At 45.3% G+C, this 144,179-nt stretch overlaps 1 protein-coding gene across 1 annotated transcript; it reads right to left on the bottom strand.

Moving 5' to 3' along the window:
• Positions 1 to 4,001: 4,001 nt before the first annotated feature.
• LOC134968682 (solute carrier family 22 member 6-B-like) lies at positions 4,002 to 93,228 on the bottom strand. The gene is given in 12 exon segments (XM_063944199.1): positions 4,002 to 4,132; positions 14,922 to 15,004; positions 17,515 to 17,715; positions 17,796 to 17,904; positions 18,561 to 18,775; positions 19,288 to 19,406; positions 19,799 to 19,922; positions 34,678 to 34,846; positions 35,583 to 35,737; positions 46,388 to 46,491; positions 92,862 to 92,949; positions 92,951 to 93,228. Coding segments are annotated over 12 exon segments (1,776 nt in total).
• Between the last annotated feature and the right edge of the window lie 50,951 nt (positions 93,229 to 144,179).

Below are 144,179 nucleotides of genomic sequence, written 5' to 3' on the forward strand. Positions count from 1 at the left end.
CTGTTTGGGGAGTGTTTTTTGGAAGGGCCATCCTGCGTGACACTGCAGTGCCACTCCTAGATGGGCCAGGTGTTTGTGTCGGCCACTAGGGTCGCTTATCTTACTCACACAGCTACCTCATTGCGCCTCTTTTTTTCTTCTTTGCGTCATGTGCTGTTTGGGGAGTGTTTTTTGGAAGGGCCATCCTGCGTGACACTGCAGTGCCACTCCTAGATGGGCCAGGTGTTTGTGTCGGCCACTAGGGTCGCTTATCTTACTCACACAGCTACCTCATTGCGCCTCTTTTTTTCTTCTTTGCGTCATGTGCTGTTTGGGGAGTGTTTTTTGGAAGGGCCATCCTGCGTGACACTGCAGTGCCACTCCTAGATGGGCCAGGTGTTTGTGTCGGCCACTAGGGTCGCTTAGCTTACTCACACAGCTACCTCATTGCGCCTCTTTTTTTCTTCTTTGCGTCATGTGCTGTTTGGGGAGTGTTTTTTGGAAGGGCCATCCTGCGTGACACTGCAGTGCCACTCCTAGATGGGCCAGGTGTTTGTGTCGGCCACTAGGGTCGCTTAGCTTACTCACACAGCTACCTCATTGCGCCTCTTTTTTTCTTTGCGTCATGTGCTGTTTGGGGAGTGTTTTTTGGAAGGGCCATCCTGCGTGACACTGCAGTGCCACTCCTAGATGGGCCAGGTGTTTGTGTCGGCCACTAGGGTCGCTTATCTTACTCACACAGCTACCTCATTGCGCCTCTTTTTTTCTTCTTTGCGTCATGTGCTGTTTGGGGAGTGTTTTTTGGAAGGGCCATCCTGCGTGACACTGCAGTGCCACTCCTAGATGGGCCAGGTGTTTGTGTCGGCCATTAGGGTCGCTTATCTTTCTCACACAGCTACCTCATTGCGCCTCTTTTTTTCTTCTTTGCGTCATGTGCTGTTTGGGGAGTGTTTTTTGGAAGGGCCATCCTGCGTGACACTGCAGTGCCACTCCTAGATGGGCCAGGTGTTTGTGTCGGCCACTAGGGTCGCTTAGCTTACTCACACAGCTACCTCATTGCGCCTCTTTTTTTCTTTGCGTCATGTGCTGTTTGGGGAGTGTTTTTTGGAAGGGCCATCCTGCGTGACACTGCAGTGCCACTCCTAGATGGGCCAGGTGTTTGCGTGGGCCACTAGGGTCGCTTATCTTACTCACACAGCTACCTCATTGCGCCTCTTTTTTTCTTCTTTGCGTCATGTGCTGTTTGGGGGAGTGTTTTTTGGAAGGGCCATCCTGCGTGACACTGCAGTGCCACTCCTAGATGGGCCAGGTGTTTGTGTCGGCCACTAGGGTCGCTTAGCTTACTCACACAGCTACCTCATTGCGCCTCTTTTTTTCTTTGCGTCATGTGCTGTTTGGGGAGTGTTTTTTGGAAGGGCCATCCTGCGTGACACTGCAGTGCCACTCCTAGATGGGCCAGGTGTTTGTGTCGGCCACTAGGGTCGCTTATCTTACTCACACAGCTACCTCATTGCGCCTCTTTTTTTCTTCTTTGCGTCATGTGCTGTTTGGGGAGTGTTTTTTGGAAGGGCCATCCTGCGTGACACTGCAGTGCCACTCCTAGATGGGCCAGGTGTTTGTGTCGGCCACTAGGGTCGCTTAGCTTACTCACACAGCTACCTCATTGCGCCTCTTTTTTTCTTTGCGTCATGTGCTGTTTGGGGAGTGTTTTTTGGAAGGGCCATCCTGCGTGACACTGCAGTGCCACTCCTAGATGGGCCAGGTGTTTGTGTCGGCCACTAGGGTCGCTTAGCTTACTCACACAGCTACCTCATTGCGCCTCTTTTTTTCTTCTTTGCGTCATGTGCTGTTTGGGGAGTGTTTTTTGGAAGGGCCATCCTGCGTGACACTGCAGTGCCACTCCTAGATGGGCCAGGTGTTTGTGTCGGCCACTAGGGTCGCTTAGCTTACTCACACAGCTACCTCATTGCGCCTCTTTTTTTCTTTGCGTCATGTGCTGTTTGGGGAGTGTTTTTTGGAAGGGCCATCCTGTCTGACACTGCAGTGCCACTCCTAGATGGGCCAGGTGTTTGTGTCGGCCACTAGGGTCGCTTAGCTTAGTCATTCAGCGACCTCGGTGCAAATTTTAGGACTAAAAATAATATTGTGAGGTGTGAGGTATTCAGAATAGACTGAAAATGAGTGGAAATTATGGTTTTTGAGGTTAATAATACTTTGGGATCAAAATGACCCCCACATTCTATGATTTAAGCTGTTTTTTTGGGTTTTTTGAAAAAACACCCGAATCCAAAACACACCCGAATCCGACAAAAAAAATTCGGTGAGGTTTTGCCAAAACGCGGTCGAACCCAAAACACGGCCGCGGAACCGAACCCAAAACCAAAACACAAAAACCGAAAAATTTCAAGTGCACATCCCTAGTTTTCATTCCTGTTTTCCTGATTTTATTGAACATCAGATATTGTAAGTATTCCTAATTGAGCATGTACAGCATGAGGATGACATTTAAAGGTATCTAAATTATATTGGTGCCACTGTAATACCTCATGGCTCCTTCTTATTGAACCAACATTTAAACTCTCAATTAAAACTCTCCTGCTGCCTGGCTTAAATAATTGAATATATGATCAGGCAAACAGGAGATTTAAAAGTAACTGCTTTGCCCATTAAATAATTCTTAATTTTTAAATAATACACAATACTGGATTGAGTAATTACTCAACTGTGCATGTTGGAGCTCTGCTAAGGGCATTCAGTGTGCTGTCCTGCTATTGGTCAGTTCCTGGACATGCTAATACCAGTGATCCTGGTAGGTGGATATGGTGTGCTGGAGCTTTATATCAGGGTAGGGGACATGTAGTGTGGTCTGACAGTACCAGATGGTTATTGAGCCATGTCAGTGTGCCCTAGCTGTATAGCAGGTATGGGGCATGAGTTGTAGTCTGACAGGTATTGCTGTGCTTCCTTGTTACTGCATCTTGATACTGCAGTAGTTGGCTCCTGGACTTGTTAATACCAGAGATCAGGCTTGCTGGTTGTGCTAGAGATCTATATTGGGACTGGGGCATGCACTGTGGACTGGTTGTTGGTGGTTAGTGTTCGGGGGCTTGTTAGTGAAACATGAAAATAAACAAGATGTTGTTCATAGCTGCGTTTTATAGTCCAACTAATAAATTACCCCTTAACATATTTGCTATAAACAGTAGGTTCATTCTAAACAGAAGCACATTAGCACTGCAAAATAAAAAAATAAAATCGATTAGCACCACTAATGATGCTAAATAGAAGCGCTTCAATCCATGTAGAATACAAGAACACATCATAATTCTGTCTACAATGGCTCATGTTAATTGACACTTTACAAGTTATAATGAATACCTGTTTTTTTAATTATACAATGTTGCAATGTTACAATGTAATCCACAGAGCCACTAATTACTTAGAAACTAATAAAGTATAGGGCAAGTTTGATCATGTCTTCTAAAGCTTTTATAAACACTGGAGATGTTTTATGGATTGTCTATATCCTCCATTAAACATTTTATATTTAACCCTAGTTATCCTTGGAGTGGCGTTATTCAAAGGTATACAATTGCAATTTCACTTTAAAAAATATGAGGAAACTAGAACAATTTAGAGCAGGTGACACACGGATGGGTGGTGAAGAAGTGGAGGTGGAATGGTGACACTAAGGGACTAATTCATGTTGGTATGCAAATGCAATCACTATTTTATAGTATTTTATACTCTATAAAACTGTTAATGTTAGCAAGTTAAGCTGCTGCCTAGAAATGAAAAGAGACGCCCACCGCAGCCATTGCAAACTCATTCGCAATTGCGTACACATTCGCAGCTTATAAGCAAAAATGAGGAACATTAAGGTTCAGGGCAGGTCTATGGCTACACAGACTGGACATAGCAGTAGCAAAGCCGGTGCCATATTTTTGCATGTGTGAGCACACAGCCAATGGCAGATACACGCCCTGAAAACGGCCATGACACGCCTACGCTTGTCCCGGATCTCATAGGGATCCATCTGCTTGATACTCCATGAAAAGCTTGTTCTGAACAAGATTTCTGCATGCCTCATCAGCTGACTCGAGAGCAGAAGGAGGAACCGTGCTGGCCAGATTTGATCGCAGTTGCTCAAACTCTGGGAGATCATAGAAACATAGAAACATAGAATTTGACGGCAGATAAGAACCACTTGGCCCATCTAGTCTGCCCCTTTTTTTTATCCTTTATGTAATCTCAACCCTTTTTGTACCCTAATTCTTTGTAAGGATATTCATATGCCTATCCCAAGCATGTTTAAATTGCTCTACAGTCTTAGCCTCTACCACCTCTGATGGGAGACTATTCCACTTATCCACTACCCTTTCTGTGAAGTAATTTTTCCTTGAATTTCCCCTGAACCTCCCCCCCTCCAGTCTCAGTGTATGTCCTCGAGTTCTAATATTTCGCTTCCTTTGAAGAATGTTTCCCTCCTGAACTTTGTTAAGACCCTTGATATATTTGAAAGTTTCTATCATGTCCCCCCTTTCTCTTCTCTCCTCCAAACTATGCATGTGAAGATCGTTTAGCCTTTCCGGGTACGTTTTGTGATGTAGGCCATGCACCATTTTAGTTGCCCTTCTTTGTACACTCTCTAATGTATTTATATCCTTCTGGAGATATGGTCTCCAGAACTGGACACAGTATCCCAGATGGGGCCGTACCAATGACCTATCCAGTGGCATTATCACTTCTTTTTTTCCTACTACTGATTCCTCTCCCTATGCAACCAAGCATCTGACTTGCCTTTCTCATTGCTTTGTTGCATTGCTTTCCTGCCTTCAAGTCACTTGAAATAGTGACTCCTACATTCCTTTCCTCCTCAGTAAGTTCCATTATAGTACCCTTGATACTATATTTAGCTTTTGGGTTTTTCAGACCTAAGTGCATGATTTTGCATTTTTTAGCATTAAACTGTAGTTGCCACGTTCTTGACCATTTCTCAAGCCTAATAAAATGATGGGTGTACCACAGCAGTAATGCGCAACAAATAAACCAAAGCAGCCTTGCTTCTACACAAAAAAGGAAAAACACATGAATTCCCTAAAATTCAGATAAAGTTACAATAGTGTAGCTTGCACTGGCGCTCAGTTTTAAAGATGTATCCCTTAATTTCAATAGGGGATATGTGAACCAACAGGGAATTTATAACAAATAATTTGTTACAAAAAGAGTGTGTTTATTAAAACGCATAAAATCACTGACATTTACATACATAAAGTGCATAGGTGAATCTGGACCAGTTTAAAGTGACTGTGCAAATAGATGTAAATCTCTCACCATATTGTGGGATTGCGGTGGGCTAGCTTAAAGAAGCAACATGGGTCCAAGGCTGAAAATAGCCTAGGCACCACCGCAGAGGGTTTATTCTTGGACGGAGGAACCGGGTGGCAAGGACCAGTGAAGTAAGCAAAAGGACTGATACGCTGAATAAACCCTCTGCGGTGGTGCCTAGGCTATTTTCAGCCTTGGACCCATGTTGCTTCTTTAAGCTAGCCCACCGCAATCCCACAATATGGTGAGAGATATACATCTATTTGCACAGTCACTTTAAACTGGTCCAGATTCACCTATGCACTTTATGTATGTAAATGTCAGTGATTTTATGCGTTTTAATAAACACACTCTTTTTGTAACAAATTATTTGTTAACATTTCTCAAGCCTACCTAGGTCATCAATCATTTGTTTTACCCCTCCCGGTGTGTCTACCCTGTTGCATATCTTTGTATCATCTGCAAAAAGGCATACCTTCCCTTCAATACCATCTGCAATGTCACCAACAAAGATATTAAAGAGAACTGGACCAAGTACAGATCCCTGGGGTACTCCACTGGTAACATTTCCCTCCATAGATTGCACTTCATTAACTACAACTGTCTGTTCCCTATCCTGCAACCAGGCTCTTATCCATTTAACTGTTTTATAATCCACCCCCACGCTTTCAAGTTTATTTAGCAGTCTGCGATGTGGGACAGTGTCCAATGCCTTACTAAAGTCTAGATATGCTACATCTACAGCTCCCCCTTGATCTATTATTTTTGTCACAGAGTCAAAAAAGTCAATAAGATTTGTTTGGCATGATCTTCCACCAGTAAATCCATGCTGTTTTGGATCCTGTAAGTGGTTTGATTTAAGATATTCCACAACTCTTTCTTTTAATAGTTTTTACATTACTTTCCCCACTACTGATGTAAGGCTTACTGGTCTGTAGTTACTTGCTTCTTCCTTGCTTCCACTTTTGTGCAGTGGAACTACATTTGCTCTTTTCCAGTCCTCTGGAATAGCACCTGTATTTAGTGACTGGTTAAATAATTCTGTTAATGGTGTAACCAGCACATCTTTTAGCTCTTTGAGTATCCTTGGGTGTATCCCATCTGGTCCCATTGATTTATTCACTTTTAGTTGTGAAAGTTCTGTTATGACCTTCTCCTCTGTAAATGTACTTTCATCTACCTTATTTTTATGAATGTCCTTGCAACTTAACTGTGGCCCCATCCCTTCTTCTGTAGTAAATACTGTGCAAAAATAATTATTTAGGTGATCTGCTATTGCCTTGTCACCCTCCACCAAATGCTCACTCTCTGTCTTAAGTCTTATTATTCCTTCATTTGATTTTCTCCTTTCACTTATATACTTAAAAAAAGTTTTGCCCCCTTTATCTACTGACTGGGCCATTTTTTCCTCAGCTTCTGCCTTTGCACGTCTGATCACGTTCTTAGCATCCTTCTGTCTGTCAAGATACACCTCTTTGTTGTTATTATGTTGAGTCTGTTTGTATTTCCTAAAAGCCATCTTTTTTGCTTTCACACTAGTTGATACTTCTTTTGTGAACCACACTGGCTTCCTTTTCCTGGTGCTTTTCCTAACCCTTTTGATACAAAGATCAGTTGCACTTAGTATTGCACTTTTCAGTTTTTCCCACCTCTCCTGCACTCCTTCCAAGTTCCACCAGTCTGCCAATGAATCACTTAAACATCTCCCCATTTTTGCAAAATCAACATTTCTAAAATCCAACACCTTTGTTTTTGTGTGACAGGAGTTGGATCCTGTCTTTATACTAAACCATACTGCTTGATGATCACTGGATCCCAGATGCTCACCCACATATATGTCGGATATCCTATCACCATTTGTAAGAACTAAATCTAATATTGAATCTTTGCGAGTGGGCTCCGTCACCAATTGCTTGAGAGATGCTCCCTGTAAGGAATGTAGAAATTTGCCACTTGTAGCTGAACTTGCAAAAGACCCCTCCCAATTTACATCAGGTAAAGTAAAGTCTCCCATGATTATGACTTCTCCTTTTAAAGCCATTTTAGTGATGTCCAACAATAGGTTCCTGTCCAAATCCTGCCCCTGGCCTGGTGGGCTATAGATCACCCCAATGCGAATGACATCCTTCTCCCCGGTTTCTATGGTGACCCAAAGGGCCTCAGTTTTGTCTTCAATATTTTGTATTAAAGTAGCATTTATCATCAGTGATGATGAATCCTGGAGCTACAGTTTTGACCCCCACGACCAAACAACAGTCGACCCAATGGACCCCTGTTGGAGGTGCGCAGCCACCAAAGTTTTGATGCAAGTGGCAAGCAGATGGTGGCTGTTTTCATGTAGATACTGTACCACTCATGCAGCAGTGCACAATCACTGGGGACTGGTTTGCCAACCAATACCTGCCACAAGTGCTGGATGCCATTTCTAAGTGCCGTCCAAGAACTCATGCTAGTGGTGCCCTTCTCTATCACAAAGCACCTGACCTCAAGTCCAGTAAACTAGTAGATTTTTTAACCCATGAACACATCCAGGAGCTTGGTAATTCACCATATAGTCCAGACCTGGCCCCCTGTGACTTCTTCGTGTTCCCACAAATTAAGTGTAAGATACGTGGGATTCATTATGAGTCACTGGAAGCTGCAGTGGAGACCTTCTTCCATCATGTAGAAAATATACCTGCTTCAGGAATGATCCAGCTGCTTCACCAAGTGGTTTCAGTGCATGCATAGACTCCTCTGGTGAATACTTTGAAGAAATGTAATGTTCACTTTATAAATATAGTAATTTCTGTGCATCCATAAACTTATTGCACAACTCTTGTATCTGGGGAAACTGCAAGAAATTGTGATCCAAGGGTGAAATATGTATACGCTAAATATACGCTAAATACTTGACAGGTAAAGATGACCACTGCAGTATCCAGGGCCTTCTGTACCACTAGGAATGTGCTTGTTTCATTCGTGCACTGTTAGGGCATCTGTCCTCTTCCTTTGGACAAGGCAAAAGCCTCATGGTGGGCTGCTTTTATTTAACCCTTTTCTGTTTGTAACCTACTGTATGTCTGAATTTAGGTCCGTCATTCATTATATTTCTATCTTCTTCATACTAGTAGTTTAGGAGTCTGCAGTGCTGACAGTGTCCAGCAGGTCCGTCATTATATAATATGTGCTCACTGCTCAGGGTGACTGACTGATGTACCTGCCAGCAAATTAGTTTAGTAGGAGCACCTTTAGCCTTACTTTGCTGGAACACTATATTATTGTAAAACTGTATATGGTCATGCTCTGCATGATGTCAGCTTTTAGCAGAAATATGTGATATTATATTGCACATTATGACATATTGGGATGGATGTATTATGCAGCGTTATGGGTGGAAAGTGGTATCAGGGCACTGATAACGCTCCCCCCATGTTTTATTTCGGTGGTGTGTGCCCAGTGACAGGAGCGCTATGCCCCCTGTCATTATCAGTGCTGCTATCTAAGAAATAGCAAACAGATATGCAGGGCAATGTATGAACGGTCAGCAGCGCTAACCGTTCCAACACCTGCAGCTATCGATATCTACAGCTGCAGGTGCCGTTGCCCATACAATACAGCCAGGGACAGCGCTGTCCCTGTCTGTGGCGGATGCCGGCTATGGGCTGCATGTGAGATTTTGAGAGAGTAGGGAGATCTCGCACATGCGCACTAGAGTCGCCAGGGAGAGACACTGGCAGCGATCGCCAGAAGCAGTTTTCACTCCCCCACTTCGGCATCCAAGATGTTAAAATATCTTGGTGCTGCTGCTGCTGCCTGCTTTGCCTCGGTAAAGAGAGGAAGCAGGAAGCGTTATTATGCGGGTATAATACATTCCCTCCATAGTATTAAAAAGCATCTAAATTAAGTTTACACTATCAAAATACAGTAAACCATCTTAGGGCCTAAGTGGTCCTCTACCATGCAGTTCAGATTTGGCACTCCCTGTACTGGTCTGGGCCATTTTTCCATAGAAAAGTGCCCTTTCTTTGCTGCAATCTCCACCACCTCCCTTCTTCCCTGTACCCCAGATCAATTTCTGCTCCTGTCAGAATTCACTATGTTGTGCAACTCTGCATCTCTGTGAACTGCTGTAACCGTGTCACTGCCAGGGACAGGGGGCTCTACTTAGCTATAGCTTGCTACTTCCAGGATGAAATAGACAGCAGTTTATTGTTCTTTCTTTAGCTCTCTCTGTGTAATTATGCAAATGAGAATCTATGATAATTATTTTTTGTACATCTGAATTCAGACATTCCAGTAGCTGAGCTGCAATGAGACTGCAGCCATACATAGCAGACAAGGAAATGATACAGCCGTTGGGTACGTTTATATGTATATGTGCTGCAATTATTAAATTACCTTAAATATGTTTTACTGACCATGATATTTTTTTTATAAGAACATCAGTAAAGCTACACTCTCCTGTTATATTTGACAGTATATGTATGTCAGTGCTGCACAGCTAGCCTTGGTAACTGATGCTGGAAATGTTTCTAGAAGCTACCAGAACAAACAAAATCTAAACTATAATCACTAGCTTCATATATAGGACGTGTTGCCTTTCTTTTGTTATTAGGGTGACGGGTCTATAATATAACTCTTTATGACTCCCATTTTCCTTTGAGTTTTACTAGAGTTAGGGCATAAATTTTGTGTTGGCATAAATTTTGTTTTCAGAAATTTTCACATGCCTGGTGGTGGGGGACCAATCTATGGCTTAAGAGATCATCAGATTGCATACAGCGGCACACACTCAGATAAGTACACTTAGCTAGTCTGCTGGGAGGCAGGGTCCTCTCTGCTTTTGTAGTTCTTAGTGGGGACAATACTGCATGTGACAAGGACAGGAGCATGAGATGGTATCCGGTCGAGATCCAGGCAGTTAGAATACCGTCGGTGGAATCCTGACACTACTCAGAATGCCAATAGCGGAATCCCGATAAGGGTCACCAGCACGGCGCCAGAATTTCGACCTCCGGGATCCCAACCGCTGGGATCTCAAATGAGCATCCGCTGGAGAGGTATGCTTCAGGTGGTGGTGATGGTGGGGTGGTTAGGTTTAGGCTGTGGGTGGAGGGTTAAGGTTAAGTTGCGGGGAGGGTGGGTAGTTTTAGGCACCCTTGGATGGTTATGGTTGGGCTGTGCTCAGATGGTTAGTGTTGGGGGGTTAGGTTTTGGCTGCAGGGAGGGTTGTGTTTAGGCACCGCCATGGAGGGTTAAGGTTAGTGTAACCCCCTTCTAACATCTAACGGGACTAATACCTTACTTTACTTAGGTTACTAGCTTTCAGTAATGTCTTGGATGTACCCAGCCTTAACTTAGGGTATTATACAGCTAATGTCAGTGCCTCTACCCAAGTATGTTTATATACCTACCCCTTATACCATTTGGGCCTACTTGGGGAAACCCAAATTCATTAATTAATGTCTTTATTAACACCCCTGATACCACTTAAGGGCCCCATACACTAGAGCGATAATGCCCGATTTCATCCGATTTCGGGCATTCAGTCCGATATGTCGGATGAAATCGGGCATTTATTAGGTGTTTCCGATCCGATCCAATGCGCGTTCCCGTGAGCATCGGATCGGATCCTCCAGATTGAATGTGCTGCACATTCAATCAGGCCCGACCTGGGGGCATGGCTGGGATCGTCCAGGATCGCCCAAGATACATCGAATGCAAAAGGACAGCATCCGATGTATCTTGGGCGATCCTGCCCCCCGGGAGGCTGCCGGGGTGATCGCCTGTGATCGCCTCCGACATGCGGTCGGATAAGTGTATGGGGCCCTTTACACCTCGCATCCATTCTTTAAAACTGATGTCACATTTGCATATATTATTGACAATGCAACACAAAAGTATTTAATAACTATTAGTAATTTGAAACTACCCCCATCACTATGGCCAACCCAGGGACTCAGTGGCACCATACAAATAGGCTAGATGTACAGTGAATGATAATTAGGGCAAAGTCCAGTAGTAACTTTAGGTACCTATGAATCCCAGGGAGGGTCAGTAGTTTACAAACTTGTTAATACCCCCCAATATGGATGACAAACACTTTCCCTGTAAATATGTACACAGTATCACATTTACTGTATGAGCTCATAATCTCATCAAAGAATAAAGTGGTGCTTTCAATACGCACAATTATACTAGTCCTCAGTGACAGTAATATGTTTATATATGCATATACAGTATATCTCCTTATAAATAGATCCAGCTGGCTTGTATTATTTACAGTACTAGTACTCCTGTCATTTGAAGCAAATAAACATCCACAGGTGCTATCATTAGAGGGAAGATATATGTAGTTAGTTCCAAATAATTGTTAACCATGAATGAAAGTTTCCACCAGAAGGTAGCATTAAAGGTAGCATTAATTTATCCTCAGTTGATATTGACTAATAATCTTGGACTAAACATAAAGTGTCCTCTTTCCAATTCCTTGGTAGCCTTCCTAGGTACAGCTGTCTGTATTGTTACAGTTTTCACAGGGAACGCACTGGGTCCCTCACTCTCTCTGATTTCATTAACAGTTATAGAACTATATTGGAGAACTTGTAGCTTAGATAGGCAACCATCAAGCAATGCTGCATGTGGCCAATAAATGGGGTTGGTTTGCAAAGAGTTAGAGGGTCTAATCATGAAGTAGTGAAAAGTATTGAGAAGTGAGCCAGTGGAGAAGTTGCCCATGGCAACCAATCAACATTTAAGTAACATTTATCATTTGAAGACTATACAATTGTACGGAGCAGCTGATTGGTTGCCATGGGCAACTTCTCCACAGGCTTACTTCTCCACTCCTTTCACTGCTTCATGAATAGACTCCTAAGTCTGTTGTCAGCAAGTATAGAATTAATTTCTTCCACTCATGGAGGTCTATATGAAGCCTCTGTATGTGTATGCAGAATGTCTGACCTTGCTTGTGGTGTTAAGTAGTGCCATTCCGTATCCCTAGACTCTGGTTACAAGTGAGGGGTGCATTGTGCTTGCTTTGATCTCACCCTCCAGCTATTTAGTCTAGGGATGGCCATCGACCATCGATGATTTGAAATCATTGATGGTCTCCATCTGATGTTGAATAGTTTTACCATCAATGGCAGGGAATAGAATAGTTTCTTGCCATCGATGGTTGCTGTTGACCCGATGGTTCCTCCCACCCTTACACAGTGCAGCACAGTGTGTAATAACAGGAGGCAGTGCAGGGATGCTGACTGTCAGCTATAGCGTGAGCCAGAATATAGGCATTCTGGCACACTGTATATGAGTGACACACATACAGTGTGCCGGGATGCCGATGTCCCGCCTCGCTGTATAGCTGACTTGACAGTCTCAGCTGTCAGTCAGCATCCCTGCTCTGCCTCCTGTTATTACTCACAAATAGTCAATGCGTCCCTAGACTCCTCCCCTACCACCCCCAAGGCAGAACGAGCCTCAGACTACAGAAGCCCGGATGCATGCGCAAACCACCGATGTTGAAAACCATCGATGGTATAGGATAACATAGTTTGTTACCATCGATGGCCTGTGTCACCATCGGCATAGATGGTGATTATTGATGGAAGGCGCTCCGATGGCCATCCCTAATTCAGTCCTTCATTTCTCTCAGCTGCTCACTCTGCTAGCTGCTGCCTGTAGCCACTCCCTCGACTCTGCCCTGCATTCTCCTATTGGTGGCCAGTGGATGCTCTCTCTCACTCTCTGCAGCAGCTGCCCAGCTGTCACCTTCACTCAGGCAGCCAGCATCAGAACCCATCCTGTCACCACTCTCCCACTGCTCATTGCCGTTGCCCAGTGCCGTAACTAGGTGTGGGCCAATGGTGCCTTGCCCACAGCGCAAATGCACTGAAGGCACACCATTTGGCAGCACACCCGCACGGCCGCTAGTACAGACACTCCGTCTCCTGCCGCCCGCTGCTGATGTAAGGAAGCTCTGCTGCTGCCGCCGTCCCCATCTTCTCATTAAAGTATGCCGCTCAGCCTGGGGCTAGAACGGAGACCTTTTTTTTAATATGAGAGGAGGAGGGGAACCTCTCCTGCCCACCCCTGGCTCCTCCTCTCTGAGACATTGTGGTATCAGATCCCCAGCAGGGAGGAGGCTGTGATGTCGAGTACTAATCCAGGTCACCGCATCCTCCAGCCAAACCAGGTAGCGGGGGGAGCGGGGGGGATGGGGGTTAGGGGGGCGGCGAATCTGCTGCTGGTCTGCATTTTTTTTAACAATGGCACCAGGGCATACTGTAGGTATAACACAAACTTTCTGTCACACACACACAGACACACACACACGCTCATTCTCTCTCTAACCCTGCTGCTGGGACTCTGCTGCTATAAAGTGTAAAAATTGGGACTTTGCTACCATAATGTGTAAAAAGGGGGTCTCTGTTGCCGTAATGTGTAAAAAGGGAACCATGCTGCTGTAATGTGTAAATAGGCGACTGTGCTGCGGTAATGTGTAAAGAGGGGGACTCTGTTGCCCTAATGTGTAAAAAGGGGGACTCTGCTGCCATAATGTGTAAAATAAAGGGGGGCTCTACCTGCCACAATTTGTAAAAGGATGTTCTGCCCGTCGTAATGAGTGACAGGGGCTCTACCTAGCGTAATATGTAAAAGGGGCCCTACCTGGTGTAATGTGTGTAAGCGGCACAACTGTGTGGCGTAATTTGAATAATGGAGACTACTGTGCTGCGTAACAGGAATTGGTATTATTTTGTGGCCACGCCCCCTCCCTGTGAAACCACTCCCCTATATTTTTGGTGCGTGCACTGGCCCTGTTTTAAATGTGTGTGTGTGTGGGGGGGGGGGCGCAGATGCTGCTTCTTGCACACAGCGCTAAAATGTCTAGTTACGGCACTACCGTTGCCTGTTTACAGCTCTGCTGCAGCAGCACTTTGAGCAGGAGCAGAGGCGGATTGGCCATAGGGTTCACAGGGAAGATCCCCGGTGGGCCGACGCACCTGTGGGGCCTGTTTTGTTTGAGGACACGTGGTCCTTTTTACAGACATAATGAATAAGATGCAAAATAATTTGCATATATGAAAATTACTTTGCCACTTAGCCTGTGATTGCAGATGATCTAGTGTATGCTCTGTCTGCCTGCTTGGCTGACATAGATGATTGAGTGAATAGTGATTGGGATACGGTTGGTGTAATAAGCAAGAAAATATATCTTTCTAAAGAATGATATAGTTTCCTAAATTCTGAAGGTTATCATATAATGTGCTCATACTAATTTTATTTCCTTTTAACTTCCCCCTTGATGCTGGACATGCCCACTATCTGGAAAGTCTTGGGGGGAGGGTGCTGCTGCCATGGCCCATGGCTAGACCTTACACCTCTGGTGCTGCCCATGTGGGGCCACTAGTACAAATTTTTCCAGGGCCGCTTTTTGTTTCCAATCCGCCCCTGAGCAGGAGGTAAGCACAGGGGGGCTGCAGGCTAGTAGTTGTGGCTCCGGCCGTGCTTCCCTGCTCCCTCTTTGGCTTTACTCCCACTGTGCCTGGCTGCATGTTTCCAGCTATGGCAGCCAGGTCACAGGGAGGCAAGCACTAGAGGAAGGGCTCAACAGACTGGCTGTCAACTGTTACTGACAGCTCTTTTATACCCTGCAGTGAGGTAAGGCTCCACCCACTGGCAATCACCCCATCTCAGCCTGGGTGCAGCCTTTAGACTGCAATTAGGATAAATAAAAATGGAAGACATTTAAGGAAATCCTTTTATGTCCCTCCCTTTGTAATTAAAAATCAAACACATTCTGCAGTATGAAAATAAGAAATCAGTTACTGTATACAAAGTCACTAAACTGCACTATTTAATAATATGCAATAATCTAAAATCAAATAGTAAAGTCTTCTGAGTTCAAGTCCCAGTTTCTTGTGCGTGTACGTTCTCCAAGCCATATGGAAGTGTTGGTTGGTGTAAAATGTAACCGTTATCAGGATTTAGTGAGATTTAGGAGATTTGAGATTTTATGAGATTTAATTCAGTTTCTTTTAAAGACATCTCTTCGCTGCAGCTGGAGATCGCCTTCCCACGTGTTGGTCTGCACAGATAGAAGAAGTGTACATGGTCAGTCATCGCTGACATTACAAAGCAGATACAGTAGGTGCTACACAACATGCAGGTATGGAAGTTATGTTTCACTGATCAGGCAGATACAGGTATGATGTGCCTCCTATAACTGTTACATTTGTGGACCAGTGCCATAATATGAATTCATTTTGTTGATCAATCCTATTAAAGTGACATAAAAGGGGCGAGAGAGCACAATTTTAGGGTAATTCCTTGCAGACTTGATTTTTGTACTAGCAGGTCTCGCCCTATATTTTTAATGGTATGCATTTAGCAACTTCTTCAGGAAAGTCCATTTGCAGGTATACTGTACTGTACTCTTCAAATGAACAATAGCTCCAAAAGATGGTCAGGATTTCTTGCAGCAGTGGATCAGCAGTCTGAGCAGGCAGATGAAAGGAGATGGACAGTGTGTGTGTGTGTGTGTGTGTGTGTGTGTGTGTGTGTTTGTGTGAATCAGCAGAAACTCTCCAGAAAGAAACATGCCTGGCAGCAGGTGACCGACCGGATTTAGTCAGAGTATGGGAATATGTGCTCTGACCAATCAGTGTGCACCAAATAATTTATATGGCAATGAGCTGTAATCTGGCAATTTGTGATGGGGTACTTTGGGAAAAGGTATGTTTTGTTCAGGTGGTTACTTTTTACCAAGTCAGGACATGGAAGCTACCTGGAGTGGATCTAAGTGAGTAATACATGAGTAAAAGAGAGATACAGAGGCAGTGCCATAGCTGGAAACAAAAGCTCCCTGGTACCACATGCCAAGCACTGGTGCCATTGGGTCAGCGGCTATGCCACCCCCTCACCCTTTTTACTTGGTTAGCAGGACAGGTCACGTACCCCTCGTTTCAATTCAGTGTCCTGTCATTATTTAATTTTATTTTATTTGTATATAGATATGCCGTTGCAAATGACTTAAAATAAAGTATTATTTATTAATAATGTATTATATTCACTGTGCACTGTATGAGGTAATCAATGTGTATACACGGCATCTGCATTTGGTATCACTTGTACTGATCTTCTCATATATAGAAATGATGTATACTATATATAAGCAAATTGACAAGGGTGGGAGTTGGTGGAGCTAAGTGACAATTTGCTGTCACCTAGATATAGACACAGAGAGACGCTTCTTGCAGTCAGTGCTATCACTGTCAGAGCCAGTCTCTGTACACAGTGCACCATTACTGCTCAACTGCACAGCATTGGAAGAAAGGGAAGCAAAAAAGTTGCCAGCTCTCAGGATCCTGGTGGTCAGGATACAGACGCCGGAATCCCGACACCTGGTGAAATACTGGCGGTCAGAATCCCCACTCGGGTGGTGAGCCACACCACCACCTGAGGGGGAATATAACTCTATGGCGACCTAAGGTCGCCATGGGGCCCGAAGCATGACAAGCGCAGCAAGCCCACGAGAGGACACGCTGCGCTCGCCGCTGGTATTCTGGCTGTCAGGATCCCGGGGTCGGTCTCCTGACCGCTGAGATCCCAACAGTCAGGATCCCAACAGCCAGGATATCATACTGAAGAAATGTCAACTTTAGCCTCACTCTTCCCATTCAAGTGCAGAGGGGGTGTTTCTTAGCAAAAGGAAACCCTTAGTGCTCACCTAAATGAGCAAGGAGCTTATTTAGCTTTAACTATGGAACATTGCAGCAAAACTAAATTACATCCCATTGATAGTACAGGCAGCGGTCCAATCTGCCACCTCCAAGCATATGCAAAATGTAAGTTCTTTCGTGGAGAGAAAATATAATAGTATCTTACAACTATTTGAATCTAATATAAATGTCTTGAACGCAAAGCAATATAAAATGTTTGCTTGTAGGAGTAATGTGAGCCATATATGTGCACCTACTGTACTCTGCACGGTGTAAGGGGCATTCACGTATCTCCTCATACCCAAGGAAGCAACTCTCTGACAGGAAGAAATTAATAAAGCAATTACTGGGTGCGAATAGTGGCATTAATAAAGCGCTCTTCGGCTGCGCATAGCCGCTGACTGGCACGCCATGTAGCATGCTGTGATGCAACATGCTGTATCACAGTAAGATGAGCATGGCTACATATGCATAGTGGAAAGTACCAGTATAATATTATACCAACCTCTCCACGTCTTGTATGGTCTCAGGGAGCGGTATGCCAAGCGTTTCTGGAAGGAAGCAGGCGGCAATGCCAGAAACTATGGGACTGCAGCTATAAATAATGAGAGGAAGATGAATGTAATAATCTGCAGTGATCTGAATGAGTGGCGCCACTATTCCTCCAAGCCGTGCCATCATGGTACCCAGTCCCATACCAGACTGCCTGCAATGGAAACCATAAGCCATCAGTCAGATAAGATCTATGGATCTAGTTACTTCTGCACATCACGTTGTGTTGCTCACCTGATCACAGTTGGGTACAATTCACCTGTGTACAGGAAAGCACACGTGAATGATGCTGCCAGACACCCCTTCCCAAAGACAGTTATTGACGTACGCACAAGATGAAGCTCTATGAAACACAAAGCATTAGTAACATCAATATTGTTCTGCAGATGACATTTGCATTTTCTTTAGTTTAACTCAAGACTTACGTATAGCGAACAGAAGTGCAAAGAATACAGAATCAAGTTGTACTGCTTGTTAGTAAAGTTAGGGTTTGGTCAGATCCTTAACTCAGAGTCCCTTGGTTTTTAGTGTGTAGGAGATACACGAAAAAAGTACCCAGAACTTAGTCACTGATGCTTACTTATAATGAAAATAAGGGATAAGATTTAGTTAGATATACAACATAATCTTTTGTAATAAGGTTCCATATTCAGCTTATTGTTATGAATTTGGTACATACATGGTATCTTTAAAGTCTGACTAATAATTGTGTTTTGTTGGTCTACAGAATATCAGCTCCCCTTCAAAGAGAAACCTAGAACAGACTAGATGCTGGAGCCTTGAGATCTTTTGCTCCTGATTAAACACTGATGCCTCCTAATGTGATATGTTTGACGAAGAGACACTAAAAATTGGGTGCACTACTTATAGTCATAATAAGTCAAATTAGCAAATTGTAAAGTAAAGTGTTATCTCAGTAGTGTAGAGAAATGTAGATGGGTTGTTGATGTAATTTACCAGATTACTCTAACCAACAGGAAGTATCAAGAAACTCCTTACCTTCAGGAACAAAGATATTTACTAAGATGGCAGCACCAGCTAAGAACAGACTACCAGCTTGCAGAACACGACGCCCCAAATAAGTCATCACGAAGTAGGATATAAACTTAGCTGGGATATCAACTGTCCCAAAGATGATCTGAATGATGTAAATGCTGACCCCAAATTTCTGAAGGTCCATGGCCAGACCATAGTAGGCAAAACTGGTGGAGAACCTGAGAGAGCAAAGCCCAAGAAAAATGACAAAGGGTGGGATGTGCTAAACTATAGTGGAACATTCCACCACACTTCGCATTGATACTGGTCACATACTGTACATACTGTATGTACTTACATATGCGATTAAAATTGCAAAGGTCAGCTCTTCCAATAAGAGATGCCCTTTGCGATGCTGGCACTTCTGGATTTTGCATGCGCAGAGGACCGCGGCAACTGCAGGGGCAGCTGGAAGGGATCCGATTGGACCCCTCTCATAGCACAATGCAGAAAGAATCCCACAGACTTCTATAGGGTAACGCCACCCAAAAATGGCATTACCCACCACACTGAAGTCTGGCATTGCCAGGCTTAGTACATATGAAAAATGTGGCAAAAGGCTGAACAGGCTTTTGGCTGCATTTCCCCTTTAGTACATCTTGCCCAATGACAGATTTATATTTTCTTCCTCTTTTGAATAACAAACAACACAGAAATGACATTTATATGTATTGGTTGAAAAAATACCTACCAAGTACAACATATACAAAATGATATCTGACGAATCACAGGTGTTCTAACCAGATCTAACACGGAATAATTAGTCGTACGAGCTGCATTTATTTCCTTTTGCATTTCATATTTAATTGTCTGCGGGGAGAGAGGATAATAATGATAAAGCAATGATAGAAAAGGAAAATGATATAGTACAGAATATGATGAGCTTGGCAAATATATATATATATATATATATATATAGATATATAGATATATATAGCGATACATATATATATATATATATATATATATATGTATATATTTTGCTTTACACCACTTTCAGTAATATGGACAACAGCCTTTTTAACTTTACAATATGGCATTTTGGTCAGCATGTGCATAGTTGCATTGGTTAATGCTACATACAGTACTGTATTTCCCTACTGTACAACATGATAATACTGCATTTCCTGGTACATTATTGTACTGTGCGAAGATTTCCTGTTTAACATCAGGGATGATGTAGCCCCAGACAAGCTACATACCTCCACAGTAAGTTTTTCCACCTCTTCCGCCTTCCCATTAATCGTGGCCACTTTCTTCAGGTCTTTTATTGCTTGCTCATATTTGCCACTAAGAACAAGCCAGCGGCAGGACTCAGGGAGGAACCTGGGAGCCACAATCAGAGACATCATCACTGACAATTCTTGAGAATGTGCCATTGAGAGACAAACTAATGGTTAGGTCTGGATTCAAGATATATGTTTGGTGTCAAAAACACAATGATTTTGATTGGTCAACTTTGATGTTAATATGGCAATCATAAAGACATGACACTAGCCAGGGCCGAAACGAGGATTTTCGTCACCCGAGGCAAGGCAGTAATTTGGTGTGCCCCCCCCCAAAAAAAAAAATATAAATAAAAAACAACAAAAAACGACAACAAACAAACCCTGTCAGACTAAAATATTCAGATTATCAAAATTTTGAGAAAAGGAGATACTATTGGACAATATTCCCCTATGTGCCTCAAATACCCTATGCATCACGTGCAGCGTGTTCAACTACATGCTCCTCTGTGTGTCCCCATACATTGCACTATATCATAACACGTCACGACCGATACTCATTGCAAAGGACAGCTCTTATAGGATGAGCTGTCCTTTATGGTACTAATCGCATATGTTAGTGCATACATATGCGATAAGTACCACTGTGATGCTGATGCAATGTGTGGCGAAATGTATTCCACATTCTTTGTGCATCCTGCCTGTGATCTGGCCTTAATTGTGCTAACACAGGATTTGATGGGTGTGGGCTAGCAGAAGTCGTCTTCTCAAAGCTTGGAATCAGAACAGTTAGTTTCATGTGCCCATATTGCCTGGTACCACCAATATTGGGCATCTGAACTTCACAGACAGCTCAAGTACAATCACTTTCATCACTTTGCAGACATTCTGAGTCGCATGCAAAGAGACTGTAGGTGTGGGCAGCTGAAGAAGTCAGATTTACTATCATATGCTAATGTTAGTATTTGTTTAATTAATGCTTGTACATGTGCAAGCGGAATCTTGTGCTGCCTTTTGATTTTGCGCCAGCTGCAGCAACTGTCATCATTAGTATGTGCACTTGCACCAGCCCCATGCTATGTGCCCATCAGGAACCAGCTTCCCTTATACATATGCTACAACTCAGAACTGCACAGAGCTTTTAATACATTCCCATGACACTCCCAAAAGTCAAGGCAAAAAGTCTGTTCAGTTCTTAGTAGCGCTGACATTTGTAAACAGTTCTATAAATGATGCATCATACTGTATGTTTGATATCAGAATAGATCATCATTAACAACATATCACTAAAGTGTTTGAGATCAGAATAGATCATCATTAACAACATATCACAAAAGTCAATTTAAAATGTTAATGTGGGCAGGATGTACTAAAGGAAAAATGCGGTAAAAACCCTGGTTTTGGGGGGTTTTGCAGCATTTTCATATGTACTAAGACATGCATGCCCACTTACTGATGCGGAGGTAATGCCAGCTTATAGGATAACTGGCGTTATCCAATAGAAGCCTATGGGTTTCTTTCTGCATCTCGCTGCCTCAGCCACCTATTTTATTTATTATTTATTTATTAACAGTTTCTTATATAGCGCAGCAAATTCCGTTGCGCTTTACAATTGGAAATAACAATAACAAACTGGGTGATAACAAACAGTCATAGAGGTAGGAAGGCCCTGCTCGCAAGCTTACAATCTATGTGGAAATAGGCATGTATACACAAGGATATGTGTGGACTGTACAGAGTGGATGCAATTTGATAATAAGGCTTATGAATGTTATGTGGGCGGTTCTGGAATTTGATATGCTTGCCTAAAGAGGTGAGTTTTCAGGGAACGCTTAAACGTTTGGAGACTAGAGGAGAGTCTTATTGTGCGTGGTAGGGCATTCCACAGAGTGGGTGCAGCCTGATGAAAGTCCTGCAATCGTGAGCGAGTAATGAGTGTGAATGAGAGACGCAGGTCTTGTGAAGAGCGAAGAGGTCGGGTTGGGAGATATTTTGAGATAAGCGAAGTGATGTATGTTGGTGTAGTATGGTTACTGGTCTTGTGTGTGAGTAAAAGTATTTTATATTGAATGCGGTAGAGTACAGATAACCAATGGAGGGACTGACAGAGTGGATCTGCAGACGATGAACGTCTAGCGAGGAAGATAAGCCTCACCGCTGCATTCAGAATGGATTGTAGTGGTGAGAGTCTCGTTTTGGGAAGACCAGTTAGGAGACTATTGCAATGATCAATGCGGGAGATTATGAGAGCGTGAATTAGAGTTTTAGCAGTGTCTTGTGTAAGGTATGGTCGTATTTTGGATATGTTTTTTAGATGCATGTAACATGATCTTGAGACAGATTGAATGTGGGAAACAAAGGACAGATCAGAGTCAAGGATGACACCTAGGTAGCGACCTTGTGGGGTAGGGTAGATAGTCGAGTTTTCAACAGTGATAGAGATATCAGGTTGGTACCTACTATTGGGCGGTGGAAATATAATTAACTCTGTCTTTGAAATATTCAGTTTGATATGGCAAGATGTCATCCAGGATGAAATGGCAGAAAGGCATTCAGTGACATGGTCCAGTACAGATAGGGACAAGTCAGGGGAGGATAGGTAGATTTGAGTATCATCTGCGTACAGATGATACTGAAATCCAAAAGTGCTGATTAGTTTACCAAGAGATGAGGTATAGATAGAGAAAAGCAGAGGACCCAAGACTGAGCCTTGAGGTACTCCAACTGAAAGAGGTAGCGAAGAGGAGGTAGATTCAGAGAAGCGAACACTGAAGGAGCGATTAGATAGGTAGGATAGGAACCAAGAAAGGGCTGTGTCTTTAAGACCTAGGAATTGTAGTGTCTGTATGAGAAGAGAGTGGTCTACAGTGTCAAATGCAGCAGATAGATCTAGAAGAATAAGTAGTGAGTAATGGCCTTTAGACTTCGTAGTGACTAAATCATTAACCACTTTAGTCAGTGCTGTCTCTGTGGAATGTTGGGAACGGAAGCCTGACTGAAGTGGGTCCAACAAAGTGTAGGAGTTAAGAAAGTGTGTGAGTCGAGTGTAGGCCAGTCTTTCAAGTAGCTTAGAGAGACAAGGGAGCTGAGAGATAGGGCGGTAGTTTGAGAGAGCATTAGGGTCAGAATTTTGTTTTCTTAAATGGGAGTAATCACTGCATGCTTGAAGAGTGAAGGAAAAATACCAGTATAGAGAGAGATATTACAGATGTTAGTTAAGGTAGGGATGAGCACCAGAGACAGAGCTTTACTTATTTGTGAGGGTAAAGGATCAAGAGGAGAGGTAGTAGAGAAGCAGGATGAGAAGAGCATACCATTTCATCTCGGATCTTATCAATAGTCTCCTTGAAGTAGGAAGCAAGATCCTGTGCCTTGATAGTGGCTGGTGGGGTAGGTGAGGGAGGATTCAGAAGTGATTTAAATGTATTAAAGAGTCGTTTGGAGTTAGAGGCTTGAGCAGAGATAAGAGTTTGGAAATATGTTTGTTTGGCAGTGTCCAGGGCATTTCTATAAGAATGGTAGACAGTCTTATATGTGAGGAAGTCACTTGAAATACGAGATTTACGCCACTGACGTTCAAGTTTTTGTGTGAGTTTTTGTAGTTGTCTTGTTAATTTGGAGTGCCATGGTTGACATCTAGGCTTACGTGGAGTGTGATGGGTAGCTGGAGCCACTTCATCAAGGGCTAATTCTAGAGTCTCATTCAGGTGTGATACAGCCATCGCAGGAGAGGTGAATGCAGAAATAGGCGAAAGCAGTTGTTGGAGTGAAGTGGAAAGTGCTTGAAGATTAATTGAGTTAATATTTCTGCGGGTTTGAGAAAGATTGGAGGACTTCAGCAACACAGGGTTTGAATTAACGGAGGATAGCATGCAGGTGATAAGGTTGTGATTTGAGAGGGGGAAAGGAGTGTTAGTGAGTTCAGAGACGGAGCATAGTCTGGTGCATACTAAATCAAGGCAGTGGCCCTCCTGATGAGTAGAGGAGTCAGTCCATTGGGAGAGGCCAAGAGAGGAGTTAGAGAGAGTAGTTTGGAGGCGTGAGCAGCAGATTTTGGACAATCAATAGCAATATTGAAATCGCCCATGATAATGGTGGAGATGTCAGAGGATAGGAAGTGGGGGAGCCAGGCAGAAAAATCTTCCAAAAATTGTTTTGGATACCCAGGTGGGCGGTAGATAGCTGCAACACGCAGAGAGAAAGGAGTGTAAACCCTAATGGAATGTACTTCAAATTATGTAAATGTGTGTGACGGAACCTGTGGTAGAACAGTGTATGTGAAAGTTTGGGAAAGTAAAAAGTCCAACTCCTCCTCCTTTATGGTTACCAGGCCTGGAGGTGTGTGTAGAGTGGAGACCACCATGTGCCAGTGCTGCAGGGGAGGCTGTGTCAGATTGTGTGAGCCAGGTTTCTGTTATAGCCAGCAGATTGATGTTGTTGGATATGAAGAGGTCATGGATGGATGTTAATTTGTTACAAACAGAGCGTGCATTCCATAAGGCACATTTTAGTGATCTGGAGGGTGATGGAAGACATGTGATGTTTATGAGGTTAGCTGGATTTCTATGTTGCTGTGAATCAGGTGAATGTGAGCGATGCAAGTGGCTGGGTCCTGGATTTGGTGAAATGTCACCAGCTATCAGAAGCAGAAGAGAGAGATGAATGTGTCAGAGGTTAGTGAACGCTTTTTATGGTGAGAGGTTGTAGATGTTATTGTCAGTTAGTATAGGGAAGTAAAAAGCTCATGAGTGCTAATAAGAGGGGAGTGTAGAATTGAGGGGGCAACATAGACAGAGGGCTGAGTTGCTGGGAGACTGAATGATGCAATGGTCTTGATGACTACTCCATGAAGAGCAATGCAGAAAATCAATTTGTGGTACATAGTTTGTTTGAGATTAAACCAGTGTTATCTAGTCTGAGAGTGTAAGGTTTCACTTTTTCAAGTTAACAGTACAGGTGCCTATTTACTGGTGTTGTTCCGCTGTATGTTAGCTGTGCATGATAGAGCAAAAGGACAAACAGGTATGTACAATCACATGTAAATCACAATGTAAATGGTTTTATACAAAATTGGTTGCACTATGTTATTTGTAGGGATGTGCACCTGAAATTTCAGGGTTTTGTGTTTTGGTTTTGGGTTCGGTTCCGTGGCCGTGTTTTGGGTTCGAACGCGTTTTGGCAAAACCTCACCGAATTTTTTTTGTCGGATTCGGGTGTGTTTTGGATTCGGGTGTTTTTTTCAAAAAACCCTAAAAAACAGCTTAAATCATAGAATTTGGGGGTCATTTTGATCCCATAGTATTATTAACCTCAATAACCATAATTTCCACTCATTTTCAGTCTATTCTGAACACCTCACACCTCACAATATTATTTTTAGTCCTAAAATTTGCACCGAGGTCGCTGGATGGCTAAGCTAAGCGACCCAAGTGGCCGACACAAACACCTGGCCCATCTAGGAGTGGCACTGCAGTGTCAGGCAGGATGGCCCTTCCAAAAAATACTCCCCAAACAGCACATGACGCAAAAAAAAAAAAAAAAAGAGGCGCAATGAGGTAGCTGTGTGAGTAAGCTAAGCGACCCTAGTAGCCGACACAAACACCTGGCCCATCTAGGAGTGGCACTGCAGTGTCACGCAGGATGGCCCTTCCAAAAAATACTCCCCAAACAGCACATGACGCAAAGAAGAAAAAAAAGAGGCACAATGAGGTAGCTGTGTGAGTAAGCTAAGCGACCCTAGTGGCCGACACAAACACCTGGCCCATCTAGGAGTGGCACTGCAGTGTCACGCAGGATGGACCTTCCAAAAAATACTCCCCAAACAGCACATGACGCAAAGAAGAAAAAAAAGAGGCGCAATGAGGTAGCTGTGTGAGTAAGCTAAGCGACCCTAGTGGCCGACACAAACACCTGGCCCATCTAGGAGTGGCACTGCAGTGTCACGCAGGATGGCCCTTCCAAAAAATACTCCCCAAACAGCACAGGACGCAAAGAAGAAAAAAAAGTGGCGCAATGAGGTAGCTGTGTGAGTAAGCTAAGCGACCCTAGTGGCCGACACAAACACCTGGCCCATCTAGGAGTGGCACTGCAGTGTCACGCAGGATGGCCCTTCCAAAAAATACTCCCCAAACAGCACATGACGCAAAGAAGAAAAAAAAGAGGCGCAATGAGGTAGCTGTGTGAGTAAGCTAAGCGACCCTAGTGGCCGACACAAACACCTGGCCCATCTAGGAGTGGCACTGCAGTGTCACGCAGGATGGCCCTTCCAAAAAATACTCCCCAAACAGCACATGACGCAAAGAAGAAAAAAAAGAGGCGCAATGAGGTAGCTGTGTGAGTAAGCTAAGCGACCCTAGTGGCCGACACAAACACCTGGCCCATCTAGGAGTGGCACTGCAGTGTCACGCAGGATGGCCCTTCCAAAAAATACTCCCCAAACAGCACATGACGCAAAGAAGAAAAAAAGAGGCGCAATGAGGTAGCTGTGTGAGTAAGCTAAGCGACCCTAGTGGCCGACACAAACACCTGGCCCATCTAGGAGTGGCACTGCGGTGTCACGCAGGATGGCCCTTCCAAAAAATACTCCCCAAACAGCACATGATGCAAAGAAGAAAATAAAGAGGCGCAATGAGGTAGCTGTGTGAGTAAGCTAAGCGACCCTAGTGGCCGACACAAACACCTGGCCCATCTAGGAGTGGCACTGCAGTGTCACGCAGGATGGCCCTTCCAAAAAATACTCCCCAAACAGCACATGACGCAAAGAAGAAAAAAAGAAAAAAGAGGTGCAAGATGGAATTGTCCTTGGGCCCTCCCACCCACCCTTATGTTGTATAAACAGGACATGCATACTTTAACCAACCCATCATTTCAGCGACAGGGTCTGCCACACGACTGTGACTGAAATGACTGGTTGGTTTGGGCCCCCACCAAAAAAGAAGCAATCAATCTCTCCTTGCACAAACTGGCTCTACAGAGGCAAGATGTCCACCTCATCATCATCGTCCGATTCATCACCCCTTTCACTGTGTACATCCCCCTCCTCACAGATTATTAATTCGTCCCCACTGGAATCCACCATCTCAGATCCCCGTGTACTTTCTGGAGGCAATTGCTGCTGGTGAATGTCTCCATGGAGTAATTGATTATAATTCATTTTAATGAACATCATCTTCTCCACATTTTCTGGAAGTAACCTCGTACGCCGATTGCTGACAAGGTGAGCGGCGGCACTAAACACTCTTTCGGAGTACACACTGGAGGAAGGGCAACTTAGGTAGAATAAAGCCAGTTTGTGCAAGGGCCTCCAAATTGCCTCTTTACCCTGCCAGTATACGTACGGACTGTCTGACGTGCCTACTTGGATGCGGTCACTCATATAATCCTCCACCATTCTTTCAATGGTGAGAGAATCATATGCAGTGACAGTAGACGACATGTCAGTAATCGTTGGCAGGTCCTTCAGTCCGGACCAGATGTCAGCATCAGCAGTCGCTCCAGACTGCCCTGCATCACCGCCAGCGGGTGGGCTCGGAATTCGTAGCCTTTTCCTCGCACCCCCAGTTGCGGGAGAATGTGAAGGAGGAGATGTTGACAGGTCGCGTTCCGCTTGACTTGACAATTTTCTCACCAGCAGTTCTTTGAACCCCTGCAGACTTGTGTCTGCCGGAAAGAGAGATCCAACGTAGGTTTTAAATCTAGGATCGAGCACGGTGGCCAAAATGTAGTGCTCTGATTTCAACAGATTGACCACACGTGAATCCTGGTTAAGCGAATGAAGGGCTCCATCCACAAGTCCCACATGCCTAGCGGAATCGCTCTGTTTTAGCTCCTCCTTCAATGCCTCCAGCTTCTTCTGCAAAAGCCTGATGAGGGGAATGACCTGACTCAGGCTGGCAGTGTCTGAACTGACTTCACGTGTGGCAAGTTCAAAGGGCAGCAGAACCTTGCAAAACGTTGAAATCATTCTCCACTGCGCTTGAGACAGGTGCATTCCACCTCCTTTGCCTATATCGTGGGCAGATGTATAGGCTTGAATGGCCTTTTGCTGCTCCTCCATCCTCTGAAGCATATAGAGGGTTGAATTCCACCTCGTTACCACCTCTTGCTTCAGATGATGGCAGAGCAGGTTCAGGTTTTTTTGGTGGTGCTCCAGTCTTCTGTACGCGGTGCCTGCACGCCGAAAGTGGCCCGCAATTCTTCTGGCCACCGACAGCATCTCTTGCACGCCCCTTTCGTTTTTTAAATAATTCTGCACCACCAAATTCAAGGTATGTGCAAAACATGGGACGTGCTGGAATTTGCCCAGATGTAATGCACGCACAATATTGCTGGCGTTGTCCGATGCCACAAATCCCCAGGAGAGTCCAATTGGGGTAAGCCATTCTGCGATGATCTTCCTCATTTGCCGTAAGAGGTTTTCAGCTGTGTGCGTATTCTGGAAAGCGGTGATACAAAGCGTAGCCTGCCTAGGAACGAGTTGGCGTTTGCCAGATGCTGCTACTGGTGCCGCCGCTGCTGTTCTTGCAGCGGGAGGCAATACATCTACCCAGTGGGCTGTCACAGTCATGTAGTCCTGAGTCTGCCCTGCTCCACTTGTCCACATGTCCGTGGTTAAGTGGACATTGGGTACAACTGCATTTTTTAGGACACTGTGGAGTCTTTTTCTGACGTCCGTGTACATTCTCGGTATCGCCTGCCTAGAGAAGTGGAACCTAGATGGTATTTGGTAACGGGGGCACACTACCTCAAGAAATAGTCTAGTTCCCTGTGAACTAACGGCGGATACCGGACGCACGTCTAACACCAACATAGTTGTCAAGGCCTCAGTTATCCGCTTTGCAACAGGATGACTGCTGTGATATTTCATCTTCCTCGCAAAGGACTGTTGGACAGTCAATTGCTTACTGGAAGTAGTACAAGTGGTCTTCCGACTTCCCCTCTGGGATGACGATCGACTCCCAGCAGCAACAACAGCAGCGCCAGCAGCAGTAGGCGTTACACTCAAGGATGCATCGGAGGAAACCCAGGCAGGAGAGGACTCGTCAGACTTGCCAGTGACATGGCCTGCAGGACTATTGGCTTTCCTGGGTAAGGAGGAAATTGACACTGAGGGAGTTGGTGGTGTGGTTTGCGCGAGCTTGGTTACAAGAGGAAGAGATTTACTGGTCAGTGGACTGCTTCCGCTGTCGCCCAAAGTTTTTGAACTTGTCACTGACTTATTACGAATGCGCTGCAGGTGACGTATAAGGGAGGATGTTCCGAGGTGGTTAACGTCCTTACCCCTACTTATTACAGCTTGACAAAGGCAACACACGGCTTGACACCTGTTGTCCGCATTTCTGTTGAAATACTTCCACACTGAAGAGCTGATTTTTTTGGTATTTTCACCAGGCATGTCAATGGCCATATTCCTCCCACGGACAACAGGTGTCTCCCCGGGTGCCTGACTTAAACAAACCACCTCACCATCAGAATCCTCCTTGTTAATTTCCTCCCCAGCGCCAGCAACACCCATATCCTCATCCTGGTGTACTTCAACACTGACATCTTCAATTTCACTATCAGGAACTGGACTGCGGGTGCTCCTTTCTACACTTGCCGGGGGCGTGCAAATGGTGGAAGGCGCAAGCTCTTCCCGTCCAGTGTTGGGAAGGTCAGGCATCGCAACAGACACAATTGGACTCTCCTTTGGGATTTGTGATTTCGAAGAACGCACAGTTCTTTGCTGTGCTTTTGCCGCAAGTCTTTTCTTTTTTCTAGCGAGAGGATGAGTGCTTCCATCCTCATGTGAAGCTGAACCACTAGCCATGAACATAGGCCAGGGCCTCAGCCGCTCCTTGCCACTCCGTGTCGTAAATGGCATATTGGCAAGTTTACGCTTCTCCTCAGACGCTTTTAATTTTGATTTTTGGGTCATTTTTTTACTGATCTTTTGTGTTTTGGATTTTACATGCTATGTACTATGACATTGGGCATCGGCCTTGGCAGACGACGTTGATGGCATTTCATCGTCTCGGCCATGACTAGTGGCAGCAGCTTCAGCACGAGGTGGAAGTGGATCTTGATCTTTCCCTATTTTTTTAACCTCCACATTTTTGTTCTCCATATTTTGCGCACAACTAAAAGCCACCACAGGTATACAATGTAGATGGATGGATAGTATAGTATTACTTATACTTATGGACGACAAGTGACGACACAGAGGTAGGTACAGCCGTGGCCTACCGTACTGCTGCTTAGTGCTTATATATAAATATAATATACTGTATAACGGACCTGGTGGACAGTGTCAGCAGACTGCTAAACTAGTATGAAGAAAGAAAAAAAAAACCACCACAGGTATACAATGTAGATGGATGGATAGTATAGTATTACTTATACTTGTGGACGACGAGTGCACTGACGACACAGAGGTAGGTACAGCCGTGGCCTACCGTACTGCTGCTTAGTGCTTATATATAAATATAATATACTGTGTGTATAACGGACCTGGTGGACAGTGTCAGCAGACTGCTAAACTAGTATGAAGAAAGAAAAAAAAACCACCACAGGTATACAATGTAGATGGATGGATAGTATAGTATTACTTATACTTATGGACGACGAGTGACGACACAGAGGTAGGTACAGCCGTTGCCTACCGTACTGCTGCTTAGTGCTTATATATAAATATAATATACTGTATAACGGACCTGGTGGACAGTGTCAGCAGCAGACTGCTAAACTAGTATGTAGAAAGAAAAAAAAACACCACAGGTATACAATGTAGATGGATGGATATTATTACTTATACTTATGGACGACGAGTGACGAGTCGACACAGAGGTAGGTACAGCCGTGGCCTACCGTACTGCTGCTTAGTGCTTAATTATATATATAATATACTGTATAACGGACCTGGTGGACACTGCAGTGTCAGCAGACTGCTAAACAAACTAGCATGAAGAAAGAAAAAAAAAAAACACCACAGTGTTTTTCAGGCAGACAAACGTATACTGGACTGGTGGTCACTGTCAGCAAAACTGTGCACTGTACTCCTGCTATAACTGCTCCCCAGTCCCCACAATTAGGCAGTGTGAGCAGTGCACTCAGCACAGATATATCATGCAGCAGTGCAGCACACTGAGTGAGCACAGATATGGTGGAGCGTTTTTTTTCAGGCAGAGAAACAACGGATTAAACTCAAAACCCTGCACTGTACTCCCTAACAGCTGCTCCCCGTCCCCAATCCTCCCCACAATTATAACTAACTAAGTTCTAATATAATACAACGGACTCGGAGAGGACGCCAGCCACATCCTCTCCCTATCAATCTCAATGCACGTGTGAAAATGGCGGCGACGTGCGGCTCCTTATATAGAATCCGAGTCTCACGAGAATCCGACAGCGGGATGATGACGTTCGGGCGCGCTCGGGTTAACCGAGCAAGGCGGGAGGATCCGAGTCGCTCGGACCCGTGTAAAAAAAAGGTGAAGTTCGGGCGGGTTCGGATTCCGAGGAACCGAACCCGCTCATCACTAGTTATTTGAGGTCAATAGGAATGTAGTTGGTAAAACATATACATACGCTGAAATGCACAGATGTTTGGGAATAAAAGGAAGGGTGGTTGTTTTCGTCTGTTTTCATCCTGGTAAGTCCTGGGTAAGTCTATATTGTAATATTTTCTTAACCCTTTTAAAACAACCCTTAAAAAAGACAACCCAGTTCAGCCAGGCTGCTGTTCAGCCAAGCATCTTCCCTTATGAATGGTAAGAATCCATGTGTGTCTGGCAATTGCAATCAAGGCCTAACACCCCACCCCCCTGTTACAGAGCATGCAATAAAACTGAACTAAAACAAACACTGAGATAGCAGTTAACAACTATTTCAAAGTTGCAATAAAGTATCATTCTAGAATAGAAAATATCTTATAATATACAAATTGATAGTGTAGGTTACCTAGTCTAATAACAATATCACTGCTGCATGTATATTCAGAGCAGATCCAAACTGCAAATGAGTGTAGGTTACCTCCTCCCCGTAGCAGCCATGCGAACCAGGAGAGCAGTCTGCGACCGTGCCTAAGCCGGGACACCTCCGCCGTAGGTACCCGGGAACTAGGTCAATGGGAGTGTGCGGCGCCGCTTGGGAGGTGATGGAGCTGCAGCACTGAATGTCACACCTAGCACCGCTCACTCCGGCTCCATCACCTCCTGTGCTGGCAGCCTCCCGGCACGCTCCCGGATCCCCCAACCCAGGGCTTAAAGTGGTTCTGGAGAGTTGGTGAAACTCATTTTCTCCGCCACCTAACCCTCCTCCTGCTCCCACTGGAGCCATGGCCAGTACCAGTGTTTTCGGCAAACTATAATTTAGTGTCCTACTTCCCATACTTTATAGAGGGACATTGATCTCACAAAGAAGCAGCGTGATCACATATTAGTAAGCCCCATTTCAGATTACACCACACAGTAGCACAATCTTATTCACATTACACCACATGTAGTGCCCCTAACTTATTCAGGTTACGTCACTCAGTAGTGCCCTTTAATCACATTGCACTATAAAATGGTACCCTTTATACACATTATGCAGTAGTGCCACTTATATACAATGCTGACATTAGTGCCCCTTATACACAATTCCCACAGTAGTAGTGCCCCTTACACATAATGCCCTCAATAGTAGTGTCCCCAGGGCCGTAACTAGGGGGGGGGGGGCTAAGGGGGCATGTGACCCGGGCGCCGGTGTTGAGGGGGCGCGCAATGCCACCAACCTACCGCTGCAGCAGTGATGCAGTAGACATTGATCATGGGTGCAGGCAGCGTGTCCGAGTCTGCCCTTCAGATGTTCCGCCTCCCCTCCCCTCCCCTCACGCCTCCCCTCCGCTCATCTGACTGCTGCAGGACTTCCGGGTAGAGGAGGCAGCTGTGGAGGGACAGCGGGAAGCACAGTGAAGAGAATGAATGAGAAGGAAGAGTTCCCTCCTGCTGCCCATCACGGACTTTCCTCTCGCGTGCTGCTGTATGAAGCCCTCCTGATGTCGGGTCTTCTGTCCGGATCTTCCTGCGGCTCTATCTCCCGCTGTGTGCACGGCCTGCTCTGCTGTCTGATCAGGGTTCCATGAGGCACACCCTGCAGTCCTCTCTGCCTCCTCCTGCTGTACTGTGCTTTGGTGGTGAGTCTCCAGCCCCAGTGGCTGCCCCCAGTTTTTGCTGTTAGTGAATGTGTTACTGGACTGCCTTATAGTGTGAGAACTGAGGCACCATTTTGAGGCAGTCACTTGTGTGATCTGCTGGCTGATATGAAACCCCTGTGCCTCCCCATCTGATACACTACATTTCTGGGCCCAAGTTTCTGAACTCCACTGGGTCCTAATAGCTTTCCTCATAGCTGCAGTTGGGAGGGAAGGGGAGGGGTGTGTGTGTGTGTGTGTGTGTGTGTGTGTGTGTGTGTGTGTGTGAGGTGTAGCATATAGGGTATTTAGTGTACTGCAGCGTATAGGGGTATGTTTTGTGGTGTAGTACAGTATGTAGTGATGCAGTGCAGCGTATGGGGCACACACAGGGGGCACATAATAGAACACGCTGCTGGGAGGCCATTTGACAGAAGCGGGAGGGGGGCGCCAAATTCATGCCTTGCCCCGGGTGATGAAAATCCTAGTTTTGGCCCTGGTGTCCCTTACACATAATGACCACAGTAGTGCCGTATATACACATAATGCCCATAGTAGTGCCCCTTATACACATCTCTGCCTCTGTCACTGCAGCAGATCACTGCCTGTGTCCCTCCAGCAGCTATAGACCCTGTATCCCTCCAGCAGCTTCCCCACCTCTCTTGTCTTTCCAGCCACCTCTCATCTTGTCTTCAAGATGCACAAAGCCTGCTCCTCTTCATGGCTCCTCTTCACTTCAGCAGTGGTGACAGCATGACATCACATACGCCGTGCTGGAAAAGGAAACCACTGGGACCTGAGGAGGGGATGAATACTGTCCAACAGACACAGCGTGTGTGAGTATCAGGAGGGATGGGCTGTAAATGGAGGAGGATCGTGGAGCCACCAGGACCTGAGTAAGGGGGAAGTGGCTGCTGCTCATCAGTAACACTAGCACCACCTGCATCATCTATTGACTATTTACTGTGCAGGCAATGGAGGTGGTGGAACTAGTTCCCCCTACCATTACAACCTCCTTCTCCCCCCGCTACACAGTCAGCTGTCCGGCCTCACCTTCCAGGTACAGGGAGAAGGAGGAGGAGAAGCCCTACAGATGTCACCAACAGAAGGCTACTACCAACAGGAGGCTTCTGGGGCTAAGAAGGTGCAGGAGACCTGTGGACACCCTCTCACCTGCCGGCTTCGCAAAGGGCAGCTCTTTTCATAAGAGCTGCCCTTTGCGATACTAATTGCACATGTTAGTACATATGCGATTAGTATCATTGCAATGTTTAGCAGAATATATTCCAAACCCTTTGTACATCCCACCCTGTATATGCTGTGTAGTAATATGATGAGCCGGATGTAATGACGCCCAGGTTCGTTGGCTGTGCGAGATGCCAGTCGAACTCAGACATTTTATTAAAGGGGCAATCCATTTAAAGGCATGGTTTTGCCTTGTAAGCGATTGCCCCTTTAAAAAAACATCAGATTTTGGCCGGCATCCCACACGGCGGCTGAACTCTGGCGTCATTACATCTAGCCCGTTATGTGAAAATGCCTTGCTCTGATATAAATGTGCTTGAGTTATTAGTCGTACAGCTTTACATAGTCTTGGTAACGTTAGAGCTCTAATAATATACATAATGTAATTACATATATTAATAACTTAGACAATACAGAGCAATTCTGTAATATGAATATTAGTGAGAATGATATACAATACCATGCATATAAAAAGTAGATGAAGAATGGAATAGATGAAGCCAACTGTAGCATGCGCCAGTCCTGGATCAGATAAGCCAGTCCCACTAAAACTAGTTGACCAATCGTATAACAGTATCCTGTGGCAGTACTGGTGAAGGCTCGACATTGTGTGGGGATCCATTCCACAACTACATAGAAACCATAATGTTAAAGAGCAATTGAAGCCCTATTTAGAAATTAACATGTATGAAAGTAGTGCATGCTCGAGTGGGATTGGGTGGAGGTCCATTGAGAGGGACCAAAATATAATGTCAGGGAAGGAAGTTTAGGTGCAGAGGGGTCAGCAGGACATCAATAGACGCATCAAAGTCAACTAAGATGAGGAATGGAAATAAGGGTATACAAAAAAGCAGAAGCATAGAAGCCAGATGGCAAAGCTATCAATGAATTTGGAGATTGGACCAGGTAGGACATAGATAATAGCTCCAAGAAGGTGAGCATGGTGTAGTAGGCAAATAGCATGTACTGTACTTTAAAGGAAGAGACTGACAGTCAGGGAGGCTTCTGGGTGGAATAACAATGAGATATAAGGAGCCATCTTGCTGACCCCTAGAGGGTATGAGAGAATTAGGAGCCACCAGGAGAGATGGCATTGGGCTATATGGTGTTAGATGGAGAGATATATAGTTTAGTGATGGCTAAGATGTACAGGGAAATGGAGAAAAAGTAGTCATGTCTGGGAGTCAGTTTGCTACAGGCAGACCTGATGTTGCAGAGGCACAGGAGAGAGGGATAGAGTGGAGCAGATAGATGTAAATGAAGTGATCAGAGTTTCTGTAGCATGGCAGTGAGATATATTTGAAGCAGGAGGATGATAATGAGAGAGTCCTGTTTATAGAACAGTATGATGGATTTTATACTTACTCAAAGAATAGGAATTGAGAACAATGCCAGAAAGCGCTACCCCAGTCAGGAAACGGAACGCACAGTACACAATGTAGTTAGGAGCAAATGCTGCACACAATCCAGATACGAACATCTGAAGATTTGACCAGATATTCAACGGTCTGCGTCCAAATCTGTGGGTACAAGTAAGGAACATATTTGTTAGAGTGCAGGCATCTGAACTGACCATATTGTAGTGTATAAGAGGAGTTCAGGATTGCAATGATGCATACATATAAATAAAAAATAATTACTTAAAACACTAGTCAATAACGCAGATTAATAAATACATTGCATTCATAAATACAATGTATGTTACAGGGGATTTCTTCAATCTCCTTATTTATCTTTTTTTTATAAATTGTTATCTCTTATATGGAGTGTTATATGGGTATTGATTTGTGTGAAGTGAACTGGAATAATAAACTGATGAAGAAATGTTTGTACAGTAGGTGTGTGTTTTCCTTCCGCAGTGGCATGGGCCATCTTTTGCCATAAATGGATCCCCTGGTGTTTGCTCAATACAGCAGGGTCCTAGTACTTAATAATAATAGGGATCTCTGCCTCCATAGTGCTGGAGAAGAAGGTATCTAATGTGTGGAACACCAAGGGACCTCTGGCGGATCAACCACAGCTCATTCTGGTGCCTTAATGGCTCCCAGTTTATGCTTCAGCCCCAGGAGTAGAACATCTGAGAACACTTCAGAAATGATTGTCAGAAAGAAGGAAGATGCTGTTGGAGAGAAAAGTTCCAAAAGACGGCGTGTCAAGAGGGAAGAAGCAGAGAATTGAAATGAGAAGAGAACGTGTTCACAACCACAAGCAGCACTGTAGCCCACATGGGTCAGTGGAGAACTGTTGCTAAAGTGCATATATACAATTTGCCTTCTGCTTTCCCAGGTGAAGAGGAGTAGATGAGGTATTATTTATTTCCTTATCACCTGCAGATAGATTTCCTCATTAGCCAGATACCCACTAAAAATAATTTGTTTGTTATTGTATTGCTGTGTACTGTTTTTGTGTTGTATCTGCTGTTGTGCCCTTCATTGTGGTTAGGTTGGTTAGCATATAAGGTAGAGCACTACATGTAGCCCTAATTTTACTGGGCAGCTTTAAATTTATTTGTTATCATTGGGTCACTGCGCTTGATGATTGCTAGTGTGGGTGTAACACATTACTGGGAGGTTAGTTTAGACAATTTGTGGGAGGACATTGTTGTTGTAGGTGCCATGCAACAGAGCAGTGAGGAGCAATCCAGGGATGCGGCCTGTTTGACCAGAGCAAGCTCTATACAATAGCACTTCAGTGAGTACGGGCGGCCGTATCCCAACCTCTTGCCTGCACGAGGAGTCCACAGGTGTTTCACACTTTGCTTGCTTTTGCAGTTGCTCCATCCTGGTTACTGTGGGGAGAGTGTCTGCAGTGTGAATGTCCGCAGATTCACCACATCCAAATCTGGTAGGCCATATTACAGATCTATTGTTTGAAATGACAGAGCACTCGTTTTTGGAATGTAAAAAAAAGCACCAGGGTTGGACTGGCCCACAGGGGAAAAGGTGAAACCACCGGTGGGCCCCACTGCCTGGTGGCCCACCTCCTCCTCTAGGAATCTGGTTCCAGAGTGTGCAATTGAATTGTACATTATACATATTATCTACAGTGCATAGCTGTTATTAATCTGGTACATTATAATGCATGCACTAACAGTATTTACTATATATATCGATTATGGGGCCCAGATAAATACCCCTAAGCATGGGCCTCTACCACTGCATTCCCCAGCGGACCCTCTATGCCCCAGTCCGACACTGTACAGCACTAGGATGAAATTTAATCTAAAAAGTATAGCCAATTATAAAAGACTATCATGTTTGTGGCAATACAACTATCTAATGCACAAAATAGTCATTTCCAGTAAAAAAAAAATCCACAAATAAAAAAAGAATACATGTAATCTCAAACACTCATTACAAGTGATCGATTAAACACCAATTGTATAATGATGTTTGATGACTGATAGTTTATTTTTAATGAAAGTTTGATGTTGCATTTATTGCTGTTTTTTTTACTGTTTCCTTTGTGCATTGTATTGTTGTATTTCCATAGATGCTATGTTATTTTTTTTATTGGCTATACATTATACTGTACATAATTTCACACCAGGGCTGTATATCTATTTACATTTCTAAAATCTTGTACGGGATTGACAGCATCCGAATAACTGTGGTGTGTGCTTTGTCCATAAGTATTCTGCATTACCTGACTCGACAGTGCCTCTCTCAGCCAGTGGTGCAAGTAGAAATATTTTCTTTGTGGTACTGAGTGTGCCAAAAAATGGGCGTGGTCACGTGTCATGAGGGGACATGACCACAGGACACTAGGGCGAGTGGCTACATTACACTAGGGGTGTGACCACACCACATAGTCCCTTTTCATTGCACTCTGGAGGCAAGGCTAGAAATATACAGTATTGCCTCCAGTATAATAGAAATATATAGTAATAACCCCAGTATAATAGAAATATATTGTAATGCCCCCAGTATAATAGAAATATATTGTAATGCCTCCAATTTAATAAAAATACATAGTAATGCCTCCATTATAACAGGAACATATATAATGTAGTAGTGCCCATGGAATAATAGAAATATATAGTAGTGTCCCACATTACAATATAACTAATTAGTAATGTCCCATAATAAATAATAAACATATATAGTAGTGTCCCACATTACAAAAGAAATATATAGTAATGCCCCATAATAAATAATAGAAATATATATTAGTGTCCGCATTACAATAAAAATATATAGTAATGTCCCATAATAATATATATATATAGTAGTGTCCACATTACAATAGAAATATATAGTAATACACCCATAATAATAGACTTATATAGTTTTGTCCCACATTACAATAGAAATATATACTAATACCCCCATAATAATAGACATACTGTATATAGTAGTGTCCCACATTACAATAGAAATATATAGTAATACCCCCATAATAATAGACTTATATAGTATTGTCCCACATTACAAAAGAAATATAAAGTAATGCCCCATAATAAATAATAGAAATAAATAGTAGTGTCCACATTACAATAAAAATATATAGTAATGCCCCATAATAATAGACATATATAGTAGTGTCCACATTACAAACTAAATATAGAGTAATGCCCCATAATAAATAATAGAAATAAATAGTAGTGTCCACATTACAATAAAAATATATAGTAATGCCCCATAATAATAGACATATATAGTAGTGTCCACATTACAATATAAATATATAGTAATACCCCATAATAATAGACTTATATAGTATTGTACCACATTACAATAGAAATATATAGTAATACCCCCATAATAACAGACATACTGTATATAGTGTCCATATTACAATAGAAATATATAGTAATGCCCCATAATAATCGACATATATAGTAGTGTCCACATTTTACAATAGAAATATATAGTAATACCCCCATAATAACAGACATACTGTATATAGTAGTGCCTATATTACAATAGAAATATATAGTAATGCCCCATAATAATAGAAATATATAGTACGGTCCACAGTACAATAGAATTATATAGTAATGCCCCATAATAATAGAAATATATATTAGTGTCCACATTATATTACGTAGTTAATTACCCCACACAGTGAAGCCAGAGACATGCCCGGCAGCCCAGCCTGTGAAGAACAAAAGCCGCTCAGTGCCGATGCATCACTCGAGCAGAGTGAAGGGAAACAGCTGGACATTGAGGGAAAAGGCACCCAGCCTAGTCCCTAGGCTCCTCTCTTCGTGCCAGCCGCGGCTGCCAGGAGAGGAAGCATGATGTGATCTCATATTGTCACCGTCACGTTCCCCGTAGCCCTGACAAAGTAGGAGGCGCTGTCAAGCTGCTGAACACCATGGTCTTGTTGCTCGTCAGTGCATCATAATTGCGGTAATGGCAGTCACAGGTGCAAAGTGTGCAGTGGGTGGTACTGCTTGCCTGCTGCCAAATTCTCAAGGGTACTCTGTACCCGAGCGTACCTGCATACTTGCACCACTGCTCTCAGCTATCAAGTCAGGAGCTGCTATAGTTTGTGGTCTAATTTTTGTAATTCTCCATACCCTAATAGAACATAATGAGAGCTGAACTATAAAGGTGACTGCATGGACCTTACTGATTAGTTATTAAAATTGGCAGTAGTAAAGTTTTTCTGCCTCCAATATTCACTATATATATAAATATATGTAAAAAGGGAGGGTAGGGGTACTAGCGACTAACAATATCTACACCTAAAGGATATATATATATGAAGAATGATGCAATACGTATTTCTAAAAAAAGGGGGAGTATTTATTATAAAACAGACAATTTAATAACAATATTTGATAAAAATGGGATGGCCCCCTTGATGAAGTCAGACGGACGAAACGCGTTGGGTGTACCTCAAGTGACCTTCCATTTTTAAGATAAGCACCTTTCTCTTATCTCAAATACACTCTTTTATTTTATTATTTTTTTTATTGTTCCAGATGTGTTTTTATGTGCTAGTCAGCCTGAATTTATGTTTTAATTGATTAAACCCACCCTTTTATTCCATCCCATTTTTATCAAATATTGTTATTAAATTGTCTGTTTTATAATAAATACTCCCCCTTTTTTTAGAAATACGTATTGCATCATTCTTTATATATATATCCTTTATGTGTAGATATTGTTAGTCGCTTGTACCCCTACCCTCCCTTTTTACACTTTTAACTAACAGGCAGCTTATCACTGCCTTTTATTTGGGGTCAGCTGACGCCTTTTACCCTTAAAGGAGTGTCTACACCCCTGGTTATTTTTAAACCGTATAGTCGGCCTACACACTTATACTTGTGGCGCCATACTCCCACCACTCAATATATATATATATATATATATATATATATATATATACTTTGCAGGCACGGTTGATCGATGCTGGCCTAACAAAGATGCAAACCCGTTGTAGATGCTCATGCATTGTATGCACAGAACTGAATGCTTATATTTTCCCCTATGCAGCGTTGTACACAATTTTGCAGTGCACCACCTATAAGTACACTTGGCTTGGTATACGTCAGCATCATGAGCATCAGTTGCACTGTTAATACACCCTCATTGAAGTTTACGCTTGTTGGCAGCTCAGTATTACTATCTGTGCTGTAGTCTGTCTTCCCTATTGTTCTAAACCTTATTGGCTTGATGAATTTATCAGCCCATGCAGCTGCTAGTATTGAAACGTAGACAATATGGAAACTATATTGCACCTGAAAACATGCTGACTGAACAAGTTTTTATGAGATTATGCTATATTAAGAACTTTTCATTTTGTTGCCAAGAAACAGTACACCTGATATACATTTAAATCATATATTAGAGCAAGTATCCTGGAATTTGAGTTCCCCTAGCCACCCTTGTCCACTTCCCAAGTGAAGTGGGCAACAAGATGGCTCGATGACACAGCTCTCATCCTCATAGCCCTGTGTATCACTTTACAAAGCCAGGAATTGCCATGTCCCCTGCATACCCCAACTGTAGGGCCCTCCCAGGGGCATGTATTTGTTAGAAGGGGGCATCTATGTGTTAAAAGCTCGTAAGGCAACCATGAGATCTTTCTTCTGCCAGTCTAAATCACTAAAGGAGTTATGTCTTCTGCAGTGGCTGAACTAGCGAGCGGTGGGCCCAGGTGCGACAAAATGCTTTGGGCCCCCCCATCCCATCCAAGTCCACCCCCTCACCCCTGGAGAGGATCTGGTGAGGGGGACCTGCTCATGGCCAGAGAAATGGATACCTAGCAACAGTGCCGTCACTGTGAGCAAGAAATGACATCGGAGCCCCTCACCTACTAGTAAAACAGGTGCAGTGCGCGCCGTAGGCGCGCCAAAAAATATAGGGGCATGGCTTTGTGGGGAAGGGGTGTGGCCACAAAATAGTACCACAGCGTCCCCTTTTTACACATGACGGCAGACAGCGTCCCATTTTTTACACATTACGGCAGACAGCGTCCTCTTTTTACACAGTACGGCAGACAACGTCCTCTTTTTACACATTACGGGAGACAGCGTCCCATTTTTTACACATTATGGCAGACAGCATCCCCTTTTTACACAGTACGGCAGACAGCGTCCCCTTTTTACACAGTACGGCAGACAGCGCCCCCCTTTTTACACAGTACGGCAGACAGCGTCCCCTTTTTACACACTACGGCAGACAGCGTCCCCCTTTTTACACATAACGGCAGACAGCGACCCCCTTTTTACACATAACGGCAGACAGTGACCCCTTTTTACACATAACGGCAGACAGTGACCCCCTTTTTACACATTACGGCAGACAGTGACCCCCTTTTTACACATTGAGGCAGACAGGATATAAAGGAAGAAAGGAAGAAAGAAAGAAAGAAAGAAAGAAAGAAAGAAAGAAAGAAAGAAAGAAAGAAAGAAAGAAAGAAAGAAAGAATTATACTTACAGTCTCCGCTGGCTCAGGCTCCTCGTGCAGCTTCTGGCAGATGATGATCCCGGGCAGGAGAGAAGGTGGAGGAGGGAGGTGGAGGAGGGAGCAGCAGCAGCGCTGTGTTATTGGTGGAGGCGCTGCTGCTGCTGTCCCTTTCCTTCCCCATTGGCTGTCCTCCGCCGCTGTGAATGCTGGGATGCGCTTCCCAGCATTCACAGCGGCGGAGGACAGCCTATGGGGAAGGAAAGGGACAGCAGCAGCAGCGCCTCTACCAATTACAGTGCGCTGCTGCAGCTCCCTCCTCCACCTCCCTCCTCCTCCTTCACCCCCGTAGCCGCTGCTCCTCTCCTGTCCTTGGCGGCAGCGGTCCAAGTTGCACTTGCGGTAGTTCCGCCTCTGGTCTTCTGCATTTAACAAACAGTAGTAAAGCTTAGCTTACTGCTGTTAGTCACAATACCGTTTACACCATCCATAGATGTCTTTAGCAGTACAGTCCCTATTTTAAAGCCTTTCCTGCTTCAGCGTAACCTTCTAGGCTTTGCTGGGTCCCCACAGGGTGAAGGTTCAATCTTCCTATCACCATTTTGAAGACCTGTGCATCGTCTTTTAGACTGGTTGTCTTCCCCATGAAAGTTCAATGTTACCAGTGCTCCTTTGCATTACACAACAGTCCTTTGCTGGCAACAATACAGAGAAAGACTCCAATGAGGGGGACCTCGCGGGGGAAGGGGGTAATAAATGTTATTCACCAGTGACATATTCGTTAGTATCACAGTCACTGTAATACTAAACAAAATACTGCATGAAGCCGGTAATAAGTATTGTTGATAAATGGAGTCCACAATCTGAAACACATTTGAAGTTATGGTACACACAAGATGGAGACCAACACCATACTTGCAGAGAGGGCTAAGGTTTACTTAGAACAAAGCACTTGTTGGCTGTTTTAGAATAAGCTTAAGCAATATACACCAGGAGCCATCCAAGCTGTAAAATCCCCCTCAGAGACGATCATTTATAAAGACAATTTTTATTGTAACTGTCATTCTATTCCAGTGTCACGTCAAAATGTATTTGTAGCTGGAGAGCAGCACCTGAATAAATGTTGTTTACAGGGATTATCCGCAAGCCATTCATCAGTGATTGATAAGTCCATAACCATAACTGAGGTTAGACCGGTGATCAAATCTCTAAGAGTTATTGAGTCCCGTGGGCCAGTAGATTTACTGGGAGATAATACAGAAAATGAAGCTAAACTTGCCCTATTTCTTGCTGAAATGCTCAATGGGATTTTAAATGGTGATTGTGTTCCTCAATATATGGTCTCAACTTGGTATGCATAAAAAAGCATAGGATCCAATTACGTGTGTTAGATATAGGCCTTACCTATCATCATTACAAGTATGATGCTTTTGGCTTCAATGCTGATCATTAGATTAAAAAGATCAGTACCACAATTTTTAATGTAGACCAGGTATGTTTATTCCCAAAGATGTGCTGAAGACACTATGGTCCTAATTCAAGTTTATATGCAATTGTGACTCTCTAGGCTACAGACCTGATAATGTTAGCGAGTGAAGCTGCCGCCCAGAAATGAAAAGAGACGCCCACCGCAGCCATTGCAAACTCATTCACGATTACGTACACTTTTACAGCCTATACACAACAACGAGGAACAACGGGGATAAGGGCAGGCCCATGGCTAGGCAGACTGGACACAGCAGTAGCGACACAGGCACCATGTTTTCGCACATACAAGCTCGCAGTTGACGGCAGATACACGCCCCGATAACGGCCATGACATGTCTGCATTTCCTCAAACACTTCCCATTAACACCGCCAAATGGTCACTTCCTGTCAATCACTCCTCCATGAAATCCTCATTATGAGATTGCAGCAGCACCTTCAAACATGCGCATTGCCCTCACAGCACATGCACAGTCTGCTGGTAATCACTCCATTGCGTGAACATCAGCCATATCGTACAAACATGAATTAGGCAATACACAGAAATAAATGTAACTATATATGAAGCAAAATGCCATACATGCATGCAAACGGCCTTTGATAGAGAATTAGATACCAATAATGCAGCAACAATTTAACATTGGCCTGTATTTCTGTCAGTGGATTGCTGCCTTTCCCACTCTAATTATTAAAATATTTGGAAAATATTACCCTAGTTTTCAACTTGTCAAGGAAAACAGCAGGTTACCCCTCTCTTCAATGTTTTGTGCTCTATCTATGGGACAAAAGCTATACACATAAACAAAAAGCTTGCAGTTTCAGTTCTCAAAATTGTACTCTAAGCATATAGCACATACAATAACTCCCAATATACACTTACGTTACAATGTATCAATTTAAATTCAATTTTCACAAAACCCAAATCATTATGTCTCGGAAGTTAGCACAATATGAGAAGATGTGTGCCTGTGTGCATGTGTGTGTTTATGTGGGATGGGGGGGGAGGAGGATGATCGACAAATACACGTTGATGCAGAGCGGAATGCCAACAATCCTGTGACTGGCAATCTTCATGCATCCATATTGCATACAAATTCTCTTTGCAAGCCTAGGGCCTAATTCAGAGCCAATCGCTGGTACAACAGCGATCGCAGCCTGAAGCCCTTTCTGGAGTGCGCATACACAGCGGGCGCCCCCAGAAAGACCCAGTGACACCTGGTGCGATTGCCTGATTGAAAGGCAGAGGCAGTCGTGGGGTGGGAGAGGGCGTGCCAACAGCGTTAGAATGCCGTTGGGGGGGTCGTGGTCCGGACAACCCAGTCGTGTCCGAACTGTTGCAGGGGCGGGCCTCGCTGGTTGCGTGACGCCACGTGCAGACGCTGCGACCCACAATGCGGCGGGTAGCTACCTGTCACTGCAGCTAGGCTGCACAGGTAGGGAGCTACTTGGTGGATGCGAAAGCATCACCACCATGCAATGCTTCTACACCCGTGTGTGTGTGTGTGTGTGTGTTGGGGGGGGGGCTAGGGCCTGACATGCAGGCGGACTAGCACTGTGCTGGGCGTCCCCCCGCATGTCAGAGAAACTGATCGCAGATGTGCTAAATTTACTACATCTACGATCAGGCATACCTCCCAACTGTTCCGATTTTCGCGGGACAGTCACGTTTTTTGTGGACTGTCCCGCTGTCCCACCCGCGGCCGCAGTGTCCCACCCACGGCCCGAGTGTCCTGCGGTGGGGGTGGGGGGGCAGTTTGGAGGCTCTGTCTTTCGCTGCCCTGCTAAGCAGAGCAGCGGTGAATAGACGCTGTACGCATGCTCACAGCGTCTTTTCACTGGAGTCAGAGGGAGAGGGGGCATGCCAGCGGCTTACAGAAAATGGCAAAGCCACGCCCCCTTTTCGGGAGCGCGCGCAGCTTAACAGCGCGTGTTTCCCTCTTCCAATGAGGACAAAGTTGGGAGGTATGATCAGGTCTGAATCACCCCCTTAATTTACTCTATATGTGACTGGTATCCTTACTTGGTTTAGGGCTCCGGTGACTATAATCTAGTGATGTGTTCCTACTGCTGATCTTCTGTGCAACAAATGTATATAGACAGATTTTCCTTACATCCCAGCTCTGAATACCTGGCTTTTCTGACTTCCTATTCTGGCTTTATCTACCTGGATTTTCACCCTGACCATTTCTTTGTTTTATCCATATTGATATAACCTATTAGTGGAACCTGGGTGGTCTTTATAGGGTGTAGAACTGAATGTGAAATGGAGGTTATTCCACACATAAGGGCTGTGCCCAGGCTTGCAGGTTTATTGGAAACATTGGAGGTCACTGTAATAGCCATAGTAGTGGTAACACAGCAATAACACAGTGGTAACACAGGTCTCACCCGGGGAGCTATGTACAGCACACAGCACTGCGACACTCAACACAGTGGCTTGCGGCAGGTCACATATGCGCAGTAGCATGTCAGTGACATCATCCAGCCGATGCGTCAATGCATGGAGGAGAAGGAGACAGTGCAGGAGTGCAGTCCTCTCCAACAGTCCAGTCATTGGGATCCTCCCCTCTACACCTTTTCCCTCCTACCCTGTAGTAAAGATTACACTAAAACAGTGCAATTTGTTCTACATAACACTAAAATTGCTTGTTTTTATTTTTATATTGGTACACTTTTCCTCTCACATGAAAATAACCCCTACTTACAAATACAAATATACATTTTGAAGCTATACAGTAGTTGTGCAATGTGCATTTGTGCACAGAAATGTGGCAATCAAACACTATTAGTAGTATAATCTTTGGTTTGAATTGTCAAAATCTTACTTGTCTGAAAGACCCCCAAACACAATGGACCCAACCAGTACACCTGCCATGTAAATGGACTGAGCCAGCTGCCTCATTCTGCGACGAGTACAGACCAGATCCCACTGCAAGAAAGTACAGAGGGATGACAGCAGAATGTACGACAACGAAACAGACAATGAAAGTGACATTTAAGAGAGTTTTAAATGATAACAGTATACAGTGAATGATACAAAAATAATCTATCTTTGTACAGTACTGTAGCAGAATGTTGAACTGCAAATGTCATGTGTACTGGTAAAACATACATTGGGAAGAAGTAGTAGGCCTTGGAGAGTGGTAAAGTGGACCGAGATAAAATACCAGCCAATCAGCTTCTGTGATATTTCAAACACAGTGGGTCTATGTAAGCCTTGGTACTTTATCTCCGTTCACGTCACATCTCTTCAAGGCTTAGTACATAGACCCCACAGTCTGTAACATGTCAGTTAGGAGCTGATTGGCTGCTACTTTATCTCTCTCAACTTTATCACTCTCCAAGGCTTAGTACATCTGACCTTATAGAAATGTTAACAGCCACTCTACTTTTGTCCCAAGAACTCCTTAACCCTGTGTGGTGTACTAATTATCAGACAGTAGCACTAAGGGGGGGGGGGGGGGTGGTATTCAGACCGATTAGAACCGACAATTTTACCAGGTGTGAAAAAGGTTGGTAAGCCTCAGGATTTAATGCCCAGGGCGATTCAATTACAGCCCTTTTTTTATCGCCCTGTAAATGACCTCTTAGGCTGGGATGTAATGAAGTCCAAGTACGGCAGCCGTGCGGCCGGTATCCCGCATGGTCGACGAACTCGGACTTCATTACAACCCAGCCAAAATGAGCATTAACACATAGAATCGGTGATATACAATGTCAGACCTCTAGAATAACAATACAGACTGTGGGCTGCCTTTGGGGCTAATTGAATAGCTCTGGGGGGATCAATTCGCCTGCAGTAAGGTTACCGTGGCTAATTGAATCCCCCTAAATCAAAAATTATTTAACCCTGACCCAGCCAACAAAGGTGGTATTGTGCTCTGTAGCCAAACATTACCCTGTAAACATCCAAAGAAATCCACCATATTCACCTGCCATAGGCTCGTTTAGATATCCTGATGTCGTGCAAACCAAAGCATGTTGTGCAATATGAATCTCTCTGTTGTATCTAATCTGTTTCTAGCAAGGAAAACCATACTGTATCTCTTTAACTGTTATCATCACAATGTGCTATTCTATCTCCACAATTACTGCTACAGTATATTGCCATAATAGTCCACACATTTTGCTTCTCTATTCATGAGCCTTAGGGCGGTATCCCATTATCTGCGGTAATTTACCATGGCTAATTGACTCATCCAGGGCTCTCTTATTAGCCCAGATGCCGCCACTATTTGGGAATTTAGTTACGCCTGCCTCAGGCAGGCAAAACCAAATCCCTGACAATTTTATCTGCGATCACTGCCATGAAAACATATCTGGTAGGTCTGTGGATTTTCGTGGTTACTATGTATTTCCATGCGAAAACGTGTAATTGGTCGCACAAAAAAGGGCTAAATTTGGATAACCTGATAATGACCATCATGCAAAAATTGTGATAATTTTTTTTTGTTTTTGTGCGATCAATTATTGCGGCTAATAGGATACATGAAAGGACCTTAGAATTGCTAATGTTATAAGAAATATTATGTATTCTAGTTTTATTACCAACTGTTTATGTTCCAGTGAGCAGCACTATCATAGATGCAAGTGATGGGGGTATAACTGTTTTACCATGTAAATTTCAATTCTACATCTGCTTAAAATGCACGTCAATTTCACCATGTACAAGTGCGCACATTTTCTACACAAACAGATCATATTCATGGCTCTGACGCCAAAATGAAACTGTGTTTGCCTGTGATCCTTCACAATTCAGCTAATTATAAAGAAAATCTTGTATCTCATAAGTAATAGCCATGAGCCTAATACAGTCAGGTCCATAAATATTGGGACATCGACACAATTCTCTTATTTTTGGCTTTATACACCACCACAATGGATTTGAAATAAAACAAACAAGATGTGCTTTAACTGCAGACTTTCCGCTTTAATTTGAGGATATTTACATCCAAATCAGGTGAACGGTGTAGGAATTACAACGGTTTCTATATGTGCCTCCCACTTTTTAAGCGACCAAAAGTAATGGGACAAACTAAACAATCCTACATCAGACTTTCACTTTTTAATACTTTGTTACAAATCCTTTGCAGTTCAATTACAGCCTGAAGTCTGGAACGCATAGACATCACCAGACGCTGGGTTTCATCCCTGGTAATGCTCTGCCAGGCCTCTACTGCAAATGTCTTCAGTTCCTGCATGTTCTTGGGGCATTTTCCCTTTAGTTTTGCCTTCATCAAGTGAAATGCATGCTCAATCGGATTCAGGTCAGGTGATTGACTTGGCCATTGCATAACATTTCACTTATTTGCCTTAAAAAACTCTGTAGTTGCTTTTGCAGTATGCTTCGGGTCATTGTCCATCTGCACTGTGAAGCGCCGTCCAATGAGTTCTCAAGCATTTGACTGAATATGAGCAGATGATATTGCCCAAAACATTTCAGAATTCATCCTGCTGCTTTTGTCAGCAGTCACATTATCAATAAATACAAGGGAACCAGTTCCACTGGTAGCCATACATGCCCACACCATGACACTTCCACCACCACGCTTCACTGATGAGGTGGTATGTTTTGGATCATGAGCAGTTCCTTTCCTTCTCCATACTCTTCTCTTCCCATCACTCTGGTACAAGTTGATCTTTGTCTCATCTGTCCATAGGATGTTGTTACAGAACTGTAAAAGCTTTTTTAGATGTTGTTTGGCAAACTCTAATCTGGACTTCCTGTTTTTGTGGCTCACCAATGGTTTTCATCTTGTGGTGAAACCTCTATATTCACTCTTGTGAAGTCTCCTCTTGATTGTTGACTTTGACACATATTAGAGATGAACGCCGGAAATTTTTCGGGTTTTGTGTTTTGGTTTTGGGTTCGGTTCCGCGGCCGTGTTTTGGGTTCGACCGCGTTTTGGCAAAACCTAACAGAATTTTTTTTGTCGGATTCGGGTGTGTTTTGGATTCGGGTGTTTTTTTCCAAAAAAAAACTAAAAAACAGCTTAAATCATAGAATTTGGGGGTCATTTTGATCCCAAAGTATTATTAACCTCAAAAACCATCATTTCCACTCATTTTCAGTCTATTCTGAATACCTCACACCTCACAATATTATTTTTAGTCCTAAAATTTGCACCGAGGTCGCTGGATGACTAAGCTCAGCGACCCTAGTGGCCGACACAAACACCTGGCCCATCTAGGAGTGGCACTGCAGTGTCACGCAGGATGTCCCTTCCAAAAAACCCTCCCCAAACAGCACATGACGCAAAGAAAAAAAGAGGCGCAATGAGGTAGCTGTGTGAGTAAGATAAGCGACCCTAGTGGCCGACACAAACACCGGGCCCATCTAGGAGTGGCACTGCAGTGTCACGCAGGATGGCCCTTCCAAAAAACCCTCCCCAAACAGCACATGACGCAAAGAAAAAAAGAGGCGCAATGAGGTAGCTGTGTGAGTAAGATAAGCGACCCTAGTGGCCGACACAAACACCGGGCCCATCTAGGAGTGTCACTGCAGTGTCACGCAGGATGGCCCTTCCAAAAAACCCTCCCCAAACAGCACATGACGCAAAGAAAAAAAGAGGCGCAATGAGGTAGCTGTGTGAGTAAGATAAGCGACCCTAGTGGCCGACACAAACACCGGGCCCATCTAGGAGTGTCACTGCAGTGTCACGCAGGATGTCCCTTCCAAAAAACCCTCCCCAAACAGCACATGACGCAAAGAAAAAAAGAGGCGCAATGAGGTAGCTGTGTGAGTAAGATAAGCGACCCTAGTGGCCGACACAAACACCGGGCCCATCTAGGAGTGTCACTGCAGTGTCACGCAGGATGTCCCTTCAAAAAAACCCTCCCCAAACAGCACATGACGCAAAGAAAAAAAGAGGCGCAATGAGGTAGCTGTGTGAGTAAGATAAGCGACCCTAGTGGCCGACACAAACACCGGGCCCATCTTGGAGTGGCACTGCAGTGTCACGCAGGATGGCCCTTCCAAAAAACCCTCCCCAAACAGCACATGACGCAAAGAAAAATTAAAGAAAAAAGAGGTGCAAGATGGAATTGTCCTTGGGCCCTCCCACCCACCCTTATGTTGTATAAACAGGACATGCACACTTTAACCAACCCATCATTTCAGTGACAGGGTCTGCCACACGACTGTGACTGATATGACGGGTTGGTTTGGACCCCCACCAAAAAAGAAGCAATTAATCTCTCCTTGCACAAACTGGCTCTACAGAGGCAAGATGTCCACCTCATCATCATCCTCCGATATATCACCGTGTACATCCCGCTCCTCACAGATTATCAATTCGTCCCCACTGGAATCCACCATCTCAGCTCCCTGTGTACTTTGTGGAGGCAATTGCTGCTGGTCAATGTCTCCGCGGAGGAATTGATTATAATTCATTTTAATGAACATCATCTTCTCCACATTTTCTGGATGTAACCTCGTACGCCGATTAGAGATGAGCGCCTGAAATTTTTCGGGTTTTGTGTTTTGGTTTTGGGTTCGGTTCCGCGGCCGTGTTTTGGGTTCGAACGCGTTTTGGCAAAACCTCACCGAATTATTTTTGTCGGATTCGGGTGTGTTTTGGATTCGGGTGTTTTTTTCCAAAAACACTAAAAAACAGCTTAAATCATAGAATTTGGGGGTCATTTTGATCCCAAAGTATTATTAACCTCAAAAACCATAATTTACACTCATTTTCAGTCTATTCTGAATACCTCACACCTCACAATATTATTTTTAGTCCTAAAATTTGCACCGAGGTCGCTGTGTGAGTAAGATAAGCGACCCTAGTGGCCGACACAAACACCGGGCCCATCTAGGAGTGGCACTGCAGTGTCACGCAGGATGTCCCTTCCAAAAAACCCTCCCCAAACAGCACATGACGCAAAGAAAAAAAGAGGCGCAATGAGGTAGCTGTGTGAGTAAGATTAGCGACCCTAGTGGCCGACACAAACACCGGGCCCATCTAGGAGTGGCACTGCAGTGTCACGCAGGATGGCCCTTCCAAAAAACCCTCCCCAAACAGCACATGACGCAAAGAAAAAAAGAGGCGCAATGAGGTAGCTGTGTGAGTAAGATTAGCGACCCTAGTGGCCGACACAAACACCGGGCCCATCTAGGAGTGGCACTGCAGTGTCACGCAGGATGGCCCTTCCAAAAAACCCTCCCCAAACAGCACATGACGCAAAGAAAAAAAGAGGCGCAATGAGGTAGCTGACTGTGTGAGTAAGATTAGCGACCCTAGTGGCCGACACAAACACCGGGCCCATCTAGGAGTGGCACTGCAGTGTCACGCAGGATGTCCCTTCCAAAAAACCCTCCCCAATCAGCACATGATGCAAAGAAAAAGAAAAGAAAAAAGAGGTGCAAGATGGAATTATCCTTGGGCCCTCCCACCCACCCTTATGTTGTATAAACAAAACAGGACATGCACACTTTAACCAACCCATCATTTCAGTGACAGGGTCTGCCACACGACTGTGACTGATATGACGGGTTGGTTTGGACCCCCCCCAAAAAAGAAGCAATTAATCTCTCCTTGCACAAACTGGCTCTACAGAGGCAAGATGTCCACCTCATCTTCACCCTCCGATATATCACCGTGTACATCCCCCTCCTCACAGATTATCAATTCGTCCCCACTGGAATCCACCATCTCAGCTCCCTGTGTACTTTGTGGAGGCAATTGCTGCTGGTCAATGTCTCCGCGGAGGAATTGATTATAATTCATTTTAATGAACATCATCTTCTCCACATTTTCTGGATGTAACCTCGTACGCCGATTGCTGACAAGGTGAGCGGCGGCACTAAACACTCTTTCGGAGTACACACTTGTGGGAGGGCAACTTAGGTAGAATAAAGCCAGTTTGTGCAAGGGCCTCCAAATTGCCTCTTTTTCCTGCCAGTATAAGTACGGACTGTGTGACGTGCCTACTTGGATGCGGTCACTCATATAATCCTCCACCATTCTATCAATGTTGAGAGAATCATATGCAGTGACAGTAGACGACATGTCCGTAATCGTTGTCAGGTCCTTCAGTCCGGACCAGATGTCAGCATCAGCAGTCGCTCCAGACTGCCCTGCATCACCGCCAGCGGGTGGGCTCGGAATTCTGAGCCTTTTCCTCGCACCCCCAGTTGCGGGAGAATGTGAAGGAGGAGATGTTGACAGGTCGCGTTCCGCTTGACTTGACAATTTTGTCACCAGCAGGTCTTTCAACCCCAGCAGACCTGTGTCTGCCGGAAAGAGAGATCCAAGGTAGGCTTTAAATCTAGGATCGAGCACGGTGGCCAAAATGTAGTGCTCTGATTTCAACAGATTGACCACATGTGAATCCTTGTTAAGCGAATTAAGGGCTGCATCCACAAGTCCCACATGCCTAGCGGAATCGCTCCGTGTTAGCTCCTACTTCAATGCCTCCAGCTTCTTCTGCAAAAGCCTGATGAGGGGAATGACCTGACTCAGGCTGGCAGTGTCTGAACTGACTTCACGTGTGGCAAGTTCAAAGGGCATCAGAACCTTGCACAACGTTGAAATCATTCTCCACTGCACTTGAGACAGGTGCATTCCATCTCCTATATCGTGCTCAATTGTATAGGCTTGAATGGCCTTTTGCTGCTCCTCCAACCTCTGAAGCATATAGAGGGTTGAATTCCACCTCGTTACCACTTCTTGCTTCAGATGATGGCAGGGCAGGTTCAGTAGTTTTTGGTGGTGCTCCAGTCTTCTGTACGTGGTGCCTGTACGCCGAAAGTGTCCCGCAATTTTTCTGGCCACCGACAGCATCTCTTGCACGCCCCTGTCGTTTTTTAAAAAATTCTGCACCACCAAATTCAAGGTATGTGCAAAACATGGGACGTGCTGGAATTTGCCCATATTTAATGCACACACAATATTGCTGGCGTTGTCCGATGCCACAAATCCACAGGAGAGTCCAATTGGGGTAAGCCATTCCGCGATGATCTTCCTCAGTTGCCGTAAGAGGTTTTCAGCTGTGTGCGTATTCTGGAAAGCGGTGATACAAAGCGTAGCCTGCCTAGGAAAGAGTTGGCGTTTGCGAGATGCTGCTACTGGTGCCGCCGCTGCTGTTCTTGCGGCGGGAGTCCATACATCTACCCAGTGGGCTGTCACAGTCATATAGTCCTGACCCTGCCCTGCTCCACTTGTCCACATGTCCGTGGTTAAGTGGACATTGGGTACAACTGCATTTTTTAGGACACTGGTGAGTCTTTTTCTGACGTCCGTGTACATTCTCGGTATCGCCTGCCTAGAGAAGTGGAACCTAGATGGTATTTGGTAACGGGGGCACACTGCCTCAATAAATTGTCTAGTTCCCTGTGAACTAACGGCGGATACCGGACGCACGTCTAACACCAACATAGTTGTCAAGGACTCAGTTATCCGCTTTGCAGTAGGATGACTGCTGTGATATTTCATCTTCCTCGCAAAGGACTGTTGAACAGTCAATTGCTTACTGGAAGTAGTACAAGTGGGCTTACGACTTCCCCTCTGGGATGACCATCGACTCCCAGCGGCAACAACAGCAGCGCCAGCAGCAGTAGGCGTTACACGCAAGGATGCATCGGAGTAATCCCAGGCAGGAGAGGACTCGTCAGACTTGCCAGTGACATGGCCTGCAGGACTATTGGCATTCCTGGGGAAGGAGGAAATTGACACTGAGGGAGTTGGTGGGGTGGTTTGCGTGAGCTTGGTTACAAGAGGAAGGGATTTACTGGTCAGTGGACTGCTTCCGCTGTCACCCAAAGTTTTTGAACTTGTCACTGACTTATTATGAATGCGCTGCAGGTGACGTATAAGGGAGGATGTTCCGAGGTGGTTAACGTCCTTACCCCTACTTATTACAGCTTGACAAAGGGAACACACGGCTTGACACCTGTTGTCCGCATTTCTGGTGAAATACCTCCACACCGAAGAGCTGATTTTTTTGGTATTTTCACCTGGCATGTCAACGGCCATATTCCTCCCACGGACAACAGGTGTCTCCCCGGGTGCCTGACTTAAACAAACCACCTCACCATCAGAATCCTTCTGGTCAATTTCCTCCCCAGCGCCAGCAACACCCATATCCTCCTCATCCTGGTGTACTTCAACACTGACATCTTCAATCTGACTATCAGGAACTGGACTGCGGGTGCTCCTTCCAGCACTTGCAGGGGGCATGCAAATAGTGGAAGGCGCATGCTCTTCACGTCCAGTGTTGGGAAGGTCAGGCATCGCAACCGACACAATTGGACTCTCCTTGTGGATTTGGGATTTCAAAGAACGCACAGTTCTTTGCGGTGCTTTTGCCAGCTTGAGTCTTTTCAGTTTTCTAGCGAGAGGCTGAGTGCTTCCATCCTCATGTGAAGCTGAACCACTAGCCATGAACATAGGCCAGGGCCTCAGCCGTTCCTTGCCACTCCGTGTGGTAAATGGCATATTGGCAAGTTTACGCTTCTCCTCCGACAATTTTATTTTAGGTTTTGGAGTCCTTTTTTTTCTGATATTTGGTGTTTTGGATTTGACATGCTCTGTACTATGACATTGGGCATCGGCCTTGGCAGACGACGTTGCTGGCATTTCATCGTCTCGGCCATGACTAGTGGCAGCAGCTTCAGCACGAGGTGGAAGTGGATCTTGATCTTTCCCTAATTTTGGAACCTCAACTTTTTTGTTCTCCATATTTTATAGGCAGAACTAAAAGGCACCTCAGATAAACAATGGAGATGGATGGATTGGATACTAGTATACAATTATGGACGGACTGCCACGGTTAGGTGGTATAAAAAAACCACGGTTAGGTGGTATATATTGTAATACAATTATGGATGGACGGACTGCCTGCCGAGTGCCGACACAGAGGTAGCCACAGCCGTGAACTACCGCACTGTACACTGGTTGATAAAGAGATAGTAGTATACTCGTAACAACTAGTATGACTGACTATGACGGTATAAAGAATGAAAAAAAAACCACGGTTAGGTGGTATATATTGTAATACAATTATGGATGGACGGACTGCCTGCCGAGTTCCGACACAGAGGTAGCCACAGCCGTGAACTACCGCACTGTACACTGGTTGATAAAGAGATAGTAGTATACTCGTAACAACTAGTATGACTGACTATGACGGTATAAAGAATGAAAAAAAAACCACGGTTAGGTGGTATATATTATAATACAATTATGGATGGACGGACTGCCTGCCGACTGCCGACACAGAGGTAGCCACAGCCGTGAACTACCGCACTGTACACTGGTTGATAAAGAGATAGTAGTATACTCGTAACAACTAGTATGACACTATGACGGTATAAAGAATGAAAAAAAAACCACGGTTAGGTGGTATATATTATAATAATACAATTATGGATGGACGGACTGCCTGCCGAGTTCCGACACAGAGGTAGCCACAGCCGTGAACTACCGCACTGTACACTGGTTGATAAAGAGATAGTAGTATACTCGTAACAACTAGTATGACTGACTATGACGGTATAAAGAATGAAAAAAAAACCACGGTTAGGTGGTATATATTGTAATACAATTATGGATGGACGGACTGCCTGCCGAGTTCCGACACAGAGGTAGCCACAGCCGTGAACTACCGCACTGTACACTGGTTGATAAAGAGATAGTAGTATACTCGTAACAACTAGTATGACTGACTATGACGGTATAAAGAATGAAAAAAAAACCACGGTTAGGTGGTATATATTATAATACAATTATGGATGGACGGACTGCCTGCCGACTGCCGACACAGAGGTAGCCACAGCCGTGAACTACCGCACTGTACACTGGTTGATAAAGAGATAGTAGTATACTCGTAACAACTAGTATGACACTATGACGGTATAAAGAATGAAAAAAAAACCACGGTTAGGTGGTATATATTATAATAATACAATTATGGATGGACGGACTGCCTGCCGAGTTCCGACACAGAGGTAGCCACAGCCGTGAACTACCGCACTGTACACTGGTTGATAAAGAGATAGTAGTATACTCGTAACAACTAGTATGACTGACTATGACGGTATAAAGAATGAAAAAAAAACCACGGTTAGGTGGTATATATTGTAATACAATTATGGATGGACGGACTGCCTGCCGACTGCCGACACAGAGGTAGCCACAGCCGTGAACTACCGCACTGTACACTGGTTGATAAAGAGATAGTAGTATACTCGTAACAACTAGTATGACTGACTATGACGGTATAAAGAATGAAAAAAAAACCACGGTTAGGTGGTATATATTATAATACAATTATGGATGGACGGACTGCCTGCCGACTGCCGACACAGAGGTAGCCACAGCCGTGAACTACCGCACTGTACACTGGTTGATAAAGAGATAGTAGTATACTCGTAACAACTAGTATGACACTATGACGGTATAAAGAATGAAAAAAAAACCACGGTTAGGTGGTATATATTATAATAATACAATTATGGATGGACGGACTGCCTGCCGAGTTCCGACACAGAGGTAGCCACAGCCGTGAACTACCGCACTGTACACTGGTTGATAAAGAGATAGTAGTATACTCGTAACAACTAGTATGACTGACTATGACGGTATAAAGAATGAAAAAAAAACCACGGTTAGGTGGTATATATTGTAATACAATTATGGATGGACGGACTGCCTGCCGAGTTCCGACACAGAGGTAGCCACAGCCGTGAACTACCGCACTGTACACTGGTTGATAAAGAGATAGTAGTATACTCGTTACAACTAGTATGACTGACTATGACGGTATAAAGAATGAAAAAAAAACCACGGTTAGGTGGTATATATTATAATACAATTATGGATGGACGGACTGCCTGCCGACTGCCGACACAGAGGTAGCCACAGCCGTGAACTACCACACTGTACACTGGTTGATAAAGAGATAGTAGTATACTCGTAACAACTAGTATGACACTATGACGGTATAAAGAATGAAAAAAAAACCACGGTTAGGTGGTATATATTATAATACAATTATGGATGGACGGACTGCCTGCCGACTGCCGACACAGAGGTAGCCACAGCCGTGAACTACCGCACTGTACACTGGTTGATAAAGAGATAGTAGTATACTCGTAACAACTAGTATGACACTATGACGGTATAAAGAATGAAAAAAAAACCACGGTTAGGTGGTATATATTATAATACAATTATGGATGGACGGACTGCCTGCCGAGTGCCGACACAGAGGTAGCCACAGCCGTGAACTACCGCACTGTACACTGGTTGATAAAGAGATAGTAGTATACTCGTAACAACTAGTATGACTGACTATGACGGTATAAAGAATGAAAAAAAAACCACGGTTAGGTGGTATATATTATAATACAATTATGGATGGACGGACTGCCTGCCGACTGCCGACACAGAGGTAGCCACAGCCGTGAACTACCGCACTGTACACTGGTTGATAAAGAGATAGTAGTATACTCGTAACAACTAGTATGACACTATGACGGTATAAAGAATGAAAAAAAAACCACGGTTAGGTGGTATATATTATAATACAATTATGGATGGACGGACTGCCTGCCGACTGCCGACACAGAGGTAGCCACAGCCGTGAACTACCGCACTGTACACTGGTTGATAAAGAGATAGTAGTATACTCGTAACAACTAGTATGACACTATGACGGTATAAAGAATGAAAAAAAAACCACGGTTAGGTGGTATATATTATAATAATACAATTATGGATGGACGGACTGCCTGCCGACTGCCGACACAGAGGTAGCCACAGCCGTGAACTACCGCACTGTACACTGGTTGATAAAGAGATAGTAGTATACTCGTAACAACTAGTATGACTATGACGACGGTATAAAGAAAGAAAAAAAAATACCACGGTTAGGTGGTATATAATTATACAATTATGGATGGACGGACTGCCTGCCGAGTGCCGACTGCCGACACAGAGGTAGCCACAGCCGTGAACTACCGCACTGTACTGTGTCTGCTGCTAATATAGACTGGTTGATAAAGAGATAGTATACAACAATATACTACTATACTGGTGGTCAGGCACTGGTCACCACTAGTCACACTGGCAGTGGCACTCCTGCAGCAAAAGTGTGCACTGTTTAATTTTAAATTAATATAATATTATGTACTCCTGGCTCCTGCTATAACAACCTGCAGTGCTCCCCAGTCTCCCCCACAATTATTATAAGCTTTTATACATTGATGTGCAGCACACTGGGCTGAGCTGAGTGCACACAGACTGAGTCACACTGTGTGACTGCTGTGTATCGTTTTTTTCAGGCAGAGAACGGATATAGCAGAGAACGGATATATTAAATAAAAGTTAACTTAACAACAACTGCACTGGTCACTGTGGTAAACTCTGTCTGCACAATCTCTCTCTCTTCTAATCTATTCTAATGGAGAGGACGCCAGCCACGTCCTCTCCCTATCAATCTCAATGCACGTGTGAAAATGGCGGCGACGCGCGGCTCCTTATATAGAATCCGAGTCTCGCGAGAATCCGACAGCGTCATGATGACGTTCGGGCGCGCTCGGGTTAACCGAGCAAGGCGGGAAGATCCGAGTCGCTCGGACCCGTGAAAAAAAAAGTGAAGTTCGTGCGGGTTCGGATTCAAAGAAACCGAACCCGCTCATCTCTAACGCCGATTGCTGACAAGGTGAGCGGCGGCACTAAACACTCTTTCGGAGTACACACTTGTGGGAGGGCAACTTAGGTAGAATAAAGCCAGTTTGTGCAAGGGCCTCCAAATTGCCTCTTTTTCCTGCCAGTATAAGTACGGACTGTGTGACGTGCCTACTTGGATGCGGTCACTCATATAATCCTCCACGATTCTTTCAATGTTGAGAGAATCATATGCAGTGACAGTAGACGACATGTCCGTAATCGTTGTCAGGTCCTTCAGTCCGGACCAGATGTCAGCATCAGCAGTCGCTCCAGACTGCCCTGCATCACCGCCAGCGGGTGGGCTCGGAATTCTGAGCCTTTTCCTCGCACCCCCAGTTGCGGGAGAATGTGAAGGAGGAGATGCTGACAGGTCGCGTTCCGCTTGACTTGACAATTTTCTCACCAGCAGGTCTTTCAACCCCAGCAGACTTGTGTCTGCCGGAAAGAGAGATCCAAGGTAGGTTTTAAATCTAGGATCGAGCACGGTGGCCAAAATGTAGTGCTCTGATTTCAACAGATTGACCACCCGTGAATCCTTGTTAAGCGAATTAAGGGCTCCATCCACAAGTCCCACATGCCTAGCGGAATCGCTCCGTGTTAGCTCATCCTTCAATGTCTCCAGCTTCTTCTGCAAAAGCCTGATGAGGGGAATGACCTGACTCAGGCTGGCAGTGTCTGAACTGACTTCACGTGTGGCAAGTTCAAAGGGCATCAGAACCTTGCACAACGTTGAAATCATTCTCCACTGCGCTTGAGACAGGTGCATTCCATCTCCTATATCGTGCTCAATTGTATAGGCTTGAATGGCCTTTTGCTGCTCCTCCAACCTCTGAAGCATATAGAGGGTTGAATTCCACCTCGTTACCACTTCTTGCTTCAGATGATGGCAGGGCAGGTTCAGTAGTTTTTGGTGGTGCTCCAGTCTTCTGTACGTGGTGCCTGTACGCCGAAAGTGTCCCGCAATTCTTCTGGCCACCGACAGCATCTCTTGCACGCCCCTCTCGTTTTTTAAATAATTCTGCACCACCAAATTCAAGGTATGTGCAAAACATGGGACGTGCTGGAATTTGCCCATATTTAATGCACACACAATATTGCTGGCGTTGTCCGATGCCACAAATCCACAGGAGAGTCCAATTGGGGTAAGCCATTCCGCGATGATCTTCCTCAGTTGTAGAGATGAGCGGGTTCGGTTTCTCTGAATCCGAACCCGCCAGAACTTCATGTTTTTTTTCACGGGTCCGAGCGACTCGGATCTTCCCGCCTTGCTCGGTTTACCCGAGCGCGCCCGAACGTCATCATGACGCTGTCGGATTCTCGCGAGGCTCGGATTCTATCGCGAGACTCGGATTCTATATAAGGAGCCGCGCGTCGCCGCCATTTTCACACGTGCATTGAGATTGATAGGGAGAGGACGTGGCTGGCGTCCTCTCCGTTTAGAATTAGAATAGATTAGAGAGACACTTGATTTACTAATTTTGGGGAGCATTAGGAGTACTCAGTAGTGTACAGTGCAGAGTTTTGCTGATAGTGACCAGTGACCACCACTTTTATTTATAATCCGTTCTCTGCCTGAAAAAAGCGATACACAGCACACAGTGACTCAGTCACATACCATATCTGTGGGCACTGCTCAGGCTCAGGCCAGTGTGCTGCATCATCTATTATCTATATATAATATTATATATATCTGTCTGACTGCTCAGCTCACACAGCTTATAATTGTGGGGGAGACTGGGGAGCACTACTGCAGTGCCAGTTATAGGTTATAGCAGGAGCCAGGAGTACATAATATATTATATAGTGAGTGACCACCAGACACACAGTGCAGTTTATTTAATATATCCGTTCTCTGCCTGAAAAAAGCGATACACACAGTGACTCAGTCAGTCACATACCATATCTGTGTGCACTGCTCAGGCTCAGGCCAGTGTGCTGCATCATCTATATATATATTATATATCTGTCTGACTGCTCAGCTCACACAGCTTATAATTGTGGGGGAGACTGGGGAGCACTACTGCAGTGCCAGTTATAGGTTATAGCAGGAGCCAGGAGTACATAATATTATATTAAAATTAAACAGTGCACACTTTTGCTGCAGGAGTGCCACTGCCAGTGTGACTAGTGACCAGTGACCTGACCACCAGTATATAATATTAGTAGTATACTATCTCTTTATCAACCAGTCTATATTAGCAGCAGACACAGTACAGTGCGGTAGTTCACGGCTGTGGCTACCTCTGTGTCGGCACTCGGCAGCCCGTCCATAATTGTATATACCACCTAACCGTGGTTTTTTTTTCTTTCTTTATACATACATACTAGTTACGAGTATACTATCTCTTTATCAACCAGTCTATATATTAGCAGCAGACACAGTACAGTGCGGTAGTTCACGGCTGTGGCTACCTCTGTGTCGGCACTCGGCAGCCCGTCCATAATTGTATATACCACCTAACCGTGGTTTTTTTTTCTTTCTTTATACATACATACTAGTTACGAGTATACTATCTCTTTATCAACCAGTCTATATTAGCAGCAGACACAGTACAGTGCGGTAGTTCACGGCTGTGGCTACCTCTGTGTCGGCACTCGGCAGCCCGTCCATAATTGTATATACCACCTAACCGTGGTTTTTTTTTTCTTTCTTTATACATACATACTAGTTACGAGTATACTATCTCTTTATCAACCAGTCTATATATTAGCAGCAGACACAGTACAGTGCGGTAGTTCACGGCTGTGGCTACCTCTGTGTCGGCACTCGGCAGCCCGTCCATAATTGTATATACCACCTAACCGTGGTTTTTTTTTTCTTTCTTTATACATACATACTAGTTACGAGTATACTATCTCTTTATCAACCAGTCTATATATTAGCAGCAGACACAGTACAGTGCGGTAGTTCACGGCTGTGGCTACCTCTGTGTCGGCACTCGGCAGCCCGTCCATAGTTGTATATACCACCTAACCGTGGTTTTTTTTTCTTTCTTTATACATACATACTAGTTACGAGTATACTATCTCTTTATCAACCAGTCTATATATTAGCAGCAGACACAGTACAGTGCGGTAGTTCACGGCTGTGGCTACCTCTGTGTCGGCACTCGGCAGCCCGTCCATAATTGTATATACCACCTAACCGTGGTTTTTTTTTCTTTCTTTATACATACATACTAGTTACGAGTATACTATCTCTTTATCAACCAGTCTATATATTAGCAGCAGACACAGTACAGTGCGGTAGTTCACGGCTGTGGCTACCTCTGTGTCGGCACTCGGCAGCCCGTCCATAATTGTATATACCACCTAACCGTGGTTTTTTTTTCTTTCTTTATACATACATACTAGTTACGAGTATACTATCTCTTTATCAACCAGTCTATATATTAGCAGCAGACACAGTACAGTGCGGTAGTTCACGGCTGTGGCTACCTCTGTGTCGGCACTCGGCAGCCCGTCCATAATTGTATATACCACCTAACCGTGGTTTTTTTTTCTTTCTTTATACATACATACTAGTTACGAGTATACTATCTCTTTATCAACCAGTCTATATATTAGCAGCAGACACAGTACAGTGCGGTAGTTCACGGCTGTGGCTACCTCTGTGTCGGCACTCGGCAGCCCGTCCATAATTGTATATACCACCTAACCGTGGTTTTTTTTTCTTTCTTTATACATACATACTAGTTACGAGTATACTATCTCTTTATCAACCAGTCTATATATTAGCAGCAGACACAGTACAGTGCGGTAGTTCACGGCTGTGGCTACCTCTGTGTCGGCACTCGGCAGCCCGTCCATAATTGTATATACCACCTAACCGTGGTTTTTTTTTCTTTCTTTATACATACATACTAGTTGCGAGTATACTATCTCTTTATCAACCAGTCTATATTAGCAGCAGACACAGTACAGTGCGGTAGTTCACGGCTGTGGCTACCTCTGTGTCGGCACTCGGCAGCCCGTCCATAATTGTATATACCACCTAACCGTGGTTTTTTTTTCTTTCTTTATACATACATACTAGTTACGAGTATACTATCTCTTTATCAACCAGTCTATATATTAGCAGCAGACACAGTACAGTGCGGTAGTTCACGGCTGTGGCTACCTCTGTGTCGGCACTCGGCAGCCCGTCCATAATTGTATATACCACCTAACCGTGGTTTTTTTTTCTTTCTTTATACATACATACTAGTTACGAGTATACTATCTCTTTATCAACCAGTCTATATATTAGCAGCAGACACAGTACAGTGCGGTAGTTCACGGCTGTGGCTACCTCTGTGTCGGCACTCGGCAGCCCGTCCATAATTGTATACTAGTATCCAATCCATCCATCTCCATTGTTTACCTGAGGTGCCTTTTAGTTGTGCCTATTAAAATATGGAGAACAAAAATGTTGAGGTTCCAAAATTAGGGAAAGATCAAGATCCACTTCCACCTCGTGCTGAAGCTGCTGCCACTAGTCATGGCCGAGACGATGAAATGCCAGCAACGTCGTCTGCCAAGGCCGATGCCCAATGGCATAGTACAGAGCATGTCAAAACCAAAACACCAAATATCAGTAAAAAAAGGACTCCAAAACCTAAAATAAAATTGTCGGAGGAGAAGCGTAAACTTGCCAATATGCCATTTACCACACGGAGTGGCAAGGAACGGCTGAGGCCCTGGCCTATGTTCATGGCTAGTGGCTCAGCTTCACATGAGGATGGAAGCACTCAGCCTCTCGCTAGAAAACTGAAAAGACTCAAGCTGGCAAAAGCACCGCAAAGAACTGTGCGTTCTTTGAAATCCCAAATCCACAAGGAGAGTCCAATTGTGTCGGTTGCGATGCCTGACCTTCCCAACACTGGACGTGAAGAGCATGCGCCTTCCACCATTTGCACGCCCCCTGCAAGTGCTGGAAGGAGCACCCGCAGTCCAGTTCCTGATAGTCAGATTGAAGATGTCAGTGTTGAAGTACACCAGGATGAGGAGGATATGGGTGTTGCTGGCGCTGGGGAGGAAATTGACCAGGAGGATTCTGATGGTGAGGTGGTTTGTTTAAGTCAGGCACCCGGGGAGACACCTGTTGTCCGTGGGAGGAATATGGCCGTTGACATGCCAGGTGAAAATACCAAAAAAATCAGCTCTTCGGTGTGGAGGTATTTCACCAGAAATGCGGACAACAGGTGTCAAGCCGTGTGTTCCCTTTGTCAAGCTGTAATAAGTAGGGGTAAGGACGTTAACCACCTCGGAACATCCTCCCTTATACGTCACCTGCAGCGCATTCATAATAAGTCAGTGACAAGTTCAAAAACTTTGGGTGACAGCGGAAGCAGTCCACTGACCAGTAAATCCCTTCCTCTTGTAACCAAGCTCACGCAAACCACCCCACCAACTCCCTCAGTGTCAATTTCCTCCTTCCCCAGGAATGCCAATAGTCCTGCAGGCCATGTCACTGGCAATTCTGACGAGTCCTCTCCTGCCTGGGATTCCTCCGATGCATCCTTGCGTGTAACGCCTACTGCTGCTGGCGCTGCTGTTGTTGCCGCTGGGAGTCGATGGTCATCCCAGAGGGGAAGTCGTAAGCCCACTTGTACTACTTCCAGTAAGCAATTGACTGTTCAACAGTCCTTTGCGAGGAAGATGAAATATCACAGCAGTCATCCTACTGCAAAGCGGATAACTGAGTCCTTGACAACTATGTTGGTGTTAGACGTGCGTCCGGTATCCGCCGTTAGTTCACAGGGAACTAGACAATTTATTGAGGCAGTGTGCCCCCGTTACCAAATACCATCTAGGTTCCACTTCTCTAGGCAGGCGATACCGAGAATGTACACGGACGTCAGAAAAAGACTCACCAGTGTCCTAAAAAATGCAGTTGTACCCAATGTCCACTTAACCACGGACATGTGGACAAGTGGAGCAGGGCAGGGTCAGGACTATATGACTGTGACAGCCCACTGGGTAGATGTATGGACTCCCGCTGCAAGAACAGCAGCGGCGGCACCAGTAGCAGCATCTCGCAAACGCCAACTCTTTCCTAGGCAGGCTACGCTTTGTATCACCGCTTTCCAGAATACGCACACAGCTGAAAACCTCTTACGGCAACTGAGGAAGATCATCGCGGAATGGCTTACCCCAATTGGACTCTCCTGTGGATTTGTGGCATCGGACAACGCCAGCAATATTGTGTGTGCATTAAATATGGGCAAATTCCAGCACGTCCCATGTTTTGCACATACCTTGAATTTGGTGGTGCAGAATTTTTTAAAAAACGACAGGGGCGTGCAAGAGATGCTGTCGGTGGCCAGAAAAATTGCGGGACACTTTCGGCGTACAGGCACCACGTACAGAAGACTGGAGCACCACCAAAAACTACTGAACCTGCCCTGCCATCATCTGAAGCAAGAAGTGGTAACGAGGTGGAATTCAACCCTCTATATGCTTCAGAGGTTGGAGGAGCAGCAAAAGGCCATTCAAGCCTATACAATTGAGCACGATATAGGAGATGGAATGCACCTGTCTCAAGTGCAGTGGAGAATGATTTCAACGTTGTGCAAGGTTCTGATGCCCTTTGAACTTGCCACACGTGAAGTCAGTTCAGACACTGCCAGCCTGAGTCAGGTCATTCCCCTCATCAGGCTTTTGCAGAAGAAGCTGGAGGCATTTAAGAAGGAGCTAAAAGGGAGCGATTCCGCTAGGCATGTGGGACTTGTGGATGCAGCCCTTAATTCGCTTAACAAGGATTCACGGGTGGTCAATCTGTTGAAATCAGAGCACTACATTTTGGCCACCGTGCTCGATCCTAGATTTAAAGCCTACCTTGGATCTCTCTTTCCGGCAGACACAGGTCTGCTGGGGTTGAAAGACCTGCTGGTGACAAAATTGTCAAGTCAAGCGGAACGCGACCTGTCAACATCTCCTCCTTCACATTCTCCCGCAACTGGGGGTGCGAGGAAAAGGCTCAGAATTCCGAGCCCACCCGCTGGCGGTGATGCAGGGCAGTCTGGAGCGACTGCTGATGCTGACATCTGGTCCGGACTGAAGGACCTGACAACGATTACGGACATGTCGTCTACTGTCACTGCATATGATTCTCTCAACATTGATAGAATGGTGGAGGATTATATGAGTGACCGCATCCAAGTAGGCACGTCACACAGTCCGTACTTATACTGGCAGGAAAAAGAGGCAATTTGGAGGCCCTTGCACAAACTGGCTTTATTCTACCTAAGTTGCCCTCCCACAAGTGTGTACTCCGAAAGAGTGTTTAGTGCCGCCGCTCACCTTGTCAGCAATCGGCGTACGAGGTTACATCCAGAAAATGTGGAGAAGATGATGTTCATTAAAATGAATTATAATCAATTCCTCAGCGGAGACATTGACCAGCAGCAATTGCCTCCACAAAGTACACAGGGAGCTGAGATGGTGGATTCCAGTGGGGACGAATTGATAATCTGTGAGGAGGGGGATGTACACGGTGATATATCGGAGGGTGAAGATGAGGTGGACATCTTGCCTCTGTAGAGCCAGTTTGTGCAAGGAGAGATTAATTGCTTCTTTTTTGGGGGGGGTCCAAACCAACCCGTCATATCAGTCACAGTCGTGTGGCAGACCCTGTCACTGAAATGATGGGTTGGTTAAAGTGTGCATGTCCTGTTTTGTTTATACAACATAAGGGTGGGTGGGAGGGCCCAAGGACAATTCCATCTTGCACCTCTTTTTTCTTTTCTTTTTCTTTGCATCATGTGCTGATTGGGGAGGGTTTTTTTGGAAGGGACATCCTGCGTGACACTGCAGTGCCACTCCTAGATGGGCCCGGTGTTTGTGTCGGCCACTAGGGTCGCTAATCTTACTCACACAGTCAGCTACCTCATTGCGCCTCTTTTTTTCTTTGCGTCATGTGCTGTTTGGGGAGGGTTTTTTGGAAGGGACATCCTGCGTGACACTGCAGTGCCACTCCTAGATGGGCCCGGTGTTTGTGTCGGCCACTAGGGTCGCTAATCTTACTCACACAGCTACCTCATTGCGCCTCTTTTTTTCTTTGCGTCATGTGCTGTTTGGGGAGGGTTTTTTGGAAGGGACATCCTGCGTGACACTGCAGTGCCACTCCTAGATGGGCCCGGTGTTTGTGTCGGCCACTAGGGTCGCTAATCTTACTCACACAGCTACCTCATTGCGCCTCTTTTTTTCTTTGCGTCATGTGCTGTTTGGGGAGGGTTTTTTGGAAGGGACATCCTGCGTGACACTGCAGTGCCACTCCTAGATGGGCCCGGTGTTTGTGTCGGCCACTAGGGTCGCTAATCTTACTCACACAGCTACCTCATTGCGCCTCTTTTTTTCTTTGCGTCATGTGCTGTTTGGGGAGGGTTTTTTGGAAGGGCCATCCTGCGTGACACTGCAGTGCTACTCCTAGATGGGCCCGGTGTTTGTGTCGGCCACTAGGGTCGCTAATCTTACTCACACAGCTACCTCATTGCGCCTCTTTTTTTCTTTGCGTCATGTGCTGTTTGGGGAGGGTTTTTTGGAAGGGCCATCCTGCGTGACACTGCAGTGCCACTCCTAGATGGGCCCGGTGTTTGTGTCGGCCACTAGGGTCGCTAATCTTACTCACACAGCTACCTCATTGCGCCTCTTTTTTTCTTTGCGTCATGTGCTGTTTGGGGAGGGTTTTTTGGAAGGGACATCCTGCGTGACACTGCAGTGCCACTCCTAGATGGGCCCGGTGTTTGTGTCGGCCACTAGGGTCGCTTATCTTACTCACACAGCGACCTCGGTGCAAATTTTAGGACTAAAAATAATATTGTGAGGTGTGAGGTATTCAGAATAGACTGAAAATGAGTGTAAATTATGGTTTTTGAGGTTAATAATACTTTGGGATCAAAATGACCCCCAAATTCTATGATTTAAGCTGTTTTTTAGTGTTTTTTGAAAAAAACACCCGAATCCAAAACACACCCGAATCCGACAAAAAAATTCGGTGAGGTTTTGCCAAAACGCGGTCGAACCCAAAACACGGCCGCGGAACCGAACCCAAAACCAAAACACAAAACCCGAAAAATTTCAGGCGCTCATCTCTACTCAGTTGCCGTAAGAGGTTTTTAGCTGTGTGCGTATTCTGGAAAGCGGTGATACAAAGCGTAGCCTGCCTAGGAAAGAGTTGGCGTTTGCGAGATGCTGCTACTGGTGCCGCCGCTGCTGTTCTTGCGGCGGGAGTCCATACATCTACCCAGTGGGCTGTCACAGTCATATAGTCCTGACCCTGCCCTGCTCCACTTGTCCACATGTCCGTGGTTAAGTGGACATTGGGTACAGCTGCATTTTTTAGGACACTGGTGACTCTTTTTCTGAGGTCTGTGTACATTTTCGGTATCGCCTGCCTAGAGAAATGGAACCTAGATGGTATTTGGTACCCGGGGACACAGTACCTCCAACAAGTCTCTAGTTGGCTCTGCAGTAATGATGGATACCGGAACCACGTTTCTCACCACCCAGGATGCCAAGGCCTCAGTTATCCGCTTTGCAGTAGGATGACTGCTGTGATATTTCATCTTCCTCGCAAAGGACTGTTGAACAGTCAATTGCTTACTGGAAGTAGTACAAGTGGGCTTACGACTTCCCCTCTGGGATGACCATCGACTCCCAGCAGCAACAACAGCAGCGCCAGCAGCAGTAGGCGTTACACGCAAGGATGCATCGGAGGAATCCCAGGCAGGAGAGGACTCGTCAGAATTGCCAGTGACATGGCCTGCAGGACTATTGGCATTCCTGGGGAAGGAGGAAATTGACACTGAGGGAGTTGGTGGGGTGGTTTGCGTGAGCTTGGTTACAAGAGGAAGGGATTTACTGGTCAGTGGACTGCTTCCGCTGTCGCCCAAAGTTTTTGAACTTGTCACTGACTTATTATGAATGCGCTGCAGGTGACGTATAAGGGAGGATGTTCCGAGGTGGTTAACGTCCTTACCCCTACTTATTACAGCTTGACAAAGGCAACACACGGCTTGACACCTGTTGTCCGCATTTCTGTTGAAATACTTCCACACCGAAGAGCTGATTTTTTTGGTATTTTCACCAGGCATGTCAGTGGCCATATTCCTCCCACGGACAACAGGTGTCTCCCCGGGTGCCTGACTTAAACAAACCACCTCACCATCAGAATCCTCCTGGTCAATTTCCTCCCCAGCGCCAGCAACACCCATATCCTCCTCATCCTGGTGTACTTCAACACTGACATCTTCAATCTGACTATCAGGAACTGGACTGCGGGTGCTCCTTCCAGCACTTGCAGGGGGCGTGCAAATGGTGGAAGGCGCATGCTCTTCACGTCCAGTGTTGGGAAGGTCAGGCATCGCAACCGACACAATTGGACTCTCCTTGTGGATTTGGGATTTAGAAGAACGCACAGTTCTTTGCGGTGCTTTTGCCAGCTTGAGTCTTTTCAGTTTTCTAGCGAGAGGCTGAGTGCTTCCATCCTCATGTGAAGCTGAACCACTAGCCATGAACATAGGCCAGGGCCTCAGCCGTTCCTTGCCACTCCGTGTGGTAAATGGCATATTGGCAAGTTTACGCTTCTCCTCCGACAATTTTATTTTAGGTTTTGGAGTCCTTTTTTTACTGATATTTGGTGTTTTGGATTTGACATGCTCTGTACTATGACATTGGGCATCGGCCTTGGCAGACGACGTTGCTGGCATTTCATCGTCTCGGCCATGACTAGTGGCAGCAGCTTCAGCACGAGGTGGAAGTGGATCTTGATCTTTCCCTAATTTTGGAACCTCAACATTTTTGTTCTCCATATTTTAATAGGCACAACTAAAAGGCACCTCAGGTAAACAATGGAGATGGATGGATACTAGTATACAATTATGGATGGACTGCCGAGTGCCGACACAGAGGTAGCTACAGCCGTGAACTACCGTACTGTGTCTGCTGCTAATATAGACTGGTTGATAATGAGATGTAGTATGTATAAAGAAGAAAGAAAAAAAAAACCACGGGTAGGTGGTATACAATTATGGATGGACTGCCGAGTGCCGACACAGAGGTAGCTACAGCCGTGGACTACCGTACTGTGTCTGCTGCTAATATAGACTGGTTGATAATGAGATGTAGTATGTATAAAGAAGAAAGAAAAAAAAACCACGGGTAGGTGGTATACAATTATGGATGGACTGCCGAGTGCCGACACAGAGATAGCTACAGCCGTGGACTACCGTACTGTACTGTGTCTGCTGCCAATATAGACTGGATGATAATGAGATGTAGTATGTATAAAGAAGAAAGAAAAAAAAAACCACGGGTAGGTGGTATACAATTATGGATGGACTGCCGAGTGCCGACACAGAGGTAGCTACAGCCGTGGACTACCGTACTGTACTGTGTCTGCTGCTAATATAGACTGGATGATAATGAGATGTAGTATGTATAAAGAAGAAAGAAAAAAAAAACCACGGGTAGGTGGTATACAATTATGGATGGACTGCCGAGTGCCGACACAGAGGTAGCTACAGCCATGGACTACCATACTGTACTGTGTCTGCTGCTAATATAGACTGGATGATAATGAGATGTAGTATGTATAAAGAAGAAAGAAAAAAAAACCACGGGTAGGTGGTATACAATTATGGATGGACTGCCGAGTGCCGACACAGAGGTAGCTACAGCCGTGGACTACCATACTGTACTGTGTCTGCTGCTAATATAGACTGGATGATAATGAGATGTAGTATGTATAAAGAAGAAAGAAAAAAAAAACCACGGGTAGGTGGTATACAATTATGGATGGACTGCCGAGTGCCGACACAGAGGTAGCTACAGCCATGGACTACCATACTGTACTGTGTCTGCTGCTAATATAGACTGGATGATAATGAGATGTAGTATGTATAAAGAAGAAAGAAAAAAAAACCACGGGTAGGTGGTATACAATTATGGATGGACTGCCGAGTGCCGACACAGAGGTAGCTACAGCCGTGAACTACCGTACTGTGTCTGCTGCTAATATAGACTGGTTGATAATGAGATGTAGTATGTATAAAGAAGAAAGAAAAAAAAAACACGGGTAGGTGGTATACAATTATGGATGGACTGCCGAGTGCCGACACAGAGATAGCTACAGCCGTGGACTACCGTACTGTACTGTGTCTGCTGCTAATATAGACTGGATGATAATGAGATGTAGTATGTATAAAGAAGAAAGAAAAAAAAAACCACGGGTAGGTGGTATACAATTATGGATGGACTGCCGAGTGCCGACACAGAGGTAGCTACAGCCGTGGACTACCGTACTGTACTGTGTCTGCTGCTAATATAGACTGGATGATAATGAGATGTAGTATGTATAAAGAAGAAAGAAAAAAAAAACCACGGGTAGGTGGTATACAATTATGGATGGACTGCCGAGTGCCGACACAGAGGTAGCTACAGCCGTGGACTACCATACTGTACTGTGTCTGCTGCTAATATAGACTGGATGATAATGAGATGTAGTATGTATAAAGAAGAAAGAAAAAAAAAACCACGGGTAGGTGGTATACAATTATGGATGGACTGCCGAGTGCCGACACAGAGGTAGCTACAGCCGTGAACTACCATACTGTGTCTGCTGCTAGTATAGACTGGATGATAAATAATGATATAAAAAATATATATATATCACTACTGCAGCCGGACAGGTATATATTATATAATGAGGGACCTGCTGGACACTGTCTGTCAGCAGAATGAGTTTTTTAATTTTTATAGAATAAAAAAACACCACACAAGTCACACGACGAGTGTACTTTTTCAGGCAGACAATCACAATATACTATACTGGTGGTCACAGTGGTCAGTGGTCAGTCACACTGGCAGTGGCACTCTGGCAGCAAAAGTGTGCACTGTTTAATATGTACTCCTGGCTCCTGCTATAACCTATAACTGCTCCCCAGTCTCCCCCACAATTAAGCTGTGTGAGCACAGTCAGATATTGGCCCTCATTCCGAGTTGATCGCTCGCAAGGCGATTTTAGCAGAGTTACACACGCTAAGCCGCCGCCTACTGGGAGTGAATCTTAGCTTCTTAAAATTGCGACCGATGTATTCGCAATATTGCGATTACTAACTACTTAGCAGTTTCAGAGTAGCTCCAGACTTACTCTGCCTGTGCGATCAGTTCAGTGCTTGTCGTTCCTGGTTGACGTCACAAACACACCCAGCGTTCGCCCAGGCACTCCCACCGTTTCTCCGGCCACTCCTGCGTTTTTTCCGGAAACGGTAGCGTTTTCAGCCACACGCCCCTGAAACGCCGTGTTTCCGCCCAGTAACACCCATTTCCTGTCAATCACATTACGTTCGCCGGAGCGATGAAAAAGCCGTGAGTAAAATTACTTTCTACATAGCAAAGTTACTTGGCGCAGTCGCAGTGCGAACATTGCGCATGCGTACTAAGCGGATTTTCATTGCGATGCGATGAAAAATACCGAGCGATCAACTCGGAATGAGGGCCATTATACATAGATGATGCAGCACACTGGGCTGAGCACAGATATGGTATGTGAGTGTGACTGAGTCACTGTGTATCGTTTTTTTCAGGCAGAGAACAAGAACAGAACGGATTATTAAATAATAATAAATTATAAAACTGCACTGGTGGGTCAGGTCACTGGTCATCAGTCACTAGTATAACTCCTCCTAAGCTCCAGTAAGTAAATGAAGTGTCTCACTCTCACTCTCCTATCTATTTTAATTTCTAAACGGAGAGGACGCCAGCCACGTCCTCTCCCTATCAATCTCAATGCACGTGTGAAAATGGCCGCGACGCGCGGCTCCTTATATAGAATCCGAGTCTCGCGATAGAATCCGAGCCTCACGAGAATCCGACAGCGTGATGATGACGTTCGGGGCGCGCTCGGGTTAACCGAGCAAGGCGGGAAGATCCGAGTCGCTCGGACCCGTGTAAAAAAACATGAAGTTCGGGCGGGTTCGGATTCAGAGAAACCGAACCCGCTCATCTCTAACACATATACACCTACCTCCTGGAGAGTGTTCTTGATCTGGCCAACTGTTTTGAAGGGGTTTTTCTTCACCAGGGAAATAATTCTTCTGTCATCCATCACAGGTGTTTTCCGTGGTCTTCCGGGTCTTTTGGTGTTGCTGAGCTCTCCGGTGCGTTCTTTCCTTTTAAGAATGTTTCAACCAGTTGATTTCGCCACACCTAATGTTTTTTCTATCTCTCTGATGGGTTTGTTTTGATTTTTCAGCCTAATGATGGCTTGATTCACTGATAGTGGCAGCTCTTTGGATCTCATATTGAGAGTCAACAGCAACAGATTCCAAATGCAAATGTCACACCTGGAATCTACTCCAGACCTTTTACCTGCTTAATTGATGATGAAATAATGAGGGAATAGCCCACTCCTGTCCATGAAATAGCTTTTGAGTCGATTGTCCCATTACTTTTGGTCCCTTAAAAAGAAACCGTTGTAAATCCTACACCGTTCACCTGATTTGGATGTAAATACCCTCAAATTAAAGCAGAAAGTCTGCAGTTAAAGCACATCTTGTTTCATTTCAAATCCATTGTGGTGGTGTATAGAGCCAAATATATGAGAATTGTGTCAGTGTCCCAATATTTATGGACCTGACTGTATTTCCTGCTCATCATTATAGGGAAATACCATGTGCATAGTTGCAGAGCCCAGTATCAAACACAGACCTAATAGTATGTGCAGGGCCGGATTAAGCCTTGGGGGTGCCAGGGGCACTTAATACAGGGGGGCTCTGGTAGAGCGGGGGTGTATATTAGAGTTAATTGATAAGAAAGTGTTTCAACACAGGTGATTGCAATCATAATTTAAGAAAGAAGTCCAGGTAGAGAGCATTTTGTCCCTCCTGGAATGGGTCATGTTGGGATGTATGGATTGTGCATATTAAATTTAAACCAATGGTGTATATTAGATTTGAACTAATAGTTACATAATGCCTAGATAATCAAAGGGTTCCAACACTGGGAAAGCAAAACCTTCCACCAAGCCTGGAGAGTAACCTGCACCGAGATGAATTAATTATGGTATGTGCTACAAAGTTGGGGTGCCTTCTGTTATGCCTGTTCAGAACCCCTAATTTGGGGTGATTTCACATATGTCCATGTCAATAGGAAGCTGAAGGTTCAAGAGGTGCTACCAACTAGTTTAGGTAAGAATATAGTATCAAATCCCCAAAGAGAGGGGAAACACAACCCAACTAACCAATTATTGGTTAGTTGGGTTGTGTGCACCCCAATCGTAACTGGTTTCTCTTTCCTATCCCCTCTCTATGGGGATTTGATACTAATGCCTGGATACTGTTTATAGCTCCACCTTATTGAAAGACAACTTTTTATAAAATGTACTTGTAGTACAACGAAGACAACATAAACAACCTTAAAATGCACGTATAAATCTAAAATTCTATAATTTATGCAAGAATAGCAGTATCCTCTGTACTTGCTCACTGCGACAGGACACAGGAGGACTCCATATGTGTGTGTCTCTGTCTAGACCAGGCATTCCCAACCACGGTCCTCAAGGCACACCAACAGTGCAGGTTTTAGTGATATACAGGCTTCAGCAGAGATGGTTAAATCAAAATAACTGAGGTACTAATTAAGTCACCTGTGCTGAAGCCTGGATATCACTAAAACCTGCAATGTTAGTGTGCCTCGAGGACCGTGGTTGGGAATGCCTGGTCTAGACACTCAATAGATAGCAGGTTACACGGGTGTAGTACGGCTGACCGGCGGTCTCCTGGCCGCCGGTCAGCTTACCGACGCCGGGATCCCGGCAGCATACCGACGCCGGGATCCCGGCGGGGAGGGGCGAGTGCAGCAAGCCCCTTGCGGGCTCGCTGCGCTCGCCACGCTGTGGGCTCGGTGGCGACCTGCGGTTGCCACGGGTTCTATTCCCACTCTATGGGTGTCGTGGACATCCACGAGTGGAAATAGTCCCTGTTGGTCGGCATGCCGACCATTGGGACAGTGACCCGTCGGGCTGGTGGAGGAGGTCATGTGACTGTCGGTCAGCTGACCGGCGATCACATGAATACCACCCGGTTACACAGATCCCAGACTCCCAGGCAGGGAGGAGGAGAAGCTGGAATCCCTGTGTCACTACTATCTCTACTCTGGTCGGTATCTCATGAAACCTGATACTCCCGTGTCTCTGCCTGCACTACATACTGTCCTGCTCATTCTGGCTACCTGGTTCTGCTGTTGCATAAGAGGAAAAAGCTAGTGATGGCAGTGTGCTCTGGCTGGGGGGCCCCCTGGCAAAAGGGGCACGGGGTACAGTATGCCCTGCATCACCCCCATTAATCTGGCTATGAGTCTGTGTATTCTGTAATAGTTATCAGAGGTAAGTGATTAGGTTTTTCTGTTTATGGAACGGCATCCGGTCTTTAGGTCAACTGCACTTAGGTCGACACTCATGAGGTCGACCACTATTGGTTGACATGTACAAGGTTGACATGGAAAAAGGACAACATGAGTTTTTCACATTTTTTGAACGTTTTTTGAACTTTTTAATACTGTACGATCCGCGTGGACTATGATTGGGAGTGAAGCGAGCCATGCGAGGGGACACGGTGCACTAATTAGGGTTCCCAATCACTTTATGAAGAAAACCACAACAAGAAGTGAAATAATCGCATGTCGACCTTTTTCCATGTGGACCTTGTTCATGTTGACCTAATGACCGTGTCGACCTATTTCAGATGTTGACCTAGCCACTGTCGACCAATAGTGGCCGACCTTGTTACTGTCGACCCTATGATCCACACCGTTATGGAACATATTGTTGTACACTTCCGCTGACTCGTCAATGTAACTAAGCAAGGCTCAGGCTAAACTTTGTGTAACTAAAACAGCATTATGTTTTTTAGTCTTGCAGATAAGATATGTCTCTCTTTATGCATTAGAATGTGCAGCAATAGTCGTATGCTTGGATATGTAATTAACTACTGAACTGATTTTTTCTCAGAATTTTTTTTCATTTAAAAAAGTTGAAAAAGTCTTTTAAATAATATATATATATAAATATTTTCTTTAACAAAATATATACCTAAGGGGTGTTTTACACACTCCCAATCCCATTTGTCTGTAGGCCCTCATTGTAAAACTTCTCCCCCCCCCCCTCCCCACAGGGCCGGATTAAGCCTTCGGGGGGCCCGGGGCACTAAAGACAGGGGGCCCTCCTGGTTATGTCTCTGTGTGTGTACTCCTCCTCCTGCAACAGCAATTCCCTGTACCCACATACAGAGCTTGATTTAAACCTCATTGGGATCTTAAGCAAGAAATCTGTTTGGGGACCCCCTCCCTCAACTGCATGCAATTTCACACACACACACACACACACACACACACACACACACACGCACTCACACTGCCCCCCATAGCCACACACACACACACACACACACACACACACACACACACACACACACACACACACACACACACACACTGCCCCCATAGCTGCACACATAAACACACACTGCCTTAGTGACACAGACTCCCCTTACTGACGCAGACACTATCTTACTGACATAGACACACTTATACCCCTTTTCTCTGACGTCCTAAGTGGATGCTGGGACTCCGTAAGGACCATGGGGAATAGCGGCTCCGCAGGAGACTGGGCACAACTAAAGAAAGCTTTAGGACTACCTGGTGTGCACTGGCTCCTCCCACTATGACCCTCCTCCAGACCTCAGTTAGATTCTTGTGCCTGGCTGAGCTGGATGCACACTAGGGGCTCTCCTGAGCTCCTAGAAAGAAAGTATAGTTTAGGTTTTTTATTTTACAGTGAGATCTGCTGGCAACAGACTCACTGCAGCGAGGGACTAAGGGGAGAAGATGCGAACCTACCTAACTGGTGGTAGCTTGGGCTTCTTAGGCTACTGGACACCATTAGCTCCAGAGGGATCGACCGCATGGAACCGGCCATTGATGTTCGGACCCGAAGCCGCGCCGCCGGCCCCCTTACAGAGCCAGAAGCAAGAAGAGTCCGGAAAATCGGCGGCAGAAGACATCAGTCTTCACCAAGGTAGCGCACAGCACTGCAGCTGTGCGCCATTGCTCCTCATACACACTTCACACTCCGGTCACTGAGGGTGCAGGGCGCTGGGGGGGGGGGGGGGGGGGGCGCCCTGAGCAGCAATAAAAACACCTTGGCTGGCAAATATATCACAATATATAGCCCCAGAGGCTATATATGTGATAATTACCCCTGCCAGAATTCATTAAAAAGCGGGAGAAAAGTCCGCGAAAAAGGGGCGGAGCTATCTCCCTCAGCACACTGGCGCCATTTTTTCTTCACAGTGCAGCTGGAAGACAGCTCCCCAGGCTCTCCCCTGTAGTTTTCAGGCTCAAAGAGTTAAAAAGAGAGGGGGGGCACTAAATTTAGGCGCAATATTGTTTAAACAAGCAGCTATTGGGGGAAAAATCACTCAGTTATAGTGTTAATCCCTGCATTATATAGCGCTCTGGTGTGTGCTGGCATACTCTCTCTCTGTCTCCCCAAAGAACTTTGTGGGGTCCTGTCCTCAGTCAGAGCATTCCCTGTGTGTGTGCTGTGTGTCGGTACGGCTGTGTCGACATGTGGGATGAGGAAGGTTACGTGGAGGTGGAGCAGAGGCCGATAAATGGGATGTCGCCCCCTGTGGGGCCGACACCAGAGTGGATGGATAGGTGGAAGGTATTAACCGACAATGTCAACTCCTTAAATAGAAGGCTGGATGACGTAAAACAGCTGTGGGACAGCCGGCTTCTCAGCCCGCGCCTGCCCAGGCGTCTCGAAGGCCATCAGGGGCTCAAAAGAGCGCCCGTTACCTCAGATGGCAGACACAGATGTCGACACGGAGTCTGACTCCAGTGTCGACGAGGTTGAGACATATACACAATCCACTAGGAACATCCGTTACATGATCTCGGCAATGAAAAATGTGTTACGCATTTCTGACATGAACCCAAGTACCACATAAAAGGGGTTTTATTTTTGGGGAGAAAAAGCAGCCAGTGTTTTGTTCCCCCATCAGATGAATGAATGAAGTGTGTAAAGTAGCGTGGGTTCCCACGATAAGAAACTGGTAATTTCTAAAAAGTTACTGATGGCGTTCCCTTTCCCGCCAGAGGATAGGTCACGTTGGGAGATATCCCTTAGGGTGGATAAGGCGCTCACACGTTTGTCAAAAAAGGTGGCACTGCCGTCTTAGGATACGGCCACCTTGAAGGAGCCGGCTGATAAAAAGCAGGAGGCTAGCCTGAAGGCTGTATATACACACTCAGGTTATATACTGAGACCTGCAATTGCCTCAGCATAAATAGTGCTGCTGCAGCGTGGTCTGATACCCAGTCAGATAATATTAATACTCTAAGACATAATAGTTTGCTAACATAGAGCATATAAAAGACGTCGTCTTAGATATAAAGGATGCACAGAGGGATATTTGCCGGCTGGCATCCAGAATTAATGCAATGTCCATTCTGCCAGGAAGGTATTAGAAACCCGGCAGTGGACAGGTGATGCTGCCTATAAAAGGCACATGGTGATTCTGCCTTATAAGGGTGAGGAATTGTTTGGGGATGGTCTCTGGGACCTCGTATCCACAGCAACAGCTGGGAAGAAATTTTTTTACCTCAGGTTTCCTCACAGCCTAAGAAAGCACTGTATTTTCAGGTACAGTCCTTTCGGCTTCAGAAATGCAAGCGGGTCAAAGGCGCTTCCTTTTCTGCACAGAGACAAGAGAAGAAGGAAAAAGCTGCACCAGCAGCCAGTTCCCAGGATCAAAAATCTTCCCCCGCTTCGTCTGAGTCCACCGCATGACGTTAGGGCTCCACAGGTGGAGACAGGTGCAGTAGGGGCGCGTCTCGGGAACTTCAGGGACCAGTGGGCTTGCCCACAGGTGGATCCCTAGGTTCTGCAAATAGTATCACAGGGATACAGGCTGGAGTTCGAGGCGACTCCCCCTCGCCGTTACCTCACATCAGCCTTGCCTGCTGCCCTCGGAGAAAGGTAGTACTGGCGGCAATTCACAAGCTGTACTTCCAGCAGGTGAAATCAAGGTACCCCTCCTTCAACAAGGCCGGGGTTACTATTCCAAAATGTTGTGGTACCGAAACCAGACGGTTCGGTGAGACCCATTCTAAAATTGAAAGCCTTGAACACTTATATACGAAGGTTCAAGTTCATAATGGAATCGCTCAGGGCGATTATTGCAAGCCTGGAGAATTTCATGGTATCACTGGACATCAAGGATGCTTACCTGCATGTCCCTATTTACCCTCTTCACCAGGAGTACCTCAAAATTGTGGTACAGGATTGTCATTACCAATTCCAGACGTTGCCGTTGGTCTGTCCCCGGCACCGAGGTATTTACCAAGGTAATGGCCGAAATAATTATCCTGTACTTGGACGATCTCCTTATAAAGGCGAGGTCCAGGGAGCAGTTATTCGGATGAGTAGCACTATCTCGGGAAGTGCTACAACAGCACGGCTGGATTCTGAATATTCCAAAGTCGCAGCTGGTTCCTACGACGCGTCTACTGTTCCTGGGTATGGTTCTGGACACAGAACAGGATAAAAAGGGTTTCTCCTGGAGGGGAAGTCCAAGGAGTTGTCGTCTCTAGACAGAGACCTCCTAATACGTATATAGGTGTCGGTGCATCAATGCACGCGAGCCCTGGGAAGGATGGCAGCTTCTTACGAAGAAATTCCATTCGCCAGGTCCCATGCAAGATCCAGTGGGATCTGTTGGACAAGTGGTCCGGGTCGCATCTTCAGATGCATCGGCGGATAACCCTGTCTCCAAGGGCCAGGGTGTCGCGGTTGTGGTGGCTGCAGAGTGCTCATCTTCTAGGGGGCCGCAGATTCGGCATACAGGACTGGGTCCTGGTGACCACGGATGCCAGCCTTCGAGGCTGGGGGGCAGTCACACAGGGAAGAAACTTCCAAGGCTATGGAAAAGTCAGGAGACTTCCCTACACATAAATATTCTGGAACTAAGGGCCATTTACAATGCCTTAAGTCAGGCTAGACCCCTGCTTCAACACCGGCCGGTGCTGATCCAGTCAGACAACATCACGGCGGTCGCTCATGTAAACCGACAGGGCGGCACAAGAAGCAGGATGGCGATGGCAGAAGCCACAAGATTCTCCGATGGGCGGAAAATCATGTGTTAGCACTGTCAGCAGTGTTCATTCCCGGAGTGGACAACTGAGAAGCAGACTTTCTCAGAAGACACGACCTCTACCCGGGAGAGTGGGGACTTCATCCAGAAGTTTTCCAAATGATTGTACACCGTTGGGAAAGGCCACAGGTGGACATGATGGCGTCCCACCTCAACAAAAAGCTACAAAGATATTGCGCCAGATCAAGGGACCCTCAGGCGATAGCTGTGGACGCTCTGGTAACACCGTGGGTGTACCAGTCGGTGTATGTGTTCCCTTCTCTGCCTCTCTTACCCAGAGTACTGAGAATAATAAGAAGGAGAGGAGTAAGAACTATACTCATTGTTCCGGGTTGGCCAAGAAGAGCTTGGTAACCAGAACTCCAAGAAATGATCTCAGAGGACCCATGGCCTCTGCCGCTCAGACAGGACCTGCTGCAGCAGGGGGCCTGTCTGTTCCAAGATGTACCGCGGCTGCGTTTGACGGCATTGCGGTTGAACGCCGGATCCTGAATTCTGGAGGAAGTTATCCCTACGCTATTTAAAGCTAGGAAAGAAGTGAATGCAAACCATTATCACCGCATATGGTGGAAATATGTTGCGTGCTGTGAGGCCAGGAAGGCCCCAAAGGAGAAATTTCAGCTAGGTAGATTTCTGAACTTCCTACAGTCAGAGGTGACTATGGGCCTAAAATTGGGTTCCTTGAAGGTCCAGATTTCGGCTCTATCGATTTTCTTCCAAAATAGAACTGGCTTCACTGCCTGAAGTTCGGACTTTTGTTAAGGGAGTGCTGCATAGTCAGCCCCGTTTGTGACTCAAGTGGCACCGTGGGATCTCAACGTGGTGTTGGATTTCCTTAAGTCGCATTGGGTTGAGCCACTTAAATCCGTGGAGCTACAATACCTCACGTGGAAAGTGGTCATGCTGTGGGCCGTGGCATCGGCCAGGCGTGTATCAGAATTGGCGGCTTTGTCATACAAAAGCCCTTATCTGTATTTTATATGGATAAGGCGGAATTGAGGACTCGTTCCCAATTCCTTCCTAAGGTGGTATCAGTTTTTCATGTGAACCAACCTATTGTGGTGCCTGCGGCTACTTGGGAGTTGGAGGATTCCAAGTTACTGGACGTAGTCAGGGCCCTGAAAAGTATATGTTTCCAGGACGGCTGGAGTCAGGAAAACTGACTCGCTATTTATCCTGTATGCACCCAACAAGCTGGGTGCTCCTGCTTCTAAGCAGACTATTGCTCGCTGGATCTGTAGCACGATTCAACTTGCACATGCTGCGGCTGGACTGCCGCACCCTAAATCTGTAAAAGCCCATTCCAGGAGGAAAGTGGGCTCTTCTTGGGCGGCTGCCCGAGGGGTCTCGGCTTTACAACTTTGCCGAGCTGTTACTTGGTCGGGTTCAAACATTTTTGCAACAGTCTACAAGTTTGATACCCTGGCTGAGGAGGACCTAGAGTTTGCTCATTCGGTGCTGCAGAGTAATCCGCACTCTCCCGCCCGTTTGGGAGCTTTGGTATAATCCCCATGGTCCTTACGGAGTCCCAGCATCCACTTAGGACGTCAGAGAAAATAAGATTTTACTCACCGGTAAATCTATTTCTCGTAGTCCGTAGTGGATGCTGGGCGCCCATCCCAAGTGCGGATTGTCTGCAATACTTGTTTATAGTTATTGATACCTAAAGGGTTATTGTTGAGCCATCTGTTGAGAGGCTCTGTTATGTTCATACTGTTAACTGGGTATAATATCACGAGTTGTGTCAGCTCTTCCGGGCACAGTATCCTAACTGAGGTCTGGAGGAGGGTCATAGTGGGAGGAGCCAGTGCACACCAGGTAGTCCTAAAGCTTTCTTTAGTTGTGCCCAGTCTCCTGCGGAGCCGCTATTCCCCATGGTCCTTACGGAGTTCCCAGCATCCACTACGGACTACGAGAAATAGATTTACCGGTGAGTAAAATCTTATTTTCCACCTCTGTGGCACGGGTCGCAGCCGTGTCGCCTGACATGGCTGCGACCCGTGCTACAGCCCCCTTCCCACAGCGTTCACAACCCGATTGCCTGGTTGGTGACGCTACTGATGCGGCAGGGGCGGCGCTGGGCGATCACATGATCTCCCAGCGCCGCCCTCCCATACACTGTGAATGGGAGCCGTGTCGCCTCGTTACCGGGTTGAACATGTGTTCAACCCGGCTAGCTACCCGGGTAGGATTCCTGGATCACTTGATCCGGGAATCTGCAGGGGGACCCTTTTCCACTGGGGAAAAACACGGGTAAATGCGCACCCCCGCACATTTACCCGTGTTTAAAAAGCTAGTGATATTAGTGATGCACATTACTGACACAGACACCTCGTAATGACACAAACACTGACATTCACCCCTTACTGACACAAATGCCTACACTGACACCACTTAATGACAGAAAGCCCTTATGGACACAGACAGCACATTCACAAATGCATACTTGCTCACAGACATCCCTTACTGACACAAATACCTGTTACTACTGACACACACAACACCGACACACTTACTGACAGACACCCCTTACTGATACAGACATCCCTTACTAACTCACTTACTGACAGATACTACTTACTGACACCACTTATTGGCATATTACCATACATATTTGCTGACAGACATCCCTTACTGACACAACTTACTTGATGCCGATACCCCTTACTGACACACACAGCACTAACACACCTACTGACACAGGTGTCACTTAGTGACAGACACCACTTGTTGACCAAGACCCCCCTTACTGAAACACACACTAACCGACACCACTTACTGACACACACACACACTTCATGACATGCATTCAGACAGCACGAGAAGACACAGCCTTCATGATATGTTTGCAAACCCCCCCCCTTCCCGGACTGTAGCAGGAGAATGTCCCAGGAAATACCTCACCCCCACTACTACAGACTGAAACACACACTACTACTGTGGTGGCTTGGCGATTACTTCTCCCAAATCCGGTCTACCTTGCTTTCTTAACCTTTTGCACTTCTAATCAGCACTGCAGTCAGAGGTCTGACTCTCTGTTCAGTCTCCTCTTCCCTTCTAGTCCGACTCCGACGGACTCGACTCCGCACTGGGTGTCCGTCTCTCCTCAGTGATGCTGGGAGGAGGCGTGTCTATCCAAACCAGAGAGCTACTGCTGTAGCTCTTAACCCTTCGTGCAGCTGCCCACTGCGTGACTGTGTGCAGTCAGCAGGGGACTGCTATGTCAGAGACAGAGTAGCACAGCCGGGGGGCCCCATGAGATAGGAGGGCCCGGGGTACTTAAATCCTGTGACCCCCCCTTAATCCGGCTCTGCCCCCCCATCAGAAATAGCCCCACCCCCCTAGTGTTATCTAACTCCACTCCTATTGGTAATAGACCCCAGTGTCAGAGCCCCCACGCCCCCTGTGTCAATGGGCACCCCACTGTTTAGTGCCCCCTGCCCATGTGTCACATAGAGTGTGATTTTTATTTTGAATGTATGATCCCTCTCCAGCTAAAAATCTTTTTAAGGTACACCCCCCCCCAGTGTAAAAAAAGGGACCCCACTATATTAGACCCCTCCCTTGAAGAGCCCCTCCCCCTCACCTTATTGCAGACAGTGCAGCAGAGCATGGTGTAGGGGAACTGATCATCAGTTTCCTATGCTGCAACTGATCTCTGCACATGTAGAGATCAGCATACTGTAGTTGTGTAGTTTCGGCACATGCGCCACAGAATGACACTCGCAAGGCCTTTTGGAGCGCAGTTTCTGGAGTGACCGCTTCGTCACTTCCAGGGGTCCGCAGCAGCAGCAGCAGGAGGAAGAAAGTTCTGCACTTGTGCAGAACGAATTTCCTCCACTGAAGACGGGGTACATGCTGCGTGTTGTATATGCTGCGATCTGGCCGGGTATCGTGCTCCTGGCTGCGGACGCATCACATGCGACTATGCTAGGCAAGTGGTTAAATTGAGATAATTGCTATTGCTAGTATTATAGTATACTGTTATCATTTTGTAATAACTCATTAGTAAATAGCTTTCCTTATGAGGGTGGATGTACCAACGTGTTGTGGTATATGCCACCACACATTGTGCTGCACTAATCACACATGCGCTAAAATATGCAATTAGTGTTGGGTAGGACAGCTGTTGTGATCGAAGCTGTCCTTTGCGATGCGTCTCTGTCTCTGGACTACCGGTATCGGCCCCGGGAGTCCATCAGTGCGTGCTGGGAGGGATCCGTGGTGCATGGTGGGAGGGATCCCTCACACAGTGCAAAGGAGAAAGAAGTAGAGATGAGCGCCTGAAATTTTTCGGGTTTTGTGTTTTGGTTTTGGGTTCGGTTCCGCGGCCGTGTTTTGGGTTCGACCGCGTTTTGGCAAAACCTCACCGAATTTTTTTTGTCGGATTCGGGTGTGTTTTGGATTCGGGTGTTTTTTTAAAAAAACACTAAAAAACAGCTTAAATCATAGAATTTGGGGGTCATTTTGATCCCATATTATTATTAACCTCAAAAACCATAATTTCCACTCATTTTCAGTCTATTCTGAATACCTCACACCTCACAATATTATTTTTAGTCCTAAAATTTGCACCAAGGTCGCTGGATGACTAAGCTAAGCGACACTAGTGGCCGACACAAACACCTGGCCCATCTAGGAGTGGCACTGCAGTGTCACGCAGGATGTCCCTTCCAAAAAACCCTCCCCAATCAGCACACGACGCAAAGAAAAAAAGAGGCGCAATGAGGTAGCTGACTGTGTGAGTAAGATAAGCGACCCTAGTGGCCGACACAAACACCGGGCCCATTTAGGAGTGGCACTGCAGTGTCACGCAGGATGTCCCTTCCAAAAAACCCTCCCCAATCAGCACATGACGCAAAGAAAAAAAGAGGCGCAATGAGGTAGCTGACTGTGTGAGTAAGATTAGCGACCCTAGTGGCCGACACAAACACCGGGCCCATTTAGGAGTGGCACTGCAGTGTCACGCAGGATGTCCCTTCCAAAAAACCCTCCCCAATCAGCACATGACGCAAAGAAAAAAAGAGGCGCAATGAGGTAGCTGACTGTGTGAGTAAGATAAGCGACCCTAGTGGCCGACACAAACACCGGGCCCATTTAGGAGTGGCACTGCAGTGTCACGCAGGATGTCCCTTCCAAAAAACCCTCCCCAATCAGCACATGACGCAAAGAAAAAAAGAGGCGCAATGAGGTAGCTGACTGTGTGAGTAAGATTAGCGACCCTAGTGGCCGACACAAACACCGGGCCCATTTAGGAGTGGCACTGCAGTGTCACGCAGGATGTCCCTTCCAAAAAACCCTCCCCAATCAGCACATGACGCAAAGAAAAAAAGAGGCGCAATGAGGTAGCTGACTGTGTGAGTAAGATTAGCGACCCTAGTGGCCGACACAAACACCGGGCCCATTTAGGAGTGGCACTGCAGTGTCACGCAGGATGTCCCTTCCAAAAAACCCTCCCCAATCAGCACATGACGCAAAGAAAAAAAGAGGCGCAATGAGGTAGCTGACTGTGTGAGTAAGATTAGCGACCCTAGTGGCCGACACAAACACCGGGCCCATTTAGGAGTGGCACTGCAGTGTCACGCAGGATGTCCCTTCCAAAAAACCCTCCCCAATCAGCACATGACGCAAAGAAAAAAAGAGGCGCAATGAGGTAGCTGACTGTGTGAGTAAGATTAGCGACCCTAGTGGCCGACACAAACACCGGGCCCATTTAGGAGTGGCACTGCAGTGTCACGCAGGATGTCCCTTCCAAAAAACCCTCCCCAATCAGCACATGACGCAAAGAAAAAAAGAGGCGCAATGAGGTAGCTGACTGTGTGAGTAAGATTAGCGACCCTAGTGGCCGACACAAACACCGGGCCCATTTAGGAGTGGCACTGCAGTGTCACGCAGGATGTCCCTTCCAAAAAACCCTCCCCAATCAGCACATGACGCAAAGAAAAAAAGAGGCGCAATGAGGTAGCTGACTGTGTGAGTAAGATTAGCGACCCTAGTGGCCGACACAAACACCGGGCCCATTTAGGAGTGGCACTGCAGTGTCACGCAGGATGTCCCTTCCAAAAAACCCTCCCCAAACAGCACATGACGCAAAGAAAAATAAAAGAAAAAAGAGGTGCAAGATGGAATTGTCCTTGGGCCCTCCCACCCACCCTTATGTTGTATAAACAAAACAGGACATGCACACTTTAACCAACCCATCATTTCAGTGACAGGGTCTGCCACACGACTGTGACTGATATGACGGGTTGGTTTGGACCCCCCCCCAAAAAAGAAGCAATTAATCTCTCCTTGCACAAACTGGCTCTACAGAGGCAAGATGTCCACCTCATCATCACCCTCCGATATATCACCGTGTACATCCCCCTCCTCATAGATTATCAATTCGTCCCCACTGGAATCCACCATCTCAGCTCCCTGTGTACTTTGTGGAGGCAATTGCTGCTGGTCAATGTCTCCGCGGAGGAATTGATTATAATTCATTTTAATGAACATCATCTTCTCCACATTTTCTGGATGTAACCTCGTACGCCGATTGCTGACAAGGTGAGCGGCGGCACTAAACACTCTTTCGGAGTACACACTTGTGGGAGGGCAACTTAGGTAGAATAAAGCCAGTTTGTGCAATGGCCTCCAAATTGCCTCTTTTTCCTGCCAGTATAAGTATGGACTGTGTGACGTGCCTACTTGGATGCGGTCACTCATATAATCCTCCACCATTCTTTCAATGGTGAGAGAATCATATGCAGTGACAGTAGACGACATGTCCGTAATCGTTGTCAGGTCCTTCAGTCCGGACCAGATGTCAGCATCAGCAGTCGCTCCAGACTGCCCTGCATCACCGCCAGCGGGTGGGCTCGGAATTCTGAGCCTTTTCCTCGCACCCCCAGTTGCGGGAGAATGTGAAGGAGGAGATGTTGACAGGTCGCGTTCCGCTTGACTTGACAATTTTCTCACCAGCAGGTCTTTCAACCCCAGCAGACTTGTGTCTGCCGGAAAGAGAGATCCAAGGTAGGCTTTAAATCTAGGATCGAGCACGGTGGCCAAAATGTAGTGCTCTGATTTCAACAGATTGACCACCCGTGAATCCTTGTTAAGCGAATTAAGGGCTCCATCCACAAGTCCCACATGCCTAGCGGAATCGCTCCGTGTTAGCTCCTCCTTCAATGTCTCCAGCTTCTTCTGCAAAAGCCTGATGAGGGGAATGACCTGACTCAGGCTGGCAGTGTCTGAACTGACTTCACGTGTGGCAAGTTCAAAGGGCATCAGAACCTTGCACAACGTTGAAATCATTCTCCACTGCGCTTGAGACAGGTGCATTCCACCTCCTATATCGTGCTCAATTGTATAGGCTTGAATGGCCTTTTGCTGCTCCTCCAACCTCTGAAGCATATAGAGGGTTGAATTCCACCTCGTTACCACTTCTTGCTTCAGATGATGGCAGGGCAGGTTCAGTAGTTTTTGGTGGTGCTCCAGTCTTCTGTACGTGGTGCCTGTACGCCGAAAGTGTCCCACAATTTTTCTGGCCACCGACAGCATCTCTTGCACGCCCCTGTCGTTTTTTAAATAATTCTGCACCACCAAATTCAAGGTATGTGCAAAACATGGGACGTGCTGGAATTTGCCCATATTTAATGCACACACAATATTGCTGGCGTTGTCCGATGCCACAAATCCACAGGAGAGTCCAATTGGGGTAAGCCATTCCGCGATGATCTTCCTCAGTTGCCGTAAGAGGTTTTCAGCTGTGTGCGTATTCTGGAAAGCGGTGATACAAAGCGTAGCCTGCCTAGGAAAGAGTTGGCGTTTGCGAGATGCTGCTACTGGTGCCGCCGCTGCTGTTCTTGCGGCGGGAGTCCATACATCTACCCAGTGGGCTGTCACAGTCATATAGTCCTGACCCTGCCCTGCTCCACTTGTCCACATGTCCGTGGTTAAGTGGACATTGGGTACAACTGCGTTTTTTAAGACACTGGTGAGTCTTTTTCTGACGTCCGTGTACATTCTCGGTATCGCCTGCCTAGAGAAGTGGAACCTAGATGGTATTTGGTAACGGGGGCACACTGCCTCAATAAATTGTCTAGTTCCCTGTGAACTAACGGCGGATACCGGACGCACGTCTAACACCAACATAGTTGTCAAGGCCTCAGTTATCCGCTTTGCAGCAGGATGACTGCTGTGATATTTCATCTTCCTCGCAAAGGACTGTTGAACAGTCAATTGCTTACTGGAAGTAGTACAAGTGGGCTTACGACTTCCCCTCTGGGATGACCATCGACTCCCAGCAGCAACAACAGCAGCGCCAGCAGCAGTAGGCGTTACACGCAAGGATGCATCGGAGGAATCCCAGGCAGGAGAGGAATCGTCAGAATTGCCAGTGACATGGCCTGCAGGACTATTGGCATTCCTGGGGAAGGAGGAAATTGACACTGAGGGAGTTGGTGGGGTGGTTTGCGTGAGCTTGGTTACAAGAGGAAGGGATTTACTGGTCAGTGGACTGCTTCCGCTGTCACCCAAAGTTTTTGAACTTGTCACTGTCTTATTATGAATGCGCTGCAGGTGACGTATAAGGGAGGATGTTCCGAGGTGGTTAACGTCCTTACCCCTACTTATTATAGCTTGACAAAGGGAACACACGGCTTGACACCTGTTGTCCGCATTTCTGTTGAAATACCTCCACACCGAAGAGCTGATTTTTTTGGTATTTTCACCTGGCATGTCAACGGCCATATTCCTCCCACCGACAACAGGTGTCTCCCCGGGTGCCTGACTTAAACAAACCACCTCACCATCAGAATCCTCCTGGTCAATTTCCTCCCCAGCGCCAGCAACACCCATATCCTCCTCATCCTGGTGTACTTCAACACTGACATCTTCAATCTGACTATCAGGAACTGGACTGCGGGTGCTCCTTCCAGCACTTGCAGGGGGCGTGCAAATGGTGGAAGGCGCATGCTCTTCACGTCCAGTGTTGGGAAGGTCAGGCATCGCAACCGACACAATTGGACTCTCCTTGTGGATTTGGGATTTCGAAGAATGCACAGTTCTTTGCTGTGCTTTTGCCAGCTTGAGTCTTTTCATTTTTCTAGCGAGAGGCTGAGTGCTTCCATCCTCATGTGAAGCTGAACCACTAGCCATGAACATAGGCCAGGGCCTCAGCCGTTCCTTGCCACTCCGTGTGGTAAATGGCATATTGGCAAGTTTACGCTTCTCCTCCGACAATTTTATTTTAGGTTTTGGAGTCCTTTTTTTACTGATATTTGGTGTTTTGGATTTGACATGCTCTGTACTATGACATTGGGCATCGGCCTTGGCAGACGACGTTGCTGGCATTTCATCGTCTCGGCCATGACTAGTGGCAGCAGCTTCAGCACGAGGTGGAAGTGGATCTTGATCTTTCCCTAATTTTGGAACCTCAACATTTTTGTTCTCCATATTTTAATAGGCACAACTAAAAGGCACCTCAGGTAAACAATGGAGATGGATGGATACTAGTATACAATTATGGACGGACTGCCGAGTGCCGACACAGAGGTAGCCACAGCCGTGAACTACCGTACTGTACTGTGTCTGCTGCTAATATAGACTGGTTGATAAAGAGATGTCGTAGTATGTATGTATAAAGAAGAAAGAAAAAAAAACCACGGTTAGGTGGTATACAATTATGGACGGACTGCCGAGTGCCGACACAGAGGTAGCCACAGCCGTGAACTACCGTACTGTACTGTGTCTGCTGCTAATATAGACTGGTTGATAAAGAGATGTCGTAGTATGTATGTATGAAGAAGAAAGAAAAAAAACCACGGGTAGGTGGTATACAATTATGGACGGACTGCCGAGTGCCGACACAGAGGTAGCCACAGCCGTGAACTACCGTACTGTACTGTGTCTGCTGCTAATATAGACTGGTTGATAAAGAGATGTCGTAGTATGTATGTATAAAGAAGAAAGAAAAAAAAACCACGGTTAGGTGGTATACAATTATGGACGGACTGCCGAGTGCCGACACAGAGGTAGCCACAGCCGTGAACTACCGTACTGTACTGTGTCTGCTGCTAATATAGACTGGTTGATAAAGAGATGTAGTAGTATGTATGTATAAAGAAGAAAGAAAATAAAAACCACGGGTAGGTGGTATACAATTATGGACGGACTGCCGAGTGCCGACACAGAGGTAGCCACAGCCGTGAACTACCGTACTGTACTGTGTCTGCTGCTAATATAGACTGGTTGATAAAGAGATGTCGTAGTATGTATGTATAAAGAAGAAAGAAAAAAAAACCACGGTTAGGTGGTATACAATTATGGACGGACTGCCGAGTGCCGACACAGAGGTAGCCACAGCCGTGAACTACCGTACTGTACTGTGTCTGCTGCTAATATAGACTGGTTGATAAAGAGATGTCGTAGTATGTATGTATGAAGAAGAAAGAAAAAAAAACCACGGTTAGGTGGTATACAATTATGGACGGACTGCCGAGTGCCGACACAGAGGTAGCCACAGCCGTGAACTACCGTACTGTACTGTGTCTGCTGCTAATATAGACTGGTTGATAAAGAGATGTCGTAGTATGTATGTATAAAGAAGAAAGAAAAAAAAAACACGGTTAGGTGGTATACAATTATGGACGGACTGCCGAGTGCCGACACAGAGGTAGCCACAGCCGTAAACTACCGTACTGTACTGTGTCTGCTGCTAATATAGACTGGTTGATAAAGGATGTCGTAGTATGTATGTATGAAGAAGAAAGAAAAAAAAACCACGGTTAGGTGGTAAACAATTATGGACGGACTGCCGAGTGCCGACACAGAGGTAGCCACAGCCGTGAACTACCGTACTGTACTGTGTCTGCTGCTAATATAGACTGGTTGATAAAGAGATGTCGTAGTATGTATGTATAAAGAAGAAAGAAAAAAAAACCACGGTTAGGTGGTATACAATTATGGACGGACTGCCGAGTGCCGACACAGAGGTAGCCACAGCCGTGAACTACCGTACTGTACTGTGTCTGCTGCTAATATAGACTGGTTGATAAAGAGATGTAGTAGTATGTATGTATAAAGAAGAAAGAAAAAAAAACCACGGGTAGGTGGTATACAATTATGGATGGACTGCCGAGTGCCGACACAGAGGTAGCTACAGCCGTGAACTACCGTACTGTGTCTGCTGCGACTGGATGATAAATAATGATATAAAAAATATATATATATCACTACTGCAGCCGGACAGGTATATATATTATATAATGACGGACCTGCTGGACACTGTCTGTCAGCAGAATGAGTTTTTTATAGAATAAAAAAAAAAACACCACACAAGTGAAGTCACACGACGAGTGTTTAACTTTTTCAGGCAATCACAATATAGTATACTACTAACTATACTGGTGGTCAGTGTGGTCAGGTCACTGGTCAGTCACACTGGCAGTGGCACTCCTGCAGCAAAAGTGTGCACTGTTTAATTTTAATATAATATGTACTCCTGGCTCCTGCTATAACCTATAACTGGCACTGCAGTGCTCCCCAGTCTCCCCCACAATTATAAGCTGTGTGAGCTGAGCACAGTCAGATATATAATATATACATAGATGATGCAGCACTCTGGGCTGAGCAGTGCACACAGATATGGTATGTGACTGTCTTGTACTCCTGGCTCCTGCTATAACCTATAACTGGCACTGCAGTGCTCCCCAGTCTCCCCCACAATTATAAGCTGTGTGAGCTGAGCACAGTCAGATATATAATATATACATAGATGATGCAGGCATGCAGCACACTGGGCTGAGCAGTGCACACAGATATGGTATGTGACTGAGTCACTGTGTGTACCGTTTTTTTCAGGCAGAGAACGGATATATTAAATAAAACAACTGCACTGCTGGTGGTCACTGTGGTCAGTCACTAAACTCTGCACTCTCTTCTACAGTATCAGCCTCAGGTCAATCTCTCTCTCTCTCTCCTAATCTAAATGGAGAGGACGCCAGCCACGTCCTCTCCCTATCAATCTCAATGCACGTGTGAAAATGGCGGCGACGCGCGGCTCCTTATATAGAATCCGAGTCTCGCGAGAATCCGACAGCGTCATGATGACGTTCGGGCGCGCTCGGGTTAACCGAGCAAGGCGGGAAGATCCGAGTCGCTCGGACCCGTGAAAAAAAACATGAAGTTCGTGCGGGTTCGGATTCAGAGAAACCGAACCCGCTCATCTCAAGAAAGAAGCCCATATACTTCTATAGCAAAAGCTGGCGTTACCCTCCGCGTGGGAGTACTGGCTTAGTATATTTGAAAATGATTTAAAAACCCTGAAAACAAGGCTGTTACTGCATATTTGCTTTGGTACATCCTGCCCAGTGAAAACTATACCGGGAGTTAGAGGAAGGCTTTATTAGAAGACAAAGAAATAAAGAATACAACATTTCAAAAATTCCCACCTGGTTTATGATAGTTGCCGAGAACTCGCTGTCATCGTAGATCCAGCCATCTACACACATCTCTGTCTCTATGTCACTAGTATTGCCTGTCATTGAGCAAATGAAATTGAGAGTTTGTATACCTCAAGCAGCTAGAGAGCTTTCCATTAGAGCCCACTGGAATAAAGGCATGCTGCCAAGTTGTTGTAAAATTGCCGTCCTCCCATGAGTCGTTGAGTCGGCAGCGATGTTTGGGAATAGCTGCTGTGAAGTTCTGCATGAGGTTGTGGCTTGCCAACATGAACACAGGCAGGGACAGCAGGATGACATGTATGATCTGAAAACGTCCCATGCCCCCTATTCTCTCCAGGATCTCCTGAAACGCCATACTGCTGCTGAGAGCCTCCACACACTAGGATCATTGGACTTATGTTGCAGACCTCATAGTTACTAGTACACCCACCTTTAGCTCTGAGTGCCAATCACAGACACAGCATGGAGGCTTTATACAAGAGTAAAGAATCTTTTGGATCAGATGAGTGCAGACCTAGGATTGTGTTAAACTTTTACTGATATACTGAAGCATTAACTTAATTAGGGTAAAGGACAGCGTATGAAGATGTAGTGCAAGTTCCACTACATATAAGTAACCTAGGGACTTATTTATTACCAGTTATTTATATAGCGCATACATTGGGAGGAAACCGGAGTACCCAGAGGAAACCCACGCAAGCACGGGTAGAATATACAAACTCCCCACAGTTAGGGCAAATGAGGGAATCAAACCCATGACCACAGTGCTGTAAGGCAGTAATGCTAACCATTACACCATCTGTGCTGGCCAACTTACTGTATTTGATGTTTCCTCAGCTTCAGATGAAACACTGTGAAATTATTATTAATAATAATAATAATAATAATAATAATACATGATTTGATATGATTTGATTTTTATCGCATATACTGAATGGCATATCCTAGATTTTGATATCATGTTAATTGAGACACAACTTGTTTTTCTGCTGTCTTGTTTTATTGGAAAAACAAATAACCCATAGAATTATTTCTATATTATTATATATATTTTATTATATGACCACACTTAGCTGTAATAACTTTATACAATATGACATAAACATGGCAAGCTTTTTACATATCTTTTTCATATATATTTTAATCATCACAAAATCACACTTTTATTATGTTAGAAATGAACCATTATTTGGTTCAATAGCCCATTTTCCCCAGCCTTTATGTTACTTTGCCCTATCATCTCTTAAAAGGATGTAAATCATGGAGGTTTCCAGACAACTGAGGCATGTTTAAGTCCTTCAATATCATTGTTTCCTTTTCTTGCAGTGTGAGAAGGAACATGGTCATGATGGCCACAACCATTTTGGAAGTACTTCTCCATAGCTGGAATAACTCTACGCTTTAAAATATCAATTTTGGGGGATATTTTACACTTTGCAGAGGATATTCCATTCATAATCAATGGTTAGTGAATTTAAAATCACTCTGTAAAATATTCTAAAAGTAGCTAATTTCATGGGTGTGGTCAAATTGTCAGTAGGTGGGGTCAAATTGTCAGTAGTTGGGGTCAAATTGTCAGTAAGTGGGATCAGATTATAAAGAGTGGGAAATGTATGCAGGCATGTTCCATGGGTGGAGAAGCAGGAGTTTGTGCATGCAACGGAACAGCTGTGTTTAACTGTTTATTGTTTCTTCTTTAAAAGTTTGAAATACAGTAGTCCACCAGAACCTTGGCCGACTGGCCATCTGGCACTTCTGGCAAATGCCAGAAGTGCTGGTGGCTTGGTAGTTCAGTCCAGCCACACAGAGAGACAGGCTGGCCGAGCAACGCAGCCTCCTGGTGCTCTGCTTGGCTGCCCGACACATGGAGACAGGAACAGGCTGAGCAGCTTCACACGGCCAAATCAATGCTAGGACTCTTAAACAACCCCAGTCCGTCCCTGACCAGAACCATCCACCTTCTCAGGAGAACCTCCATATAAATGACATGAGCACTTTCGGGGTAGCCTGTGTGATAGCTCCCTTGTGTGTGTGTGAGTGCAATTGTACCTGCTTTCTTCAATCGACGCTTGCGGCTTTAAGACCCCTCCCGACTTCTTCTTCAGGAGCCTGTGGCAGAAGAATAATCACCCCGAGGAGGACCCCACGGATAAAAGGAAAGGCAAATGGGCGGTGACAACACGTTTATTAGATCAGGGTAGAGAAACGTCACCGTTTGTTTATATACTGAAAAGATGAGTATCAGGTTAACGCTATCTCAGAGGCACGGGGTGAAATATTGCGTATCATTTTTATCCTAAGCACAAGTGACATCACTTATCCTTTGCATAATAAGCATAAACATATTCACATGTCATTGGCATAATAAGCATACACGTATTCACATATCATTGGCATAATGAGCATAACCGTATTCACATATCATTTGCATAATGAGCGTAATCATATACTAACGAATCACTAGGTGGCGGTATGAACTCAAATAAAAGACAATATTTAACTTTCACACTATCCGGAGAAGTCTCAGTGGAGATTCGAATGAATCACAAAAGTAGCTTGGTATGAGAGGACCAGTGATGAATACCTGACGCAAAAATGGGCACAGACCTCTATATTTATGGCTTGTGAAGAGTTACTAAGTCATGGGAGATATCCTCCCTCCAGGTAAGGTATCAACTGCTGGATGTCCTGATGATAGCCAAGAAAGTCTTTGTGTGATAGTTCACTAGTATTAGGTATGCAAGATCTGCAGTCACTGTGTATAGTACATCACCCTTACCTTGCCCCGGCTGGTCATGGGTTCAGGCAGTTACCAGAGGGTCCCCTGAAGAATCAGGTCTTTAACTACAAGTACATTGTGGGTGTGGACTACAGGTGTCGGTGCAGCGCATAAAGAATTGGGCGCCAGGCCATCTCAGATAAACAGCATAAAGTTTATTTAAACATCAAACAGGGAGATTGCAGGGATAACTTGTGAACACTCCTCCAGCACAAAGCATAAGTTACAGTGGATCACACATCAGGGCACCTCCTCCAGCGCATCGCTTAGTCGCAGCGGCATATACATGGCAAACAGCATTACGTAATAGGGCATTCTGTGACCAGTAGTGCTACACATCAGGTGACCGTCTCTCTCTCTCTTACTTAGCGAGGATTCTTTTCCTTGGGGGCGCTTACTCACGCCGCGTGGCTTTCCGCCCACTTCACCCAGATACCTCTCGAGATACTTTTCCATGGGGGCGCTTACTCACGCCGCGTGGCTTCCGACCACTTCACCCAGATACCTCTTGAGACTCACACCATTAGCACACTTTTCTCCTGGCATCACCCTTTCGCTGGATTCTGCATACTGCTGCTCTCACACTGCGATGTCTCCCTCTGTCATCAAGTGCTTTGCTGTGGCTGGCATCACTCCCCACCTAAACATGTGGGGAGCCCTCACTGGGGCTACATCTTTCTGGCTAAATCCACCTCACTGTCTGCTCACTCTCCTCACTGACTGTCCTCCCCCTAGGCTGCTGCAGGACAACCTTTTTATAACCCTGCATTCCCAGGTACACATTCTATCTGGGATTTCCCACTCTGTGTTTCCCGCTCTCAGTTTCCCGCTCTGAGTCTGCAAATGAGTGAGTCATGCCCTTTGCATTTTGCAGACTAATCTGTATAGCTATGAGCTGTGCTGTTAACTCCTTCTGTGCTGCAAGCCATAGGCTGCTGGCACAGTGCTATGCAACTCCAGCAAACATTTTACTTTTATTAAAGTCATGCTGGCACCTGTAGTGCCACAGTTGATTTGGGCTGCAGTTTCAGGGTATCACATTTGCACAAGAGTCTAGCTCCTATAATAAATCATGCACACTGCGGGGTTCGGGGAGATAGAACACAGCCTTGGGGTTGCTAGAAATGAGGAAAGCCACGCTGGGGAGTATAAGTGGTCTGACGTGTTTGAAGCAGCAAAGAGGTGTACCTCTAATTTTTAGGTTAGTCACGGAAAAGGGGCCTCTTTAGGGCTTTCCACTCTTATAACAATGGCTCCGGTAGAGGGTACAACTTATACCCCAGGTAGAGCTATTGGGCAGGGGGCAAAGAGGAACGTGCCTGAGTAACTTGCCAGGGCGTTTATGAGCCGGTCAGAGTCAGTGGTGGTGCAGTGTAGGGTTGACCCTCTTACCCCAATCACAGTCAAGCTAGCGGCTCCGAGCTCCTTCCCTCAGCGGCTGCCAGGCAGGGGAAGTGACCAGTGGGTCCTGTCTCCGGGCATTGCGGCTGCTGGCGGCTCCCCTTTAGCACAGTGCGGCTGTGCGCGATCTCCGTCTCGGGTGACTGCAGCGGGCGGCCTCTCCAGGATCTTCAGCGGGTCTCCTTCTCGGTGCAGCTCCCTGCACAATGCTGCGGCTGGTGTCTCCCTCTCTGCGGCCACTTCTGGCCCTGGCTGTCCTCCGCGCACTCCTGCTGCCGCTCCGTCTCTTCGGCTCTCGGCCGGATCGTTCCCGCCACGCTCAGCCGCCTCACGGTGAGTCCCCTCCTCCCTGGCTGCGCGGCAACTGTCCCTCTTAAACGGGTCTTCCCCTCTCCTCTTGCGTGCCCTAAAGCAGCCATTCCCCACGGGAACAGGCTTCCCGCGCTGCTAGGATGGAGCCCACAAGTCCTGGGTCCTAGTGCCCTAAGTTGTCACAGACACCAGATAAGGGGTTTTAACCCTAAAGGTGCCTGCCATGCCAAGTCTCTCAGGCAGCACTGGCTGTCATTAGGGCTGCAGCGCTATGCAGCGAGGGTACCCCAACGTGGGTATCACACCTGTTCTATACATATTCAGTGCCCTTACCTCTGCTTCTCCCCATGACGTCTGTTCCTCCTTGCTTCCCTCACTGCCATAGCTGAGAAGCAACAGCAATCAGAAAATGGACCTACGCTGCTGAAGGGTTAAAGGGTCCATGTTCTTTACTCACTGTTATTGCTACAGAGACAAAGACGTCTCAAGGTTCCCATATAAAATTTATAACCATATGAAGCTACTCCCACGCCACACACTGAAACTATGTACTAACTGTGCCTTAGTTTCGACACGTACCCCTGTCCGTGTACGGAAGTCCTTATAAGGACATAGAGCTCGTGGTGCCCTCGTGCATTTCATGTTTCCGCTGTATGATATCCTGCATGTAGTGTCGTAAGTTAACTTCCTTAACCAATTATGTTCTTGCACGTATTGTATACACCCATGTGTCTTATCTACATAGTAAGCCGTAATTCCTATAATAAACAGAGTGATTCTTAACCAACAACTGCGTGTTTATTCTCTGTGTTAAGAGTTGCTCTCACGGGTACCTAAGAGGTCATCACATCGAGGGGGTTAAAAGGCAAGATCCTAACAATCTGGGGGCTCGGAGCCGGGATCCAGACGATCGTCCCCTGACCGGTAAGATAGAGAATTTTGTTGTCTGTCTTGCTCACTAAGGGATTGCGACCATCTACTGGATCTGAACCCGTAGCGTGTTCTGGGAACACGTATGGTAATATCTGAGTCAAGGACTCGATAGTACTCATAGCATAAGAAAAGGAAAATTTAGGCGCCAATAACAGGTATCAGGGATACCTATAGAGGACCAGGGGTCCGTAAAAATGCCTCCTCGATATGATCACCTACTATTTCTTGTCATGACAAACTGATATCATTAGAGCTATAAGGACATTAATTGTACGGGTGGTAAGTGTACGTACATTTGGTGTCACATATTGTTGTACTGTTGTTGTTTTCTGTTCCCGGTAGTTTGTGTAGGGAATATGCACTCCCACATGTTACCAATGATCTATGATCAGATCAGCTGAATGCATACATAGACTATTGTTCCCCTTCCCTGTTATTTGTGAATTCTTTTAGAAATATATTGCGCGGGTGGTAAGTGTACGCGCATTATATGACATTGTGTTCGGAACAGTCTATGTTTTTATAATAAGATTGTTGCAACTTCACTTTAAACACGTTAGTTACTTGTTGGTAATATGGGATCAGACCAGAGTAAAGAGACTGAATACCCCCCTCCCCTCCCGGGAGAGACCTGCAAGGAATATGTTGCTCGTGTCTCCCCTACAAATTACTACCTTGTTAATCCCTGGCTAGACAACCTAGCTGGCTGGACAGAAGCCATGAAAAGTCCCGATCCCTTTCCCAGAGACGGGTCAAACTTGCCATTTTATATGGATATGGTGAAGGGCTTATGCCTTGAGGACAAGGAAGCTTGGCCGTGGTATGACCACGATCCTCAATGGGATATAACATATATGCGGGCGGGGGGAGAGCAGTGGCTTACCATAGCCCCTCATTGGCAGGATAAACCAAGAAAGGTCAGGACTAAGAACAGATCCAACACTCAGTCCCAACTTCATGCAAAAGAAAAAGACAGATTTCAAAAGTTAACTAACAACATCTGTCCCCCACCCTACAACCGCCTTTACCCATCTTTAACAGACGAGGACATCTTAGCCCTGTCCTCTGCAGTTATTCCAGCCCCGCCATCTGCCCCTACACCCCCGCCACCTCAGTCATCATCCATCTCCATCTCACTCTCACCCCCTCGCTCCGCCTCTGCAACCACTCGTCAGTCAGCGGACTCCACAATTGTCACTAATGAAATCACTAGTCCTGGACATACCCGGTCCGGTAGACTCATTTCAGGGGCGGACGGCGGTGCACAGGGAACGGAGACACACATGCCTTTCATGACAGTGGGTGATCAACTATTAAAAAAACCTATTGAGGTTGAAGATTTAGACAGAATTATTAAGAACTGTCCCAAACCTACGGTAGCACCCAAGGGCTGCATCGCTTACTTAAAAAAGGCTTGTAATGGGCGCAGTTTCACACAGGAAGACATGAAACTTATCATAGACGGAGTCATAGATCATTACAACGGGTGGGATTGGAGCAAGGTGCCCACAATCAGTGCCCCTATAGCAACGGCTAATCAGACTGCCACTAATTACCCCCTCAATACACAGGACGGCATAAAGAAAATGTGGGATGAACTGAGTGAACATATGGACGCAGTGTTTAAAACCCGCTCGTCTCTCCCAGTAGCAGTAGCTTGCAAACAGAAACCTAGTGAGAATGTGACTGAATTCTGGAAGAGATTTAAAAAGTGTTGGTCAGAGGAGGCAGGTCTCACCCTAGTTAATACCGACAACTTACTCATTTCTACATTTATAAACAACTTGTTGCCATCCGTGACATTAACTGTAAAACAAAGTGTTTCTAGTTGGACCTCAGACAACATTGAGGTATTTAGTAAACACTTATATGAGAAGGAAGCAGCAGGCTGCTTTGACATTAAAAAGATTACTCAAAACGTACCGACCCACAGTTTTCAGAACCCCCGGGGGCAACACAGGAACCCTCGCCCCCATCGGGACATCCCACAGAATAGGGGTCCCCCTGCACCTCCAAACAGACGACACACATCCTGCTTTAATTGTGGAAAAGATGGACATTGGGCTAGGGACTGTCCTTACCCCTTTAATAAAACTAAACAACCATTGACTGAACCTGTCCCCACTAACAATACTCCCAGAGACGCCCCAAGGTTCCAAATTGACTGGCAGGGACAGCCCCGCTGACGGGGCCCGGAGGAGAGTGTCCCGACTTTCATGCAGCTCACTGGTCACTGGAAGGAGCCCCCAATGGTCAATCTAGGCATAAATGGAACAAGTGTCCCATTCCTGATTGACAGTGGAGCCACCACCAGTGTCCTGTGTAGGGACCATTACCATGGACCCTTGAGAAAGTCCGCTCCTTCAATGGGAATCAATGGGATACCCACAAAAGCTTACTCCACTGTACCTATCCCTATTGACACACCACGGGGACATTACATAGGTACTCACTCATTCACTGTCATACCTGACTGCCCAGTTAACCTGTTGGGAAGAGACCTCCTTACTGAACTACAGATAACCATTACCCCTACTGGTAAGGGTATGGACATAATCTCACCACATTTCCCCGAGATTACTGAAACCTCTGAACTAGACACCATAGACCCCCACGTATAGGCAGAAGGGCCCCTCGACACAGGCCTGATATTTTGTACCCCCTACAAGGCCACACTGAAACCTGATGTACACCCCGTTTACCAGAAACAATATCCATTGTCTAAAGAAAAAATGGATGGCCTTAAGCCCATGGTAGAGCAATTCCTGCAGCAAGGCATACTCAGACCTGTAGTTTCTCCTTACTGTACTCCTGTCAAACCCTGTTGCTAAATCAGATGGCTCAACTAGATTTGTACAGGACTTAAGGGCAATTAACCAGCTAATTGTCCCCATTGCTCCCATAGTCCCAGACACTAACTCCCTCCTCTCAGCCATCCCTGCGAACGCTGTGCATTTTACCGTCATTGACTTGAAAAATGCCTTTTTTAGCATACCTGTTGACCCACAGACACAATTACTGTTTGCATTTTCTTTTGGGGGCCAGCAATTAACTTGGTGTAGGTTACCCCAGGGGTTCATAGACGCTCCTGTTGTTTACACCATTGTCCTCCAAGCAGTGGCGTCACAAGGGGGGTGCGGGGGGTGCGGCCCGCTCCCGGGTGTCACCCGCCGAGGGGTGACACCAAAATGCCGGCTCCTGCAGAGTGACAGAAGCCGAGTGCTGCACTGATATATTATGTGTAGCACTCGGCTCCTGTCACTGTGTAGGAGGCAGCACTGCAGGGACAGCACCTCCCGGGAGTGAGCCCTCACCTCCCACACCCCCCAGTGGAAAAAAAAACGGGTGTCGGGACGCGAAGCCCCGCCCATTTGCAAAGCCCCGCCCCTTTGTGTGCCTTCAATAATCAAAAAACGGGTTCCGCCCGCGAAGCCCCGCCCATATGTTTAAGTCACGCCCATTCCAGTGAAGCTCCGCCCCTTTATACTCGTTGCCGCACCGGGTGTCACAGAGGTGAGTGACGCCTCTGCCTCCAAGCCACTTTAAAATCATGGCACCCCCCCCAAGGTTCTGTCCTGCTACAGTATGCAGATGATCTGCTTCTCTGTAGTCAAACGGAGGAGGCCTGCCGAGAGGATGGTTTATCACTGCTACAATGGCTCTGTCAATGTGGACACAAAGTGTCAAAAACTAAAATGCAATGGTGTAAAAAGCAAGTTGATTATCTGGGTTTTGTCCTCACAGAGGGAGAGAGGAAGGTCAGTCCACAACGCATTCAGTCTGTACTGGGTCTGGTCCCAGCCACTCAGAAGGAAATGCTGTCCTTTCTGGGTATGATAAACTACTGCAGACAGTGGATATCTGATTGTTCCTATTATGACAATATTCTGAGACAAGCCACACTAGCTGACAAACCCAGAGACATACAATGGTCACAAGAAATGTTGGATGCATACGAGAATTTGAAATGTTTGTTGATTAAAAGTCCGGCACTTGGCCTCCCCAACTATGTATTACCTTTTCATCTCTTTGCAAGGGACAACTGTAAAACCATGGCGGGGGTACTAACTCAAGAACATGGAGGTAAGCTGCGCCCGGTGGCATTTTTTTCTAAAATAATGCCCGTGTCAGTCCAGGGAATGCCTGCTTGTCTTCGAGCCCTGGCAGCCTGCGCAATGGTGGCTGAGATGGCCATGACTCTCACCCTAGGTCACCTTACTGTACTACATACCACACATAATGTAGTTACCCTACTTAAAGGCCTCCACACACAACATATGTCTGCCCAACGCCTTAGTGGCTACGAAGTACAATTGCTGGGAAATCCCTCCCTTACTATTAAGTATGCCAATGCAACTTCAGGCCCTGCCCCTATACTAAATGCTCTTCTTGGTCTCAAAGGTCCCCAAGACGACTTACCCGATGACCATGATTGCGGTATGACTATAGAGACTGAGACATCTCCCAGACTGGACATGTCCCCCATACCGGTACCTGATTCTGACCATGTCTTTGTGGACGGCTCTTGCACTAGACCAAATGACTCCACATACCAAGCAGGTTATGCCGTTGTGCGCCTGCCAAATGACGTTCTTGAGGCAAAGCCCATACCTTATCAATCTGCACAGGCTGCTGAACTCATAGCCCTAACCAGGGCATGTATTCTGTACTAGGATAAACCTGTCACCATCTACACAGACTCAAAATACGCCTACGGCGTTGTGCATGACCATGGAGTTATCTGGTCCCGCCGGGGTTTCATCGGAGCTGACGGTAAGAACATTTCACATGCCCAACTTATCACAGACTTACTTCATGCAATACTCCTGCCTAGTGACATTGCCATCTTACATTGTAGAGCCCACACTGGTGGGGCTGATGAAATTTCCAGGGGTAATGCTCTCGCAGATAGCTCCGCCCGTCAGGCAGCTCAGCTCCCTACCATACACCAAGCCATGGCCGTCATGACCCCACCCATGATAGATGATCAGTATCTACTTACTGAACTCCAAGTTTCTGCCTCCCCCAAAGATTTAGCTGATTGGTTGTTTCCAATAATGCAGAAGAATCCTAAAACAGGATTAATCTGCAAAGAGGGGAAACCATGTATACCTCAAGCAAGCGCTCCTTTGTTCATATCGCACTATCATGGGATTGGTCACAACAGCAAACATACAACACATACATTACTAGACAAAGATTTTTACATCACAGACGCGAGATTACTAGTTGACCAGTATGTTAGCAGATGCATTACATGCTTAAGAAACAACCCTAACAATCCTATGAAGGCAGCTCACCAACACCTGGCATATCCAACCACGCCCTTTACTCATTTGCAAATTGATTTTACTCATATCCCAAACAAAGGGGCTAAACAGGAGTATGCCTTAGTTATAGTAGACATGTTTTCAAGGTGGCCCGAAGCATTCCCTACCAAGGTGGAGGATGCCAAGACTGTTGCTAGAATACTCACACAGGAAGTTATACCCAGGTGGGGCTGCCCATTACAAATAAATAGTGACAAAGGTTCAGCTTTCACTGCCAAGATCACACAGGCTTTGGTAAAGGCCCTACAGATAGAATGGAAGTTTCACATTCCGTATCACCCCCAAAGTTCAGGGGTCGTAGAGAGGATGAATAGGACTATTAAGGACAAGTTAAGGAAGGCCACGGGAGGTACCTTTCACAAATGGAAACAAGTCCTCCCTATCATTCTAGCAGAAATCAGGATGACCCCACAGAAGACTTTGGGATACTCCCCCTTTGAGATACTCATGGGAAGACCCTTTCCCACGCCCTGGGCAAAGAAACCCATGATAGTGCGAGAGGGGGATCTCGATCAGATCAGGGAAGAATATGTCAGGTCTCTCATAACCAAACTGACTGAAGTTGAGCATAATGTTGTTCGGAAAAATCCCTCTAATCCACAGGAACCAACTCACCCCTTCCAGGTGGGAGACAGAGTGGTTGTTAAGGTTCTCCCCAGAAACAAGGAACCAGGAGACTTCGCGTACGGTCCCGAAACAGAGGTTGTTGCAGTTACCAGAACAGCGATCCTTACCAAAGAAGGCCCTACCTGGATACATGCGTCCCGAGTGAAGAACATACCTAGACCAGACCGGGAAGGAAGACCAGAAGGGGTACTAACGGGAGTAGACAACTCTGACCCCCAACAGCAGGAAGAGGTACTAACGGGGGCAGACAGCCCTGACCTCCAGCAGGAAGAGGTACTAACGGGGGCAGACAGCCCTGACCTCCAACTTAACCAAAATGATGACTTCATACATGGAGAAGATGATGGTGAACCACGGACCCTGCTGGGCTTGTGTTTCCCTGACTTTTATCGCAGTCCTGCCACTCCTCTGTAGAACTGAGGTGGCCATAACTGAGAAGGCAGGCATATATACCTTTTGGTATAATTCCTCTAGTACAGAGGTAGCCACCTACATAATAGACTATTGTACCATCGTCCCCTGTAAGTCCAAACGGTGGTCCTGGCAATGTGACCAATATGGGACACCACATTCTTCTAATCAGGCCTACATTTGTGTTACCAGCCCTAGTTGGGGGGGGGGAGTGTAACTCTTGGGGGGCTGTGGGGTGGAATTCAGGAATTAATTGGGAATCTTTATATTGATTACTCTCATTCTTATATATGTTATTGTGTTCTGCATCCTACCATGTTGCCGACGGCTCACAACTAAGACCATCGAGAATAATCTCATGTATGAGTCTATAGCCCCACCACATGACAACTCACCTGCAGGCTATAAACAATATCTGGCCAAATACCGTTCAGGGAAACCTCCTCGGAAGAATCATATCATATGAATTTATGATTCTAAGAGGGGGTTGAAGGGTTAAAGGGTCCATGTTCTTTACTCACTGTTATTGCTACAGAGACAAAGACGTCTCAAGGTTCCCATATAAAATTTATAACCATATGAAGCTACTCCCACGCCACACACTGAAACTATGTACTAACTGTGCCTTAGTTTCGACACGTACCCCTGTCCGTGTACGGAAGTCCTTATAAGGACATAGAGCTCGTGGTGCCCTCGTGCATTTCATGTTTCCGCTGTATGATATCCTGCATGTAGTGTCGTAAGTTAACTTTCTTAACCAATTATGTTCTTGCACGTATTGTATACACCCATGTGTCTTATCTACATAGTAAGCCGTAATTCCTATAATAAACAGAGTGATTCTTAACCAACAGCTGCGTGTTTATTCTTTGTGTTAAGAGTTGCTCTCACGGGTACCTAAGAGGTCATCACATCGAGGGGGTTAAAAGGCAAGATCCTAACAGCTGCCTAAAATGTATACATCCTAAAGTAACATTAAATTTTTCCAATCTGCAATGACATTCACCTATTTCCATGTACACCCACTATTGACTATTTCTCTTACCTTGCACTAACAACCACCATCCCCTTCTGCCGCTTCCCCTATCTTCGTCCCTTGCCACCTGAACTAAAGTTAATGGAGTCTTGGTAATACACAGCCAACCAATGTAGGGACAGACAATCTAGCCACCGAATTCCAATCATATTGTAGAGTTGAAAGTCTGTTTAGGTTAGGATCAGTAAGTAGGATATTGCTGGAGATAAATGAGTGCATACTGTAAATCTAAGTTTTTGCAGTGTCTCATGTGATATGTGCTGATAATAGATATGTTTCTTACACGTATGTAAAAGGATTTGGATACAGATTAAGGCCCTCATTCCGAGTTGTTCGCTCGGTAAAAATCTTCGCATCGCAGCGATTTTCCGCTTAATGCGCATGCGCAATGTTCGCACTGCGACTGCGCCAAGTAAATTTGCTATGCACTTAGGAATTTTACTCACGGCTTTTTCATCGGTCTGGCGATCGTAATGTGATTGACAGGAAATGGGTGTTACTGGGCGGAAACAGGCCGTTTTATGGGCGTGTGGGAAAAAACGCTACCGTTTCCGGAAAAAACGCAGGAGTGGCCGGAGAAACGGAGGAGTGTCTGGGCGAACGCTGGGAGTGTTTGTGACGTCAAACCAGGAACGACAAGCACTGAACTGATCGCAGATGCCGAGTAAGTCTGAAGCTACTCAGAAACTGCTACGAGGTGTGTAATCGCAATATTGCGAATACATCGTTCGCAATTTTAAGATGCTAAGATTCACTCCCAGTAGGCGGCGGCTTAGCGTGAGCAACTCTGCTAAAATCGCCTTGCGAGCGAACAACTCGGAATGACCTCCTAAATGTGAAGAGCAAAGGACAGCTTTCTACCCACAATGTTCTTGAAAAATAAATAACTAACTTCATGAAGCAAAACCTCAAAGATTGAACCAAGAAACAGCTTAGAAGCTTAGCAAAGAAATCTCAGTAGAAGAAATTGCCCAAGTAATTAAAGGGGAGAATTTAGACAAATTCCCTTACCCAGACTGTTTCTCACTAGCTTAATATAAATCATTTGCTGAAAGCATGATTCCATTCTTTTTTGCAGTTTCCTGTCCTTTTTGCAAATCAGCAATTTACTAAAGGCAAACCTAATTTTAAATCGCAAGTGAAACACCATTTAACATGGAAATAGATGGCAATACACCATCGTACCAAACATTGTATTCTTTACACAGACACAAAGATAAAAACCGCTTTTACCAAAAAATAGTTTTTTGTAAAAGCGACACCGCCAGGCCTAGTGAAAGGCATGGATGCCGTGGCCATTTTGTAAAAGTGAGGCACCATTGAAAACTGGTGCAGCAAGTGAATTCCTCTGCACTAAGGTCCTGAGTGAGTACATTGAAATTGATTGACCTAAACCACAGACAGACATGACACCAAGCTTAAGTATCCTTTGTCACCCACTGTGCAGTGTTAAAAGGGTGCGGACAGCATAGCACCATATCCCGAAGCTAAACCCTGTCAAGGGGCCAGTAAAGACAGCCATTCACCCTGCGTTGACAATGTTGGGATATTACAGACTGACTTATTTGTACAAGTAAATTCCTTTAACTAAAAGAGACTGAGTATATCTAACCAAGAGACCCTCATTGTCAATTGAGTTATATTTTTCAAGAGACACTACCATCCCTTCACTAGCTACACCCTCTTTGGATAGAATTGAGATACACTGTCATTATTACAACCCAGGATTCTTATTACATCTGTGTGCCAATTCCCCCATTGAAACGCAGTGGCACTGCAGAATTCTGACAGAGCTCCAATGTTAATTGCATGTGAAGATCATTATACCTTGGATAGTGAAAGTTACAAAGGTAGAAATCATTATTGTTGAATGTGTTTTTCATTACTCTTCTCATCACCACATTATAGACTGTGATTCCAATTATAATATGCTAATATTAGTGATTCCAATTATAATCTGCCTATATCTGTGATTCAATTGATTGTCTTTTGCATTTTGAATGATCCTTTGTGGTGTGAACTGTAGCCAATTATCTTCTCTTTATTTTTCTTTAATGCCCAATTCTCCTTGTGATTATTTACATTTAATGCCAATTAACCAATTATCATCTTCATTCCAGAGTTCATTGCAGCTCAATAAAAAGACATCCTTTTGGAATTGCTGGCTCACTCCTGTTTCGTATTAATCTATCTTACTTCTATGAATATAGCAATATATGACAAGGTACAGGAAGAAACATTTCAGGGGAAAGGTCCATCACATAGTCACCCAACACCTGTGATACCTCTGTCAACCACTTAGATATACCCGCCAACTCCGGGGTGTTACACAAGCACTATCAGTATTAACTATATATTTACCAAGGGGCCCAGACCATGCATCCTCTAATGGTTAACCAAACTTCTGTGGTGGCTGGCCACACCCTCTCTGGAGACCAACCATGCTCCTACACATGGGCCCCTATCACGGCATTCTCTCGATTGGCCCTTCATGCCCCAGTCTGACACTAAAGATTCCCAATACAGGGCCTGATTAGGATTTGTACACAAACCCAATAGTGTACGTACAAATCTGGTGGTTTAGGATCTGCACATGGGCAGAACAGGTCCTGTAATTTTGCTTGCAGCCCCCTTTAGCCACAGCATGATTGTGGGGGTGGGGACTGTTTTGTTCATATATTTGTAAATCCAGTCATCAGGATACAGAGACATGTGAGTTCACTGCTGTGCTGTTTATTCCATCCAACTCCAGGCACACTGCACACTGGACCACCCACTTCCCAGCATTCCCCTGGTCCCAGGGACCATCACTGAAGATACAGGCTTACAAACATTAGTAAGGGAGTGTGTACAAATATTAAGCATTCTAATACACTAACATCACATCCTCTTTTCTTTAAAGATAAGCCCTGTACGCTTCAATGCAACAATTAACAACGTCATATTAAGAACATCATCTAACACGTTTCAATGAGTCTCTCAGGTCTGCGTATTTCCCTTTTGGGTCTTTCATACACAGTCTGTGTTTCATCGACCATGTTGGACCTTTCTAGAATCGTGGTTTGTTCACCATTATCAGGATCATCATACATGTCAGATGAAGGGTATTCTTCAGTCATGTTGTCTTCATTATGGTTAGGTTGAGATCTTAAATCCACCCGATTTCTTCTTACTTCTGTTCCACGCTCTGTACGTATAGTATAAGATCTTGGTGCTACTTGTGCTTGCACAATACCTTTCTGCACCCAAATACCTTTCTCGTGATCTCTGAGACGGACTTGGTCACCCGATTTTAGATCAGATAAGCTTTTTGTTCGCCTGTCATGGAACAGTTACTGTTTCGCCTGTTGACGTTCCTTACTCAGTCTGACCAACGCTGAGTTATGTGTATTAAGCAGTTCATCATGTATCGGGAGATTTGCTCTAATCCTCCTTCCCATCAGCATTTGTGCAGGAGAAAGTACATTCTGTAAAGGTGTACTGCGGTAGATTAAAAGACTTTTGTAGAAATCTTCTTTACCTTCTTGAGCTTTTTTCATGAGACTCTTTACAGTTTTTACTGAACTTTCCACCAACCCAATTGAGCATGGATAGTGGGGACTTGACGTAGTATGGACAAATTCCCACTCATCAGCAAATTGTCTAAATTCAGCACTGGAACCATTGTCAGTGAACACTTCCATAGGAACACCATGCCTTGCGAAGATTGACTTCATGCAATTGATTACAGCTTTACTAGTAGTTGTATGTAGTGTCTTCACCTCAGGGTAGTTAGAGTAATAACCAGTCACAACAATGTATGTTTTCCCATTACAATCAAACAAATCTGCGCAAACTTTCTGGTACGGTCTCTCTGGCACTGCGTGAGGACTCAATGGCTCGACTTGATGTTTCGGTCTATACGTAAGACATAATTCACATGTAGCTGTAGTCTGTGCTATGTCTTGATTCATTCTTGGTCAATACATAACTTCACGCGCTCTCCGCTTACATATTTCTTCTCCTAAGTGGCCTTCATGTATCTTGCACAGCATAGTTTTTCTTAGTCGTGCAGGTGTGACAAACCTATTGCCTTTGTAAATAATACCATCGACAACTGTAAGGTCACTGCGGTACATCCAATAATCATGGATAGACAGCGGGCACGCATGTTTTTCTGCTGGCCAACCTTTCAGAATGATATCTTTCAACACTTTCATTGTGTCATCTGTCTCAGTTTCTTTCCTAATCTGTTCTTGTCTTGCAAGAGACACTGGTAGAGAAGCTACGATCAAATTAACATAGGCTTCTATCTCTTCATCCATCAGACTTTTGGAAACTTCACTTTTGTCCACAGCACGAGAAAGTGTATCAGCAATGTACATGTATTTGCCGGGACAGTACAGCAAGTGTACATCATATTTCTGTAGTCTGATAAGCATTTGTTAAATTATCATAGGACAGTCATGTAATGATTTAGTCATGATAGCTATCAATGGCTTGTGGTCAGTTTCCACTGTAAATGTTTGACCATACACAAACTGATGAAATCGCTCACATGCATATGTGATCGCTAGAAGTTCTTTATCTATCTGAGCATACCTTGTTTCAGCACTTGTCAGTGCTCTTGATGCATAGATTACTGGTTGCCATGTATCCTCATGTTCTTGTAACAGCACTGAGCCTAGGCCAAATTGCGAAGCATCTGCTGAAATTCTTATTCTTTTCGCAGGATCAAAGAATTTTAGCACTGGTTGCTCTGTAATGATCTGCTTCAAGTTTTGCCAACTTTCTTCTTGTTCATGTGACCACATCCACTCGTTATCTTTGTCCAACAACCATCTAAGAGAGGCTGTTCGTTCAGAGAGTTGAGAAATAAACTTTCCTAAGTAAGTAATCATTCCTAGGAATCTTCTGACGTCGTCTTTGTTGTTAGGACGTTCCATGTTCACTATGGCTGATATTTTCCTTGGGTCTGGTTTTACACCTTGATCCGAGACCACGTCGCCCATAAAAGTAAGTGTATTCACACCAAATTCACATTTGTCCTTGTTTAGCTTTAGATTCACTTTCTTGACAAGTTCCATTACTTGTCTCAATCTAGAATCATGTTCTTCCTTTGTAGATCCCCAGACAATAATGTCATCCATCATTGTTTCAACACCTGGAATATGTTCAAAAATCATGTGTATCTTTTTGTGATATACTTCTGGAGAAGACAATATTCCATATGGTAGTCGAAGAAATCTGTATCGACCTTCTGGTGTATTAAATGTACAAAGCTTTGAGCTGGCCTCATCTAGCTTCATTTGCCAGAATCCTGAAGATGTGTCCAATTTACTGAACCATTTTACTCCCGCAAATTGCGACATGATTTCATCTCTGGTTGGTAGTTTGAAATGTTCTCGTTTAATAGCTTTGTTTAAATCTCTGGGGTCTAGACATATTCGGAGTTGTCCATTTTTCTTTTCAGCAATTACTAAGGAGCTTACCCATTCAGTAGGCTCATCAACTTTCTGTATCACACCCAAGGCTTCCATGCGATTTAACTCTTGTTTCAGTTTTTCTCTCAGCGCAAACGGCACTTTTCTACAGGGGTATATCACTGAAGAAACTCGTGTGTCTATATTTATTGTATGCTCTCCAGGCAAACAACCTAGACCTTCAAACAAGTCTCTGTATTCTGTAAACATCGATTTGCAGTCATCTTCTACTTGTGATGTCACCATGAAAACTTTCTTTAGCAAGCTTAGTTTCTCATAGGAACTTAATCCTAGAATCGGTTGCACATTTTTATCCACAATCAGTAGAGATGTTTTAAACTGTTGTCCCTTATATTTCAGTGTCACTAAGCATGTACCTTTCATAGGAATTTCCTCCCCAGTGTACCCTGTAACTTTCACTTTGGCTGGGTGAATTTTAGGTTTTACTCTAAAAGTCTTATAGTCTTGAAATTATATTAAATTCACCTGCGCACCAGTATCAAGCTTAAAGGGAATGACAATCTTGTTCGTTAAAGGGACAATCCATTCTTTGTTATCTGCACTGCAAAGTTCAATGCAATCCACAAAGAATTCATCTGTTTGTTTAACAGCATGCACTTTGGTTGTTTTACTTTTAATTTTACAGCATTTGGCAAAGTGATTAAGTCTACCACATTTCATGCAGGTTTTACCATAAGCCGGGCACATTTTAGGATTGTGAGCATTTCCACATCTACTACACATTTCCTTATTAGACTGTGGTTTAGACTGAGAATGGAGGTTTGCATGGTTCTGTTTTCTGCACTACATGCACATCAGCTTCCTTGTGTAACTTTTTGGCTTGAAATCTAGTTATTTCTGCAGATCTACACGTAGTCACTGCCTTTTCTAGTGTTAGGTCTTGCTCTCTCAGCAATCTCTCTCTGAGTCCATTATCAGGTATTCCACAGACAATACAATCTCTAATCAGTGAATCCTTTAAATCACCAAACTCCCAGGTTTTACTGAGTGATTGCAGCTCTGTAACATACTGATCAAATCCATCTACAGACTTCTGATCACATGTGAAAAACTTATATCATTCATATGTCACATTTTTCCTTGGCACAAAGTAATCTTCAACCTTTTGCATTATAGAAGATAGCACCATATTCTACCCCTCAGCAAACTGAAAACTATTATAAATTTCCAGCACATCCTCTCCTATCACATGGAGGAAAATAGATGCCTTCATTTTGTCAGTCTCTGAAACAGCTCCACATGCAGCAAGATATATACACTGCTCAAAAAAATAAAGGGAACACTAAAATAACACATCCTAGATCTGAATTAATGAAATATTCTTATTAAATACTTTGTTCTTTACATAGTTGAATGTGCTGACAACAAAATCACACAAAAATTATCAATGGAAATCAAATTTATTAACCCATGGAGGTCTGGATTTGGAGTCACCCTCAAAATTAAAGTGGAAAAACACACTACAGGCTGATCCAACTTTGATGTATCCTTAAAACAAGTCAAAATGAGGCTCAGTAGTGTGTGTGGCCTCCACGTGCCTGTATGACGTCCCTACAACACCGGGGCATGCTCCTGATGAGGTAGCGGATGGTCTCCTGAGGGATCTCCTCCCAGACCTGGACTAAAGCATCCGCCAACTCCTGGACAGTTTGTGGTGCAACGTGGCATTGGTGGATGGAGCGAGACATGATGTCCCAGATGTGCTCAATTGGATTCAGGTCAGGGGAACGGGCGGGCCAGTCCATAGCATCAATGCCTTCATCTTGCAGGAACTGCTGACACACTCCAGCCACATGAGGTCTAGCATTGTCTTGCATTAGGAGGAACCCAGGGCCAACCGCACCAGCATATGGTCTCACAAGGGGTCTGAGGATCTCATCTCGGTACCTAATGGCAGTCAAGCTACCTCTGGCGAGCACATGGAGGGCTGTGCGGCCCCCCAAAGAAATGCCACCCCACACCATTACTGACCCACTGCCAAACCGGTCATGCTGAAGGATGTTGCAGGCAGCAGAATGTTCTCCTTGGCGTCTCCAGACTCTGTCACGTCTGTCACATGTGCTCAGTGAGAACCTGCTTTCATCTGTGAATAGCACAGGGCACCAGTGGCGAATTTGCCAATCTTGGTGTTCTCTGGCAAATGCCAAACGTCCTACACGGTGTTGGGCTGTAAGCACAACCCCCACCTGTGGATGTCGGGCCCTCCTACCACCCTCATGGAGTCTGTTTCTGATCGTTTGAGTAGACACATGCACATTTGTGGCTTGCTGGAGGTCATTTTGCAGGGCTCTGGCAGTGCTCCTCCTGTTCCTCCTTGCACAAAGGCGGAGGTAGAGGCCCTGCTGCTGGGTTTCTGCCCTGCTACGGCCTCCTCCACGTCTCCTGATGTACTGGCCTGTCTCCTGGTAGTGCGTCCATGCTCTGGACACTACCCTGACAGACACAGCAAACCACCTTGCCACAGCTCTCATTGATGTGCCATCCTGGATGAGCTGCACTACCTGAGCCACTTGTGAGGGTTGTAGGGAGGTCATACAGGCACGTGGAGGCCACACACACTACTGAGCCTCATTTTGACTTGTTTTAAGGACATTACATCAAAGTTGGATCAGCCTGTAGTGTGTTTTTCCACTTTAATTTTGAGGGTGACTCCAAATCCAGACCTCCATGGGTTAATAAATTTGATTTCCGTTGATAATTTTTGTGTGATTTTGCTGTCAGCACATTCAGCTATGTAAAGAACAAAGTATTTAATAAGAATATTTCATTCATTCAGATCTAGGATGTGTTATTTTAGTGTTCCCTTTATTTTTTTGAGCAGTGTATTAAACCTTTGCTTAAATCTTTTCCAGTTTTCAGACAAGTTACCAGACATCAGCATGCCTGTTGGAGGAGCTCGTTTATCCATGGTTACTCACTGTTTGAAGATAGGAGCACATGGCAGGTTGCAGACACAGAGTATCACAGCCACAGACTTCTGCAGGATTCTGTCACACTCTGAGAGCACTAGCAGTCCAAGTTAAACTTCTTCTGACACCATGTTTTGTTCATATATTTATAAATCCAGTCATCAGGACACAGAGACATGTGAGTTCACTGCTGTGCTGTTTATTCCATCCAACTCCAGGCACACTGCACTTTACCCAGATAAAGTGTATTCATTTATTACTGTATTATTATTATTATTATTATTATTATCATTACCAGTATAATGGAAATGGTTCATACAGACACACTGCTGTTAGAATATGAGAATATTATTTTATTGACAGACTAATAGACAGTAATATGTTATATTAGTTCAGCTAGTAGAGTGACAATAACTTGCAGGCCTATCCTTTTTATCACAACTCTTGTTTGCACTTAGCATATGTACATGCATAATGGAAAGTACAACACAATTACAACTGCATTGCTGTGCTATACTATGTCCCTGTGCTGTACTGTAATACATTATGCTACCATTTTATATAATGTGCCTCTATACACTGCACTGTGAAATCATATAGGAGATACAGACTCCGATGGTTTCTGTCTATGTTCTGCTACTGAACACTTTTCATTACTTTTGTACTTTTAGGAAGAGATAATAGGAGTGGGAGCTTTCCAGAAGAATAAGAACAAGAAGAAGCGGAAGTAGACGTAAAAGTAAAAGTAGAAGAAGAAGAGGAGAAGGAGGAAGAGAAGAAGGAGAAAAAGGAGAAGAAGTAGAGAAAGAGTCGATTGAGCAAAGCACAGGTTGAAGTGGTTGGAAGAAAGTGTGGGAGGAAAGGATAATAGTGAGGTGGTAACTAGTGATGAGCGGATTCAGTTTTACTCGGTTCTCAAAACAGAATCTAATTGGCTATCCAAAACACGTGACATCCATGAGCCAATAAGATGCCGTTTTGAGAACTGAGTAAAACCGAGTAAAACCGAATCCATTGCTCATCATTAGTGGTAACAGATACTCAATGATCTAGGATCAAAAGAGACGGAGATAGGTGAGGCCATCGATAGAAAGAAAGTCTTGGTCAAATTACATGTGTTGAGCATGTAGGTGGAGGGGACCGAACCGGATAAGAGTGACAAAATGAATAGGTGGGCAAAGAGGGAACATGGGTATCACAGAATGTTATGAGATAACTGAAATTTTAAAATGGACTCAGGGCCTAATTCAGATCTGATCGCAGTAGCAAATTTGTTAACTAATGGGCAAAACCATGTGCACTGCAGGGGGGCAGATATAACGTGCAGAGAGAGTTCTGGGGCCTACACATTGGGCAATATACTTCCGAGATGCCCGACTGCCGACTGCAGATTGTCGACCCGGCGGTGGGGGCGTGGGGGCATGGGGGAGTGAAGTTTCTTCACTCCCCCTGTCACCCTGCCCCATAGCAGTGCATGCTAATATAGATGAGATTGTCCATATTGGCTTGCATGCATAAGCAACCTGGCACCATAGATGAATGAGCACGGGGCCGAGCATCGTTTATCGTTGTTGTCTACACACTGAAAGATATGAATGATATCTCGTTCATTAATAAATGAGATTATTCATTTCTTTCAGTGATATCGCCTAATGTGTAGGGCCAATAAGATTTGGGTGTTGTGTGTTCAAACTAAAATCTAAATTGCAGTGTAAAAATAAAGCAGCCAGTATTTACCCTGCACAGAAACAAAATAACTCGCCCAAATCTAACTCCCTCTGCACATGTTATATCTGCCCAGTGGCGTCATGAGGTGGGTGCGGGGGGTGCGGCCCGCACCCGGGTGTCACCCTTCAATAGGGTGACACCAAAACGAGTTGCGCACTCACACGCACCCCCATCCCCTGACATGAGAAACACTGGTCCACGGCTGAGACCATACCCCCTCCTTCCAGGCCCCGCCTCCTAAAGTCCGACACTCTCACCTGTTTAGTAAGATCAGCAGGCAGCGCAGTACAGAGCCGTGCAGTGGCCGCCCCTCCCCTTTCCTCCAGAGTCCACTCTCTCCTCACTCGGGTCCTGAGCCTGACACACACTAGCTCCGCCTCCCACACTATACTACAGGAGGAAGGAGCTGCTGGTGATGTGCTGCATGATGCCATCCAGGTAACTTCTATAAATGCTCCATGATTAGCAGAATCGATTTATGAGGTGTGTGTGTGTATGAGGCTGAATGTGTTAATGGGTATTGGGATGTAGAAATTGTTGGGTTACTGAGTGTTAGGTGGGGGGGAGCTAATTGGGGCTGTGTGAATGTAGTATGGGTGCCACTTTGTGACTGTAGTATGAGTGCTGTGTGAGCATAGTATGGGTGCCACTGTGTGAGTGTAGTATGGGTGCTGTGTAGTATGGGTGCTGTGTGAGCATAGTATGGGTGCCACTGTGTTAGTGTAGTAAGGGTGCTGTGTAGTATGGGTGCTGTGTGAGCGTAGTATGGGTGCCGCTGTGTGAGTGTAGTATGGGTGAGCGTAGTAAGGGTGCTCTGTAGTATGGGTGCTGTGTGAGCATAGTATGGGTGCCGCTGTGTGAGTGTAGTATGGGTGCTGTGTGAATGTAGTATGGGTGCTGTGTGAGAGTAGTATGGGTGCTGTGCGAGCGTAGTATGGGTGCCGCTGTGTGAGTGTAGTATGGGTGCTGTGTAGTATGGGTGCTGCTGTGTGAGTGTAGTATGGGTGCTGTGTGAGTGTAGTATGGGTGCTACTGTGTGAGCGTAGTAAGGGTGCTGTGTAGTATGGGTGCTGTGTGAGCATAGTATGGGTGCCACTGTGTGAGTGTAGTATGGGTGCTGTGTGAGAGTAGTATGGGTGCTGTGTAGTATGGGTGCTGTGTGAGCGTAGTATGGGTCCTGTGTAGTATGGGTGCTGTGTGAGCGTAGTATGGGTGCCGCTGTGTGAGTGTAGTATGGGTGCTGTGTAGTATGGGTGCCGATGTGTGAGTGTAGTATGGGTGCTGTGCAGTATGGGTGCCGCTGTGTGAGCGTAGTATGGGTGCTGCTGTGCTAGTAAAGTATGGGTGCTGTGTGAGCGTAGTATGGGTGCCGCTGTGTGAGAGTAGTATGGGTGCTGCTGTGTGAGCGTAGTATGGGTGCGGTGTGAGCGTAGTATGGGTGCCGCTGTGTGAGCGTAGTATGGGTGCTGCTGTGTGAGCGTAGTATGGGTGCTGTGTGAGTGTAATGTGGGTGCTGCTGTGAGGGGAGCTTTACGGGAGCTGAAAGGGTGGGTGGATGAATGTGCTAATGGGTGTTGGGAGAAGGGATTGATAATGAATTGGCGAGAGATGGGGTAATGGATGTACGTGGATGGGGTGCTTCAGTAATGGGTTCTTGGACAGGGATATGTTTGCGGTTGCTGTGTAGGGGAGATTAATCAGTGCCACCACCAAGTAAATCTCATGCCTCCTCTAAGACACCACATGATACCCCATATCCCCACATGTCACCACCGAGATGCCACATTTCACCACGACACCACAATTCACCACATGACACCACATTTCAATACATGATGATACCCCATATCCCCACATGTCACCACATGACACCACATTTCAATACATGATACCCCATATCCCCACATGTCACCACCAAGACACCACATTTCACCAGCTGAGCTGCGGTTTAGTACGCTGCTCATGTATTCCTATGGGTGCTTGTACTTAGACGCACACGTGCACCCTAGTCGTGGGCACACCTGATTGACGCAAATATGCCAAGCTGCAGGATGGAAGTGTGTAGGGGCAGGGCAATTAAAGGAAGGCTCTTGATACAACCCATGATGCAGGTCACACCACCACACCACTAGTCATGCCCCCCACATCACTAGTCACATCCCCTGCGGCAGCACACAATAGGCCTTTCATGAATTTCAGCTCTAGGCCCATGTGAACCTTAATCTGGCACTGGCTGTGACGTCAGTATTCGTGATGTTACCACGCACGCCAGCGCCGCTAGCAATGCTGGGAGGGAGAAGTGGGAGGAGACTGCATTCTGTAGTGCTGCCGCTGCGTTACAATAGGGAGGACCTGTAATGCAGTGCGCAGTTTATTGAACTTGGAGTCTCCTGCTGGCTGCTGCTGTCACTTCCTGGCTGGCTGTCAGTCGTTTCAGTTGCCAGTTTGGAAAGTTTGATGAAAAGTTAGTATTTCCACAAAAATACACTGTCACTTAAATATATATATTTCTCTAACGTCCTAAGTGGATGCTGGGGACTCCGTAAGGACCATGGGGAATAGCGGCTCCGCAGGAGACTGGGCACAAAAGTAAAAGCTTTAGGACTACCTGGTGTGCACTGGCTCCTCCCCCTATGACCCTCCTCCAAGCCTCAGTTAGATTTTTGTGCCCGAACGAGAAGGGTGCACACTAGGTGGCTCTCCTGAGCTGCTTAGTGAAAAGTTTAGTTTTAGGTTTTTTATTTTCAGTGAGACCTGCTGGCAACAGGCTCACTGCACCGAGGGACTAAGGGGAGAAGAAGCGAACTCACCTGCGTGCAGAGTGGATTGGGCTTCTTAGGCTACTGGACATTAGCTCCAGAGGGACGATCACAGGCCCAGCCATGGATGGGTCCCAGAGCCGCGCCGCCGGCCCCCTTACAGAGCCAGAAGACTGAAGAGGTCCGGAAAATCGTCGGCAGAAGACGTCCTGTCTTCAATAAGGTAGCGCACAGCACCGCAGCTGTGCGCCATTGCTCTCAGCACACTTCACACTCCGGTCACTGAGGGTGCAGGGCGCTGGGGGGGGGGGGGGGGCGCCCTGAGACGCAATATAAACACCTTAGATGGCTAAAAATACATCACATATAGCTCCTGGGCTATATGGATGCATTTAACCCCTGCCAGAATTCACAGAAAAACGGGAGATAAGGCCGCCGAGAAGGGGGCGGAGCCTATCTCCTCAGCACACTGGCGCCATTTTCCCTCACAGCTCCGTTGGAGGGAAGCTCCCTGGCTCTCCCCTGCAGTCACTACACTACAGAAAGGGTTAAAAAAGAGAAGGGGGCACTAATTAGGCGCAGTATTAAAGATACAGCAGCTATAAGGGGAAAAACACTTATATAAGGTTATCCCTGTATATATATAGCGCTCTGGTGTGTGCTGGCAAACTCTCCCTCTGTCTCCCCAAAGGGCTAGTGGGGTCCTGTCCTCTATCAGAGCATTCCCTGTGTGTGTGCTGTGTGTCGGTACGTTTGTGTCGACATGTATGAGGAGAAAAATGATGTGGAGACGGAGCAGATTGCCTGTAATAGTGATGTCACCCCCTAGGGGGTCGACACCTGAGTGGATGAACTGTTGGAAGGAATTACGTGACAGTGTCAGCTCTGTATAAAAGACAGTGGTTGACATGAGACAGCCGGCTACTCAGCTTGTGCCTGTCCAGACGTCTCATAGGCCGTCAGGGGCTCTAAAGCGCCCGTTACCTCAGATGGCAGATATAGACGCCGACACGGATACTGACTCCAGTGTCGACGGTGAAGAGACAAATGTGACTTCCAGTAGGGCCACACGTTACATGATTGAGGCAATGAAAAATGTTTTACACATTTCTGATAATACGAGTACCACCAAAAAGGGGTATTATTTTTGGTGAGGAAAAACTACCCGTAGTTTTCCTGAATCTGAGAAATTAAATGAGGTGTGTGATGATGCGTGGGTTTCCCCCGATAACAACTGATAATTTCTAAAATGTTATTGGCATTATATCCTTTCCCGCCAGAGGTTAGGGTGTGTTGGGAAACATCCCCTAGGGTGGATAAAGCGCTCACACGCTTGTAAGAACAAGGGCTCTACCCTCTCCTGAGATGGCCGCCCTTAAGGATCCTGCTGATAGAAAGCAGGAGGGTATCCTAAAATGTATTTACACACATACTGGTGTTATACTGCGACCAGCAATCGCCTCAGCCTGGATGTGCAGTGCTGGGTTGGTGTGGTCGGATTCCCTGACTGAAAATATTGATACCCTAGATAGGGACAGTATATTATTGCCTATAGAACATTTAAAAGATGCATTTCTATATATGCGTGATGCACAGCGGAATATTTGCCGACTGGCATCAAGTTTAAGTGCGTTGTCCATTTCTGCCAGTAGAGGGTTATGGACACGACAGTGGTCAGGTGATGCGGATTCCAAACGGCATTTGGAAATATTGCCTTATTAAAGGGAGGAGTTATTTGGGGTCGGTCTTTCAGACCTGGTGGCCACGGCAACAGCTGGGAAATCCACGTTTGTACCCCAGGTCGCCTCTCAACATAAGAAGACGCCGTATTATCAGGCGCAGTCTTTTCGTGGGCAAGCGGGCAAAAGGTTCCTCATTTCTGCCCCGTGACAGAGGGAGAGGAAAAAGGCTGCAGAAATCAGCCAGTTCCCAGGAACAGAAGCCCTCTCCCGCCTCTGCCAAGCCCTCAGTATGACGCTGGGGCTTTACAAGCAGAATCAGGCACGGTGGGGGCCCGTCTCAATGAATTTCAGTGCGCAGTGGGCTCACTCGCAAGTAGACCCCTGGATCCTTCAAGGAATATCTCAGGGGTACAAATTGGAATTCGAGACGTCTCCCCCTCGCCGTTTCCTAAAGTCGGCTTTCCCGATGTCTCCCTCTGACAGGGAGGCAGTTTTGGAAGCCATTCACAAGCTGTATTCCCAGCAGGTGATAATCAAGGTACCCCTCCTGCAACAGGGAACGGGGTATTATTCCACACTGTGGTGGTACCGAAGCCGGACGGCTCGGTGAGACCGATTCTAAATCTAAAATCTTGAACACTTACATACGGAGGTTCAAATTCAAGATTCAGTCACTCAGAGCAGTGATTGCGAACCTGGAAGAAGGGGACTACATGATGTCTCGGGACATCAAGGATGCTTACCTTCATGTCCCAATTTACCTTTCTCACCAAGGGTACCTCAAGTTTGTGGTACAGAACTGTCACTATCAGTTCAGACGCTGCCGTATGGATGGTCCACGACACCCCGGGTCTTTACCAAGGTAATGGCCGAAATGATGATACTCCTTCGAAGGAAGGAAATTTTAGTTATCCCTTACTTGGACGATTCCCTGATAAGGGTAAAATCCAGGGAACAGTTGGAGGTCGGTGTAGCACTATCTCAGGTAGTGTTGCGGCAGCACGATTGGATTCTCAATATTCCAAAATCGCAGCTGATTCCGACGACTCGTCTTCTGTTCCTAGGGGATGATCCTGGACACAGTCCAGAAAAAGGTGTTTCTCCCGGAGGAGAAAGTCAGGGAGTTATCCGAGCTAGTCGGGAACATCCTATAACCGAGCCAAGTCTCAGTACATCAATGAAAGGGTTCTGGGAAAAATGGTGGCTTCCTACGAAGCAATCCCATTCGGCAGATTCCACGCAAGAACTTTCCAGTGGGACCTGCTGGACAAATGGTCCGGGTCGCATCTTCAGATGCATCAGCGGATAACCCTGTCACCAAGGACAAGGGTGTCTCTCCTGTGGTGGTTGCAGTGTGCTCATCTTCTAGAGGGCCGCAGATTCGGCATTCAGGACTGGGTCCTGGTGACCACGGATGCCAGCCTGCGAGGCTGGGGGGGCAGTCACACAGGGAAGGAATTTCCAGGGCTTATGGTCAAGCCTGGAGACATCACTTCACATAAATATCCTGAAGCTAAGGGCCATTTACAATGCTCTAAGCTTAGCAAGACCTCTGCTTCAAGGTCAGCCGGGGTTGATCCAGTCGGACAACATCACGGCAGTCACCCACGTAAACAGACAGGGTGGCACAAGAAGCAGGAGGGCAATGGCAGAAGCTGCACGGATTCTTCGCTGGGCGGAAAATCATGTGATAGCACTGTCAGCAGTATTCATTCCGGGAGTGGACAACTGGGAAGCAGACTTCCTCAGCAGATACGACCTCCACCCGGGAGAGTGGGGACTTCACCAAGAGGTCTTCCACATGATTATAAACCGTTGGGAAAAACTCGACAGGTATTGCGCCAGGTCAAGGGACCCTCAGGCAATAGCTGTAGACGCTCTGGTAACACCATGGGTGTACCAGTCAGTGTATGTGTTCCCTCCTCTGCCATCTCATACCCAAGGTACTGAGAATTATAAGATGGAGAGGAGTAAGCACTGTATTAGTGGCTCCGGATTGGCCAAGAAGGACTTGGTAACCGGAACTTCAAGAGATGCTCACGGAGGATCCGTGGCCTCTACCTCTAAGAAGGGACCTGCTCCAGCAAGGACCCTGTCTGTTCCAAGACTTACCGCGACTGCGTTTGACGGCATGGCGGTTGAGCACCGGATCCTGAAGGAAAAAGGCATTCCGGATGAAGTCATCCCTATCCTGATCAAAGCCAGAAAGGATGTAACTGAAAAACATTATCACAGCATTTGGCGAAAATATGTTGCGTGGTGCGAGGCCAGTAAGGCCCGACGGAGGAAATTCAAATGGGTCGATTACTACATTTCCTGCAAACAGGAGTGTCTATGGGCCTGAAATTGGGGTCCATTAAGGTTCAAATTTCGGCCCTGTCAATTTTCTTCCAAAAAGAACTAGCTTCAGTCCCTGAAGTTCAGACGTTTGTAAAAGGGGTACTGCATATACAGCCTCCTTTTGTGCCTCCAGTGGCACCTTGGGATCTCAATGTAGTTTTTTGGGTTCCAAAAGTCACATTGGTTTGAACCACTTAAATCTGTGGAGTTAAAATATCTCACATGGGAAGTGGTCATGCTGTTGGCCCTGGCCTGTGCCAGGCGCGCGTCAGAATTGGCGGCTTTATCCTGTAAAAGCCCTTATCTGATTTTCCATTCGGACAGGGCGGAATTGAGGACTCGTCCTCAGTTTCTCCCTAAGGTGGTTTCAGCGTTTCACCTGAACCAACCTATGGTGGTGCCTGCGGCTACTAGGGACTTGGAGGACTCCAAGTTGATAGACGTTGTCAGGGCCCTGAAAATATATGTTTCCAGGACGGCTGGAGTCAGAAAATCTGACTCGCTGTTATCCTGTATGCACCCAACAAGCTGGGTGCTCCTGCTTCTAAGCAGACTATTGCTCGCTGGATTTGTAGTACAATTCAGCTTGCACATTCTGTGGCAGGCCTGCCACAGCCAAAATCTGTAAATGCCCATTCCACAAGGAAGGTGGGCTCATCTTGGGCGGCTGCCCGAGGGGTCTCGGCTTTACAACTTTGCCGAGCAGCTACTTGGTCAGGGGCAAACACGTTTGCTAAATTCTACAAATTTGATACCCTGGCTGAGGAGGACCTGGAGTTCTCTCATTCGGTGCTGCAGAGTCATCCGCACTCTCCCGCCCGTTTGGGAGCTTTGGTATAATCCCCATGGTCCTTACGGAGTCCCCAGCATCCACTTAGGACGTTAGAGAAAATAAGAATTTACTTACCGATAATTCTATTTCTCATAGTCCGTAGTGGATGCTGGGCGACCATCCCAAGTGCGGATTGTCTGCAATACTTGTACATAGTTATTGTTACAAAAATCGGGTTATTATTGTTGTGAGCCATCTTTTCAGAGGCTCCTCTGTTATCATGCTGTTAACTGGGTTCAGATCACAGGTTGTACGGTGTGATTGGTGTGGCTGGTATGAGTCTTTCCCGGGATTCAATATCCTTCCTTATTGTGTACGCTCGTCCGGGCACAGTATCCTAACTGAGGCTTGGAGGAGGGTCATAGGGGGAGGAGCCAGTGCACACCAGGTAGTCCTAAAGCTTTTACTTTTGTGCCCAGTCTCCTGCGGAGCCGCTATTCCCCATGGTCCTTACGGAGTCCCCAGCATCCACTACGGACTTTGAGAAATAGAATTATCGGTAAGTAAATTCTTATTTTTTTCCCTGAAGTAAATGTGGATTGTATTGAAATTACTACCATTTGTATGTACCAAACAAATGGTTAATTTCAATATAATCCAGTATTATTTCAGAAAAAAAAAAATATTATCTAGTTTGTTTTTTACCTCAATGAGGGTGAGGGGAATACAAATACAGAATGTTGCCTGCGATGCATATGCATCACAGACTGTTTATCCCAGCAGAGCGTACAGTAGCACGCTCCCACTACACAGACAGAAACAGAACGCCTCAAATGTGGACGCAGGCAGCGTGAGAGCGATGCTCCCACTGCCCAGAGCAGTAAGGGGGAATAATAAGGGGTAGTGGGAAGCAGTGCTCCAGCTACCCGTCATTTTTGCTTTAATGTTTGGGTCGCTAGCGGGTGCGTGTGTACGCACGCATCCATGACTGTTGACATATCAATGGATTTTGGGCCTAATTCAGCATCAAAGTAGTTTTGCTAAAAGTAGCAAAACTACAACTGCTTTCTCTAGCATGTGGGTGGGGCTCCCCAGCACAGGTTAAGGCCACCCCACATGCCAAGTCCGCCCCCCCCCGCTGATATGCGAGCGCATTGCTATACAGAGATGCGCCCGCATTTTAAGGGTAGCTCTCTCCCTCCGCAGCCTATCTGTGAAAGCAGTCGCTGGGCCGCCATCTTTTGGGTCGCAGCGGCTGCGTGTGCCGTCATGCAGCCGCTGCGGCCCGCCCCACATATGGTCCAGAAACGTCTGCGTTGTCAGGACCATGCCCCTGAAACGGTGCATCGACGCCCCGTCACCACCCCCCCGCCAAGATTCCGTGTGGTATAATATGGGAGGAGGTACGTGGGGGGTGACACCATGAGTTACCAAACCGGGTGACACCAACCCTAGTGACGCCTCTGTATCTGCCCCTCTGCAGTGCACATGGTTTTGTCCAACTGCTAACAAATTTGCTGCTGCGATTAGATGTGAATTAGGCCCTCAATGTGTAGAGAAAACAAATACAATTTAAGTGAGCAATGTGTTCACCTGTATACAAGGTTTATTTTCTCCTAAAGGATAGATGAAGTTCAGTATATAGGCAAAGTCTAATACACAATCCAAAGTAGAAAGAGTTAAGCAAGTATGTATCCAGCTGGTAAGCAAGTGTTGGTCAGAAGGACTAAAAAGTTGCAATCCAGAAGCAGGCCAAGTTTTGTATACATGTATATGTCAAAAGGGCACGTTTCCAGGAGGCAGAGCCGGCCCTAACCAATCTGATGCCCTAGGCAAGATTTTGGCTGGTGCCCCCTAGCACCACCACTGGTTCCACCTCTGATCTTGCACTTCTTTCCCAGCACCATCACCCCTCGCCCATAGCAGTCCTTATTTTGGTGTTTATACCCCCTATATTTTAAATAGGAACAGTTCGCACATTTGGCGCACAGCCCAAAAAGGGGTGTGTTTTTGCTGGCAAGGGGCATGGCCACACAATAGTAACCCTAATTCCAATTACGCCACACAGTACTGCACATTCACATTTGATCATGCGATAGTTTCCATAATTCATATTACATCCCACAGTAGTATCACTTTACCTTATAAACGTTACTCCTCACAGTAGAGCCCCTTATTCACATTACATCACTCTGAATTGCTCCTTATTCACATTACACCACACCCTATTGCTCTTTATTCACATTAGACGACACAGTAGTGCCCTTTCTATACGCAACGCCACATAGTAGAGCACCTTAAACACATAATGCCACACAGTAATGCCCCTAACACATTTGAGAAACATTATTAATGTCCTTATAAACATAATGTGCCTTACACATTATGACAACTTTTATTAATGCCCTTTTACACATAATGTCCCTTACACATATGCCGCACATTATTAATGCCCTAATACACATAATGACACACATAGTGTCCCCTACACATTTGCTGCACATGATTAGTGCCCCTATACACATAATGACACATACAGTAGTACCCTGTTACACATATGCCACACGTTATTAATGCCCTTATACACATAATGACACACATAGTACCCCTTACACATATGTTGCACATTATTAATACATTTTTACATGATACACATAATGCTCCTTACACATATTCCGAAAACTACTGCACAACCAACCCACTCACATGCACACATCACTCACACTGCTACTAACACTGTGACCTCTGCCTCTGCTTGGATACAGATGTGTCCTCATAAATATTGCCTCAATGCTAACGTCGGGAACATTTTTTTTAATGAATATGCAACTTATTTGCATTGCTATGTGGCTAGGATACACAAGCAGCTTCTGCTGATTAAAATGATATGCAGCATGCCTATATACTGTGTGAGACTGTGGCTGTATCTGCATATGAAATGCTACACACAGAATATAGGCATGCCGCATATCATTTTAATCAGCAGAAGCTGCTGATGCCCCTAGGCATATCAAATGCCCTAGGCAATTGCCTAGTTTGCCTATGCCTATGGCCGGCTCTGCCAGGAGGGGAGTACTTGTAGCAAGGATTAGGCTGTCTGGTAGCATGCACTAATCACCAAGCAATTAATGTTTGCTGTTATCTTAGTTATATAATGGTGAGCGCAGTACACAAGTCCAGATAGGATCCACCATGCACTTGCTCACCCCCCTCTCCCAATCCTCCAGCAGTATAATCTAGTGATGGCGAGCAAGACCCAGCCTAGAGAAAAAGATACTCTGGACTTTTAAATGATACAACCATCCCTGAACGCCATATAGCTGCGGTGGTATGTGACAGAGGGAATGGAGGAGGTGAAAGGGAATTTGATCAAGGGGGAAGTTATGGGGAGGAGCGGATGAGAGAAAAGCCCCATTAGTGGAGAAGCAGTATAAGGCGGAGAAGCACTAGGAAACAGGTCAGGGTGAGGCCGAAGGAGTTTGAAGGGAGGAGATGTACAGTACTGGTGGGGTTTCTTAGCATCAATTTTAAAATAAATGTGAAATTGATGACAAGGTTCAGGATGCAGGCAGAAGAGGGTATGGGAGGAGGGAGGGGTCTGAGGATGCTGTGGAAGGTAGTGAAGAGGTAGTGGAAATTGGATGACTGGGAGGAAATATCCCTAACTTTGGGCCTAATTCTGAGTTGATCGCAGCAGCAAATATGTTAGCAGTTGGGCAAAACCATGGGGGTCATTCCGAGTTGTTCGCTCGCAAGCGGATTTTAGCAGATTTGCTCATGCTAAGCCGCCGCCTACTGGGAGTGAATCTTAGCATCTTAAAATTGCGAACGATGTATTCGCAATATTGCGATTACACACCTCGTAGCAGTTTCTGAGTAGCTCCAGACTTACTCGGCATCTGCGATCATTTCACTGCTTGTCGTTCCTGGTTTGACGTCACAAACACACCCAGCGTTCGCCCAGACACTCCTCCGTTTCTCCAGCCACTCCTGCGTTTTTTCCGGAAACGGTAGCGTTTTTCCCCACACGCCCATAAAACGGCCTGTTTCCGCCCAGTAACACCCATTTCCTGTCAATCACATTACGATCGCCAGAACGATGAAAAAGCCGTGAGTAAAAAACCTAACTGCTTAGCAAATTTACTTGGCGCAGTCGCAGTGCGGACATTGCGCATGCGCATTAAGCGGAAAATAGCTGCGATGCGAAGATTTTTACCGAGCGAACAACTCGGAATGACCCCCCCATGTGCACTGCAGGGGGAACAGATATAACATGTGCAGAGAGAGTTAGATTTGGGTGGGGTGTATTCAAACTGAAATCTAAATTGCAGTGTAAAAATAAAGCAGCCAGTATTTACCCTGCACAGAAACAAAATAACCTACACAAATCTAACTCTCTCTGCAAATGTTATATCTGCCCCCCCTGCTGTGCACATGGTTTTACCCAATTGCTAACAAACTTGCTGCTGCGATCAACTCAGAATTACCCCCTTTGCCACTAACTCTAATCTTGCCAAGAATGGTGGTCTCTCTATTCAGCTCCATCCTACTACCTTTATGAGGAGCTCCTTCATAACATTTGAACTGCATGTTATTTGCATAAGGCACACACCAGCAGAGGACTCAAGCTATAAACAGTCCAGTTACTTAACCAGCGGTGTTGGTTTATTGTAATATAATAGGTGCAGCCATACTCACTATTGTAAACACATTGTTTCTCATGGATCGAAGCTTCAGCATAGTGGGGTTCTATATTGCTAATGAGTGTATGCTGCTTGCAGGGTGGAACAGCTTTATGTAGGTAATCACTGGGGTCTCTCTACAGTAGAAGATTTATGTCTCCATCATGTCACTTCTCACAGAGTAATACTATACTAACGAAGGATCTACAAGATGGCCGCAGCCAGGACCAGTGTTACCCGCTCACCAAAGGGATGCAAACCAGGGAGGCGCCAGGCCAAAGAGGCACTTTCCCTGCTCTGCATCCCTGCTGATGACCCCTGCTGCTGCAACGCTGTATGACAGGCAATGGCGCCGGCAGCTTGAAGCCTCCTCCAACTCCCTTGTACCAGCACCAGTGTCTGGGCCTGAAAAGAGGACGGAGCTACATGGGAATGAGAGGACAGAGCTAACAGGACCAGGCTGCTGTGTGAGAGAGAGAGGACGAGTTGCTACAGATCCGGTCAGCTAGACTATGATAGGTAAGTAGCGCGAAAGAAAGAGGATGAACTCTACAGATACAGCCAGCTAGACTTTGATAGGTAAGTGGCGGTAAAGATAGTGAGTGAGAAAGAGAAAGTGTGTGTGTTTTGTGTGTTTGTGGGCACTATGTTGTATAATGTTGGGTACACACTGGCCGATATATATCGCTGTCCCATCGGCCAGTCATATTGCATTTGCCCTGCAACACACACGACCCATATATCTATAGATACACACACGTAAATTCCAACCCAGTTTGTAACATCAGTCACAATGGATTGGGCAGTGTGTATGCACAACACACTGCCCCATCTGGCTATAGATATATCTGCAGATCCATTGATATGCAAATATATCTACCAGTGTGTACCCAGCTTAAGTGGCATTTCTGTCGGCATTATGTGTATAAGCAGCACTACTACTCTGGGCATTATGTGTATAATGGGTGCTACTACTGTGGGCATTATGTGTAAGGGGCACTGCTACTGTGGACACTATGTGTATAAACCACACTTTTTCCTGGGGGCATAATGTGTATAAGGGGAACTACTACTGTGGACACTATGTGTATAAACCACACTACTACTGGGGGCATTATGTGTATAAGGGGCACTACTACTGGGGGCATTATGTGTATAATGGGCAGTACTACTGTAGGCATTATGTATAAGGGGCTTTATGTATAAGAGACACTACTACTGGGGGCATTATGTGTATAAGAAGCACTACTACTGGGGTCATTATGTGTATAAGGGGCGCTACTACTATGGGAATTATGTGTGTAGGTGGCACTTTATTGGGTATTGTGTGTATAAGCAGCATTACCACTGTGGGCATTATGTGTATAAGCGATGCTAGTTCTGGGGACATTACGTGTGTAAGTGACACTACTACTGTGGGCATTATGTGTATAAGTGGCACTGCTACTGTGGGCATTGTGTATTAGCTTCGCTAGTACTGTGGGCATTATGTGTGTAAGCAGCACTACTACGTGTGGAGTAATGTAAATACGATTGTGCTACTGTGTAGCGGAATTTGAAATGAGGCTACTTTTGTGTGGCCACACCCCTTCCTTGTGAGACCGCACCCCTTTTTTGACGACGCATGCTGTCCCTTTGTAAAGTATGGATATTTATAGAATGCAGGGGGTGCCGAACACCGTAGCTCCGGCCCTAGCTGCAGCACATGCACAGTAAGTACATCAGATTGGAGAACAGACATACCTGGGTCCTAGTGACCAGCATGTATGCACAGTAAGGGGACAATGCAGTAGCACACTGCTTTCTAACACACCAGACAACCATGGAGGATTCTCCTTTTGGCTCCTACCTGTAAAATATTTTTTTGAACATCTCAATTCAGACATTCCACTAGCTGTAATGCAACAGGAGGGCAACTGTCCAAAGCATAGAAGGCAGTGATGCCGCCATTCTCTTGCATTTCTATGTATCAGAAGTGAATTACAATTAAGTACTTCCAATGTGTTATATTGGACAAGATAAGTAAGAAATTCTGTCCTGATATCTTTGACAACATATTTATTTTGTAGTCTGTTGACCTTCGAGAGAAATGTGTCTGTAAGCTACCAAAACAAATACAATGGGGGAGATTCAAATGTTTAAAAAGTCAGTTGGGTGTCTGATTTTTCCTATCTAATAGACAGGAAAAAACAGACACCCAACTGACTATTCAAACATTGGAATCTCCCCCAATGTGTTCTTTTTAGTACATTTTTAAGGTCTATAACATATCTATTTATGGGGTTAATTTAATAAGTTCCAGCGTTATCAATCATTATGTATCACTACATATTACAGTGATACATACAGTAGTTGTATCACAGATATTTTCCAAAATTCTGCTCCTCAGCTATGATTTTCTCATTCTCCCCTGCAGCCTAAGCAAAGAGTGCTTGCATGGATAATGTCTCACATGTGCATATGTATTTAACCTAGCAGGATTCATCAAAACCATTCTGGAATCACTGGTCCCCATTGCTGTGTATATAGGAAATCACAGACTGAGACATATAGGACTATGGTCATTTCAGTATCCGGTCTTTAGGTTGACCACACCTAGGTCTAGATCGACCACTATTGGTCGACATGCATTTGGTCGATGTGGTCTATAGGTCGACATGGTCACTAGGTCGACATGGAAAAAAGTTGACATGAGATTTTCAATTTTTACATTTTTTTTCATACTTTATGATCCACGTGGACTATGATTGGGAATAGTAACCTGTGCTGAGCGCAGCGGCAGAGGAGCGAGGCACCTTGCCCGAAGCATGGCGAACAAAGCGAGCCATGCGAGGGGACAAGGTGCACTAATTGGGATTCCGGTCACTTTACGAAGAAAACAACACACACAAAAAAAAATGCATGTTGACCTTTTTCCATGTCGACCCTGTTCATGTCAACCTAATTACCGTGTCGTGGTGACAAGAGAGTCTAAAGAACTTATGTGGCGCCAATTCAGATTGAGAGCAGCAAACCCCGTTTGCACCAGTGGTATTCCCCTATACCAAAGTAACAATGTGAATGTGTATGTGGTAGGTGCAACAGGGTGCGCTAAATCTGTGAGTAACAGTTACCCGTTTGAGCCTTTTAACATGAGTAAGAGGTTAAAAAATACTTCCCTTAATACTTTCTATATGCCTCCACTTTTAGTTAGGTTCCATATGCAAGGAAACAGATAAATGGCATATAGTGTAGTATATTTATAGGGAAAATTTAATACAACAATAAATACAAATATGAATATAAAACAAATGTCACACATAAAAAACAGCTTTTTCTCAAAGTTCCAAATGGAGGGTAATAGGGTGGAGGATTACCAGAAATAAAGTGTTAGTGGGCGTATAAGATGTAGCCTTAGGGCAACTGGTTCCGGAACCTGGTTCCCATGTCCCTGACACAGTCTTCTGGTCAGCCTTTCCCCTGGTTCAAATCCGGTAGATGTTCCACTCTCCTGCTGCTACGCGTTTCGAGAATATCCCTTCATCAGGCAGTGAGAGTGAAGTAAGCAGAGCTTTCTATTTATACCTTTCCTGTGGATCACTTCCGGTTCAGGGGTCAAGAACTGGGGCTTAAAATATTACCTCAAAATAATGGTTTAGTATATTGAACATGATTTGGACAATGATAACTATTGCCCTAGCTGCATATCACGCAATTTTTATTAAAAATAAATCGTAAATGACCTAAAAGGCCGTATCCTGGTGACCGGAAGGGACACAAACGTCACTTCCGGTTGCGGCCGTGAACGTCCACCCGTTGCTGTCCTTCAATATTGTTCATAAAAGTCAGTCGAGTAACAGTCCGAACCCACCAGGGTTCATACTGGCGGGTGGTGAAGGGCAAAGTCTTGTATTCTTTGCAGTCCCGGAGCGCCGAGTTTAGCTCCGCCGTGGGCCGCACTTTGGAACGCACCGGGCCTTCCGGTGACACACTTCCGGTAACGTGCGTCATCCACTACATATTCACATGCAGTCTAGCGCCCCTACTGTCCAGATAGTATAGGATGATGCATGCACCTCTAAATGCCCATATGTTCGTTCACATGAGATTAATTAAACACGGTACACATAAAAAATAAATAAATAAAATTAGTAAATTGACATCATGAATAATTAGATGTGTTATAAAATAACAACCATAATGGATGGTGGTGATTCATGCATAATTTGTGAGACAGAGACTGAAAATAGAGAAGTGGGAAGGTTAGAGGAAAATGATGATTTTAGAGGAACCATTTCAGTTCAAAGTCTCCGTTAAGTCCATGAGGAATGAGGCTTTTTGCCTTGTGGATCCATTTCATCTCGCTTTTGGCTAAGCGAGTGGCTTCATCTCTATATCTCCAATTACCGGGGATGCATGATGTCTCCTTATATTGGCCCTTGGGCTTCTATGCTCAAAGTCCGTGTCTCTTTCTGGTGAGATATCGTCTAGATTGTCATATGGTCTCTAATGGTCATCCCCTAAATGATATTTATTGGGGGGAGATTTCCTCTGTGCTCCATAGGGAAATTTCGATCCTCGTTTTGGACTTGATTGTTTTCCCCCTCTCCTATAGCGGGGGCAGTCTTCTCTATGGGCGATGTTCAATTCTCTCTCGGATTTGGGCGTGGTGACTTCCAGGTCTTCTATAATTGAACAAACCGACACTGTGGAATTATCTTCTTTCATATGTAGGAAGGGGTCCTTGCCTTCCTTTTTGTAATAATCATGGTCCCGCTTCACTTTTTTTTTTTTTTTTGTAGTAATTTATTTTGTATTGGTGATAATTTTCTGCTGGATGTCTTTTTCTTTTTTCTTGCAGTCAGGCTGTTCCTGAAAAGGTTCAATGTGTGTTTGAATTGCTGTGATTTGTTCTTTGATGATTTTCAGTTTATCCCTGCGTTCTTTCATGATGAGTTCTATTAAAGTGAACGAGCAGATTTCTAATGTCCGCATCCACTCCTCTTTAAATTTGTCACTACTGTCATCAAATGTAGGTAATTTTTTAATTCTTAATACTTTTGGGATAATTTGATTGGCTACATACTTTTCCAAAGTAGCGCATTCCCACCAAATGCGATTCTCTTTAAGCAATAGTTTTTCTAGGCGATCCATCATGGTTAATAAATCCTCATCATTGATTACGGTTGATGTTGTCAGAAAAATCTCCTTGCATTTATCCTCTCTACTTTTCAGATTAGAGAACATGCTGTCGCCTATAGGTTCTTTAATTTAGGGAATGGGAGTATACTGGTGACAAGAGAGTCTAAAGAACTTATGTGGCGCCAATTCAGATTGAGAGCAGCAAACCCCGTTTGCACCAGTGGTATTCCCCTATACCAAAGTAACAATGTGAATGTGTATGTGGTAGGTGCAACAGGGTGCGCTAAATCTGTGAGTAACAGTTACCCGTTTAAGCCTTTTAACGTGAGTAAGAGGTTAAAAAATACTTCCCTTAATACTTCGTATATGCCTCCACTTTTAGTTAGGTTCCATATGCAAGGAAACAGATAAATGGCATATAGTGTAGTATATTTATAGGGAAAATTTAATGCAACAATAAATACAAATATGAATATAAAACAAATGTCACACATAAAAAACAGCTTTTTCTCAAAGTTTCAAATGGAGGGTAATAGGGTGGAGGATTACCAGAAATAAAGTGTTAGTAGGCGTATAAGATGTAACCTTATGGCAACTAGTTCCGGAACCTGGTTCCCACGTCCCCGACACAGTCTTCTGGTAAGCCTTTCCCCTGGTTCAAATCCGGTAGATGCTCCACTCTCCTGCTGCTACGCGTTTCGGGAATATCCCTTCATCAGGCAGTGAGAGTGGAGTAAGCAGAGCTTTCTATTTCTACCTTTCCTATGGATCACTTCCGGTTCAGGGGTCAAGAACCGGGGCTTAAAATATTACCTCAAAATAATGGTTTAGTATATTGAACATGATTTGGACAATGATAACTATTGCCCTAGCTGCATATCACACAATTTCTATTAAAAATAAATCGTAAATGACCTAAAAGGCCGTATCCTGGTGACCGGAAGGGACACAAACGTCACTTCCGGTTGCGGCCGTGAACGTCCACTCGTTGCTGTCCTTCAATATTGTTCATAAAAGTCAGTCGAGTAACAGTCCGAACCCACCAGGGTTCATACTGGCGGGTGGTGAAGGGCAAAGTCTTGTATTCTTTGCAGACCCAGAGCGCCGAGTTTAGCTCCGCTGTGGGCCGCACTTTGGAACTCACCGGGCCTTCCGGTGACGCACTTCCGGTAACATGCGTCATCCACTACATATTCACATGCGGTCTAGCGCTCCTTCTGTCCAGATAGTATAGGACGATGCATGCACCTCTAAATGCCCATATGTTCTGTCAAAGTCGAAAAATATCGTGATTCACAATGCCTTGTACTAACCCCAATGCACATGCCCGCTGCTCGTGCGCCCAGTCTGCTGTGCGTGCACATGTCCGCAATTTGCGTAAGATCGCTCCGGCGATTACGCGCGTGATATGCGTATTTACGGTAGAGTTTGTGAGCTTGTAGCGGGCGACTCATTTATAACATATTTAACCTAAATAGTGTGTTTTATAGATAGTATTCCCCTTAACAATGTCAGCAAGTATGTTTAGTGTAAATGGTTCGTGGACATGGGGATTCCTCTTTGCATGATATGAAGGGTCAGACAAAGGTTGGACGGTGGTGTTTAGTATCCAGCTGTAGAGTATTTTAAATGTAACATTTCGGTGTTGGTTAGGAAGAGATTGTTCGCTCCTGCGTATAGTTATGTATAAAAGTAGTTTATAGACATTTACTGTATTTGCTGTTTATTACACATGCGGGGGGAATCCAGAGGATACCACCCACTACAGCAGTTGGGGAGAGACACAGCCCACCTGTTCGAACCCACCTATGACCTTTTGTTATAATGCAGAGACACATTCCTGTCAATGAGATTGTAGGGACCATTGTATTGTTACTGTATGCTGTGTATATAAAGACCACCATTGCTGGACCAGCACTCACTCTCTCTACAAAGGTTTTCATACTGAAGGCTGAGGGCTGGTCCAGGACGCGCTTGCGAATCATTCCCACTTGTGTAAGTTTCTCTGTAGCCATTTTTTTATTCTTTATGTACGCCATTCGTTCTCATTTTTTTATCCTTTAAGTGTTTGCCATTTTATTCTCTGTGTGTTTGTTCTGTTTGCGATCGTTCGCTATTGTTCACATTTATTTCTTGTTATTCTGTTTAGATATTGATGTTAGGTCTGTAGTGTATAAGCTGTAACTGTTTTTCCCCTTTTTTTATACTAAAGAATCTTCTACGAAGGTGTTGGAACCTTACCAGGTCTTGTGTGTTTCACCAGTTATTGTAAAGGGTTTTTGGGCATCTCAATCGCTCAAATAGCTTTCATATTATCAAGGTCAATAAGCGTTACATTGTGGTACTATTACAGTACTAAGGTTTACAGTATAAGCATACCCTTACAGTGCGTTGTTAACAAGGTTTACTGTGTGTCATTCAGTGAGCATCAGCGCCGCTCGTGTCTCACTCTCACGGCACAGCGTCCGCTACGCCAACAGCGTAGCAGTACGGTACTCGGGCCGCCTATAGCGTGCTTGATACTAACCGTAAGCCCGTGAGCATACGTGCCGCTCGTGCGTCGCGCCCACGGCCTAGCGTCTGCTACGCTAAGTGCGTACCCTTACGGTACTCCATGCGGCAATTGCGTACTTAGTCCATAATACGTATATAGCTTATGTTCAAAGGTAAGATTTTACTTTATCAATTGGGGGACTCATCCGGGCCTCCTCATATCCGCAGCCAAGCGGAACCGGGCAGACTTTATCCATAAGCAAAGGGCGGGAAGGTAGTATCCCCTGTTAGCTGTTTGGTGGTTGGGGATACAGTAGTGCTGATTAGATAAGCGTCTGCTCCGCTTGGTTTGTAGGGATGCTGGTGGGATCCGGAACCGAAAGGTAAGAACGTTAAGCTATTGTCTTTTAAATCTGTTTTAATTTCTGTTTGGTGCCAACTGCGCACGCAACACACGCACACACCTGTACTCTGCATATCTGATCATATTGTTGCAAAACAAGGTTCAAATGAGTCATATTGTGTTTGATTCAGAGTGGATTGCTTATCTGTTTAAGTAGGTTTAAAAGTATATTTAAAAGTTGCTGCAAAAGCCTTGATATAGTGTTGTTGTTTTTTTTAACTCAGGCCTAAAATAACTTCAGGAGCTTGCATGGTGATTTTTTTTGTGACAAAGGAAGCCGCATGGTCTGTCCTCCATTTTGTGTAACCTTCATGGATGTGGAAGGGGGAGGAGCAGCGGCCATTTTGGGAAGGTCAAAAAAATTTTTTTTTTCTAAAATAGCTGATTTTCAGTCTACTCAGGAATAATCAGCCGGCCATGGTCAAAAAGAAATCAGCATTTGAGTTACCAATGCATTTATTTAACCAATGTCATAATCAATTACAAATAGTTTCAGATGGGGCTTAATGAAAGATAATAATAAAATGAATATTTGATTTAGGAACGACACACACAGATAAACAAAGTTTGTGTTTTTTTCTCTCTCCTTACCTCTGTGATTCAGTTAAACTCTGCTTGTTGTAAGATAAGCTATTGAAATGCAAATTAACCTGTGTGGCTGCTTTTTTTCCTGGCAGTGAAAAAAATCACCTTCACAGACAGTCAAAAGCACAGCATTCATATGCAAATTAGAAACACTTAATGGGTACATAGATAATATTATAATTGTGTGTGTGTTTACATCAATGTATGTTCTGCAAGATGGCTATCCAATATGAATCATACTATTGGAAGCATTGATTACTAGATTAATTTAGAATTGTATTTTGTGTACTTTCACATATCTACCTTTCTATTTGCCATTAGCATTGATCACGTGCTGAGAAAATGTGTTGCTATTTTAGTTAAAAGTAAAGAGTAATACTTAAGGGAGTAATTGTAAAACACGCACGCAGCCTGGCCCAGTTATAAAGGTTGTGCAGGAGATAATGTGTGGTGTGGGTAAGCGATTATAGTTGAATATCGTTTACATTGATAGAAGCGTGTTATTTGTATTACTGTGGAGTATCCGGCCTGCGTACACGTGTCTACCGCGTGCGAGACAGCGTACGCTTCGCAAAGGCCTACACACGTGGCGTAAATTACGCAACGTGCGTACAGATACGCCCACTAAATACAAATCACACGATAGTATTATTTTAGTAAGAGGATACGGAAGCCACAAGATAATAGCACAAATTTGTTCCGGATCCAATATTTAGTTTAAATACCTTACTTTACTGTAATACCTCTGGGGAGAGCTATCAGATTACAGGAAATGATTTTTCTGATCAGAAAACTATAGAATGATAGTGTGGGCTGAAAACGGTATGAGTGTATTGAACTCCTCTTGGTGGTCTTGGTGAAGTCTTGGTGAAGTCTTGGTGAAACTTGGTGAAACTTGGTGAATCACGGTCTAGGTGAAAATGTGCGAGCACGGTCTTGGTGAACACGTGCGACGGAGTGTGATAGAAGTTTTCGTGGTATTACGCTCCGGCTGTTGTGGAGCACAGTAGGAAGACTCCAGTGATCCTACCACTTATAGATAGCAAGTGTCTATAAGCGGTACGATTGGACCGCACGGTTGTATGGGCAACACGGCGCAACGTGATACGAAGTTTTGCATATTTGTGCATAAATCTCGTCATCAGAAGCGTTATGTGAAGCACATGCAAGCGTGATTTGTGTAAAATATAAAGGTAGGGAATTTTCTGGTAGGGCCTGCAACGACTACACGTGTCTGCTAAACAAGGCGGATCCGTGATACTCGGAGCAGAAGAAGCTGGTGGAAGAGCTTGAAGAACTCCCACCGTAGACTTCTGTGTTTGGTGCATTTTAGGAAGTTTTTCTGTGTTAAAAAGGTCCACAATGGAAGCCAAGTGCACAACACAGGGATAGACATAAGGATATCCTTACAAAGAAATAAGGATCAAATAAGGTTAGAGATAAAAATAATATTAAAAAAAAGGGGGCAGACTAGATGGGCCAAGTGGTTCTTATCTGCCGACAAATTCTATGTTTCTATGTTTCTATGTTTAGCAGTCAGGGTTCAGACTGAAGAGGCTTGCAGACCCCGAGGGTCTGCTCGGTTAGTAATGTGGGGGAAGTATGGTCCCCACACTGAGACCTTTTGTGATGAATGGACACGAATGACTGTGGGGGATAAAGCACCATTTCCTGGGATAGGTAGTTTTGACTCAGAGGTATTGCATAATCTAAGGAGAAGGATATGTCTGAAAAAATCCAGGAAGCAACGGATTAGACATTATGATTGTTTACAGTTATGGCAACAGGAAGGTGAGATACAAAGAGTATTAGCTCAAGCAGCTGATTCCAACACTAGCAGGAAACACATGGCAACTGGAGAAGCAATGGCTACAGAGAATGGCATACTGGGATATGATGATAATAATGCACTTAATAAATGTATTAATGATGATAGTAGTAAACGTAATAAATGTGTTAATGACGATAGGAGTAAAACTGATAAATGTACAAATTCTAACCTGTGCAAGTTGCACCCCATGTTAAACTTCCCTCAGGATTACAAGCAAGAAAGTGAGCCCAGCACGATGTTGGCACGTTTTCCAGCAGCCATCATACGAGACCCCCAGGTGGGCACGACCCAATCGGTAAAAGTTAAGCCCCCTTATGGAGGGTCAGGTGAGGTCGTGTCCACAGGTAAGTACGGTATTGTACATCATGCACAGACAATTGCACCTCACATTGTAGAGTCAACACAAGATGGTGTAATTGAACTAAATCCTGTCAGCGTGATCACAGTCCCCAATGGGAGGACGGACGCTCAGGGAGTCACTCCCGTCAGAGACATTGCTATGCATTGTCCCTGGTCCCGGATGGAATTGAGGACAATTATGTCTGAATTTCCTGATCCCAGGAGAGATCTAGCCGCATGTCAGAGGTTTATTAAAGAATTAGGTAACGCCGCAGAACCCACAAACAAAGATTGGCGAACAGTGCTACGAGTATGTTTACCTTCCAACATTGACCCTGCCAAATTTATTACTGATTGTAAATTAGACGCAGACGTACCTCTCACTGAGGAATACACTCAGGAGAATGTACGACAAATCAATCTGCAATTGGGAGTATATTTCCCAACTGTTGTCAAGTGGAACAAAATTTTCTCCATTAGACAAAAAGAAGGTGAAATGGCAGCGGAATATTTCCATCGAGCACTGCAGGAAATATCTAGATACACTGGGATCACGGACATTGAGGATAATGTACATTATAGGGAGGTAGCTGTGTCCGTATTAATGGATGGCTTAAAAGACACACTAAGAATCAGGGTACAAACCTCTCTACCTAACTGGAGAGGTATCTCGGTGGCTGCATTAAGAGAGTCCGCTATCGAGCATGACCGTAATATCCAAAGAACCAGGGAAGCACAGGGAGAGCGGTTGATGGTGATGAACATCCAAGTACTAGAGGAGGCATCAAATCGACCAAAACCCCAGGCCACTGGCACATGGAGGAAGCCAAGGGTTTGTTATCTTTGTAAAAGGGAAGGGCATTATGCCAGCAACTGTAACAGCACACATAAAGTCAGACCCCCTAGACAAGAACACGAGCAAAGTTATGACACACGTAATTGTAATCAGGGATCATATAGGAAGAATTTTGGGCCGCACCTGTAATTTGCAGCCAGTAAAGTTGATCATTAGCCCTGATAGTAAGCCTGAGGTTACAGTCAATGAAATTGGTAGGTCAATTCCTTGTAGACACAGGGACGGCCGGGTAAACTTTGTAATTTATCTTTAAATGTTTAATGTTTTTTTATATACTGTACTCTCTCTTTTTGTTCTTTCATGTTTTACGGATGGTATGTCACACAACAGTTAGACAAATGGTAATGCAAGATTTATGCTCCTTACAGAAAGATCGCTGATTCGGAAAGAATATTGTATCACCGGAGTGTTCGTTTTGGGAAGACTGAGAGACAGCACCTTTGAGATGACAACTGAGCAAGAAGAACAACAAGACTAGAGGACAAATTATCGTAACAAGTTTTTTCCCTTCAATTATTTTCTGTACCCCCATTACAACTTTCTCTTTCTCCTCCTGTAAGATGGACTCGCCCCAAGAGACTGCAATCCGTGTTTTCCTGTTGACCCTGTTGTTGACCAGAGCAGTCTGTTTCGGTGAGAGTACCAGTGAGGTCGAGAAAGGATCTGGAATGGGTTCTGATGATCAGGATGGAGTCGTAGAATTCCAAGAGCAACACAATCACCGAGCAAAGGCGAGTATCAGAAAACGATCTGGTAGCCATGACACTAGTAGACATTGTGAAGGATTGTTAGCTGAAGAGAATTGTATCTGTAGGAATTGTGAAAACATAGTTGAGGACGGGTGCATCCGGAGATGTCAGTCCAGCCTTAATATCAACATGGACCGTCATCCGTTGAGTGACTATCACTCATTAGTGGGTAAGGTTTTAAACCAAACGGAATGCTGGGGGTGCTCACAAGTACCTCAAGGTCATAGAAAGTCAGGACTAGTGCCATACTCTTTAACGATAGATGAGGTACTTGAATTAAGGGGTGGGAGACCGGTGGACAAGAAATTTAATATTTCTTTCCCTCCTAGTTTGAAGCTCCACCAATATCATGTGGATAGGTCCCTAATATGTTTTAACATTTCCAATCCCCGAAAGCCGGGAAATTGGGAAGTGACATGGAACAACCAAACCATGACATTCTCACACAGAGCCGATAGAATGCCCATTGACTCAGAGCTTATACGCCAAATAGCCAACAGTGGAAGATATTTCCAATATAGGTACACTCTAGGAAGTAGGCCCATGCGAGTTGGAGAAGTATCACCAGGATACTGTGCGCATATCATACAACCTGATACGTGTACTAGTCAGATGAGAGAGTTAAGGATTTTTCACCTGGAAGGTTTGTAATATGGTGATGTCATATTCTGTCCCATATGTCCTCCCCGATGATGCATATTTCATATGTGGGAGGAAGGCGTATAAGTGGCTTGCCCCAAACTCAGAGGGATTGTGTTACATTGGAAGAGTGTTACCGGAAGTAATGACCATTACCCATGAAAAGATGAAAGATGTTCACCGCAATGCTCAAGCTCCTTACACTCACACCCATTACGAACACATTGTAAAAAGACACCTTATAGATAGGACAGAGCATGCAGCCTCTGATTTGATTCACGAATCCACCGGGATTCAATTCCTACTCACGTTAGATATCACCCGTACCGCCAGAGGAGTTATAAATTTTAAGTATATTACCGCGCTAGCGAACCTAATAGACAATATCACCGAGATGTATGATGACACCTTTAGATATACTGGGAGAGAATTGCAAGCTTACAAAACGGAACTGATCCAGCACTGGATGGTTCTAAATTACATCACAGCAGTGACAGGAGGGTATTGTGTCACCCAAGCAACTCAGTATGGTGTGAAGTGTTGTACGTATATCACAAACAGCACTGAGGACCCAACAGAGGTCATAGATCAAAAGATGGACGATATCTTGCAATTGAAGTGGGAGTTCCGAAGGAGACACAACCTTACCCTTGCTTCTGTGGGTAATGAAATAACTGGCTGGGTATCATGGTTGAACCCACGTAATTGGTTCTCAGGTTTAGGAGAATGGGCTCAAAATGTTGTCGTTACTGTAGGGAAGTTCCTCTTATGTATCCTAGGAGTTGTCATAATGATTGGTCTGATATTCAGATGTGTTCGGATTTTAATGAATTGCAAGCGTAGTACCAAATTGATGAGTTTGAGGAGCGAGGGCATTGTAACAACAACTAGTTTAATTTATGACCATCAATCGAGACAATGTTGTGATAAGACGTGATTCCACGGTCCGTTTCTTTCACCCGTTTCTCCTTTGTTTTTCTCCAAGGTACAAAGACATCCACTTGGAAGAAGAATTTGATGACCCTTCATACAGACCATTGATGAACTGTTTCACCGACAATTGATGAGCTTTTAGAGACTGTAATTTTATGGACACTTGAAGAGCTTTGCTTGCCACTTACAGCAAAGATACAGCAATCCGGACAAGACATCGACAAGACTTCAACAAGACACCCAAAGACGACCACATACATAATCATACAAATGCATTTATAACGCATATTTCTTATCTTCATCTCTACTATCTTCAGGTAGTGACACACATAGTCGATAGGTAATATAGGCATATATATTAGCACTTACATATTCTCCCCCTTCATGTATCATCAACTAATGTGCACCCCGTTTGTTGGAACTAAAAGCCGCAAAGAGCTCGGTAGAGTTTGTTAGCCCACTTACAGATCCTTAACACGGGATGAGAAGGATTCAATGTATACTTCGCAATACCTCGAAGCTTGGTTTAGAACACGTACGGCACGATGGTACATGACCCCTCAGACATGGATTTCATACACACATGCTTTTACTATCCCACTAGGTCATCCATTTCCCACCTCCTCCTCTCCTCCCTACTCCCAATCATAATGAGGTATTTCATGGTAACATATATTTTTCTGCTTGAATTGTTTAGAAAGTGGCAGTTATTGGTGACTGCCAAAGGGTGGACTGTCAAAGTCGAAAAATATCGTGATTCACAATGCCTTGTACTAACCCCAATGCACATGCCCGCTGCTCGTGCGCCCAGTCTGCTGTGCGTGCACATGTCCGCAATTTGCGTAAGATCGCTCTGGCGATTACGCGCGTGATATGCGTATTTACGGTAGAGTTTGTGAGCTTGTAGCGGGTGACTCGTTTATAACATATTTAACCTAAATAGTGTGTTTTATAGATAGTATTCCCCTTAACAATATCAGCAAGTATGTTTAGTGTAAATGGTTCGTGGACATGGGGATTCCTCTTTGCATGATATGAAGGGTCAGACAAAGGTTGGACGGTGGTGTTTAGTATCCAGCTGTAGAGTATTTTAAATGTAACATTTCGATGTTGGTTAGGAAGAGATTGTTCGCTCCTGCGTATAGTTATGTATAAAAGTAGTTTATAGACATTTACTGTATTTGCTGTTTATTACACATGCGGGGGGAATCCAGAGGATACCACCCACTACAGCAGTTGGGGAGAGACACAGCCCACCTGTTCGAACCCACCTATGACCTTTTGTTATAATGCAGAGACACATTCCTGTGTCCAATGAACAATGAGATTGTAGGGACCATTGTATTGTTACTGTATGCTGTGTATATAAAGACCACCATTGCTGGACAAGCACTCACTCTCTCTACAAAGGTTTTCATACTGAAGGCTGAGGGCTGGTCCAGGACGCGCTTGCGAATCATTCCCACTTGTGTAAGTTTCTCTGTAGCCATTTTGTTATTCTTTATGTACGCCATTCGTTCTCATTTAGTTATCCTTTAAGTGTTTGCCATTTTATTCTCTTTGTGTTTGTTCTGTTTGCGATCGTTCGCTATTGTTCACATTTATTTCTTGTTATTCTGTTTAGATATTGATGTTAGGTCTGTAGTGTATAAGCTGTAACTGTTTTTCCCCTTTTTTTATACTAAAGAATCTTCTACGAAGGTGTTGGAACCTTACCAGGCTTGTGTGTTTCACCAGTTATTGTAAAGGGTTTCTGGGCGTCTCAATCGCTCAAATAGCTTTCATATTATCAAGGTCAATAAGCGTTACATTGTGGTAATATTACAGTACTAAGGTTTACAGTATAAGCATACCCTTACAGTGCGTTGTTAACAAGGTTTACTGTGTGTCATTCAGTGAGCGTCAGCGCCGCTCGTGTCTCACTCTCACGGCACAGCGCCCGCTACGCCAACAGCGTAGCAGTACGGTACTCGGGCCGCCTATAGCGTGCTTGATACTAAGCGTAAGCCCATGCGTCGCGCCCACGGCCTAGCGTCTGCTACGCTAAGTGCGTACCCTTACGGTACTCCATGCGGCAATTGCGTACTTAGTCCATAATACGTATATAGCTTATGTTCAAAGGTAAGATTTGACTTTATCAGTTCGTTCACATGAGATTAAACACGGTACACAT

This window comes from Pseudophryne corroboree, chromosome 11 (genome assembly GCF_028390025.1).
Source record: "Pseudophryne corroboree isolate aPseCor3 chromosome 11, aPseCor3.hap2, whole genome shotgun sequence".
Taxonomy (NCBI): Eukaryota; Metazoa; Chordata; class Amphibia; order Anura; family Myobatrachidae; genus Pseudophryne; species Pseudophryne corroboree.